The 121,896-nt window shown below is 32.4% G+C and overlaps 5 protein-coding genes across 8 annotated transcripts in view; 3 read left to right on the top strand and 2 right to left on the bottom strand.

Annotated features, from left to right (window-relative positions):
- The first annotated feature begins 8,346 nt into the window (after positions 1–8,346).
- Positions 8,347–91,306, top strand: LOC139485569 (neurogenic locus Notch protein-like). 2 transcript variants are annotated; one of them, XM_071270151.1, is made up of 52 exons: positions 8,347–8,563; positions 25,565–25,798; positions 26,527–26,628; positions 28,503–28,747; positions 31,662–31,972; positions 33,118–33,416; positions 34,478–34,680; positions 36,061–36,253; positions 36,749–36,850; positions 37,579–37,686; positions 40,371–40,472; positions 41,783–41,890; positions 42,764–42,865; positions 43,582–43,689; positions 44,133–44,234; positions 44,661–44,768; positions 45,211–45,312; positions 46,395–46,502; positions 47,351–47,452; positions 54,713–54,820; positions 56,826–56,927; positions 57,264–57,371; positions 58,045–58,149; positions 58,526–58,633; positions 59,193–59,294; positions 59,612–59,719; positions 60,120–60,224; positions 60,506–60,610; positions 61,013–61,114; positions 61,963–62,070; positions 62,762–62,863; positions 63,131–63,238; positions 63,387–63,488; positions 64,112–64,219; positions 64,914–65,015; positions 65,339–65,446; positions 67,019–67,120; positions 67,781–67,888; positions 75,544–75,645; positions 76,299–76,406; positions 78,968–79,069; positions 80,300–80,407; positions 81,492–81,593; positions 81,971–82,078; positions 82,573–82,680; positions 83,664–83,902; positions 84,310–84,629; positions 85,332–85,627; positions 86,690–86,895; positions 89,069–89,264; positions 90,144–90,227; positions 91,236–91,306. In XM_071270151.1, the coding sequence occupies exons 1-52, from the start codon at positions 8,503–8,505 to the stop codon at positions 91,238–91,240; spliced, it is 6,885 nt and encodes a 2,294-aa protein (XP_071126252.1). In that variant the 5' UTR covers positions 8,347–8,502; the 3' UTR covers positions 91,241–91,306. The 2 variants fall into 2 exon arrangements, with proteins under 2 accessions (XP_071126252.1, XP_071126253.1); XM_071270152.1 differs by lacking the exon at positions 8,347–8,563 and adding an exon at positions 12,938–13,020.
- Positions 48,051–53,717, bottom strand: LOC139485570 (uncharacterized). 3 transcript variants are annotated; one of them, XM_071270154.1, is made up of 5 exons: positions 53,634–53,717; positions 51,654–52,299; positions 50,959–51,090; positions 50,217–50,262; positions 48,051–49,708 (listed from the first exon to the last, which is right to left on the bottom strand). In XM_071270154.1, exons 1-5 carry the CDS (start codon positions 53,645–53,647, stop codon positions 48,912–48,914), a joined length of 1,635 nt encoding a protein of 544 aa, XP_071126255.1. In that variant the 5' UTR covers positions 53,648–53,717; the 3' UTR covers positions 48,051–48,911. The 3 variants fall into 3 exon arrangements, with proteins under 3 accessions (XP_071126255.1, XP_071126256.1, XP_071126257.1); XM_071270155.1 differs by lacking the exon at positions 53,634–53,717 and adding an exon at positions 53,214–53,325; XM_071270156.1 differs by lacking the exon at positions 53,634–53,717 and adding an exon at positions 53,218–53,314.
- Positions 91,307–94,369: 3,063 nt separating the features above from the next.
- On the top strand, positions 94,370–95,512 carry LOC139484086 (uncharacterized). The gene is made up of 2 exons (XM_071267811.1): positions 94,370–94,537; positions 94,868–95,512. The coding sequence occupies exons 1-2, from the start codon at positions 94,370–94,372 to the stop codon at positions 95,510–95,512; spliced, it is 813 nt and encodes a 270-aa protein (XP_071123912.1).
- Positions 95,513–95,539: 27 nt separating this feature from the next.
- LOC139484085 (uncharacterized) lies at positions 95,540–95,974 on the top strand. Its single transcript, XM_071267810.1, has one exon. It carries the CDS (start codon positions 95,540–95,542, stop codon positions 95,972–95,974), a length of 435 nt encoding a protein of 144 aa, XP_071123911.1.
- A 19,892-nt stretch (positions 95,975–115,866) lies between these two features.
- LOC139485565 (zonadhesin-like) overlaps positions 115,867–121,896 on the bottom strand; it is a 6,986-nt gene continuing 956 nt past the window's right edge. Inside the window, exons 3-8 of the mRNA XM_071270148.1 lie at positions 120,650–120,906; positions 119,988–120,316; positions 118,747–119,039; positions 118,360–118,556; positions 117,657–117,861; positions 115,867–116,759 (exon numbers count right to left, since the gene is read on the bottom strand). Of these exons, the coding sequence (XP_071126249.1) occupies positions 115,936–116,759; positions 117,657–117,861; positions 118,360–118,556; positions 118,747–119,039; positions 119,988–120,316; positions 120,650–120,906 (2,105 nt within the window). The 3' untranslated portion in view covers positions 115,867–115,935. The remainder of the gene's footprint in view (positions 116,760–117,656; positions 117,862–118,359; positions 118,557–118,746; positions 119,040–119,987; positions 120,317–120,649; positions 120,907–121,896) is intronic.

The following is a 121,896-nucleotide window of genomic DNA, read 5'->3' as shown; positions in this document are numbered from 1 at the left end:
CACTACGTGACAGAAATACAGCACAAACACACACAAGACCACTTACTAGAGAGAAACGCACATCAAATGTTTCTGATAGTCGACATAATAATGCAAACCACAAAACAACAACGAACATCTTCCATCAACGACAGACACCACAGGATATCACAAAGAGTGACGCTTTTATGTAACGAAAATGCAATCTCGAACTTTATACAATTATTTTCCCAATACCAGTACAAACAATTTATATGAGAATAATGGTATTCAAAGACAATTTTATAATTATGTAGACTACATTGGCTCTAAATAATGACGACTTCAGTATGTATACTAAAGAAATTTATCCTGTAGAACTTACTTTAAATAAAGCTAATGATAACAATGACCACTGCCCTTTCCTCGATCTTGATATCTATATCATAAACGGGAAGCTTAATACAAAAATTTATGATAAAAGAGATGATTTTTCATTTCCTATTGTTAATTATCCATTTTTAGATGGTGACGTTCCCTTGTCACCATCTTATGGTGTTTATATATCTCAACTTGTACGATTCGCTCGTGTATGTAACAATGTATTAGATTTTAGCGAGAGAAATTTATGTATTACTGAAAAATTATTACACCAGGGTTTTCGATATCACAAACTGGTCAAAACATTTACTAAATTTTATCACCGGTATAAGGAAATAATTCGTAAATATAACTCAACATGCAGACATCTTATACGTTCAGGTATTTCACATCCAAAATTTTATGGAAATATTCTTTATAAAGCACAAAAATGTCAGTATTCTCCTCAGAAACTAACAAAACCTTTAAATAGACTTATTAAAAGGGGATATAGTTACGATACTGTTGTCAGGTCATTAAAGATTGCATATTTTGGCTTTAACATTGATTCACTGATAGGGTCTTTGCATCGGAACTAAACACATTTATTTCTAAAAAAACCGTTGTTGGCATGACACGGGTTATGTTCTTCTCATATATTTTATGATAGTATGATACTAAACCCCTAACGGGAGGGATTGTACCTGATATTCATATGATAAAGACATAATCTTTCAATCAGTTTAATTGAGGTCTGGAGCTGGCATGTCAGTTAACTGCTAGTAGTCTGTTGTTATTTATGTATTATTGTCATTTTATTTATTTTCTTTTGTTACATCTTTTGACATCAGACTCGGACTTCTCTTGAACTGAATTTTAATGTACGTATTGTTATTGTTTTACTTTTCTACATTGGCTAGAGGTATAGGGGGAGGGTTGAGATCTCATAAACATGTTTAACCCCGCCGCAATTTTGCGCCTGTCCCAAGTCAGGAGCCTCTGGCCTTTGTTAGTCTTGTATGATTTTAAATTTTAGTTTCTTGTGTATAATTCGGAGTTTAGTATGACGTCCATTATCACTGTACTATTATGCATATTTTAGGGGCCAGCTGAAGGACACCTACGGGTGCGGGAATTCTCGCTACATTGAAGACCCATTGGTTGCCTTCGGCTGTTGTTTGCTCTATGGTCGGGTGGTTGTCGCTTTGACATATTCACCATTTCCTTTCTCAATTTTACATACGATGAGACGTTATACATTATCCAACCGAAACCTACAAAATAAACACATGACTGTTGGCTGTGCGAAATACTGAGACACGTCGTATAGCAATGCAAATTCACACTCGGTATAACAGTTTTTTCGGGATATTTTTACATATACATTAACACTAAGTACGCTCACGAAGCAGGAGATCCTGGAAAACCACAAATCGGTTCTAATCTCCTTTGGTGTTAATCAAAAGGATGAAGACCAGGATCTTGCATCCTATATTGGATTCCTAAGCTTCACAAGAATCCTTATAAGGAAAGATATATTGCAGGTTATTTCAAGTGTTCCACTAAACCCTTTTCTAAAGTTCTTACTGCCATACTCACTGCAGTCACTGCAGGACTTCAGAAATATTCCGAAACGGCATATTCAAGAAGTGGTGTTAATCAGATGTGGATACTGAAAAATTCAAAAGAGTTATTGGTGAACTTACAATCTCAATCATTAAAACATTGTACCAACATTAAAACCTTTGATTTTTCAACTCTTCATACCATTATTCCACATACTAAACTTAAAAGCTCGACTGAAAGAAATCGTCAGCTTATGTTTCTTTAACAAAAAGGGCACTAGACGTTTTAAATATCTAGTTTTGGGCTGGAATTCAGCTAACTTTGTGAAAAATCATACAGAGTCAAGGGAAAAATACACAGAAGAGGAAATCACTGACATGCTGGACTTTTTAATTGACAACATATTTGTTGAATTTGGAGGTTTGGTCTTCCAAACAGACTATTGGAATCCCAATGGGTACCAATTGCGCTCCTCTACTTGCAGATATGAAGCAGAATTAATCCAAGGGCTTGTACAGAAAGGAGAAAAGAAATTAGCCTAGTCTTTTAATTGCACCTTTCGGTATATTGATGATGTACTGTCTCTTAGTAATAATAGATTTAGTAATAACTTACATTTAATATATCCAAGTGAACTTGAAATTAAAGATACTACCGACACAGATACGTCTGCTTCATATTTAGACCTTTTTTCTCGAAATAACTACTGATGGTAGGTTGAATACCAACATTTATGACAAACGCGATGATTTTAATTATCCTATAGTCAACTTTCCATTTCTGTGTAGCAACATCCCAGCGGCACCAGCATATGGAGCATATGTGTCTCAATTGATACGTTACTCTAGAGCTAGCTCAAATTACGTTGATTTTGTTGAACGAGGAATACTGCTTTCTCAAAAGTTGCTAAGACAGGGCTATGAATCAATCAAATTAAATTCATCACTCAAGAAATTTTACGGTCGCCATCATGAGTTGGTTGGCCATTATGACAAAAGTGTGTCAGAAATCATATCTGATATTCTTCCTCAGTCATGATAACCTTCCATCATTACCGAACTAAACAAAGAAATAACACGACGGGTGCCGTATACGGTGCAGGAAATGCTTAACCTTCCGGAGCACCTGATTTCACTCCCGGTTTTTAGTGGAGTTCGTGTTGTTTCTTATTTATTATTTAAAACTGTTGATGTAAATGTCCCTTGGTTTTGTGAGTCTTTGTTTTCTCCTTGGTTTCGATTGTTATTGTCTTGTACTTAGCAGACATATATACGACATAGATGTTAAACCATAATCTAAACCGTGATAAAAATGTCATTAACGTATTATTTAGATATGAAAACACTTTACGACGGAACAGAGAGTATGTTATTGCTGAGAAATGAGAAATTGATAACTGTGAAGTTGAAATCATCCCGTTTGTCAAAGATTTAAGTGTGACGTCGTTCATCTGTGTTAACATTGAGGAGAATACTAGTATCAAGGTATGAAGCAGTCCTTCTTGTATCTGTAGTATCTTAATTCCAAGTTCACTGGGATATATGGGATGCAAGTACATGTACTGACTAAAATATGGGTTATTCAGTGAAAGGACATCATCAATATATAGAAATACATAAGAATGTGGCATAGTGCTTTTTCTTTTTGTTTTAAAAAGAGTTCTGAATGAATTATGCTTCATAAGAGTACAAAAACAAGTCGACCAGAAGGGATGCACAATAGGTAAACATTGGGATACCGACTGTCTGTTGAAATAGTAATCCTCCAGACTCAACAAATATATTGTCGAATAAAATGTCCACCATTTTGATAGTATCATCTTAAAATTTAGATCTGCGATTCCGATTTTTACAGAAAAAGCTCTGTTTGATGAGATAATGAAGTCGATTTTTCAATTTAGCATGGAGAATAATAGTGTAAAGGGTTGAAAAAAATCAAAGGTCTTAAGGTTGCTGCAAATTAAATTACAGATATTGGGATCTAAGACTTAGCAATAGATCTTTATATGTTTTTAGAATCCGCATCTAATTGACACCACTGGTTGAATACTTTTGAAGGTCATCCGTTACTGTTCATTGAATAGTAGTCAAAGTTTTATTCAGCTATGTAGAGTTCTTTATACGGAATTTTGTGAAGTTTTGTTATCGAGTATTAAGACGGTAGATGATTTTCGTTTTCTTTGATGTTAATACCAAATTAAAGAAGGACAGTTCTTATGTAGAAGAAACGCGCGTCTGGCTTATCAAAAAGAAAAATCACAAAAATACTAAAACTCCGAGGAAAATTTAAAACAGAAAGTCTCTAGTCATATGGCAAAATCAAAAGCTCTAACACATAAAACTAATTGATAACAACTGTCATATTCCTGACTTGGTACAGGCATTTTCTTATATTGAAAGTGTTGGATAGAACCTGGTTTAATAGCTAGCTAAAACTCTCGTTTGTATGACAGTCGCATCAAATTCAATTATATTGGCAACGATGTGTTAACAAAGAAACACACATAATAGGTAGAAAAGTAAAAAAAAAATAGGGGTACAGTAGTCAATATTGTGTTATAATCTTAATCACTATAAAAAAAAACAAATATGTTACAAAGAAGCAAAAAAATATACACAAAGCACATTAGCAAAAATGAAAGACAAGAATACAAACATTTACAATCGTACAATAACATAATGACGGGATGTATAAGTACAGAGCCACTTCATTTGTATCAAAGAAACAGAAAAGGCATATACTAGTAGACAAAAGCACATAGACAAAATGAAAGACAAGAAACAAAAATTATCATAGAACAATAACACAATCACAGGATGTGTAAGTACAGAGCCACGTCATATGTATCAAAGAAACAAAAATGGCATAATTAATATTAATTATAGAAAAAGCACATTAACAAAATGAAAGACAAGAACACAAAAATTATCATAGAACAATACTGAACTATAAGCCTAGTACATTTTATAACACTTTACACCACTGGATCGATGCCACTACTGGTGGACGTTTCGGTGTTGACATGAAAAAGAATTATAAGGTAATTTTTATAAATTAATTGATTGCAAAAGTATGAATTTTTTGGAATACTCTAAGGATTTTCTTACATCCCAGACATAGATTACCTCAGCCGTATTTGACATTTTGGAATTTTGGGTGCTCAAAGCTCTTCAACTTTATACTTGTTATGCTTTCTAACTATTTCGATCTGAGCGTCACAGATGGGTCTCATATAGACGAAACGCGCTTCTAGCATATCAAATTAAAAGCCTGGCACCTTTAATAAGTTTTATAACTATCGTGATTTTGTAAAATTTCATCCTTTGTAAATAATATTAAAGAAAAAGGTATGATAACCAGTTGTGCTGTTTATTCCAAGCTAATTTGTGAGACATTGCAAATAATAGTTTTCACATACGAAGACAATATTTTTGTAGGTTTTATCTGCTGGAACAACGACATATTTGTCATGCTTGGCATGGTTTAATCAAAAGTGGAATTAACTTAAAAAAAACTCATGGTTTAATCATTCACAATTTCCGGGTCCTGAAATAGGTTAATATTTCAAACTTTTTAGAGACTTTTCAGATCATATTTTAACAGTAATGAAAATATTCACCAAAGCTGCTGTAGAAACTAAGCAATGTGCCTCCATTATCAAATTTGTCTTTTTTTGGTCTAAAAATGCTTAAACCTAATCAATTCCTTAGTAACAAACAAAGAATTCCGATAAGTGAGTCAATTATTGCGTCACAATATTTGAGTACTATCTTGAAAGAGTTTTTAAATTTCGTTTACCTGATAATTATATTATACGAGGAGCATTTATCACTGATCTTTCAGCGATAATCTTTTAACTTATCAAAATACAAAAAAAATAATCCCAGTATCAATAATTATTATGAAAATTAAAAGATCGACAGAGCAATCTGAATACCAACAACGAAAGGACACTCAATACTTCCACAAAAGAAAAAGACATGCGGGCATGAAAATCATCAACAAAAAGACTGAACAAAACAAAACTAACGCAAGTTCTCCATAAGTAGACTGAATAGTTTTTATATCACATAATGACATGTACAGTTCCGATAAAATTAGACGACACATACCCCACAAAAATCCGGGGTGAACGCAGGTAAACAGTTCTACAGTATTCCTCATACTGCTCAAGACAAGTTAAAGATCATATTATAAGTTAAATTCTTTGATGCATCAAAGACATGAGTCTGATATCAATAAATGAAATATATCTGTGGTTATCTGTAACACAGATATTCAATTACGGTCAAGCAAATCATCAATGTGTTTGTCGAACTCCCGACGTGATGAGTTTTAAATACTAGTACTTTATATCCCTTGGCGCGTAACATTTCTTATAAGTAGAAACCATTATGACAGAATAGATATTGGAAACACAAGACATATTTGAGGGTTTTTCAAAACCCTTAATTGCTTGAAACAACCTAGTGTTTCTCAAAGTATTCATAGTTCCAATTATAAATGCTGATTGATGTAAATATATTAATAATTTGAAAAGAATATCTGCTTTATAGAGAAGTTGGCAGATCCATCAATGCAACATTGTTATGTTTATATGTATAAGAACACCCAATGCATACGACTATGCTTTGTATGATTTACAGGCTTTGCAGATTCATTTTCAAATTCAAAAGCGCGATACGAACAGTTAATAACAATGAGTAACATTATTATGAAGCAAGATTCTTATCGATTTGTTAGGTTTGCTTTTAAACGAAACATAATCAACTGATAAGGGGCGCAATCAATTAAAAAAAAAAAGGTTTCTGTACAAAAGTATTATAGTTTGACCTTCTTAGAATGGCATATGCCGATATACGACGTACCGAAAATATAACGCGTTTAAGCAAAGCACATATAACAGTTGAGTTTACGTTTTTTGAAATAAAAAACGCTTCTTAGATGTTGTATTAAGATACAAAAAAAAATGACACTGAAAAGAAAACATAAATATTACACTATAACCATAATTCTAAATATGAAAATTTATCTTGTTGTTTTTAAACTTAATACAACATGTGTAATAACATTATCTCTACAGATAACTACTGGTAATTTAAAAACTTCGAATAAAAATACTTTGTTCACATTGGTATTTTTGTATAATTATTGCTGCTGCAGTGACATTTATTCGTACGAAAGACGGTTAGGTATTGTATAGACTACACAAATATAAATATGTAACAACAAGGAATACCTATCCATTACCTAAAATTAACACTTGTCTTAATTGTTTTCAAATTTGGGATATATTCAGGTAAATGCTTATGTTGTTGGATATGATCAGATGATCAGATAAATACTTATGTTATCGTAAGATGCATTTTTGTTCACTATAACGGAAAACAGTTGGTTAATGTCATTGGCTATAACATCTGATAATCTTTCTTTTACATATTAAATTCATTTTAAGTGTTTAAACCTGTATCCTTTTGACCCTGCTTTCCAAGTTACTAATACAAAGTATGTGCCTTTCTCCATTTTCTGCTTAATGGTCATGCTAATTTCAACTGGGCTGTGCGTATTTGTTTAGCTTTTTTTTTATAAAGACGTTTTCTAGAAATTACTTATATCAACCAACAAAAAATCCCAGCCTTATGATGTTATACCAAAATTTTGTGTATTTGTATCATTCCTCCCCAGTAAGTGGTGTACGTTATGATGATTCGTGTTAATATTAATATTGCTATAAAGCTTTTTCAACTGGAACAATGCCAAAGTAATTACACTAAAGACTGCAATACAATTAGTCAAAGTGTGTTATGGACTTTTTTATGGTTATTCTTTTTTGATCAATGAATGTTACGATCAGATGTATAAATTTGGATCATCATACTATTTAAACCGAATGTACTAAATGGAAGTAATGCACGAAACACATGGAACGATCACTGAAGTAGTTATTTTACGTTTATTTTATTATTACATCATTATGTTATATAACATGAAGAAAACATGTGTTATGTGCACTGTATTAAGTTTTGGTTCGTTAAAAACTACTAATACTATTAACCCTAGATTCCCGATCTCTCTATAATTTATGCCCAGAAGATTCTGTTTTAAATGTCCTGTAGAGTTTTCCTGTCATCAAGGATTGTACTCCAGTTTTGTTTCATGGTGTACTATGGAAGCACGTATCCAACGATGTAATTTTGCGCTTTTAACAACAAGAATACATTATTCAAAATGACCTATCTGTCATATTGCATATGGAGTTACATGGTGCAAGCGTGTATATTTACAATTAACATTTATTACTTATACGATGTATATGTAAAAATAAACTCCTTTATCAATAAGGAAGATGTATTTTCCTTTTGTGGAAATTCATTAACTTCTACTTTCCATGTTTTGTAAATCGATTCGAATTTCGTTTAATAAATTTGTGTTTTATCAGCGTAAGGATGAAGTCAATTGAGCAGTCTGTACACGTTAGATCTTTGATTACAATGTGTAAGCACGTGTAATTAAAAGAACAACAGGTGGGACGTATTGCCACCAAATATATTTACAGAAATGTAATTGATTATGGCTAAATATCCCTTCTATTGTTGAGAAAGACCTGACGAGGTCACTATGGTCCTTTGGATTTTATTTCTTGCATGTTCTATTGCCATCAAAGAGATAACTGCATCAGGTAAAGTGGTTCTTAACATTCTTAACATTCTCCATTTATCTATATTGCATTGTAACAGTTATAGAATGTTTTGTCTTAATAAACGTATTTTTTGCATTTTTGTCATAAATGGTTTTGTTGTGTCATAAATATTAATAAAATATAATCGTATTTGGAGATTCTTGTTCAGAAGATGACGCGTCACTGCTCTTACACAAAAGATTTGCATCTATAAGGTTTACATTTCATCGTAGAAAAATAAAAACTAAATATGAATTTGTAATGTAGATTGAAAAAAGACGACTTTCTTTTCGTCTTAATATTTGTAAATATATGTTAAATTCACATTTTAGTTTAAAAAAAAAAAGATTATAAATCCCCTGTCTTACAAAAATATACCACAATTTTATCATCATTTTATTCTAAGAATTTGTTAACTCGCATTTTCCGTAGAAGTGTACGTTGTTAGAATATCAAAGACGTTGTTTTCAATGGGTTAGATTCAAAATAAAATGAAGTTTTAAAGAAATAATTAATTTACATAGTTATGGCAGACTATTTTTTACATAAACAGAACAATATTTCATTGTACAAATACATTTATGCCAGTCAAACTAAGATTTAACCTCAAACTAATTGCAACAGAAAATGTTTTAGTTCTAATCTATAGCATTAAGCCCTTATTATACACAAGAAAATGTCCCAATAAATCTAGCTTGAGGAAAACTCAAAACTAGCATTTCTAATTTCCTATGGAAATTAACATTGAAGGGGAGATATCTCCGCAAAGTATATTTTTGGTCAGTTTTTGGTTGATTTTCTTGAAATTTATGACTAAATTATATGATATTCTGCTCATGAAATGTACAAAACCGAAGTGTTATGGGTAGTTTTTTTTTGTACCAGCACCAAATTATAAACCCCTGAAGATAACCATAGTTTTGTATGATTTAGATGAATTACGAGCTTTTTATAATTCTTTCCATTTGGTCTACAGATAGTACTTTTCTACTTTATATACCACACTTCCAACCACGAAATCAAAAAGACGTTCTCTCTTTTAAATAAATGTTTTATTGAAAAATCGCTTGTCCTACTTGCGGTGTATATATTTCACAAATTGAGTCTGTAGTGACGTTTCATATTTTAATGAACGTTATTTACGTATAACTGGTAGATAATAAACTTAGTGATTTCGTTACTACAAATCAATTCAAACTTACTTAATTCTATCATATACAAATGTATAAAAAACAACAACTTTAAATTGGCTGTACCTGTATATTTCTTATTAAAACGAGATACACAATCGTAATTTGTTTAGTGATGTTATTCGTAGAGTCCTTAGATTTAGATACGATCCATGTAAACCCATTGATCATTTGAATAGATGCATTCTTAAAGGTTATCAACTTTGCATCTTAGTGAACTTTTTTAAACTTTGATTGGAAAATAGATAAAACATAACCAAATATATATGAACAGTTATAAGTTCGCATCTTTACTTATATTTTGGCATTGACCAAATTAAGCGATGCTTTGTTCATGCTTTTTGTTACGTCTTCATCTTAAATCTGTTTGATGTGTACTGGTTGATACTTATGTCTTTTAGAACATTAATTATTCATCATTGGCTTTGAACTAAATTTCATTGATTGCGACAACTCTTATATCCTTACTTTGGGTCAATTGTTTTATTGATGTTTATGTGTGTTATGTTGTGCAGTTACACCACTGTCCAATAGATAAGGAGGAGAAGGCTGAATGCTCACAAATATGTGTAAGCCTGTCACTTTCCTAATTGGTCTGTGTCAAGTCGGGTTATCCTTGATTGAAGTCTGTCATGTTAGCTTTTCGTAAATTGGAATGTTCTATGTTAGGCCGTTAGTTTTCTCGATTGAATTATTTTTCATTTCTCAATTAAAAGTCTTTTATAGCAGACTATACGGTAAGTGTTGTGCAGCATACACTTTTTGCTTACGTCCACGTCATTTGAACTCTTAGACAATTGTCTCGTTGGCTATCATGTCATCTCAGGCCTTATTGCTATATTAAAGTATATTTATAGACTCGTTTAATAGTTAATTTCCAGTACTTTTTGACAACTTCTAAATTTTCAATCTTATGAGTTTAGCAAATACATAGGAAATTGGCTCTACCTTTTTTTTATAGGAAATTTGGAGACATTTGTGATTTACAGGCTGATATTCAATATGCATATATTTAAACTGAAGGATTTTTGTGCTATGGGGATGTTTTGTACACAATGATTTTAGCTGAACATAGCAATGTCATTATTTTAAAAAATACATTCCAAGAGCTAACCTAATAATAATCAATATTTTAAGATGAGTTATGCAAGACATTTGAACTAAGCCATATACTATTCAGTAAAATGTCATGCATATGAGCTCTTAATTGTTTAAAAGGGCGATTTTCTTAATGATCAGTCACAGTTTAATAAAGAACACAGGGGCAAATGTCTCAATCGATCCAAAACGTTAGAAGGGAGTGGCACATATAATGAAATTTAACAAAGCTATGGTCTCTCAAAAGCCCATAAAGAAGGTGACTGCAATTAAAACTGCAAAAACCAACGGAATTTTTTTTTTTTTTTTTACCATAATCCCGACTTTACCCTGCCACATTATTTATGTATGTGCCTGTCCCAAGTCAGGAGCCTGTAATTCAGTGGTTGTGGTTTGTTTATGTGTTACATATTTGTTTTTCGTTCATTTTTTTTTACATAAATAAGGCTGTTAGTTTTCTCGTTTGAATTGTTTTACATTGTCTTATCGGGGCCTATTATGCGGTATGGGCTTTGCTCATTGTTGAAGGCCGTACGATGACCTATAGTTGTAAATGTCTGTGTCATTTTGGTCTTTTGTGGATAGTTGTCTCATTGGCAATCATACCACATCTTCTTTTTTATATTTATATAGGCATTTCCCGCAGAAAACTAGGTTTTATATCTAGTTAAGCCTCCCACTTGCATGTTCGATTCGGTATTGCAGATTGTTGACTTAATACAAGGGATAAAGTTAAAAACATCAATAAAAGTACAGTAAAACATAAAAATGTCGCCACTGTAAATGAAACCCTTCAATTTTGACACGTCAGTCGTCACAAGGAAGCAATAGATTATAATATCTAATTTTAAAACACATTGTGAAAATACTGATAATGATAATATATAAAAATTACAATAGAGTCACTGTTATCATTTAATTTTACCATTAAATATAGCAAATGGCGAGAAGGGCAAGTTATAGTCTTACGATTTCTTTTTTATGATAGATCATAATGAATATATTGGTATGCGAATACATTACTTACGTACCGTCCTTTCAACAAGTTTTATACTTTACAGTGACACACCGATTCTCCGTATGTGTTCAGTGTGAAAGACCCTGTATGTGCCTGCCCCAAGTCGGGAGCATGCATGTATTTGCACGCATGTGATTGTCATTGGTTCATGTCTGTCTTTTTTGGTTTTTTTCGCAAACTAGTCATTAGTTTTCTCAGTTGAATTGTTTCATATTTCTCATGTCGGGGACTTTCCAGTATTCCCAACAAGTCCTTTAATGAGGTTTTGGAATTTTGTCACCGGGTACTTGCCTCGATTGGCAGTCGTGCAAATCTCCTTATTTTATTTTTCTATTCTGTATGTGATTGTTTACAAATTCAGAACCCAGCAAATATGATGGCCTTTGACTGAAAAATATGACCTAAAACACTAATTTTGATAAAGCAGAAAAAAATATACAGTAGTTTTTTTTTCTGCTGTAGTTAAAAATAACAAAATGTTACTGAAATGTAGTCCCAAAAATACGGCCGGCTAACTCAAAGTAAATTCAAACAGAAGAAGTTCAAAGGCACCAGACAAAACCAAGCGCTTGACCATTTTAACACACAACAACTGTCATATATCTGACATGGTAAAGGCCTTTGCAAACCTGGTTTTATGGCTAAAAAGGCTAATCTGATAAAAAAAAACTCACACAGTTGTGGAAAGTTCTGTAAGTTATGATAACGCTTATTGCATCAATTTTATGATCAATACTTATAATTATATTTATTCTTTTGCATTTAATATAATATTCTTGTTCTTGTTTTTTTTTTAAATATTGAAAATTTTAACATTTTTTTATATTAACAGAGACATATATATATACACATATATGTCTCTGATATTAATGATTGGCTTTTAACAACAACAATTCTTTTTAATATTAAATATTAAGTCGGATTAGGATTAATTAAATCAAAGACTTACAGTTATATTTCTCTGAAAATATTTATAAATAATTTTCTAAAAATAGTGAATAATCCTAATTGGCTTCTTATACGGGACTGTATCATAGGTTTTAACTCGAATCTTTTATTTAGGAGGAACAAAACTCCGATATAATATCGGCGGGAAATATGACCCATAACAAAATGAAAAAAATACCTAACTCCAAGCAAATTTAAAAAAGGTAAAACCATAAAACTGAGAAAAGTAAACGCTTTTAATCAAAAGAACAAATAAAAAACAGTTGCCATGGTATACAAATTACAGATCCTTATGCTCAAAATTCAATACTGAATGTTGTATTTTAAAAACAGAAATATGACAAAACAGCCTACATGTACCAACCAAATAAATAAATTAATTATGATTTTAAATGTAAACAGGTTGTGTTGGGGTATTTAGATCAAAGTCACTTCTATACCTAGTAAATACCTAGTCACAAATCACCAGGTATAGTCATTTCAGCACCTAGTTTTTTTTGCACAAGACTTTATAGCCAATGGCGGTGGCAATGCACAGGGTCTTGTTTAGTGGGTTAGACTAGGTTTTACCGTTTAACTGTCAATGGTGATCGCTACTTTATATAAAAGTGACCGCCAATTGACAGTAAAACCTTGTCTGGCCCACTAAACAAGCCCCTGTTCATTGCCATTAATAATGTCATTGGCCCTGTGCTTAGACTACTATAACAGTTATAGTAGTCTCAGCCCTGTGGTAATACCCAAAATGAGAAAACTTCAAGTCTGAGACTCTTCTCAGAATATGGTGCAAATGATTACATAATGAAATATAACTTTCGGTTACAAACTTTTCTGAATACCTGATTGTTCATGTTGTTCATTAGATGATCCTGTGCAAGATGCTGTTTTTCGACAGGATTAATTTTGCAACTTTTTCAGTTTCTTGAAAAGACTTCAAAAGTTGCTTGCAAAATGTTGCTGCTTTAAATTTGACCTAAACAAATGCAAATAAAAACTTTTCTACTCGCGCTTAATTCATAAACTCGTAATTTAAGCACTGAATATGTTTATCCCATGTTGGCCATGATCCCGCAAATGGGTTACGGTATAGCTGGTTATTTTCGCGGGGTGTTAATTTTTGCTTATTTTCATGGATAGAACAAAATCACCAAAATAAATTCTGCCAATTTTAAAGTGCACCTTCAATAGTATTGAAAAAGTTTTGAAACTGCCAAATTAATAACCGCCAAAATATTTCGTATACCTTTTTCAATGAAAATCTTGAAATTTTACACCTGCCAAAACAACCCGCTATGCGGTATTTTGACCAATTTTGTTGATTGTCCCCAACTAATGATAAAATTGGAAATGGAAATGGGGAATATGTCAAAGAGACAACAACCAGACCAAAGTGCTGATAACAGCCATGGCCACCAATGTGTCTTCAATGCAGGGAGAAAATTCCGGTGGTCCTCAGCTGGCCCATAAATAAAAATGTGTACTAGTTCAGCATGTTCATTGAAAATGGAAGTCATACTAAACTCTGAAACATATAAATGAACTTATGAATATATTCATTACCAAGAGAGAATTTTTCTAATAAGCTGCAAGATGAATTATTTATACGTATACATTAACTCCATTCATATTATTTATGATTAGTCCTATAACAAACATTTAAACATGTATGACCTTGTGTGAAATATTTTCTTCTGTAAATTTTCTGATAAATTGTTATTTTTTATTTGTTGTTTTTTTATCACTTACCTGTGAATTATTAGCTACTATGGTCCTTATGATGTTTAATTAAATGATATAATATATATAAAAAAAGGACATCTGGTATCCATTCATAAAAAAAAATCAGTACATGCACAATTTGTTCTGTTTTACATTTTCGTCACAATAAGCAGTCAGGGGCATTACTTAAACAAGTAACATTTAAAATTACCTATACAAGTAATGTTGAAAACGAGGCTATTTTAAATATTACTTATATAAGTAACTTTTCTTAGTATTATTTTTATAGGTGTCCAACTATACAGGTTTTAATAGCTTTAGCAAATTTTCACGGTCATCTGGTTATTTTCCCCATGAAATATAAAATCTAATCTTTCTGAAACACTAATTGCCTTTCTGATGCACTTATCTTTCATATCGATGCTTTTGGGTCAAAGATTGGTCTCTTGGGACTATTAAAATATCATTTTCCTAAAAAATCTTCAAGGTAGACAGGTATAAAAAGATAGAAACTTGTGAATTAATTAAGACTTGATGTTATTCCCCATTGGGATTCTGTGACCAAAGCAATTTTCTGACACACACTTAGTAGGCGACCAAGGCAAAAGTTCACTCCTGACGCATAATCCCAAAAGGAAAATGAGCCCATGGGCTTAAAGTGATGTTTAGTACGGGTTGCTGCATGTATATGTTTTTGCCTCTCCATATTTTGGATATGTATATTAATTTGCTGCATATGACAAGTTTTATTTTATTTTAAAATTGAGAATGGAAATGGGGAACGTGCCAAAGAGACAACAACCCGACCATAGAAAAAAACAACAGCAGAAGGTCACCAACAGGTCTTCAATGTAGCGAGAAATTCCCGCACCCGGAGGCGTCCTTCAGCTGGCCCCTAAACAAAGATATACTAGTTCAGTGATAATGAATGCCATACTAACTTCCAAATTGTACACAAGAAACTAAAATTAAAATAATACAAGACTAACAAAGGCCAGAGTCGCCTGACTTGGGACAGGCACAAAAATGCGGCGGGGTTAAACATGTTTGTGAGATCTCAACCCTCCCCCTATACCTCTAGCCAAGAGTCTGATGTCAGATGTAACCAAAGAAAATAATCAAAATGACAATAATACATAAATAACAGACTACTAGCAGTTAACTGACTTGCCAGCTCCAGACAATTAAACTGACTGAAAGATTATGATTTCATCATATGAACATCAGGCACAATCCTTCCCTTTAGGGGTTTAGTATCATACCATCATAACATATATATGAGAAGAACATAACCCGTGTCATGCCAACAACTGGTTTTTGAATAAATGTGTTTAGTTCCGATGCAAAGACCCTATAAGTGAATCAATATTAACGCCAAAATATGCAATCTTTAATGACCTGACAACAGTATCGTAACTATATCCCTTCTTAATAAGTCTATTCAAAGGTTTTGTTAGTTTCTGAGGTGAATACTGACACCTTTGTGCTTTATAAAGATTATTTCCATAAAAAGTTGGATGTGAAATACCTGAACGTATAAGAAGTCTGCATGTTGAGCTATATTTACGAATGATGTCCTTATACCGATGATAAAATTTAGTAAATGTTTTGACTAGTTTGTGATATTGAAAACCCTGGTGTAATAATTTTTCAGTAATACATAAATTTCTCTCGTTAAAATCTAAAACATTGTTACATACAAGAGCGAATCGTACAAGTCGAGAGATATAAACACCGTAAGATGGTGACAAGGGAACGTCATCATCTAAAAATGGATAATTAACTATAGGAAATGAAAAATCATCTCTTTTATCATAAATTTTAGTATTCAGCTTTCCGTTAGTGATATAGATATCAAGATCGAGGAAAGGGCAGTGGTCATTGTTAGTATTAGCTTTATTTAAAGTAACGTCAACAGGATAAATTTCTTTAATATATATATACTGAAGATGTCATTATTGAGAGCCAAAATATCATCCAAATATCTAAAAGTATTATTAAATTTGTTTATCAGATGTTGTTTCAATGGGTCTTTGCTTATTTTTGTCATAAATTGTAATTCATAGCAATACAAAAACAGGTCCGCAATAAGTGGTGCACAGTTAGTCCCCATTGGAATTCCGATAATCTGACGATATTCGGAATCCCCAAAGCGAACAAAAATGTTATCTAGTAAAATTCAAGGGCATATATGTAGGACTCAAATCTATGGCGGGTTCCAAATTTATGGCAGATTCCTAATCTATGGCAAATTTAACGTTACCAACGTCAAACAAATCAAATCTATGGCAGATTTTTGTTTTCTCCAAATCTATGGCAGATCTTTTTCATAACGTCACAATTGAATAACGCCATATTACATCGTCGCTGCCGAATACGACGGAACCGATGGATTTGAACACCATTTCAGATGAAGGTATTTCACTTGACAACATTTTGCAGATGGTTTAAAGGAATATGTGGCCGTTTATCCGAAAGAGGGACAAAATGTGATGTACCGATTGAAGCCCGCGATGAATAAGGACATCAATGGTTTTCAGTACCTGAAATTTCATAAAAAATTATTTTACTACAAAATAACATTATGTGAAAATTCTTGATGAAAACTGTTCATTTTTAGTTGTCTTTTTTATATAAAAACCTGCCTTCTTGTTTGTTAAGGGACTTCAACTAGTTGGTTTAATGAATGGGCTAAACAGGTATCATGCATTAAAAAATTATTATTTTTACCGTCGCATCATTTAAATATTTAAGTCTGTATTAGGATATATGAATTTATCATTTATGAAATGTTTTGGTTGACCATTATGAAAAGTTTATTTCACAAATGTTTATAGACATGCTCCCGTTGTCGTATATTTCCACTTGTTTAAGACAAGCCATTGGTTGTATAAATACTGCATTGTTTCCCATTTGCACAAATTTTACCATAGGTTTGGAAACAACAAAAATCCGCCATATATTAGGAAATTACAAAATTTGCCATAGATTGGGGTTTAAAAAAATCAGCCATAGATTTCGGATGGCATGACGTCATATTTACCACAGATTAGGAATCTGCCATAGATGTGGAACCCACCATAGATTTGAGTCCTGCATATATAGTATTAAAGCATGTCCAATTGACATAGTTTTTTTGTTTATTGCTACTAAAAAATGACCTAAAAGAGTTTGAACCTATATCATGATATATTCACAATCTGATTTTTTAAATGCCCATTTTATTTTGCATTGTTTTGTGTATTGAACAATTTTGTTGAAATAAAAAAAAATTGTGCTCCATGTACATTCTTTGTTAGGATTTTAAACAGTAATATTCCACAGTCATAGTTATAAGTAGAACTTTTATTTAAATATATCTTTTTTCATTTTCCAACAATTAGAGGGCAGATGATTTTGAATATTTGGTAGGGTTTGAAGTCTGATTAATTCATCCTAGTAGCTACTTCATGTTTGCTGAAAAAAAAGACTTTTTAGAATAAATATTTGGATGAGAAATCTGAAATGTCATCAATATTGACAAAAATGCATGGTGTCTGACTGGGAAAGGTTAAGGTCAAATATGATATCCTGTACTAGCTTCACAGTTATTTGAAGAATAGTTTTAACAAAAAAGTGTAATGAACTGTCTGCTTCTGTATTGACCCTGCAGGATTTTCAGTCAGCTGTATAATCACAATAATGGCCCTGACCCCTTCTTTGTACTGATAACAAAGAATACAGTGAAAGATTTATTATCACAAATTTAACTATCATATATTTTTCTTAAATTTATGATATATAAAACCCTGAATTTATTTGTATTTCATATGTTTTTTGCACAATTTGTTGAATTTGTCCTCTGTTATATTTAGATTTATTCAGAGATCCTCCAGGCAGATTAGTATTTAACTAACTGATGTTACTCTCTTTAAATACACTCTTTATTAATGTATCATTATAAATAATTCATGATAATTTAATTTCAAAAGAAGTTTTACCTTAAGGCCAAACAAAATTATATATGTGGTTCCACTGACCCTACCTTCCCTACTTTTTCGTCTTGAAATTAGCCTACCCTAAAGATTTTATTGTCATTTTCATTTTAAAAGCACTGTTAAAGTCAGAAGGATGCTCCCATAGACTCAATGTAAAAAAAAACCATAAAATAAAATAAAAATCCCTACCTACATGTACCTACCCTAACTTTTTTTCAGATGTAACTGGAACCACGCATACTATTTTATTTGGCCTAAGGATTGTTTTCTTTGGTGAATATTTTTGCACCCATTCCAATACCAATAAATTGGAATTCTAAAACAATTCATTTGAAAGGATAATTTTCATTAGACATCAACAAATATTTTATAGGGTTAGATTCCACATTTTACCTGTCTGGGGGAAATCAGTTTGTTTACAGTAATATAAAAAAAACCTACATTTTAAACATGATTGTATATAACATGAAAACGGCAAATACATGTATTAGCAACTTACAAGTATGTTGCATTGATCAACATGTATAGAACATCAAATAAAATAGATTCATTGCTATAAAAATAATTAGGCCAAACATACTTACCTGCCTCCTATTATAGTATAGGGCCTCTGTGGCCGAGTGGTCTAAGTAGTCCAACTACAATGACTACTGAAACACTAGCCAATCAACACTGAGGTTGTGAGTTTGAATCCTGCATGTGGCAGGTGCACTTGACTTCAATCCTAATTGACTAGGATTGTCAGTTTTCCTACCCAAGGTCGGTGGTTATCTTTGACACTCTGGCTTCCTTCACCAATAATAACTGACAACCACCAAATATCACAATAATGTTGAAAGTGGTGTTAAACATTCAATAAATCAATCAATTAAATAGGATAAGTCAGCATGTTAAATCATTTTATTTTTTAAGATTTTTTTCGTTTTTTTTAATAAAATGTAGGCTATAAAAGCTAATGCTCTGGACTAAAATAATGCTTAAAACAAAAATTATTTAGACTTAAAAAAACTGTTCTTAACCATCTAGACATATGAAGTTCATCCTGCAGTCTTTAACAAAAGACAAAGTGTCATGAGTCAAGCTTTTAAATGCCCCTAGTAGAAAAGTTGCCAATGAATTCAACAGATTTTATATTTGACATCAATAGCAAATTAAGAAAAGGACCAAAACAAAAACTAGACACTAACATGGTTTTTGGGACATGCACTTGAAATACAGCAGGGTAAAATATAGCAAACATTCAGCTGGTACCTAAATTTCACTGTCCATGTATATGTATAAGGGGGGATAGGACCTTTATCGGGACTCCAGGATCGGGTGTTTATAAGCTTGGGATTTCGGGATTGACCCTTTCGGATTTCGGGACGTCAGGATTTACTTTATTTAAATTCGGGATTTCAGCATGCTCAGGATTTCGTTTTTTTAAGTCCGGGATTTCGGGATCAGGACCCCTCCTATCCCCCCTCATGTATAATGAGCGTCATCGACTGAAGCCCAAGAATATTTATATTTGCATTTGTGTATATAGCTTTCATCCAGTATTAAAACAGATGTTGACATTAAACAATAGTGTTAATACTTTGGTCTCTTTAACCTTGAAATGTTATTGATATCAGTTTACTCCTAGATCTGTTATATGAATCTGAATCCATCTTTAACCTTGAAATGTTATTGATATCAGTTTACTCCTAGATCTGTTATATGAATCTGAATCCATCTTTAACCTTGAAATGTTATTGATATCAGTTTACTCCTAGATCTGTTATATGAATCTGAATCCATCTTTAACCTTGAAATGTTATTGATATCAGTTTACTCCTAGATCTGTTATATGAATCTGAATCCATCTTTAACTTTGAAATGTTATTGATATCAGTTAACTCCTACATGTAGATCTGTTATATGAATCTGAATACATCTTTAACCTTGAAATGTTATTGATATCAGTTTACTCCTAGATCTGTTATATGAATCTGAATCCATCTTTAACCTTGAAATGTTATTGATATCAGTTTACTCCTAGATCTGAATCTGAATCCATTATATTTTGATTAATTTATTTATGTTATAATTTTTTGGATAAAACATTTCCAAAATTGTATACTAATTCTACTTGGTTAGAAGAAAAAAGACTCAAAGTACTGATCTATGACAGGCATCCCTGTTAGTCATATTTGAGTAAAACTTACTTTCAAACAGTAACTGGGTACTAAATTGTGGAAAGATAAATGTATTCACACTTTTTCTCTTCATAACAGTTTAAAACTTGTTCATAGGATATCTATGAATATTTTTGTATCCTTATCACAGTTTGTCCCTTTGCAACAATGTTAAGGCCATAAAACAGAATGAGTTTGTTTGCCCTAACCAAACCTACCATGCAATAGGTGCCTACTCAAATTTTTAAATTTATTATCTGGATGAGATAAAGTTTTTTTGAAGACTAAAACACATCTGAAACTTCATTTTCTCATTGTGGAAAAAAATAAGAAAATGCATACTACCTACCCACTGTTTCTACCTTTAGGTAGGGTTTTGGCAAACCAAAATATTTTTAAGTGTGGCCTAATTTATTTTTTAAAGATATCTGCATTGTTATCCCATTTGATTACCATGTACTGTAACTTATATAAAGTTGTAATATATTTTGAATGATCGTTTAACATGTTTAAAAGACATCATCCCTTCATGCTTCCATTACTCCATGTATCAGTGATGATTTACTGACGTTCTGGATGGGGGTAGGGTCCTAAATTATGTTTTCTATGTATTTTTGACTATTTTTATGGCACCACAGTAGATGAGGGGGCATTAAATGTAACCCATGGTATTCTGTATGCTGTCCAGTAAGTCCCCAAAATTTGTTTCCATTCTCTCAACTTAAGTTTGCCTCAACCAATGTTATAAGGCCACAATTAAAAATATTTTGGTTTGCCCAAACCCTACTCAAGGTTGAGATAGTGGGTAGGTAGGTAGGCATTTTTTTTTTTTTTTTTTTTTTTTAGAAATTGAAGTATCAGATGTTTATTAGTCCTTATGCCTATCTGATAAAAAAAAACTTCTTCAAATCAGGACAATAAAAGAATTTGAGTAGGCAGCTTTTTTCTGGGTAGGTAGGGATTGGGCAAACAAACCTATTCTTTTTTATGGCCTAAAATTTATACACAAATTCAATGCATATAACCACAAAACACAGATCATACAGATCAAGTTCAAAATTGGATGGCATCACTTTTATTGATCATGAGTTGTGACCAGCCTTTATAAACATATAAGTTTCTAAACCTGTTGTTTCCGTTCCCTTACTTTAGTTTGCCTCAATTAGATGTTATTACTTCAAAAAACAAACCAAGTTCAAAATTTGGTGATGTTTCTTTTACGGTCCATAAGTTATACCCCTTTATAAATGGAAAAATTACTATATCTGTTGTTTTCCTTCTCTTACTTTAGTTTGCCTCAACCATATGTTATGAAACTTATGCTTACAATGACCAAAAAATAGTCTTGAATCCTGCATCTGTATGTGTAAGTTTACGCATGCATTTTTACAACAGTGGCATTTGTGTCCCATAGACACATTCTCCATTTATTTTCTCTCTTCCTTATCTTTTTGGTCCATTATTTTCTATTCTTTCTATTTTAGTACCCTATTAATCTCTATTGTTATTCATTTCTCTTTTGGTGGTATATCATGCTCGTTAATACATTTATATCTAATCTATTTTAGGTGAACTGAAATATTAATTTCTATTACAAGACTGTCGGCCAACTATTTTTTCACTCCAGTGGTCAGTTTTAGTTTATAGATTGACATTTGCTCTATCATGTCTATATTAAAATGTAGCTATGCTTTGCCTTTAATAGGGATATGGATTTCTTGTCACAACTGTTATTATGTCTGTTTGACAAATGTCATATGGTGCTTGCCCAATTCAATGTTTCAGTGGTCATAATAAATTTTCAAGACTTTTTTCTTTTCTTAGCAATTGTACATGATATGTCCATTTTACACATGATACATGTACTTTATAAGTTTATTCATTGTTACAAATGTTATAAGAAGTGTGTTTTTCTGACTTGTATCATCTTGACTTTTGTCTTGATCTCATGCATGTTTTAAAAAGCTATAATAGTTGTCAGGACAGTGATAATTAATTTCAGGATAAGTTCATTTTTCTCATCACTTGGCGTCCGTCTTCCATCGTCCATTGTCATTAAGTTTACAAAAATCTTCTCTGAAACTACTGGGCCTAATTTAACCAAACTTGGCCACAATCATCATTTGGGTATATAGTTTAAAAAATGTGTCCGGTGACCAAGCCCTCTAACAAAGATGGCCACCATGGCTGAAAATAGAACATAGCAGGAAAATGTAGATTTTGGCTTGTATCTCTGAAACCAAAGCATCTAGAGCAAATCTGACATGGTAAAATTATTTATCAGGTCAAGATCTATCTGCCCTAAAATTTCAGATGTTGTTAGGTTGCTTCCCCTGAATTGGTAATTTTAAGGAAATTTTGCCGTTTTTGGTTATTATCTTGAATCTTATTATAGATAGAGATAAACTGTAAACAGCAATAATGTTCAGCAAAGTGAGATCTACAAATAAGTCAACATGACCAAAATAGTCAGTTGACCCCTTAAGGAATTATTGCCCCAAATTTAACCAAACTTGTCCACAATCATCATTAGGGTATTTAGTTTTAAAATTATGCCCGATGACCCAACCACGAACCAAGATGACCAACATGGCTAAAAATAGTACATAGGGTAAAATGCAGTTTTTGACACATATCTCTGAACCAAAGCATTTAGAGCAAATCTGACAGGACAAAATTGTTCATTAGGTCAAGATCTATCTGCCCTGAAATTACGACAAATATAAGTCAACATGACCCCATAAGGAGTTATTGCCCTTTAATGTCAAATTTATCAGTTTTTAAAATCTTTAACTTAAGTCTTTTCCTGAAACAACTTAGACAAATTTAACCAACTAGCCGTAATCACCATTTAGGTATCGAGTTTAAAAAATGTGTCCAATGACCGAGCCCTACCTGCCAACCAACATGGCAGACATGGCTAAAAATAGAACATATGGGGAAAATGCTGTTTTTGACTTGTATCTCTAAAACTAAAGCAAAAGTATAATGGTTGCATTATATCATGCATCAATTGTTAATAAAAATATCAGGTGAGCGACACAGGCTCCTGGAGGCTCTAGTTTCCAAGACCAGACCAGTACAAAAAATAACAACATAACAATCAGGTTTCGACCAAAAACTGTCAGACAAATCCTTTTGGAGTTATTGTCCTTTAATGACAATTGTTACCTTTTTTTCTCAATGTATTGAAGACCTTTATGATATAAATGGAGAAACCCTTGGAGGCAAAACTTATCAGGAAGGAAAAATCTACAAATAATGGATGAATTTGTCAGCTGAGTTATTGCCCTTAAATTATGTTTTTTTTTTTAAAATATGTGTTTTTGTAAATTTTAATAAAAGAGAAAAAGCTTTAAATGGCAAAAATAATCATTTAGATAAGATCTACAAATAGGTCAAACATGGTCTGAATTATCAGTCCAACTCCTTTGTATATATAGGCATAACAGCTTAAAGGAGATAAACCTTTTTTTTGTGTGTTTTTGTCTTATCTTGAACACTATTTTAAAAGAGAGAAACTTTAGATAGCAAAACTGATCTGCAAGACAATGTATAAGTCAATAAAAAGGATATCCCCAGTTGACTGCTTTCAGGAGTTATTGCCCTTTAAAGACATTTTCTCAATTGTGTCTATTACCTCGAAAACTATTGATAGTTAAAGAGAACCTTTAGATAGCAAAAATGATAAGCAAGAAACTAAATCTATTTGTAAGTGAACATGGAGGAACAGTAAGCCATCTCTTTACAATAGTTTTTGCCTGTATTTAAATAAAAATCTTACCCTTAATTTTGCATTTTGGGCAAAACTGTAGCAAAAGAGAAACTTCAAGCAACAGTACCTGTAAACAACAAAAATGATCAGCAAAAAAGAAACTTCAAGCAACAGTACCTGTAAACAACAAAAATGATCAGCAAAAAAGAAAATTCTAGTCTGCATTGTTTGAGAGTGGCCTTGGTTTAAGACTCAGGTGAATACACAGGCTCTAATTTATTAGGTCTATATTGCTTATTCATTATGCATTATAAACACAATATTTGTCATCTTTCTTATGTGATTGAATCCATTTAAAGTAGTACATGCATAATATATCCATCTGTTAGTTTACAATTGACCTTTTCCTTAGTTTCAGAGGTCATTCACATATAAAATAATCCAAATAATGCAGCATGTTGTAGTGTGTCATTTTATTTTATAAGCCAGGTAGGACTTTATAGCACCTACATGTGTATTCAATTTACTGAAGATATTCATCTTTTGATATTCATAGTTGACAACCCCATGTCCTATGATACAGATCATGTCTGCTCTTTATCTTCAAAACCAATATGGTTTCAAAGTTTATACTTGACATGTATATTAACTAACACTAGAGAATGTGTCATTATGTACTATATACAACTTCCTCTGTCAAAGGTTTGTCCGTCTGACTGTTGGCCTGTCCATCCCATACAAATTATGCATACAAACTTTATATCACAAGTTATTTACAGTGGAGCCCACAGAGATGGCTACCATCTCAATGATGTCTAGTTTAATACAAGTTCTGCAACCAATCTTTATATAGCATGTTTTGCATGGACTTGATGGAACAATTAGATATCAAGATACAATGTTGTTTTTTTTTTTTAAATTTAGTATCTATATTTATAGTTTGTAAGACCTAAGGTCTTGTATGACGATATTTCTTTGTCTGTTTATGGGATAGTTGTACTGTACAGAATCAGAACTACAGGTAAAAGATTGTAGTTGCTATAAAAAAAAAAAAACTACTTTAACATTTAGATATCATTTATATTAATATTCCTTCACCAAAAAGTAGGGCATTAGTGCTGAAAGTGGCATTAGACACTAATCAATCAATCAATCCATCAATCATTTTTATTTTTAGGTGACAAGACTGAAATTTTATGTAAAACAAGAAGATGCAGACCAGGATCGCTGGAGAGGAGGGTATGTCGGATACCTCATTCCAAAGGGATTACCTCAATCCTAATGATGAGGGAATATTCCCATAACCTCTGTGAAAAAGATGTGACCTTCGGAGCTGACAATAGAGGAAGACTATGGACTGATGGGGGCTGTGATGGACGGTTTCAAGTCTGTTATACTACACGCAAAGCTGGTAATGCATGTATATAAAATGCCCAGAACAAATAACTTTCCTTTTTAATGTGCATTCTGTACTGTTAGCCACTAGTCCAATGCACCAGACTAATAAAACAGTGATATTGTTGTCTTTTTTCAAAACTACCTCTACCGTTTTTTATTGGGAAAAAGTAAATCACTGTTATGGAAAAATGTAAAACTTTTTGGGAGGAATTTTAAGCCATTTTTTTTAGTAATTGGGAATTTTCTCTAGGGGAAAAGGCTGAATTTCTGCTGTAATTTGAGGCAAACAATATCACTGTAAAACTGTATTTGGACTAGTAAGTTTTTGAAAAACTTTGTTTAGGCACATATCAAAAATTTTAAAATATTGGTCTTAGGACTAGTAGCCAGAACGATTTTAGGTGCTGACTAAATGTGTGAACACTTTTCAGGTCTCCGATACCAATTGTTCTTCCTAAATTTTTCAATTTGTTGAAAGAACTTATAATGTTGCTTTTATCATTTCCCAATAATTCAAAAATTTTATGAATAGAATGACTTCATATTTGGTGGGAAGCTCAACCATCATGTAATGAGGGAGCATTTTTTGAATCCTACTTCCTGTTTGGGAATACTTTGAATCACAAGGTGAAAATAGCATGAATAGATGAATGTGTTTAAATATGAAATAACTTTTTTTTTTCTAATGAAAAATGCAACATAGATAAATGAAAGCATGATGATTTTTTTCTATAATTTCAGTTTGTTTTGATGACAGTGAATGTGGTACTAACGCTGAATGTTCTGAGGGAAACTGTCGCTGTATGAAAGGATACTTTGGAAATCCTTACCATCTCTGTGAAGGTATGTAAAATGAAAAAAAAAAAATGAAAAATATTCAAAATCAATAATACAATGTATAACAATAACCAGATGTTCCTTTAAAAATAAGGAAACGATGCAGTGTTAAACATGTTTGTGAACACTCAAAGCTCCCTTAACCCAGGACAGTGATGTAACATTACAAAATAAGAACAAACTGTCAAAATCAGTTTGAAAGGGTTGTCTCATCAGATATGTATAAAAACAACCGGGACTTTTACAATATGAAAACTAAAGAGTATCTGAACGGGAGTTCAAAGCTCAATTTAAACTAATAAATAAACAAAATTCTCCAAGACAAAAATATCAATCAGTACAACTCCAAGCAAATACATACAAAGATGTCATAAAACTATTTTGAGAAAAGAATGACCTTATGCAATGCATGTACAAAAATATTAATGTGAAAAGAATTAGGACCATCAGTTATAATAGATAGAAAGTAATACATGTTAAGTTATGTATACATGTGTTGAAAAATAAAATCAATGTTTAGTACAGATAGAGTAAATATTCAATATAATATTAGATAGATGGATATTAGAAAATGTGGTTTGAGTGCCAATGAGACAACTCTCCATCCATGTCACAATTTGTAAAAGTAAACCATTATAGGTAAAAATACAGCCTTGAACACAGAACCTTGACTCAAATTGAGCAGTAAGCTATAAAGGGCCCTATAGCTAAAACCATTCAAACGGGAAAACCAACAATCTAATCTAAATAGAAAACGAGAAAAGATAGCCTGTACATGCTGTTAGAATAAGTCTTTAAAGAACCAATTAGTTTCTGTGGATAATATCTTAAATAGCTCTTCAAACAACATAAATGTAAAATTAGGATAGAATATCAGGTTCTAAAAATACTTATTTCTGTTATTTTGTAAAATACACTTGAGTTTGGACTTGTAAAAGCTTAATCAAATAGCTTTATTTTGAGTTCTTGTCTTCAACAAATAGATATGAGCAACAGCAATACTTGAAAAAAATATTACAAAAATGATAATAAGAGTTAAATATCTTTTTGGATATGTAAACTATAAAAGATCCAGTTTATGTTGATTATGTCAATTAAAACATGTATTGTATTGAGGTTTTAACTGTTATTTATACACTATGGTGTCAAGATTAAATAATCCTTTTCATTTGTCAGTAAAATTAACATAACTTTGAAATGATTGAATGAACTTTTATAATATTTTTGGATTTTCATCTACATAAAGACTACTATCAATTCCCTCCTTTTGAGGTGGTACCTAACACTACAGGGAGATAACTCTGTAAAGTCAGGTAAACGTTTTAATTACACTGTGTTGTAAAAGAAATATTAAGCTTCTCAATCATCAAAATTGGTGTTTGTCAAACTGCTATATGACCAGTGTAATTTTTCTGACAAAACAGTTGGTTCAAAATTTTTGAAATTTTAATATTTTTGTTAAAGGGTCAAAGTAAATACTTTGACAAAATTTTATGAAAATTAAACGAGCCAAATTTATTTTAGTGAAAGTGTTGGGTACCACCTTAATGACTTGGTAGTTGTTATTTACATACATGTATATATATAATTAACATATCATTATTTGTTCTAGAAATCAGATTTAGAATAAGAATAATTGTTATTACTGTGGATTCATTATTATTCGGTGGATACCAATGTTCGTGGATTTCAAGGAACAGAGAAACAACAAATTGAAATGTTCAAAGAATTGCAAATTTGCTGTATGATGAACTGTGGTCTTTTAGAAAAACACTAAATCCAATATCTATGAAAATACATGTTTTTCTCAATCCACGAAAATTGGTATCCACCAAAAAAAATGAATCCACAATATGTGAGGCTTTCGTTTTTATTTTCAGATTTGTGTACCTGTTCTGCATATGGAGATCCACATTACAGACAGTTTGAAAAGAAGTATTTTACATTCAATGGCTTTTGTAAATATACCATGACAAAGTTTCATGATCCTCATGGAAACTGTTCCTTCAATATTGAAGTAAAGAATGAGCAAAGGGGAAGTAGAAGGAGAGTTTCCTATACCAGACTGATTGATGTATATATGTATGGTATGAAAATACAACTGCATAAAAAGAAGAAAGTTTATGTAAGTAGATTGTGTGTTTAATGTACAAGCTTTTGAATAAGTTCGGACAATTTGAGACGTCTTTGCCATGGGCCCACAAGCAGTGGAACAGAGGACACCCACTTATTTTTACCTTCACTTAATAAATCAAATAGTGCAACAACTTTTTATGCATGTCAAAAATTGTTAACACTATTTTCTTGTCACAACCATTTTTTTTGCTCCCCATTCCAAACTACCTACTGCATGCATGCTGCTTACAAATTGGCCAACTGGATTTCATTCCATACTATTGGTGCCTGTTCTTATAATCTGAAGGACAAAATTGTGACAAATATCATTTTCCTTTATAACAGAAAAGAAAGTTTGTTTTTCATTGAGGATTTTTATTTTTGCTTGATTTGTTTACTTACACTAGTACTCACTTCATTAGAAGTCATTATTATGCGATCGTGTTGTGGTTAGGCCTAAATGATCTTGTCAAGTGTAAAAGATGAAGTTTAATCTATTTACTAAACTATTGATTTGGACTCTTGTGTACCTAAGTATTTTTTAATAGTTTTTCAATCTGTTACAAACATTAACAGGTGGACTTGAATTATTCATTGATGCAATAAATTACGAAAGAGAATTGTTTATACATTGGAAAGGTGTGTCTAAATTAAAAAAAAAGTAGGCAAGATCATTTGAAATAGTATATGTATATTGGATTGTACATGACCATGATGACCTGAGTAATATATCCCACAAAGTCAAAGAGAGAAGAAAAACAAGGGAAAATGGTATTTAATATCCTAATAAACCTTGTAACTTCATTCCAATATTTAGTTATTTCTCTCTATCATAACGTTATACAAGTATACATTGTTTAAAGCATCATAATCCTTCATCATATGCTTCTAGTTCTTTGAATTTCTCAGTATTTTACTTGTAAAGTTTTGCTTTCCTTGACACTACCTCAATGACAATAATTTAGTATACCTATTACTTTTTCAGCGTTGTTATTAGCTGTTATTGACTACTTTCAAAAGTAGAAAAACTACAATGTTGACATACATCCTTCAAAGATTGGACAAAACAATATCATATTTGTTACACTTTAATATACAGGGGTTAAGAAATCCACTAGCCCGACGCCCGGGACTACAACATTTAGACATCGGGCAACCAAAACTTGTAACCCAATATTCCCGATGGACTAGTAACAAAAAATTCTTGGCGTTTCTAAAATAGAAAGTGGAAAATCTCGTCATCCCTTTTCTATCTTAGCCAGTCAGATTCGACTACGTCATCCGGGATTCGCAGAATTTGAACTGATTTTGTACAAGTTTTAAAATAGAACAAATAACCTTGGGTTGATCCCGTACTTTCAAGATTGTTGTGTCAGTACAGGAAGTGGTATTGTATATTGCTTATGCAACCTGATTGTACCTCCTTCTGATTAATTTATTGTAAAATAATATGAATCCCTTTTGACAACAGAAACCTGACTTTTGTCAGATATAAATTTGATCTGTGAAGAAGCCTCCAGAACCATGACCTAAACATTAACAGTCTTCAGAAAACTTAAACTTGATGAAATAATATTTCATCAATCATGATTATCTTCATTGATATTCAAATGAATTCGATTTTTAAAGAAATAAAATTTATAACAAATACAGTTTCAGTTTAGTGACTGTGCTCAGGTTGTTATCTATTTATAGCTGACAATTTGCTTACCTGTGATAAATGTTAATAAGGACAGAAAGTACTTCGTTTATAAAACAATTCTAAAAGACCCAAACTATGGATGGTGATATTTATTTTCATAAATATTTGAGGTCATTTGATTTATTTTAATAAATAGAATTTTAAAACTGAAAACAAATATACTTAACCAGCTGATGATTCTTTTACACAAACGTGATGATGTACCTCCAATCCTTTTATATACCTATTTATAGCAGTGGGCAAGACTTGTATCATCTTGGGATTTATAGGTCAACTCTTATATCAGAATATTTAGTGAATATTCAATTATCGATTAATTGAATATATCTACTAATGGAATATTTTTTGCTGACATAATTTTTGGGTATCCAATTTGCAAAAATCTACTGTACAATGGATAACAATTGTTAAATTAATAGAATTCATGGTTATTGCAGCAAACTCTGAATTTGTAAGGCATATTATTAGGGCTAGCAGGTCAGTTTTGTTGGGCTAGTAGTTCTTCCAACAGGGCTAGTAAAATCCTGCTACCAATCAGCCCTGGGCTAGTGAGCTATAACAAAATTTCTTAACCCCTGAATATACATCTAAATAGCCAAAATGAAAAGAATTCAAAAGGAACATTTAACTGCCCAATTTTAATCAAGTAATCACATACCGTAATCAAAAATCCTATGAGGAGGCTCATTTAATATTCTGATAATGTTTTTCAATAAAAGGTCTATTTTTATAAGTGTTCATGTTTGAGGTCTTTAGCACTTTGTATTTAATTGTGATATAATCAAAATGAAGGGCCTTGCCTCTTAAGTATGCTTCTATAGCTATTACTTCATAATTTTCACATTCTACAAATATGAAGCTTAAATAAAAAATCACTATGTTAATGTATAAATCTGATATTATAGCAAGATCATGAAGATTATTACTGAAAGAGTTTGCAATTTATTTACAATATAAAAAAAATCACACTGAAAATGTATAAATCTGATATACTAGCAAGTTTTTACTGAAAGATTTTACTATTAATTTGCAATACAAAAATCTTTTATGAGGCTCTCATGCACAAAAATAGGAAACTAAGTAATGATGAAAAATACACATGTTACATTCTAATGTAATGCATAATATGAAAAGAATTACTTTTCTATGGAGTGATAATCATTTAAGTATTTCCTTATAAATAAAACATTTTTTTTTATTTTGTTTTTGTATTTATTTTTAGATAAATGGTTTATTACAATACATGCCAGTCAAACTTGTAAACCAGAATGTGACGATTTATAACACAGGAGAATATGGCCGTCTGGTCACAGGATGTGGGGTATCAGTCTTATGGAATGGGAAGTCAGAGGCCATTGTTATGGTACCTAGAAAGTATGGTGCAAATCTGACAGGTTTATGTGGGAATTGTAATGGGAAAGATGATGATTTAGTCACCAGAGATGGTACAGACGTGTCGGGAAAGAGAAATTATGAAGTGCTTATTGGTGAAAGTTTTGAAGTTAAAGATGACACTGGTTTTCAAACAGAAAAGTTAGTTTTCTTATGATGTTTATGCTAAGATATAAGAAGATGTGGTATGAGTCCCAATAAGACAACTCTCCATCCAAGTCACAATTTGTAAAGTAAACCATTATAGGTCAAAGTAAGGTCTTCAACACAGAGCCTTGACTCACAAAGAACAGCAAGCTTATAAGGGCCCAAAAATGACTAGTGTAAAACCAATTAAACGGGAAAACCAATGGTCTAATCTATATTAAAAAATGAGAAACTGACTTACTCTATAGATTTATCCATGTCCATTAGTCTGTATGTACATCTATTTCTGGTTAAGAATTGTAATGTAGTTCTTGAAAAAGATGAGGGCTGACAAAACTGAACCAAAAGTATTTATAAGCATTTGCATTTCACATTTCTAGGAAGTTAATTTGGTCTTGCATCTTCAGTCATGGTTTAATTGAATTACATAGTTTGGATGTCTGAATATTGCCATTGCAACTTTCATTTACATTATACCATTAAAATTACAAAACATGAAATATGAAACATATCTCTGTGTGAACAGTTTATAGTTACCTATATATATACCTATAGTTGCTTATGCATGCAAAAAAGAATGTTCTATTCTCAAATTCAGGATAAATTTGAAAAGAAACACCAGATTAAAAAAATGTGCATAAACAATATTATTAGTTACATAGTGTGCAAGTGACCTAATAATTCGAGCTTCCCTCTCACCCCATATGGAATTTACTGACCCCATATATACCGTATTACGTCACTAGCACACTATGTAACGAGTTTATCTTACCGACTATCTAAACGTGTAAAATTTAGACTTGTGAACTATCAAAATGAGCAAGCCAGTCTTCAACACTGTTAGCATTAAGAAACTTTCATTGGTCCTATAAGAACAATAGCCTCTCATGCAGTTCTGTTTGTTTTTATAAAGGACGTAACACCACTACTAACCGTGTATGAAATAAGCCCCGCCTCCCGACTAACCTAATATCAAATATACACGGTCTTCACACGGACTCTTTTAACCAATCACATTCCTCCAAATGTATAGGAGGTAAGATAAATAGCAACACAAATACATCATTGAATTACCATTACTCAAGAGTTGATATTTATGTAAATGTCAACCTCATTTGTTATCAATTTTGTATTCAAAGATGTGAGACCAAGGCTATGGATGATCCTTGCACTGGTATCTTGGACCAGTATGTAGAGAAAATGGAATATTGTGGTATGCTACATATAAAAAACCAAGCCCATAGTCCCTTCCGAGACTGTATAGAAGACCATCAAGATTTGGCGGAGACTTTGTATGCTTCCTGTCGATACGATGTCTGTGCATACTACCATGATGTCCAACGTAGAAATAAGATCGTGTGTGAATCCTTAAATAGCTTGGCCGCTGAGTGTGAATCTAGAGGTGTAATTGTCAAATGGAGGAGGGAAAACTTTTGTCGTATGTATTGGTATACACAGTATATGTACAACCTTTGTGAAGGTTTCCCTTAAAGACTTGCCCAAGTTTGAAAATTTGTTGTGTTTTTTGACAATGAAGACAGAACTGATGATTAGCAAATATCAATTTTTATTCAATGGTTCTATCAGACTTTGGATCAAACTAACAAATGCACATACTTGATTTGAGCATTTTACCACAAGACCACCAAGGTGGCTTTGACCCAATAAAAAAACAAGAAATCCATTGGATTTGTCCATGATTGATTAACCATTAATTGATCGTTTCTATATATAGATGTTCTATATTTACTGTTATGGTTCATCTCAAAAGCTTAAATTGCCATAAAATTATTGTAACATTTGTACATTACAAGAGCTAATAAAAAATTATGAAAAAACAGCACTAATAGGATTTGTATGTTCAATTAGGTAATTGATCACTGTGAAAATTCCTAACATACAATGTCAATGTCATATTTCATATCTTAACTTTTAGTTTTTATTTATTCAAAGAACAAATATCACTTGTTTAAATGTTCTTTAAAATTATTATTTATAAGTCATTAATATCTATTTCAACACAATACAATCAGCACAATACGTAGCAGTATGCTTATTTAATGATTCTATCACATATGATCTTATTGTATGGTTTTTCATACTTTTCCTATCCAGCAAGGAGATCTTTGCAGCAGGCATTCATATTTATTGGATATTTAAACTCACAACTTCATGTGATAGGAGATTGCCACACTTGCTTTTGCAAGAAACATTTTCCCCCTTATCATGCACATCCTGTCTTTCCTTAATCTGTTCAAATATTTTGTCGATAACTTTTAGGGGTGGCATTTATTAAATTACAAACATTAGGTCAGTACAATGTTTGTCCTGCAAAAATTTGTTTCCTTTAGAAATAAAGATAGAAAATAAATGGATCTTCAGGTTTACATGTCAACTTCATTGACGATTTCTTTCTTTATCAACCTTAGAAGATGCACAAATGTTTAATAATATCAATCCTTTCAAATGGGTAAATTTCAATGTCCGTTTGTGTTACAGCAATGGCATGTCCTTCAAACATGAAATACAGTTCTGGTGTGGGTGGCTGTCCTGCAACATGCCTAGATCCATACCCTGATCCTGCCAAGTGCCTATTTCCACCATCAGAAGGATGTCAATGTTTACCTGGCTTTGTCAGCAGTGGTGATAACTGTGTACCAGTTGATGATTGTGGCTGTGAATCAAAGATGGGTTATATACCAGTACGTCATATTATCAATAATTAATAGAGTTTTTTGGAAGGGATGTAGTACTGTCATAAACAATTTCCTTCATAATCATGCAAAAAAAAGAAATACTCTGTAATATTATTTCCACTGGAACAAATTCTACAGAATTTGTTTCTTACAGAGTATTGAATATTTGTTCCAAATTTATAAATAGAAATATATATTATGGCATTGTTTATAAGAAGATTTTCAGGGAACTTCTGGTAGGGGGAACACATATACCTTGACATTTGTTAGTTAAACATTTCATATGTATGTTACACTTTGTTTATACTAAGATGTGTGAGCTTTTGATTTGCCATTTGGTACATTTTGGTAAGGGACTTCTCTGTTGAATTTTCCTTGGGAGTTTGGTATTTTTGTCATATTACTTTTTAAGGGATGTACTACTGCAAATCCAATAATCGCAAAATTTTGTAGAATGATTATCCATGAGATAATTAACTTAACCTTCTTGTCACTTGATAGCATTATAAATCATGTTTAGACGTTGCTATTCAACTGTTTTTATGGCCCCGCAACGAAGTTGTCGGTGCCATATAGTTTTACCCTTGTAGGAAATTCTGCATTCTGTCATTCCGCAACAAACCATTATACGCACTTTTTTTCTAAACGCCTTCAGATATTGGGCTGATTATTGGTATGTGAGTTAACCATGATGAGTTGCAGATCAAGGTAAAGTTTCGTTCCGCTCCACTAATTTTTGCCGAAATTACGGGCTTTGGACTTTGAGAAATTGTTGAAAATCACAGTTATACAGACTTTTTTTCTAAATGCCTTCAGATATTGGGCTGATTTTTGGTATGTGAGTTACAGGTCAAGTTTAAGTTTCCTTCCGCTCTGCTAATTTTTTTCTGAAATTACGGGCTTTGGACTTTGATAAATTATTGAAAATCAGTTATACAGATTTTTTTTTCTATACGCCTCCAGATTTTGAGCTGATTTTTGATATTTGATCCTACCATCATGTTTGTGTCCACATGTGTTTATATTGAAATTGCACATTTTTCAATTTGGGAAGGGGCCATTCGTGCCGCTTTGACACATCTAGTTCTTAATTGGAATATTCTACCCCTTGCTGTCTAAAGAAGGTGTTATATAGTAATTGGAGAGTCTTTCATTTATCAGTCAGTTTTTTTTTATTGTATGCTTGTTGGTTTGTCATTCTTCAGGAAAATTTGCTCTTTTGGGGATAGTTGATTTCATGGTTTTTCCTTAGTCGGCATACCAACAGATAAGATAGAAATGTGTATTTTCTTGAAAATTTCAACTTTGACCCACAAAATCCACAGAATTTAGTATCCCATCAATAATAATGAATCTACAGTATTATAAATAAATATTTATTCACAGGTTGGAAAGTCTATGATGACATTGGATTGTTCTAGTCTGTTAATTTGTAACTATAACAATGGAACAGGATCATTGATAACAACACCAATTAAATTACATTGTCATCAGTATGCATCATGTGGTCTGAAAGGAGGGAAACCTAGCTGTGCCTGTAAACAGGGATACTTTGGTGATGGGGTTAATAGTTGCTACCGTAAGTGTCAATATTTGTTGAATGTATTTGCATTGGAAAGGACATGATTGTAACTGATCAATTGTAACATTTATAATACTGGTCAATGGTCATTATAGCTTTCTAAATTTTTTAAAATATATTTTAATAAATATTTTAATAAATATTTTTTATTGATTAAAAGTTTTGTACTATTTCACATATTAAATGGCAGTTTAAAGTACAGCACAATTTTACTGACCAATTAAATATATTGTGACTTATCTTGAATTTAGTCGTAGTATTTGACTTAACTTTATAAAAGAAGATATGGTATAATTGCCAAATGAGACAACTCTCCATCAGAGACCAAATGACACAGAAATTTGCTTATCTTGATTTTAAGAATTTTTGTCACATTAAATGTTATTTATTACAAAGTTTTTTTAAAGCTAAAATACTTTAAGCACATTTTTGGGCTTTGTCCTAGCTTTTGTGGATTATATTGAAAAATTTATCGTATCTTTTCTGTCACAGCTCTTTGTAATGGTAAAAAATGTTCAGACTTTGCTCACTGTGAAGACAATCGCTGTGTATGTGATCATGGTTACCATGGAAATGCTTATATTGAATGTGAAGGTAAGTCTATTATTATATTCCACTTCAGAAGGACAGACACTTTTAATCAAGATCAAGTTTTCAACCATTCAGTTGATTTTGTTAGTGGTTACTACACAGTTTTAGTGTATTTGATGCCAGAATGTAAGATGCTTTATTGTTATCTATTATTTACAAGTTACAAATTTTCATAGCTTTTTAATTATTTTTCCTTAAGTTAAACATATGCATTATACAAACCAGGTATATTCTGAATTGTACATGTATCATCTTTATATATGCCAATCTTCAGGCAATGTTTAAAGTGAAACTTTACCTTTCTGAAGTCAAGTGCTACTAAAAATAACCCTGATTTTCTGGAAATCTAAAATTTAGTATACTAAGGAAAGCATTACTCCTCAATTTTAATGCAAAATCATGGTCAAGTAAATTTTGACTTAAATGGCCTATATATGTTTATCTTTCACCGAAAGTTTCCTTTCTGCAAATTTGTTTTATGTGATTAGGTAAAGAAAGAACTATTTTTTGTCACGGAAAGGCTACTTTTACATATGTTTCTAATTGAAGTGGGCGAATAGGTGGTCCTAACCTGTAAGGAGGTAATTGTTGGGTTTTCGATGATGAAATACACTATCACCAAAAATCAAAACTTTTAAGCTGTTGTTGAATGAAGAGAGGGAAAAATTGTAAAATAGTACATCTGAATGTAACTTTTAAAAGATTATTTTCAATTAAGTTCTTTTTTACAGTTGCTGGGATATGTTATGGAAAGAAATGCCATCGTAATGCTGTGTGTGTCAATTATAACTGTGTTTGTAAACCTGGATTCATTGGTGATGGATATCATAGTTGTCAGAGTAAGGCATCATGGGCAATAAGCTTGGACAAGAAGCGGGGGTATTTTATGATCCATGTTGTCTGTTATATATACAGTCAAACCTGATTAAACCGGAATATATGCAATCAAAACATAGTTGTTTATACAATATGTCTTTTCAGGATAATCAATTAGCCAGGTGTTTTACGACCGACCGTACTGTAGTGAGCTGTATTATTTATTTAAACACTATAAACGTGTTAATTAAACTAAAAGCATGCCGAATATATATCAGATTAAACTTACATTGTAACTTGAATTTTTTTTTCAAATCGCAGAGTAAGAAATTTACCTCGTGTTTTTGAAATCCAGGGTTCCCTGTTATAAACCTCTATTTAAACAAATGACCCTGATAATGAAGAACACCTGGATGACAACAATCAATGTGCAGTGTACACTGAAAGACAAAATTTCGATTGTGATGAAATTTCAATTGATATTATTCTGGCTTTCACACCAACGTTGAAAATTAATGATCATGGGAGTATAACGAAACTCTCGTCTTACAATCCAACGCAGGTATTGTGGTGCAAATGAAAAACCAAGTGAAAGTGAAATTGACAATTTGGTTACTAGTGCTATCGAGGTCTATTTGATATACAATGATATGAAAAACACTGTTAAGATATTATATTTTTTTTTAAATTCTAGGAAACAACCAGTTTCTAAAATTTTTACAGCTAAGGAATATGAAGATTCAAAACAACAATCATACAAAGTTATAACATTATTGTGTTTTGCATTTTAATTTATCAGTCTATCCATTTTTTTGTAATTTAGGCCTTTTTTTTTTAATTAGTTGGTTTACGGATCCGCCGACCCGATTTTGTTTAAAAGTGAAATAAAATTAAAATTTTGATTTCGTGTTGTTTTTTATTCCGCCGACCCGATTTTTCGAGTGCTGTGAATAAAAAAATCCGAGGCGTTCCAAAACGTTTTGTCTGTGTCAATAAAGCGTTTGTAGTGAACGGCGTATTTTGAAAAGCTTCGAAATGACGCAGACGAATTCAAAAACCCAACGAGGGAGGACCATGGAGTCTGACGGCTTCATCAGAATAATGTGTTTGGGTAAGGTAACATATCTTTGGGGGAACTGTTACCTTGTGAGCTACCACATTTAAATTCTGGCTCAGTGTGTCAGTTTAGCATTTCATTTCTCATTATCATATTCTCATCCTAATTATGCATCTGATTAGCCACTAGACATTAAACAACAATTGACCATCCATCCATCAAATGCAAAGCATATCAAGATAAGAGCTAAACTATTTCTCCTCCTCAACCCCTGTAATGTCATGAATGAACAGCATTTTTTTTTTTTTTTCCTCCAACTAAAATTTTTCAGAACAGTTATACGTGAACAAAAAAAAAATCTAAGATTGCTATTTTATTTTTATTTTTTTTACCTCCTCCGACCCTAACCTTTGACACTAGTTGTCCGTAAACCAACTAATTAAAAAAAAAAGGCCTTACAATCTGACAGAATTTATTTACTTTCGGCTAAAATGGAAACCTGAATAAACCGGCTTACTATCCAAACTGGCCGGTTTATACAGGTTTTACTGTACTTGACTTTTTCCAGTATTGTCTTTAGAAATATATACAGACAAAATTGCAAAGCTTTAGCAACTATAAGTTTATTTTAAAATGTTTGTTAAATTTATCGTGAATTTACATTTCTCAGACTCACTAAAAATTGCAGTTGAATTAAAACATTGACGAAGAAGTTGCCTACTGAGTAACTCAGCCAAGTTTTACTCAAGCAGAATTTCAACCTATGGGTCATTAAGTATCATAATGTTAACAGATTAACTGAATGAAGTTTTCAAGTGCAGTATTAAGACTTAACAGAATGACTAAATATGATGTAAATAAAGTGTAGTATAATAAAACCATATTTTTTTTATGAAGCTTCATATGAAATTGATAATAGATTTCCTGCTCAAGCCTTTGTTTGCTCGTCTCTTCAATACTCTTATCATTTCACTTCTGATGTTGGATGACACTTTCTTGTCTATTATAAACAAGAAAGAATTTTGTTAAACTTTGCACTTAATGTATATCTTTGATGGTCCTGACAAGAAATTAGACTTCCATTGTTATGCTAATGTAAAGCCTGCAAAGCCAATAATAGATTCTAGTTTGCTGAACTTATATATCTGTAAAGAAATACTATGGAGTGGGCAGTGAAATTTATTCATATTCAAACTAAAAGACGGTTCAAAATATCCTTATGCTGACCTCAACCAAATTTATGATTTAAAACCTGTATCTCAAGATAGTTGCCAACATTTTACTTTGTTTGAAACAGCAACTTTAAGGAAACATTTCAATTGTCTGTGAGAAATCATCAGTAGCTGAAATAAATTTCTTCAAACATATCTTTAAAATTGTAATCAATTAAATGTCAGGCTTTATGTAAGGCAAATAGATCTAGATATAAAATGTTGTGTTTCATATAAATCACATATCGGTCCACTCTATGCATTAACCTTGAGAATAAATTGGCCTTGAATATATCCATGTATAAATGAATTACATGTAAGGTCAGACTCCAACATTTTTAAAATGGTAATACACAGCTGTAGATGAAACCAATTAATCACTTTTGAATAGGTAACTGGAATGTGTAGAATATTAATTTCTCGCTTTATATAATTTCAGAATTATGTAATGGACATAGCTGTGTTAAGTATGCCTTCTGTGATGGACATGAATGTAAATGTAGAAATGGTTTCCATGGTGATGGATATTCAAAATGTGACAGTAAGCATATATAAGTGATAGATATCTTGTAAATTTTGGTCACAAATTACCATGAATTTAAAAATCCAACTAAATATATTTGTTTAAATTTAGAAAAATTCATATTGAATGTGAATTAATAGATTAAAACTGCATATATGAAGGTATTAATTTTATATTTGTTCTGATTTCAGGCTAAGCATCAAATTATGGGCGATATCTTTTTGGGCCAAAAAGTAACTCATTTGCGCCACAGCTTAATTGCGCCAATACTTCTTTTGCGCCACCTAATTTTCAAAACTATAGGTATCATTTGCGCCATTAAAATAATCATCTAATTGCGCTAACTTTATTTCTTTTTGTAATATTCTGTGAAATTCTGCTTGATTTTTAGGTCGAGCCTGATGCAGTTTTCTTCTCTCGATATACATTGACTGACACACATATTTTAAATCTTTCTTTTCTAAATTTTCTTCTACAATTTTGAAGAGCTCTGAATTCATTAATTTTGAAGGTCGCTCTGACAACAAGTTGGTTGCTTTTCTTTCGCACGCAGTTCTTAAAATTTGACGTTCTAATTCTGGACATTTGTTTCGTGAATATGATCTAATTCTACATTCAAAATAATTGTATATAATTCATCTGTGAATAACATAGCACAACACGACTTAACTGTACAGCTCCACCTTATTTCTCCAGTTTTCTTTACAAATGCCTGATGGAATTTGTGCTCTTCAACAATGATGACCGGTGTTCCTCTATCAGACTCTATTTTCTTGAATGGTTTATTAGACATCTTGACTAGTGAAAAAATATTCTATTACTAAACAATTTATTTTTTGGTGAGTTTTCTTAAATTTGATGAGAATTTAGTTAAATCGTAAGTGGAAAGGTTAATTATCGTACATGTATGATTATAGGTAAAAAATATTTACAGTTAAATGTGGCGCAATTTCATTTCATTTATTGGCGCAATTATTACCATCAAAATAAAATAGAGTGGCGCAATTAATACCTTTTCAAAACTGCAATTGACGCAATTTAATTCTGCCCCGAATTATAGTCATACTTTTGGACTTTTGTGTTTTCAATTTGCAATCCAATATATTCAAACAGTAAATATAAGGGTTTTATTATATAATTTATTTTGAAATGTCTATTTGAGTATATACCAATGGCAAAAATTAGAATTAGAAAAAAACCAAGGAAAAATAGATCAATTGTAAAAATTATTTTAACCCTTGTTTGATTTTTTTTATTGCAGGACATCTTTAAATAAATCCTATTTTGATATCTACCATTTAATCCATGGTTAATTTGTTTTATTTCAGAGATACAGACCTGTGGTGGAAGACTTTGTGCTAAGCAGGCCCATTGTATAAATGATCAGTGTATGTGTAAATCTGGTTACTATGGACAGGGGGCAACAGAATGTACAGGTATGTGTTAACCTGGCTAAAGTGGATAAAGCTCTTAACCCTTTCCTCCATGGAATTTATTTTTACATACTTGATTTGCATAGAATTTTTTCAAAAAAAAAAAAAGGTTTAAAGTAATATTGCATTGCAAAAAATGAATATTTCATCAATGAATTTTCAGTCAGATATTCTCATGAATATCCTTTTTACATAAGATACAATTTTTATAAAGTCAGAAAAAGTTTTTTTCGTAGCCAGACATTTCATCTGAGTCACGGCACAGGCATCAAAAGGCGTCATTATGGAGGTCAAATATGGGGTCACCATTGAGAACAATTGTGTAATACCAGGAGAGTTATTACCTTTATCAATAAATGTATTAATGAAATTGAGAAAGGAAATGGGGAATGTGTCAAAGCAACAACAACCCGACCATAGAGCAGACAACAGCTGAAGGCCACCAATGGGTCTTCAATGTAGCGAGAATTCCCGCACCTGAAGATGTCCTTCAGCTGGCCCCTGAAATATGTATACTAGTACAGTGATAATGGACGTCATACTAAACTCCGAATTATACACAAGAAACTAAAATTAAAAATCATACAAGACTTACAAAGGCCAGAGGCTCCTGACTTGGGACAGGCGCAGAATTGCAGCGGGGTTAAACATGTTTATGAGATCTCAACCCTCCCCCTATACCTCTAGCCAATGTAGAAAAGTAAATGCATAACACTAAGCTTACTAGAAAGATGATAAGTACAACTGTTGCATTTGTGTGATTTATGCATAACATTGCCTTACAAAACTATGTGTAAAATATTCTGAAAAATCTTTAGTGTACAATTGCCTCCTTTTCTTTGAAGTTAATCCAAATACTTCTCTTAATTATTTCAGAATTATGCGGTGGAAAAAGATGTGTTGGTAATGCTGTTTGTATCCATGGCAGCTGTTTATGCAAAGAAGGTTACCATGGAAATGGTTATTTTAATTGTGAAAGTAAGTTTTTAATGCAATGCATTTTATCAAAATAATGAAAATTTCCTTACATGGCTAAAGGAAGGTGTGGTATGAGTATCAATTAGACAACTCTCCATCCAAGTCACAATTTATAATAGTAAACAAATATAGGTCAAGGTATGGTCTTCAACATGGAGCCTAGGTTGGCTATATATTTTAGAACAAAATTTTATTATATTTTTTCCTAAAATTCCTTAAATGAAGGCTTAAAGAACTGATAAAATATTTTTTTTATGCCAAAAGCTTTTTAATGACTGTTGAAGCTATGCTGGTAAAAGAAAGATGTTGTAGCTATTTGCTAAGAAATATCTTGTGTTTATATTATTTCTATCTGACTCGGTTTTATGTAAAATAAGCTGAAAAATATCCATGAACTGATTTCTGTACACAATGTTTTAATCATAAAGTGTCTATTGGGCATATCTCAAAAACATAATTCCAATTATTAAATGTTATAATATGAAAAAATAAGAATTGGTATGCTTGGCAATGAGACAAATTTCCACCAGAAACCAAATGACATACAAGTTAAATATATATAGTGCTACAAAAGTATCACAAGGTATTTTAACTTGGTAAAAAAAGATATGTCATTAACATTTGGTACAGCATGTCAATAATAATTGACATTCATGTTTAAAATCTTATCCGAATTATATGAAATAAAATGATGTGAACACTGACTTTGTTTACAGTTGATGGGCAGTGTAATGGACACAGCTGTGCAGCTAATGCATATTGTCGGAATGGAAAATGTCAGTGTAGACCTGGTTACTATGGAGATCCATACATTGTGTGTAGACGTAAGTTGAAAAAGTTTTATCTAAGACTTCTCTGTTTGGAATCGAAATAAAAGTACCGTAAACCAACTATATTTTGCTGGCAATTTATGTTCTTGATTTTTCAGAGAAGATAGATAATGTGAATAAAAATTGTTTCGAATAAATAAAACTTGGATCTCTCCTTTTTCAACTAAATTTAATAAATTTGGAAATCACAAAATGGGCTTGAAAGGGCAAAACTCAAAATACAGGAGATATAATAAATGTTCAGTATAATATGCGAAAAGATGATGACTTTTCTTAAATATTACACTCAGTTGTATTATTTGACCTTGATACTATATTTATAAAGCATGACATTTAAAAGTTTTAAGAAATAGTTTTATTATTTGATATATTTTGCTTTGTTGTAATAATTTCATGTAAGAATGACAAGTTAACTATCAATTTTATTTTCCCCTTAGCTCTGTGTAATGGAAAGAAATGTACAAAGAATGCTATCTGTGACCAAAGAAAGTGTACATGTAAATATGGTTACCATGGCAACCCATTAGTTAAATGTGAAAGTAAGTATAACAATTAATGGCCATAGTGCAACCCAATTGTAATGGAAAAAAAAATTGAAATGGTTTTAAATTAAATCAGCTTAGATGCATGTAACCTTCATGAACTTCTTCATGTACATGTATGTTTTGTTTTAAAACAATATTTTGTTTTGTTTGGATGTCATTCATTATATTTTGACAATCTCCAATTCAATAATAAAATTTACAGTAATCAGATGTCCTGCATATTTGGTGAATATTTCACTTTTATTAAACCATTTAATATTATTTCTACTGGCAGATTCAGAAATGAGTCAATATGTTTTTAGATTAAAAAATCATTTTTGATATTATTTGAGAGGGGAGATAACTTTACTTATCTTTTAATTAAATTAGGAGTTTTAGGTATGTTCACTTTAACATTAAAGTTATTTTTTTTATTTGTAGCTGTGGATGTATGTAATGGTAAACACTGTGCACCTAAAGCCATCTGTATGAACTACCAGTGTACATGTAAACCTGGTTACTTTGGAGATGGATATGTCAAATGTGATTGTAAGTTTTGGCTACTTCTTAACCATTGTTCTTGTTGGCCTTGGTTCTGAGGAGTAGCTTTAATTATGTTATATGGGAACATAAGTAAATTTTGTTCAGTTGATTGTTTGCTTATTATGTGTATATAAACATTGCTTGTTGTTATTTTCCATACACTTTTTAATAATCAGCTAAAGCTTTTAAATCTGTACTTATATATGTTTATATCAATTTTATATCAAATGAAATGGACAATTGCTCATGCTGAGAAAAAACCTCAAAAACCTCAAAAACCTGTCCAAAAGTTTTAAACAGTAAAAATAACAAAAACGTGGATAAATTTATCACTGAATGTAATATTTCAAATGACCCAACATTAATACCTTACACTTTAAAAATTGTTTAAATAGTAGTCATGGTAGTTTAAGATCTAGAATGAATTGTTTTTTTTAAATCTTTTCAGCTCTATGTAATGGTAGGAAGTGTGAAGAGAATGCTTACTGCTTTAAAGACACATGCCAGTGTAATGATGGATTCCATGGGAATGGGTACATAAAATGTGAAAGTAAGCTTTATCATCTCTCTTTTTGAATATTGTTTTACAAACAAAATAACCTAAAATATTAATTTACATGAACAAATGCCAAATTGAATACCATCTGTCAACTGTTATATATAATAGCAAACTGTAGAATGGAATATAGTTTACTATGAGGATACACATCAAACCAACTATATCTAGGGATGGACTTCTGTCCTTTTGTAAAAATCAAGGTACTGACTTATTTCACAGAAAATAATATATTGCTAACAATAATAATGGTAAAATTTCCTCAGACCTGAAGTTGGAGGTCTTTTCGGTCATCAGAATGTCAAAAAAAACCAACAAACTCACAACTGAACTGGGATATAGCAAATAAAAGTCATTACAACCAATCCTTAAACATGTAATTTATTTGTGTTATTTAAGGATGTCTGCTGGTCATGTTTTTGAATTCTTGTCATATTTTCGATTTTCTCAGGTTTTATCCATACAAATGTATTAAAATATTTTTTACACGAGACCCCACTTTTGTCTTCATAAATCTGTTCAATAGATCATTGATGACCATTTGAATTTTTGTCATGAAATCCTTGTTATTTTTTCTTGGTTTAAAGGGTAAAAAACAATTCCAATGTTAACAAATAGTAAAGTCTGAAGAAAACCCTTTTCCCGCCATTTTCTAAATGTCTCGTATTTTGAAAACTACACACGAGACTATCGATTTTATTACTTCATTTTTTTTAAATATCAAAGTTGTTTTCATTTTAAGCAATCACATGAAATCCTTGTTATTTTAAATTAGAGCAGCAGACATCCACTGAAAACTATTATAATCACATTAATTAATTGGTAAATATTTAACATCATGCATAGGATCAAATTTGTTTTTAATATTTTCTTCTTTCCACTATGTTTGTTTGGACCGTGCCGGATTTGGTAGTATTACATCTTTCAAAGTCTATCTGAATCATTTTGCAAAGAATTCCCCTTAAACTTGCAACTTTACATTTGTTAATTTACTTTTTTCCCCGTCTTATTTTACTTTTGAAATAATATTAGTGGAAGATGAATGTCTTTATAAAACTGCAATTATAATTTTTCAGCTAAAGATTTATGTGGAGGAAAACAGTGTGCACCTAATGCCAAGTGTATTAATTACCACTGTGTATGTAAGGATGGCTATGTAGGAAGTGGTTATATAGAATGTGAAGGTTTGTATGCTGTCTTATTTCACCCACACAAATTAGAAATGTTGATAAACGAAAAATGATTTCTATATGACTTGCTGTAATTTGGAAGCCTATGGTAACTTTGGTGTTGTTTTAATTTCATCATAGTGACATAGGAGGTACTGTTTTATTTGGCTGATCTTATGTTCATCCATTTCGTCAACAACCATTGAATATATTTATATGTAAGTGACAAACATGATTGCAGTTACACTATTTTAAAAGACCATTATATCAGAAAGGTAGCAATCACTCTTTTTTGCATTGATTTTGTAAGTTGCCATGTCTTAGACAACTTTGTGAACTGTACAGTGTAACTTGCCTAATCCCACACACTGGGGGGCCAGAAAAAAATGTTGGATTAAGCAGGGTGTCGGAATACTCAGGTTTTTTGTGCAAGGACAGGCATATTTTGGAACCATGCAAATGTGTCTGTAAAAGCAGGATGTTGGAATACCCAGGTATCGGATTAGGCAGGTTACACTGTAATATACACAAGCAGGGATTACTTTTCAGTTGTGTAGTCAGAAAGCTAATTGCAAGGTTCTGTTTTTGTAAAATACTATATTATATATACAAAGATATAAGAAAATGTGGTATGAGTGCCAATGAGACAACTCTCTCTAACCAAGTCACAATTTGTAAAAGTAAACCATTATAAAACAACTGTCAGAGTACGGTCTTCAACACAGACGCATGCAGGTGCATATTCAGACAGGGGCACACCAAATGTTATTTCTGGGTAAAAGACCTAGTTTTATAAGGTGAATATCCTGAAGGGGACATTAATACAATAGTTAATTTTATCACATTTTCTTTTGGTCTTCTAGAACTCTGTAACAACAGAAAATGTGCTAAGTATGCTGTGTGTGTACATGGGCAATGTCAGTGCAGAGATGGTTTCCATGGTAACCCATTGACAAGGTGTACACGTAAGTATAGTCTGCAAATTTCAATTTGTCATCAAGGATTTAAAAAAGGAGCTCACACAGACCTCCATAATTTCATTAAAAATTTTTATTTTCTCAAAACAAAATAGACATATTTAAATTATCCATGCATCCTATTTCCCATGGACAAACATACAGAAATTAAGCACAGAAGTAAAAGCTTGGTTCATTAAATATGACATCACATTGTATGTTGCTCTCTGTGAGAGAAATGAATTAATCTAAAGAACATCTCTTTGAATTTTTTGTTTTATTAATGGTTTTCTCATTGGCGTAAATCTCTTGCTTACTAAGTATGAGATCATTCGTGAGTTCAAAGTTGATGAATTTCTGCTTAATTGGATCCCTCCCTTTTCTGAATAAACTATTGTCATTAACAGTAGGAGATCTAAATATGACCAAACCTTATTCATTTAATAAAACAAAGCCAAGCCTTTTAGATGCCTTTAAATTGTAAGAAAATTGCCATGTTCATCTACAAATGGAAATTATGGATAAAAGTTATAATTTCCCAAAACAGATCCTTTGAAATACAACACAATATTATTTTTGCACAAATCTTGTTGAAATCACAATTACATGCACTGGTATATATTTATTATTCTTTTTTATACATTTATATTAAATAAAAATACAGATACTTGAAAAATTTTCCATGATAAATGATTTTTTTTATTTTCCATTAAATTTTATCATATAATTAAACCTGTTGGTTCAGATGTGTTAAATTTTAATTAAAGTAGTTCGGTTTGAACTTTTCAATGGCTGATTGTGAAGTACTATTTAAAGAATGTAATCCTTTTGGACATAGTGCCACTAATACCTGTAGTTCCATTATTGTTGTTTAAAAGAATTTTTATATAATCAAAAGTTGATAAGAATATTATACAGATAAGCAGATTATTGGTAAAATATTAGTAACATATCTTAAAATTCCTAGAAGTATATTTTTTCAGCGTAAACAATATCTTTCTATATTGAAGCTAATATCATCTTTAATAATACATGTAGCTAAATTTTTTTGTCTCTTGAATTTCATTTTTCTCCAGAAAGTATAATAAAAAAAACAATGTTGCTAAAATGCTACATATTCTAATTGTATATTAATTGAAAAATTACTCCTTTTCTCTATTAAAGAATTTGGATTTTTGAGAAAGGAACAAATAATCAAAATATAGAATTTGAAAGTGTTCATGGTTGACTGAACAATTGAAAAATGGTGCATATCAAAACAGCATGAACAGTTCTAATATTTTGAAATCATTTGTTTTATTGTACATGTTGTACCCTTTTTCTAAGGAGCTAAATATAACTTCTTAAAAATAAATCTTATATATAATGTCTTATAATCTAGAATGTATAGCAAAAGTTTCTTTACAATAAGTTGAAGAATACAAAGCAAAAAGAAAGTTATCACAACAAAAATAAAGGAACAAAGAATTTACATCTGGTTGAAAATGTGCACAAATCCAGTAGGTTCATTAAAGGTTATAAGTTTCTTTTGTTTTTGATTGTATCTTGGATCATTTAGACCTTTCAGTGATGTCAGTTCCTCTGTGGTAACAGTCGTATACCACTCTCCATCAGATGACACATGTTGTATTGTTCCATCACGACAGGATACATACAGACTTCCATCTTGTAGTGTAAATACACTTGTAGCAGACGATTGTAAAGAAGTCGTGAATATTTCATGACCTGCTGTTGTGTAACAGTTCAGAATATTTTCGTTTGTAGTTTCATTGTAGAATATTCTGTCGCCACAAGCATGTACGGTGACGGGTTGACACTCTATTGGAAGTTTCTGTGGAGTTTTCCCCGTGTCGGGATCAGTAGTCCATAGACCTTGATCTCCTCCAATGAGAAGTTTGTTCTCTATTGTTGTGACTGAACTCATATGATGCATGTCAGGTACCGTTATCGTTCTCAACAATTGCCTCGCATTTATATCATAAGTATAAACTACGAGTGGCATTTCCATGAATATAACTGCCACTGTGGAGTCATTGACGGCTGTTATTTTCACGGGTTGTCCCAAGCATTGTATTATCTCTGGGTGTGATCCATCTGCATTACAAATCAGTAGTTTCTTAGTATTCCACAAGCAGATGACAAGTTTTCCATCATCCATGATCACAGCATCAGATATATCGTCTGTTTGTTCATCATTGAGTATTTGTGTCAGGTCAAGTTCACTATGTGCACAGAATATATCTTGTCCTAGTTGATACTGTTTTCCTATTTAAAATAAAGAATTGCTGTGAAATTAAGATCCCTTAAATTAGTGCACTATCAATCATTTTAGCAGATCTGAAGTAAACAATTAAGAACAATTTTTATGACATGCATTCAAAAGTAGGAGGCTTTTTGTTTTCTGGTCTGTGTGTTTAACCTGTACACTAATGTTTTTGGTGAATGAAGTTGTTGTCACTAAGAAAACTTTTTTATGATGATGTGAATTTTTTTTAACTATGTACCAAATTAAAACAATTTTCCCCAGGTTTCAAGCTTCACTGAACATGGAAATATGACCACGAAAGTGTGGACATGTCATATGAAAACATATTCTTGTTTGGGGTTGATCTTAGTTGCTTCAATTTTCAATTGGACTCAGAATTGTTATAAGTCTCCACTTGAAGGAATCGAAAGGAGGAAAACTATTTTACCCAGAAAATCACCATAAAATCTGTGTCGTCAAGACCATCATATCAGAACTTGGCATATATTCCCATCTAATCATACTTACTTAAAGAACTATCTGTGTGAGACTGACATCTAACACCTCCAAGTGCCTGAAATTATCATAAAATATTTAAAGCTAAAAGTGTCTGTTTGAAAATAAGACATATATTGGTAGCAAAAGTAAAACAAGAATATACACATACATGTTACTGCTTAAAAGTGCTCAAAGGAGACAAAGGAGTTGCACTCTTTTTATCTCTTCCCAAGGGAAGATTTTTTCCAGTTAACATTTTCATGTATTGTGTATTATTTTAGAATCTGACATAAGAAAATCATCAACTGATCTTTGAGGAATATTGAGTTGAAACATTCCAGTTAGTTGATTCTCTTTAACTGACGATGCCTATTACTTTATGTAGCAATACAATTTTTTTTTGTTATTCCAGTATTGACATATCTTGATGGTTAAAGAACATGAAGAATAACAGAATTTGCTACATTTTTTTTGGCCTTTGTACATGTTGTAGTGGTTAATATTTAAATTGGTATAGTCTAAATCCCTTTGTCTTTATGCATACATTTTGTTTTTTCAAGGTCTTGCAAAAAATCCACTTATTAATAAATTGGTCCTAGAGCTAAAAGTTGAACTTGGATTGAACTTTGTTCTGTGTTTTTAAAGCCTCATGTCATGCACCTTTTAGATGAAGACAACAATAGAATTATTATAGAAGCTCTTGTCTTAGTCAATTTGAGAATAAATTTTATATTTTTGGAAAAATTTAAAAGAACTATAAGTAATTTAGTACCTTATTTGGCTCATTTGTAGCAGATGTAGTAGATCTCAATCTTGTGTCCATTGAGACTATCAGATTTCTTAATTCAAGCAATGTTGAACACAAATCTTGAATAGGACATCTCTCTGGTTCTCTGTTGTCAACCTAATAAAATATCAAGTCAAATGATTTGAATGTGCATGAGGTACAATGTTTTAACTTTTTATTCATCTAGTTGATTAGTACTGTCAAACTATTAGAGTAAGATAAATGACAATAAAGAATCAGCTACAAACATACTTAGTTTTCTCGTTTGAATTGTTTTACATTGTCTTATCGGGGCCTTTTATAGCTCACTATGCGGTATGGGCTTTGCTCATTGTTGAAGGCCGTACGGTGACCTACAGTTGTTAATGTCTGTGTCATTTTGGTCTTTTGTGGATAGTTGTCTCATTGGCAATCATACCACATCTTCTTTTTTATACTTGTTGCATGGTTTGTTACAGGTATTCTCTTTAGAGCCTTTATGGTCATAACTTGATAATCTTCAACATAAACCTGTCAAATTTGCTTGTGTGTGACCCACTGAGTGACAAAAGGCAATTTTAAATGTGACCAATAGAAGGTACCCTGTTGGTGCCCCTCACTCATTGATCAGGACCATGTATTTTGTGTGTCTTAATTTTTATTGTAGGTTAGTATGGTCTGTATTGCTGTCAAATACTAACCTCATTAGGTTTGATAATACCCAGTAAAATCTTGCAGTATCTCACTCTAAGACGGTCATCCAAGGGTCTCTCCTCTATCTGAATCAGTTCATCTTGTTTACTGGGGTCAAGTCGTAGAACATCATCCTGTAAATCATCCCACAAAGTATCAAACTCTTCCTTATCCATGGAGCCACATGTATTATGACATAAATAATCACTTTTAAATTGTCTGAGCGAACTGATGGCATTCTCATCCTTTCCGAGAGCAAAACAGTTCAACAAGATTAGGCCAGCCAATGAATAGTCTAGTTCTTCTAATTCAACAGAATTAGCCGTGTATTGACAATGACAGCTGTGATTACTACCTATGTCTTTTTTTGGGGTGTAAAGAAGGTCCCACTCGTCATAGACCAGAGGAAGTTCATCGTGGTTTGAACAGCTTTTTTTGTCGACACAGCACCATACATTTCTATGTCGTAGATGGAATAAGATGTGCATTACTGAGTCACTGTTGAGGAAAGCCTGGAACGTAGGAAAGCCTCGTTTTTTGTACTCTTTCTCCAGTCGCTGTTGGAACATAGGTGTGACTATCTCTAATATTACTGATCCAACAATAAAGTAGCGTCGTTTATCTTCTCGATCCATTTTGTATATATAAATAATTCTGAAATACATGAATGATCATGAATAGTAAATATAAGCCTTATTAATATATGTCCATTCTGAAGACTTGCTTATGGAGACTTACTGTTTATGAGCTGATTTTAAAGTTCAGAGAGAATAAAATCTCTGTTACAATTTTGGAGAGCTTACAATTTAATTTCTTCTTCCTCCTAAATATTGACTTGGAATATACTTTTGTTCTTTGTTTTCCAAAATCAAAAGTGTATTAACATGAAAGGAGTAAATTTTTAGGGTATAATGAAAATGATGAAGATACATGTAGAGTAAATGATAGTACAAAGTTATCAGTGCAGCCAACTGTAATAATTTAGTCAGAAAAAACATTAATTTGAAAATGATTTTGTATATAGCATTCGTATTTGACAGGAATAATTACAAATAATAATATTACATTTATATGTTAGTAGAATTATTCTAAGTTCCCATTTCAAGTTGTATTGCTATTCAAACCATTTTTGTCCACAATAATTTGGATCAGCCTTTGTACATTTCTTCCCAAATTAGTTTTTAACTTAGAAAAAAAACAGGGTACAATAAGACAAAACAGAGATTCAAAGTTTAAATGGATACAACAATTTGCTTATTTGATTTAAGATTAAAGTGAAAGTAAAAAAATGGTGGCCAGCTTCCACCTATTTAATAATTGATGGAAACATTGTTTTCAAGCCTTGTTTACAAATGGATACAGGACAAAAATGTCTATTATTGTTTGAATTGCAACTTCATGTTCTGACTTTTGAAATGAAAAATGAAAGTAGTAAAATTCTTACATTGAAATTTTGAAAATGAAAGTTAATTTGAAATTTTGCCTGGAATAGTTAAATAAGGAAGACAAACTACTGATTCTTACAAGAAATGATATTAAGTTATGAATTTTTCAGATGTTCTTCTTACCTACTGTAATTATGCTAGTATGAACAAATTTCGACTTTTCCAGATAAAATTGATGACTAAGTATTTGGGAGTTCCCTACAAAACTGGGAAGTTTTTGTTCTATTTAAAGAAAGTCACATGATTATCTGGAAATTGATAAAATAAGGAAGATATATTACTAGGCACAATGTTACATGACATTATCAAATATAATAAAATTATAAAACTAAAATGATATGAATATGTACAAACCTTTTGTAAATAAAACAGAATAGAAGTTAAAATTCAAACAATTCAATATAAAAAATAATAATATCCCAGATTATACAATTATCTGCTACAACTTTAAATTAAACAACATGACAAGTTATTAGACTTTTTAAGAGCTGTCACATATAAATGAACAGTTTAGTATAAGCAAATGCAATTTATTCCACTTACTTGTTGGTTTGCATATAGTATTTTAAATTAGATAAGATATGTTCAGATTTCTAAGGGGAATCACATTGACTATTTATGAACAGTAAAATTGGAAATTACCTATGCTATTTTTAGTAACAAAAATGTTATGTGTTCAATTACCCCATATGAAGATATGAACTGATTTGAATAGGATTTCTGCACATACTAAACATTAAATCCACATTATTAAAAAAAATATGCATGTGAGTTATTGTGTAAATAAAAAATATTTCTAATGACAAAACTTTAATTAGATGAAAATGTATTTTTATCTCCCAAAACATGCAAAATCAAAAGTAGCCTGAGGAATATATAAGTTAACCTCCTTCAATGTGTATTTTTTATGCGCCCTTTTCAGGTACAACAAAAGACTGACAAAAAATGTCCATGTCACAATATAATCTATATAGGAAAGTTTATGATCCACCCATCCAATCTTCCTATGACTCTCACATGTCTCATATAAAGAAGAAATTGATATTCATTGATTATTTGTTGTATTATTTCCATATATTTTGGTGAGAGGTTGTTGGACCATTGCTTTTGAAAAGAGTTTTTATAAACCAGGAAACATACTGTTTCACCAAATTTAATGAAATGACAAAAAAAAAAAATCATATTTGATCTCAAATTTTTTATAATAATATTTTTCCAAGACCAATTCGCAATTTGTATTTTGACAAATTCATATTAATTTTCTTTTAAAATTCAGATAAAGATTTAAACAAGTATTGATTTGTCCATACAGTTTTGTGAAAACTGACATTTGTAGCAATTTTTGTTTGGCCTCGATGAAGTATCAAAAGTGAGACTTTCAGTGGGGCATTGCCAACAATGTATTAGATTGTGATTAGGTAGGTTAATTTTGGTATGCAGATGTATTAGCATTGGCAAAACTTATATTTGTTGAGATCTCTCCCCCTTCCTACTTCAGTTATTCATCAGCAGAGAGATGTCAAATATTTGTATAAGCTTATTAACAAAGGATACTGATAGTAATTTAATTTTTTTTATATTTTCATGGGATATAATGTGTATTTAAATACTTTACATTTTAGCTATTGAATATTGTGATGGTCGACAGTGTGCATTAAACGCAAAGTGTAATAACTTCCAGTGTGTATGTGATTATGGTTACTATGGCAATGGATATTATGTGTGTACACGTAAGTATTGTCTTAGGCCAGGATTTTTTAATTTATTGGTTTACGAATCCACCGACCCGATTTTGCCGATTTGCAGAATAAAAATAAAATTGACTTTTCATGCGTTTTTATACACGCCGACCCCCAAAAAAAACATTATATCTAGAAAATAAATAAAATAACCCTTTTTATGAAATGAAATGCATTAAACACTAACGGAATTGATAACACTTTCTGTTGTGAAAACTGAAAATTTCAATTTACCTATCTAAAAATAGACAAATCAATAATAACTGACCTTGAAATGTCGTTTATGCAAAATATTTTGCGAACGAAACCTGGGTTCAAAACCCATCACACATTAAGTTCGTTTCCTGTATTTGTCATCATTCTGTAAGAGATAAAAAAATGGAAAATGAACTTGTCGAACTGTGGAAGACGTGAAGTTGAAGAACTTAATTAAAATAAATCGGTTGGAATTTCCTTCAGAATTGTGTCATTGATAATTAAAAAAAAATCGTCCATTTAGATAAGAAACGGGAATGCATGACTACTGATGAACCCGATATCCTCGTTTTTTCCAGTGGACGAGTCTATTACGTTTTTGTGTACCACATGTCATGTGTGTTGAAACTTTTTTTCGAAAGAAGTTTTGCATTTTTTTCTTAATCAGTTTTCCTTTTTTGAAGATCATTAATCACCAAGTTTCCTGAAATTTGTGTAAGGCTACGTTTATGAAATGACGATTTAATTTTGCTTTGTCCATGGACACAACCCCCCCCCTTTTTTTCACAGAAAAAGTAATAGACGATGGCATGCGATGTTTATGGCACCTGACCAATAATATTTCATCGAACTAGTATATACGAAAGGATGATAAAAGAGCAAATCAAACATATTGTTAGAAAGTTAAAAAAAATTTTTTGCATATTTTTCTGTCTTGAGAGATATTTTTTTTCTTTTTGTTTTCCGACCGACCGACCGACCGAACTTTTTCATGGGGAAAATCCGTAAACCAACAAATTAAAAAACCCTGGCCTTATAGCATTTTCCTTGCAAATATTTGTGAAAAATTTCAAATATAAAAAAATGTGATATGATTGCCAATGAGACAACTCATCACAAGAGACCAAATGACACAGAAATTAACATCTATAGATCACTGTATGGCATTCAACAATGAGCAAAGCCCAAACTACATAGTCAGCTATAAAAGGCCTCAAAATCACAAATGTAAAACAATTCAAACGAGAAAGCCAAAGGCCTAATCAGTGTACAAAAAAATGAACGAAAAACAAATATTAAACTTAGCAACAAACGACAACCACTGAATTACGAGGCTCCTGATGCTACAAGATCATGTATTTAGTTAGTTAGGAAAGTAAGAAGTTATAGTTTTAGATTTTTGAGGCTTAAAGGTTCCAATTATTGAAATGTTTGGTGCCAATTCTATCATCTACTCCATTTGCGATAGATAGTTTTCCATTGATACAATTTGAACAAAAGTTACCTCCCTTTTGTTGCTGTGTAAGAGGTCTAAGTGCACACATTCTTTCATCGACGTCTGGACTTCTTTATATTTAGCCTTGCTTGATTTATCACTACAGTTTAATGAGGATCTTTTATCAATCTTGTTTCAAATTAAATTTATATTAGTAAAATAGGAAAATCAACCTTTCCCCCTTCATATGGTGGCCATGGGAAATAACTCACTCAAGATGTGTCATATAAAACATGTTAAAACCTATCTTTACTGATGACATCAAAAGCAATTATAGAAAAAAAATATCTTCAGAAAGATACAAACCAAAACTCCGGTCATTTAAAGAAGGAGTAAACTATAACTTTTGTTGATATAGTTTATAGATGAATGATTATCATAAGAAAATTAAATGAATGTACAATTCAGTATAAAAGCAATAATAATAAAGAAAAAACCCAACTATTTCATAGTTTCAAATTGTAAAAGTCTGTTTAATGTTATAATAATCTAATAGGTATGAAAGAATTTTATTTTTGTTATTAGCTTTATGCAACAATGTACGATGTGTGGAATATTCAGAATGTCAGAATGGCCAGTGTATGTGTAAAGAGGGTTACCATGGAGATGGAACAAAAAAATGTGAAGGTTAGAAATATAAACATAAACAAAATGACTTATCATATAGATATAAATGTCTGATCACAGATGTCAGTTTTTTGTGAATGTAGTTTTAAGTTTCAAAAAGCTACAAATGATCTGTTTAGATTTTTCATACGTTAGCAAATTTGATGCTGAAATGCAATTTATTAATGAAACGTCATTAAAATGAAGTCAAAACAACAGAATAATTTTATCTTATATTTAACATCTTTTTTACAATAATAGAAAATATTTTTAAAGATTCATATCATTTTTAATTGAGAATGGAGGTAATTTCTAAAGCTTTGATTATTTTACGACTCTTGTATTATTTTCTTACAGTCTTGTCATTGTGTGGAGGTAAAAAATGTACAACTAATGCTGCTTGTATAGACTACCAGTGTCAATGCTTACATGGTTACCTTGGCAATGGTTACAATCAATGTCAAAGTAAGTATTTAAAAACAAGAATAAAGTGTATAGCATGATTATTTAAAATTGAAATTGAAGTCAAAATCAAACCCTTTTAAAATATTTTTTGTCCAGTTTGTATATGCCATGATAGTGAAAAAATATAGCATATGGTTTAATTAGGTTTGCTGAGGATGTGATCTTTCTAGTTCTTTGTTGTTTTTTGTATTTGAGAAGGGGGGGGGGGCTTTTTTGTTAAAAATAAAACCATGAATATTAAATATCCTTATTTGTATTTTTCAAGTTAAGAATGTTTGATATTGGGGAAATTTTTTATCAGCTAATATAAATTCAGTAATTATTTGAATGTTTTTATTGTTGCAAAAGACTGAGTGATGCTTGATTTAAAAAAATAAAATAAAAAGGCCAAATAAAGTAGAAAGTTGAAGAGCATTGAGAACTTTAAATTCCTAGAGTTAGTGTTTTACAGTTTAGTACAGCCACAGTCATATATTCCTAGATGTAGTGTCAAATACTGAGCCAAAGTTTTCTTATCCTAGGGTAGAGATGCATAGAACACTATCTTACTTTACAATACCATTAAAAGAAGAAAACCAGAAAGACTATTTTAAGATTTATTTCCCAATGGGTTGCTGTATTAAAAGAACTTGAAATTTTGTTTTGTTTTGATAAAATATAAAATGTTTTGTAGAATTATGCAATGGGAAAATATGCAAGGAAAATGCATTTTGTTCTGATGTAGGGGGATGTCTGTGCAAACCAGGTTACCATGGTTGTGGAACAAAGCTTTGTGAACGTAAGATTAGATCACTATTTACTTTATATATGAGATTTGCAATAACTATATCCACGCTATGAAAGGAGGTGGTATACTGGTTTATTTCTGTTTGTTTGTCGCTCCATGTAAAAGTTTGTCATTCTGTCTGTCCCTTTATGTGTTTGTCTGCCAATAGGTTTGTCTGTTTATCAGCACTTTTTTTCAGAGTTATTGGAAATTTAAGAGTCATATTTTAGGCAATATTAATACTCCTGAGAACATTCAAATACACATATACAACAGGGACATTTAACTGACTTCTGATTAATAACCCTTTGAGTATTCCAATGTTTTCTTACAACAATTTCAATATGCACTCTTTTTGATTGTTTACATTTGTATGTTTGTATTTCAGCATTAAGTGTTTGTGGAGGGAAATCATGTGTAGCCAATGCCCACTGTTTTAATTACAAGTGTGTATGTGACACAGGCTATGTAGGTAGCGGATATTCAAAATGTGAAAGTAAGATTTTCAGTTATACTTTTTAAAAAGAAGTTGTGGTGGGATTGCTAACGAGACAAATCTTCACAAGAGACCAAATGACACAGAAAAACTATAGGTCACTGTACAGGCTTCAACAATGAGCTAAACCCATACTGCATCGTCAGCTATAAAAGATCCTGAAATGATCAATGTAAAAGACATTGAACAGGAAAATTAACGGGCTTATTTATGTACAAAATAATGAACTGAGAACAAATGTGTAACGCAGAAACAAAGAACAACCACTGAATTACAGGCTCCTGGCTTGAACAGGCACATACAGAATGTATGATCAAACAAAAATTTCAAAAAATATAATTACAAAAGATGTTACTCACACATTCATACCATTTATAACATAGAATGTTAAACTTTACAGGATTCAATGATTTAAAGCAGATCATGAAAAGTTAGACTTATGACCTACATTACATGCTCCATTTGGTACAAATGCAGTTACTAATAATTTTATTTTCAGGTTTTTTTAGGAAACGATAAAGTAATCTATAGATAATTATATGCAATTTTATGTTTGTAGAACTTTGTAAAAATAGAAAATGTGCAGCGTATGCTTTTTGTGATGCAAATGAATGTATCTGTCAAAATGGTTACCATGGTAATCCTTTTCTGAAGTGTGAACGTAAGTGAATATTGATACATTGTATAACTCAGTTTGAAAAGGAAATTTACAAAAGGTATTGATGGACTCTACATTCGGAAACATGAGAGATGTCAGAAATAAAATAGTAGAAAGTAATGATAAATGTCATAAATTTGAAAAATGGTGATGATTAAGAAAGATAAACATAGAATAAAAAGTTGGTCAGTTCAATACTTATACTTTTAATACGACCGCAAAAATTATTACTGTTGGAAAACATACTTCTTTTCAAATACTTGAATAAAATGGTGTCATGAATGATAAAAAAGATTTTTTTGTATATTTTTATTTTATAGAGGAAGGACTGTGTGATGGTAAAGTATGCACAGCCAATGCAGTGTGTGACAACTACAAGTGCCATTGTAGGCATGGTTACCGTGGTGATGGATATAAATCTTGCACAAGTAAGTTTACAAAATTATTTGATAATATTTCCAATTATGTAGCAGTAATTATGATTTTTTTAATATTGATTTCATAATGAGATATAAGATACATTATTTCTATCGAAAAAAGTTAGAATACAAAAACTAAATTAGGTTCTGGTATGTTAAAGCTGTATCTATTCATATCTTTATGCCCCATCTAAAATATTAGAGGTGCCTTTTGCTTTCTGGTCCTTTTTGTCCATCTATCTGTAATGTCTGCTAAATGAAAATAAGGCAATGTGGTATGACTACCAATGAGACATCTATCCACTAAAGTCTTCTATCATATTTAAAAAAAAATCATTCTTTTGAAAAGACATTATAAGTATGAACTTGAAATTTTAATGTTTATATCTGACATTATTTACCTTTATAGAACTGTGTAATGGGAAAATATGTGTGGCTAATGCTGTGTGTAGTCCACATGAACATTGTGTTTGTGGTCCAGGTTACCATGGTGATGGATTTAAAAAATGTGAAGGTATATTAAATTTTAAATATATGTATAAGTAAACTATATTTGAATAATTAATTATGCTTGCTATTTAAATTATATTTTGTTTGAATAAAACAGTGAAATTGATATCTCACTAACTTTTAACTGATATGTTTTTCACTTTAAACTGCAAAATACATGGTGCTGTAATTTTGGTTTATCCTACGTTAATGCAGCAAACATCAATAAAATTGAATATTAAAAGTGATGTAGAGGAAACCTTAATCAAACAGTAACCCAAAGTTTAATTCAACTTATATTTTCAGTTTTATCTTTATGTGGAGGTAGAGTTTGTCATCAGTATGCTGTCTGTGAAGATTACCAGTGTAAATGTAAATTTGGTTACTATGGAGATGGCATCACATGTACAGGTATATTTCAATTCTGCAAATAGTAAGAACATTACTTGAAAGATAGAAAGTTTTAGGTTCTCGACAAGTCAATATTGATTCTACAATTCAATGATATTTTTATTACCAAAATAACCATACAAAAATGTGTAAAGATACCTGAAAAAGAAAAATTGACAAGTTTGTGCACATTGAATCAGAGATGCCACTGAAATTTTTGTGAACTTTGATGATGAAAAACCTTGTTTTTGCCATAAAATACATGAAAAATACATAGGCCATTAAAACAAGAATGAAGAGATGATTGCCAAGGGAGATAACTATCCAGAAGAGTTCAAATGGCATTGATTTACCTGGTAAGTAATTATTGGTCACGTTCATTAAGCTTTTTCTGTTCATTGTTTTGATTTTGTTTTTACACAGCATATTGTGGTGGACACAAGTGTAAAGAACATTCCAGTTGTATTGGGGAGGAGTGTAAATGTGAAATAGGTTACCATGGTGATGGAAAAGTTAAATGTGAAGGTAGGGTTTTTACTTATTTTAGTAAAAAGGAATGACTAACTTTCAATGTATTAAAATCAAGCATATAAATCCAGCATATTCTTGTTCACTAATTTCAAGCGGCTAGCCCATTCAGAATTACTGGTTATTATTGTAGAACTTTTTATGCCCCACCTAGGGGTATTATGTTTATGGGTTCGTACTTTCGTCTGTACATTTATCTGTCTGTCTGTCCTGCTTCAGGCTAAAGTTTTGAATCGTTTTAATTCTAATGCCAAATTAGAGTTTTGACCCCAATTATTTGATCCACTGAACATAGAAAATGATAGAGCAAGCGGAGCCTCTGTGTAAGTACTAAGGACAAAATTTTGTTGACTGATAATTTGGTAAAATCTTTTTTGTTCAAGGGTCTGTAGTTAGTAAACCAACAATGAAATAAGGTAAGTTGCTATCATTATGAGTTTGAGAATAATGCTCACCAAACCCTCAAGCTGTCAGTGCCAGGGTTTTTATAAAGATCATTGAACTCCAGCAGTTGTAAAAATAGTGGTAGTAACACTAAAATTGTTTCAATCTCATGTATCATAAGGGTTGTTCCTGAGTTAAATGCATGGGTCAATGGGGACTCTTTTTTTGGAACCCAACAACTCGTATGTTATTTTTAATTTAACTGAAAATTCTACAAATACTTAGTATCAATGCACGTGCACATTTACGCAACCACCATCCTTTTTGGAACAACCCTAACATATATACTGGCTAAATTTTTACAGTTTTTCTTTGTGTGCATTGCAAAGAGATTGATTTTAAAATGAAAATAATGTGGACGCCTACAAAATAATATATCATTCCTTGTGATCAAATTTCAGATGTTGGAACTTGCGGAGGTAAAGTTTGTTGTAAGAATGCAGAATGTCTGAACTACCATTGCGTTTGTAAAAAGGGTTTCTATGGAATAGGAAATGATATGTGTTTACGTGAGTATGAAGATATAAATTAGAGCCAGCTTTTATTGTTGTGATTCAATTTATCCACATCCGTCTTGTAGCATACTCACTTCAAGTAAGAGAGTTCCTGTAAAGATCCACAGTAGTGTCCAACCAATGACTTGAAAATGGGTATTTGCTACGTCTCCTATAAGCATGTCATATATGGGAGTAAGACCGATGACTGGTTGACTAGGAGTAGATAAATGTGTTCAGGGAAGATGACATGTTATGTTATGGACAGTTACCTTGTGAACAAGCTTTTTAAAAAATCATTTTCATTCTGTTGGACTAGAACAAATAGGCTTCAATATCATCACATAATAGGATAGAAAAAAAAACCACCAAGTCTTCCTAAATAGAATTCAATTTGCCACTCCGACATAATGTTTCATCTATTCATTTTTAAACTAAATGTTATTAATGTAAACTTGTTTGTACACATCATAGCATAAACATTTATTGTATTGGAATTATTTAGAAGAAAGCATTCATGATTAGAAAATTTGAAATGATTAAATATATTCAATGCCTATAATAATGTGCATTAACAACTGACTTATATCTTTATTTAAGTGTTTCAGAAATAATTTGGCCATGTCTTATTCTATACCAATATTAAGGCATTGCAAATTCATATCAAACATCTACATTTTATGCAAATTATTTTTATTGTTAATAGCATACTGCAATAACAGGAAGTGTGTACACAATGCCAACTGTGTGGATGGTAAATGTCTGTGTAAACAAGGTTACCATGGAGATGGATATTATAAATGTGAATGTAAGTCTGATTCCCCAAAACAATCTGTCCAACTTTGAGCATGGAGTTGTTGTGCCTGACAAAAACCACTCCCAAACTAAGTTATTTTTTTTACTTTTCCAAAACTGTTATCAATATACCATTTTTTGTAAAAGTTTACAATTACTAAATGAGTATATATTCTTAAATTATATAACCTTGACCTTGCAGTTCATTGACCTGTATAATAAATTATTTGAAGTAAGAGGGACATCTTAATTTGTGAATTTAAGTTTTACATTTTTTCAGTGTTGGGGATATGTAATGGAGAGAGATGTGCAGAACATTCAGAATGTGTGAATTACAAATGTGGATGTAAACACGGTTACTATGGTGATGGTTACAGTAAATGTGAGGGTAAGTGTGTGAATTACAAATGATATTAAAGAAAAATTTATATGAGTCTTCAAAATGAAATTTTTTTAAGACCATTGCATGCACTGATAATTGCATTTGCACTGTGTAATTCTATGTTAAATTTTCAAACTTTTTTAATATTTTACAGCACTGTGTGGAGGTAAACCTTGCATGCCATTTTCTGTCTGTCGTAATGAAACTTGTCAATGTATTGGTGGTTACCATGGAAATGGATTCATACTTTGTGAACGTAAGTTTTTTTTCTTGAATTGAGATAATTATCTTATAGTTTAAACAAATTATCACCAATAATATGACAGAAAGATCATTTCATTAATTGCTCTTTGTTTGATTTGGTTAATGAAGAAGTTGACAACAATATTTCAAATAATTTTATTTACATCCATAATTTAAAAACCGTATCTTCATTCTTGTGGAAAAAAAGCATCTTAAGTCCAATAGGAATAATCGTAATTCAAAGAATTGTATGAAACGGATGTTATATATTTCTCAGTATTCTAAGTATTGTTTTATTTTATGATATTTTTAACTACTGGGGATTCCGTATTATTAATGGGATACCTATTTCATAGATTTTTTTATGAAACGTTAACCACAAAAGGAAATTTTCAACTTTTACTATTTTTTTTAAATAAGGTTGTATGTAGTCTTTGGCAAAACCACAATATTAAATATCCACGAAAATATAACTTTTCTTATTCCACGAAAATTGGTACCCATGAAAATAAACAAATCCACAGTATAGAAAAACAACATTTTATAAAATAAATGGGAAGTGTTACTACAGTTGCAATAGAAACCCATTCATGATACTCAAGCTTTCAAATATTTGTTTTCATTTTATTTTTTTAGCGCTGACTCAGTGTGGGGGACATACTTGTCATTTCAACGCAGAATGTATGGATTTTAAATGTCACTGTAGATATGGTTATACCGGAGATGGTTATAAAAACTGTGTAGGTAAGACTAACTTATTTTTATGTTCGAACTTCATAAGTTAGACAAGTTAAATGTGAAAAACACATCTAAAAATTGATTCAAAATATATTCAAAATATATTCAAGTATATAAATGTCATGTTTTGGTTGTAAAATTTCTAGTTCATAAAATTGGGTACTTGTGCTAAACTATTGAAGGTTGCTATGCTTTCAATCAAAGTAGACGTCTGATGAATTGATAGATTGTTTGTGTTTAATGTCACTTTCAGCACTAATACCTGATTTGTAACATACAGAGTTTTGTTTTGTTGAAGGAAGCTGGAGAGAAACATCAACCTTTGGAAGGAAATATTGGGCACATTTTAGTGTATATAGTGACATCTATGTTGAAACACAAGACATTACAGTCATCGTGATGAACTGTTAAATCTACAGGCCTGGAGCTCAATTTTTGAAAATTTTTGGTTAAATTCTGTTGGCCTGTAGATATGATTTTTACAGGCCAGAGAGGAATTTTACAAGCCTGGGCTGCCTGGGCTGCCTGGGCTGCCATTCAGCGTGAAGACTGATTTAACATCTTTAAGCAGAGAAATATTGCTTTAAAAGAATGAGACTACAACACCCGAAAACTACATCTGAATTTTTTCCAAATGGTTTTAACTTTATATTGCTAGAAATTTTCTGGTTGAATTGGCAGGAAATTTTGTATATTTCAGCTCTTTGTGGAAATCATCGATGTGTAGAACATTCAACTTGTGTCAGGAATCGTTGTGAATGTGTTACTGGTTACCATGGAGATGGAACATATAAATGTGAAGGTCAGTATTTGTATTTTATATTTTTTATCTTGAAATATTATAAACTTTTATATTTATAAGAAGTTATGTAAAATTGTCAAATTTTTAAGTTGCGGTGTATACACTCGAGTGATAGCTAATATAGAAAGATACTTTTTGCCAGTAATGTTGGCATTGATTACTGAATATGTATTGTTAATCATTACACCTAATGGTATATATGTGTATGGAAAATTTTAAAATTCATGATATGACAACTTTACATACATTTTTATTACAGCTATCTATATTTAAAAGGAAAATTTGTGTCTTTAATGTGATGAGGTTGTTATCTATTATTATAGCTGACGGTATATGTGGAGGGAAAATTTGTGCTCCCAATGCTCGATGTGACAACTTTACTTGTGTCTGTATGAATGGCTACACTGGTGATGGATTTCACAGATGTGATGGTAATATAAAGTATTTTAATCAATGGAACTAAACATACACCATACCTGTCAACCTGTGACGATGAAAATGCAGGTCATGACCTGCATTGAAGAATCAAATCTCAGGTCATAACGCGTACAAACTTTTTTGAGCTGAATTTCAGTATTTATGGTACATTTTCTTATAATGTATATCAAAAATACCAAAACATCAATGCATGTTCACTTGGTTAAGTCATTTTAAATCTTATTTATTATTATTTCATTACACTTTTAAAGATTTTTATTAACTTGTGTATCACAGTCTTATGTCCTTTACTTTTGTCATCATCTAAAATTTATTTGTAAAATCAGTCTACTTGCCTTTATACATACCATGTAGAGGTACTACATGAATGAACATTCATCTCTCAATTATTTTTGGAAGTTTTTAACGACCTTGACTGGCTTTACTCAATTGAGAAGGAAATTAGACTATGATAAAATATAGTATAACAGTTAAAGGAAGTATAAATATAAAAAATAATTTTCAACTTTTTAAAAAAAATTGTATAAAGGTATAAAAATAATGAAAAGTTATTTTTCAATATGTATTTGAATTTTATATTATTATGATTTAATCTTTTTCACCCATAAAACGTAAATATAAGGAATAATTTTGAATGGTGACAAATAAGGGGAAGTAACTCTTAGTTGAAATATCTTTGTAAAACAACAGGGCAATTTATTTATGACCTAAAGCTAAAGTAATTGGTGTTAATCAACAGTGTGTTTGACACCAAAGCTGTCAAGTGAAGCCATGCACTTAATGGGTCACTTAATTTGACAGTTTACATAGCTAGATGAACTGCATGTTCATTGAAGAATTACGAATTTGCCGGTATTTCAAAGGAATATTACTTATGTCATGAAATCAATCTCAAGGCTAAGAAATACGGGTGAAATCGGGTTATTTTCGGAATTTCCGGGTTATTTCAATGACCCGGCGGGTGATCCCTCAGAATTGTGAAAATCTTGGGTCACACCCGCAGAATCCGGGTCAGTTGACAGGTATGATACACAAATTGATGTATGAAAAATAAAACCTACAAAGATTTAACATCTTGTTTGAGATTTATTGCTGTATTTTTAGTAAAAGAGTTAATTTGTATGGTAAATTTCATGATTCTTTCTTTTGCCTTAGACAAAATGAATTCATCTGATATTTGAAGAGACAATGAAAACTTAGTTATTTAGGATTTTGGAAAATTTGACAAATTACTTTGGTGTTTTGAGGGACTGTTGTCTCATGACAATCACACCAGTTTTTTTTTGTTTTTTTTTATTGAAGTAGTAAAACAATGATATATACATTATGATGTAAGTTACAGGATGATTGATCAGGTATATGGATACATAAAGAAGATGTGGTAAGAGTGCTAATCAGACAACTCTCCATCCAAGTCACAATTTGTAAAAGTAAACCATTATAGGTCTTCAACTTGTTCATAACTTGCATAAAACATGCATACATATATAAGATATACCTTTGAATAATTCTACTAACATAATTTTTATAGAAGAATACACTTTTTTTTAATTTTATTTCAACAGAACTGTGTAACGGCAAGAAATGTCATGACAAAGCATTCTGCTACAGAGGTCAATGTACATGTAATACTGGTTACCATGGTGATGGAATAAATAGATGTGAAGGTTTGTATACACGAAGAAATCTAATTGTAAAAATTTGCATTCTCTTCAACCTTTCAGAAATTTAACTCTTTTAAGATATTTTGCAGATTCTCTGCTAGGATGCTTCTGATAATGAGTTCACAAGAATAGAAAACTTTCTGTTAAATTGTTTTAATAATAACAATGTTAAAGTTTAACCATGATAACCATATAAGGTAATAATTTCCTTTTTATGCCCCACCTACGATAGTAGAGGGGCATTATGTTTTCTGGTCTGTGCGTCCGTTCGTTCGTCCGTCCGTCAGTTCGTCCGTCCGTCCGTCCGTCTGTCCCGCTTCAGGTTAAAGTTTTTGGTCAAGGTAGTTTTTGATGAAGTTGAAGTCCAATCGACTTCAAACTTAGTACACATGTTCCCTATGATATGATCTTTCTAATTTTAATGCCAAATTAGAGTTTTTACCCCAATTTCACGGTCCACTGAACATGGAAAATGATAGTGCGAGTGGGGCATTCGTGTACTGAGGACACATTCTTGTTTGTGTATCAATCTATGAGAACAATAGGCTTAAGGAGATCTGTTTAGTATTAATTTGTTATTTACTGTGGGAATAAATTCATTGTTTATCACATCATGTTATATGATAGTTATATTTGAACTACCCTTTATATACTGACTTTTAGATGATAGATTCTGTGATGGTAAGACCTGTGCTGCCAATGCTGATTGTATAGACTTTAAATGTCAGTGTAAAGAACGTTTCCATGGCAATGGATACACTTACTGTGAACGTATGTATATCTTATCTATTAAGGTTCATGTGGACCCAATGGCTAAAATGGCCGTATTTTCACCTCAAAATTTACTCTGAGTACAGACAAACCTGCGCATCTGTAAAAAATTCAGGCATAGCATGCCCTAGATAAAATAATTTCAAATATGTTTTAGGTTTTAGAAAAATAAAAACTTACCAGGATTTTGCCGTGCACTTTTTTTCATTCCTCCAGAAGGTGCCAAAATAAACTAAGTTGGGAAACAGGTTTGAGAACTTCCCCACAGGTAATAATTGAAGTGAGCAGTATTGATTGACATGGACATTAGATGGACAATAGATACATGACAATAATTGGTTATTTAAACTGTGTACCTGAGTGGACCATATCAAGGTAAACTCAACTGTTTGTTAATTTTATCATCTTCTGCAGGGACGAGAAAAAGTGTACGGCAAAATCCAGTTAAGTTATGAATTTTCTAAATCATACAATGCATTTGAATTTTATTTATCTAGGGCATGCTATGCCTTAAAACGTTTCCAGATGCACAGGTTTACCTGTACTCATAGTAAATTTTGAAGTGAAAATACGGTCATTTTAGCCATAGGGTCCACATGAACCTTAATTTAAGTTTTTTGTTTTTATTTTTTTTGTTTTTACCTTTGGTAAGCATAGAAGGTAATAGTTTATAATCATTTTACATAGTAATTCACAATATAATATCTCAGGTCACAAAAATATAGTTTTGTGCTTTGAGAGAAAGCTGACAATACCAAATTACTTTAAAAAAAAACTTCAGTTGTTGATTAGTTGGCATTAAAAAAATACACCCGATGATGAGACTAAACTATGCTTTCTTTGTGTTGGACACAAGTTGTATTTTTAAGAGGGAGATTGAACATATTTAACGAGTTCTGTGCCATAGGGCCAATTTATTGGCCTCGGTAATATCTGAAAAATGCCACAAGGCCAATATTTTGGCCCTTAATTGGTAAAAATATCTATCATAATTTTTGAACAAATACGACGTTATGTCTTTCAAAAATGTTAAAAATACGTTGGTTTAATAATTACAGTTAAATTTAAATAATTTAACGGTTTTATTTCGTATACTGTAAACAGTAGTTTGACGTTGACGTTTATTACGTCACTTTCACAACAACAACAACAGGTACCCGCGCTGAAACAAACAAAACGTTAGAACTTAGAGTACTGTCACATCTTGACAATTGTAGTCATATGAAACTTCAAATTTAAAAGAAAAGTTGATAACAGACTTAAATACTATAGGTTTTATTGTAAAACAAGTATAAGAAAATTTAATCCTTAATACTATCATAATCTTCGTACGTGTACTGCTATCAAATAATTATCTATATGTTATAAAATCATGAAAAGAAAAGTAGGGATTATCGGGCAAAAATTGAAAAATGAAGAGTAACGAATTACTACTTGTTGGGACTGCGCACATTGCAAGTGCAAGGGAGAATCCGTGACGAACGAATGTAAACAAACGTATACTTCAATGTAAAGAATAAAAAGATTTTGAAGGAACAAATTAAATACACCAAATCATTTAGCAATATGTTAAAAGGAAAACAGTTTGATAGAAAATGTTTAAAAAAAATATGGCTCTATCAATTCATTTATTTTTCATATGCTCCACGTGCTATGTGTTGATTGTTTATCAATGCCATAAACCAGTAAACTTCGGCAACACACCCGAAAGTAACTTGCAATCAACAAGCAATGAATGAAATATTATTTGTCGACAATACGCTATAGATTTGTAATAAATGTAAAAAACGTTCATACTTGAATTATTTCTTTATATACATGTAGCATTCATTAGTTCAATAATTTTAATAACCTGTTATTGCAATACACTCGTTTCATGTAAAATTCAATATCAAGTCTAAAAAATATACTGATACGATTTATAGTATTATTTTTTTTTCAATTGGAATGTTTATTGCATACTTTAAAAAATGTCTGACCAGCATTTACAATTGCAAGTAATTCTATTAGCATTTTCTGTGCATTTACAAAATTGACATTTTCCTCAAATACCATTAACATTGTGAAATAGGAAAACTACGGAAAAATGCACGAATATGAAAGTCAACTAAGAATTTATGACGTCAAATGGAGAGTTGCGTAATACTGCAAATATGGCAAATATGGCAACTCATTGGTTCCGTTTTATTTTCCGCCGAAAGAAATTCAAAGTGCTGAAGACCCCGAATTTACTGTCAAAAGTGGTGTAAAGAATATGCCTGCAATAGCATATTTTATGCTCATGTTTACAACTTATCTTATGAAGAAGATAGTTCTTGAAACAAACAAGTAAAAATATTCGCTCTTTTTGCAGTTCTGTTTTCATGAAACTGATACAATGTTATTGATAGAGTGTATCTATTTTGTCATACTAAAAACATGAAGGTAATTGAGTTGGCTCATGGCTTTGATTATCCTATATATATATCTGTAGATATCAGTATAAATTGAACAGAAACAGTTTAATAAAGCTTCCGTCTGCATGTGAATTTCCTAAAATCTTATCTAATGATTCTTTCACCTCAACTTCACCAATTCCAACCAAAAAAATAATAAAGAAATATAAGCACAATTTCCCGATGATCAAAAGAACTAATGTAGTCAATGTACAACCTTTAGAAGAAAAGGAGTGAAAAGTCTAGAGGAACTATCATAGTAAATATAACCAAAGGCATTATTGTAAAATGTTTCAGTATTTCAATATGATAAGTTAATGAAGTGGGGTTTACTTTTTTTTTTGGGGGGGGGGGGAGTCGGGTGAGGGTGAGGGTGAGGGTGTGCGTATCATGAATGTTAACTGTAAGTGTATGATCGTGTGTTACTACTCTTTGTTTGCGACTGAACACAATTAAGGATCGTTGAAGTCCAATTCTTATTTTGCTGCCGAAAATAATGTTATACTATAAACATCTCAGAAATTCAATATTTCTTTTTGAATTAACAAAAATCATTTATTTGAATGCAACAACATATTCCCGTTTTTTTTTCATTTCTTAATTGGATTAGTGAGAAACTCCTTTATATTTTAAAACATTAAGTATGAATTATTTATAGATACCCACGAATCCCGCTCCAAGTAGAATAAAACAACACAAAAACACCAAACACATATTTACCAAAAAATCATCAAAATCTTGGCAAAATGTTTTTAATTTCATGAACATAACATTAACGGACCGGAATGTTAACAGACAATTGCAAATTATGATGCAGTTAGCAGAATTATTACCTCTGAATATCTAACTTCGGATATTTTTTTCTCGAACTTATCGATTAACTCGACTTTTGATTGATTTCTCATATTGAATTATCTACAACACGGTATTGCAAAACGTAAAGTTTCAGGCAGAAACGATACCACTTATGACCCATCGGTAAAGTTTAAGCCGATTCTTGATTCGTTTGACATGCGATCTAAATATCTGTATACACCTGAAAGAAACCTAACGATTGATTGACCAGTCTTTGGTTGGAACATGTGCACGCTCAGTAATGACACAATATATAAAAAAAAGTCCTTTTATTGTTTGATGAAATTTTACTTTTTGTCTCTCATAATTCTTTTAAGAATGGCATTAATATATATTTATGTTTTATGATATATGCAAATATTGTATTGTGTATATTAATGGTGAGACGTTAATAAACTATCTATCTATCTACCTTCAAATTAAAAAGCCTCAAATTTGGCATTAAATTTTGGATGCTGGTTGAATATATTTCCGGTTATCTCATTCATAGTACTGTTTACAGAGGCCGTAACTTTGATCATGTGCCTGATGGGGAACTTCAAAGAAGTTAAAAGTCTTCTGATTGCTAGTTGTTTATTTAATAAAAGATACCAAGTGCTTTGTGGTAGTTTTTTTTCTCTAGTCTATCACTAGCATTAAAACTGCTTGTAAGAAGGACATTTATGACTGGAACTTTGAGAAGTAACATGCTCCAAAGAATTTAAAAAAAAAACATGAATAACGTCCGGATGACTCTGTATTTATGAGAAGACGAGAAACATTGCTTTCAATGTACATACAGACAAAACGAACGGAAACAAGTTTGCTTAGTGTCCAAATTTGCAAACCAGGAGTTTCACCACATGACAAACCAACCGCTATAGAAAGTTTTAGCAAAACTATGGGAGAATTCGATCGGAATGATATGTTCACAGCCTTCTACAAAGATGAAAGGATGTGGAAGAAATTTATTGTTAACCTAGTAATCTTTTTCTAAGATTTATGATAAATTTGTACATGTTTTATAAAAAAAAAATTAATTAACCCTCGTCCACTATGACGCCTCCAGTTTGTTCATGAGCTAGTTAAATGTGTTATTAGTTGTCGATAAACTGCCCCCCTAAAAAAATGCAATGACCTTTATCAAATAACACTTTTTAAAAATTTAATGTAAGATTTCCCGCGGAAGGTCGGTGGTTCTATAAATTAGGCACTCTGACTTTCCTCCAACCAAAAAAAAAATAAATTGCAAGACGAAGAATGAATAGATCGAAACTATGCAATGTCTTATAATCAGGGAACGAAATTCTAATTTATGGCGAATTCAAAGCATTATATTAATTTTACATCTATATAAGTGCGTTTTATCAGCTGTTGCATAATGTAATTATATCACGAGTGAAAATGAAGACCACAGTTAAGAAAAAAGTACAAAACAAGAAATTAAAAATAAACTAAAGAAGACAGGATAGTTCATAGTTCATAATTATCCCATTCTAGTAGAATTTTACATTTCTTTGAATTTCAACCGGATTCTTCATAAATTTACTACGTGTATATCTTTTTATATTAGCTTACAATCATGTAAAAAAAAAACCACGTAAGCATTGATATATAAACCAACTAATACAAAATAAAACGAGATGTGGTAAACACGTCAAAGATGAATAAAAGGAGATGTGGTAAATACGTCAATGATAAATAAAAGGAGATGTGGTAAATACGTCAGTGATGAATAAAAGGAGATGTGGTAAATCAATGATGAATAAAAGCAGATGTGGTAAACACGTCAAAGATGAATAAAAGGAGATGTGGTAAATGCGTTAATGATGAGTAAAAGAAGATGTGGTAAACACGTCAAAGATGACATAAAGGAGATGTGGTAAATACGTAAATGATGAATAGAAGGAGATGTGGTAAATACGTCAATGAATAAAAGGAGATGTAGTAAATACGTCAATGAATAAAAGGAGATGTGGTAAATAAGTCAATGGTGAATAAAAGGAGATCTGGTAAATACGCCAATGATGAATAAAAGGAGATTTGGTAAATACGTCAATGATAAATAAAAGGAGATGTGGTAAATACGTCAATGATGAATAGAAGGAGATGTGGTAAATAAGTCAATGATAAATAAAATGAGATGTGGTAAATAAGTCAATGATAAATAAAATAAGATGTGGTAATACGTCAATGATGAAGAAAAGGAGATGTGGTAAATACGTCCATGAAAGGACAATCAAATGGTTAGACACCTTGCCCATTATTCTGACATATTTTTTTTGAAACTATCGACTTTTCTAACTTGCATTGTTTTGTTAGTTTACTGTTGTTTTTTGCAATATTTTCTTTTTCTTTTTATGCTCCAATATTCAACTAATTTCTATATTACTAATGATTATTGCTCCTCCCTCTGAAGATACGCAACCATCCACAATCGCCACAGCGTGCAATGAATAAATAGTATGTGTCCTATGCATTGAAAAAGAGTAGCAATAGCTGACGAAAGCAGTAGGAACTTCCGTCAACGTTGGAAATCGGAAACTATCGATGACGTCGTAATATTGTTACGTTTGTAACGTCTTGGCAATTTTGAATTTTGGTCTTGGCATTGAAAGGGTTAAAATCACAATTTTCTTCATTGAACTAGATACCATTGAGATGGGAGCCCCGCTGTCAATAACGTGGGGTAAATAAGTTGTATGGATAATCTGATATGCAGCATTATTTGAAGTTATTACATAGTCTCATGTGGGGTTGTCAACTGAAACCAAAGTTTTTTTACCTTGACCTTTGACCTAGGAAGTTGTACATACATCATGACACGCCCTCTGGTGGTGGTTAAAATGGATGTCAATTATAAACTTTGAAATCATAATGGTTATCTAGATATGGAGTGGACACGATCTTCACCACAGGACACGGGGTTGTCAACTGAAACCAAAGTTTTTGACCTTGACCTTTGACCTAGGAAGTTGTACATACATCATGACACGCCCTCTGGTGGTGGTTAAAATGGATGTCAATTATAAACTTTGAAATCATAATGGTTATCTAGATATGGAGTGGACACGATCTTCACCACAGGACACGGGGTTGTCAACTGAAACCAAAGTTTTTGACCTTGACCTTTGACCTAGGAAGTTGTACATACATCATGACACACCCTCTGGTGTTGGTTAAAATGGATGTCAAGTATAAACTTTGAAATCATAACGGTTCTCAAGATATAGAGCGGACACAATCTTCACCACACGACACAGGGTTGTCAACTGAAACCAGTTTTTTTACCTTGACCTTTGACCTAGGAAGTTGTACATACATCATGACACGCCCTCTGGTGGTGGTTAATAAACATGTAAAGTATAAAGTATGAAATCATAATGGTTCTCTAGATATGGAGCGGACACAAAGTTAAAGTGTTACGAACGGACGGACGGACGGACAGACTGATCACTATAGGGCGACCCGCCTAAAGGCGGGGCCCTTACTAGAAAAATCAGTTACATCTGGAGTTTTTTTTTTACCTCTCATATTGAGGAGAGTGGTAAAGGGGGTCATGGGGGTGCTTGCATAAAAAAAATGTGAAATTAGACATAATTTCATGTTGAACGTGAAATAATTTCTGTCATGAACATTGCAAGGAAAAATAAAGACTTTGATGTGAACCTTTTATAACTGAGTCACCGTCTTCTTTTATATATTATTTCTCTGTTTTACTTAATATTCCCTATTTAGTTTACACATTTATGATCTAAATGGTTAACAGCTATTAAAAAAGTATATAATGATCGTCTTCACTTTTAAAATCCAACATCATTAAAGGCCTTTCCGCTTTATCAAAAAACAAAATTGAATCCATTTTTTTTCTTGACAATCCCTTCCAAGTGTTTGAATTTTATTTGAAAAATATTGAGAACGCAAAATAAGCATTAAAAAATTATGATGCACATAAAATTAGATAAGCAGAACATATTTAACGAGGCACATGTCTTGCACGACTGAACGTCAACTAAAAAAGTAAAAACACTTTGCAGGAAAATAACCCTATACCACCCTCATTGAGAAAAGAACTGTAAATAAGTGTTTTGCTCAGTCATGTTGATTCTACTTTGAAGGCCATGGCTTTAGATCAAGATTCAGAAGTTCTAAAGTAGGAATAAGTCATAAACCAAAACAATGATTCAAAAGGTTAAGTTTTTTATTAATTCTTTTTTTTGGGGAGGGGGTTACAGTGTATTAAATTTAAATGTATAAACCAATGTATTATTTGACTAAATTCACTAGACAAAAAAATATCTAATAAAGTTATAGTTATACATTTAGTTTCACTATTCCCTCATTAAAACTTGTATGATATGTTTTTATTATTGATTTCATTTCTAGCCCTTTGCAGTGGTAAAATCTGTGCCAAATATGGATTGTGTATAGATGGATGTTGTACATGTCAGCCAGGTTACCATGGAAATGCTTATGTGCTATGTGAATGTAAGTTATATATTATAAGATTATCTTTAGTAATCACTCAGTTAGCACTTTTTATATATTGTATTACATCAGGTGATAAATGATTTTTATGAATATAGAAAATTTGCGATTAAAAGTAAGCTTTTTTAAGTGGCTACAATTTATTGTCAGATCAATACTTAACACAGAATAAGGATTGATTGATTGATTGTTGGATGCTTAACATCTAGTGGCAAATATTTCATGCATTTTCCGGACTATTTTAAGACTAAGGAAAGAGCCAACATATCAAATTGATTGAATTAACAATTGTTCATTCAATACAATTTTCTCAAAGATAAAAGAACACGTACCTCAAAATACTGTTTTAACGAGATATTATCCAAGTTTGAATCATACAACCAATAACAACCTTCAGTTAAAAACTTTTTTATTAGAATGACAAGTTTTTTCATGATGTTTATGCTCTGAATCATCCATGAAATTTAGCCTAACTTATTTCATTTTGAATTTAAACTTTTTTTCAAGTGATATTTTTTTTGTTTTGTTTTTAAAAGTATAGGATGAGCAGTATTTTTGTTGAAAAGTTGCAATCATCAATTGTAGATTAAAAAAAAAGTTCTGTTTAGTTTAAAGAGATAAGTTACACAAAATATGCAATATGTTTTTTACAGTGAAGAAGTTTTGTGGAAACAAGACATGTGCTGAACACACAGAGTGTTTAAAATATCAATGCCAGTGTAGTAAAGGATATACGGGAAACGGATATAGGAAATGCGATGGTAAATGTAGATGTTAAGATGCAATGTTTTAAGATGACAGTACAGTGAATGTGATCATGGACATGCTCTAAACTGACAGAAGATATATATAATCAGCAATATTATCTTTTTGATCACTAAAATTATTGAATGATCAGCAACACCACAATTGTTAAAACCTAAACTTTTAGTCAGAATTTTATCCTTCCACTGATACCTAGAACATATTATGGTTATAGATTTGTTTTTTAGATTTTTATTCGAGGGTGAAGTTATTGGGTACCAATTAGTATTATCTGGTGTTATTGTGTCTTCCACATATGGAGTACATTTTGGAGTACTGTGGATTTATTTATTTTTGTGGGTATCAATTTCGGTATATTGACGATGTACTGTCTCTTAATAATAATAGATTCAGTGATCACTTACATTTAATATATCCAAGTAAACTTGAAATTAAAGATACTACCGACCCATATAAATCTGCTTCATATTTAGACCTTTTTCTCGAAATGACTACTGATGGTAGGTTGAATACCAAAATTTATGACAAACGCGATGATTTTAATTTTCCTATAGTCAACTTTCCATTTCTGTGTAGTAACATCCCAGTGGCACCAGCATATGGAGTATATGTGTCTCAATTGATACGTTATTCTAGAGCTAGCTCAAAGTACGCTGAATTTGTTGAACGAGGAATACTGCTTTCTCAAAAGTTGCTAAGACAGGGCTACGAATCAATCAAATTAAGGTCATCACTCAAGAAATTTTACGGTCACCATCATGAGCTGATTGGCCATTATGACAAGTGTGTCAGAAATCATATGTGATATTCTTCCTCAGTCATTATAACCTTCCATCATTACCGGACTGAACAAAGAAATAACATGACGGGTGCCGTATAGGTGCAGGAAATGCTTACCCTTCTGGAACACCTGATTTCACTCCCGGTTTTTAGTGGAGTTCATGTTGTTTCTTTATTATTTATAACTGTTGATGTAAATGTCCTTTGGTTTTTTGTGAGTCTTTGTTTTCTCCTTGGTTTTGATTGTTATTGTCTTTTAGTGGATTGATAAAATCTTTTATCATATGTTTAGTAGTAAATACAGTAGTTTTGCATATGTGATAAATAGCCTGCTGTTTAATCCATATCGCGCAACTTTGATGCGCACCCTTTATCGCATACCCTTTATCACACCCCTACCCTTTATCGCATACCCTTTATCACACCCCTACTTTTTTTTTTTTTTTTTTTTTTTTACATAGAGTAAGTTTTGTTTTTTTTTTTGCCTAAAAAAAATTTCCTCAAAATAGGTAAATATTTTGAATGACGTCATTGTTTGGTATGTGACGTCATGAACGTCGAGTTTTCATATTGTATGTGACGTCACGAACGTCAAGTTTTCATATTTTTTGGCACACTAAATGCAACTATGAAAAATACAAAACACACAAATTAATACAATAATAAACAAAATATTTTTAAAACAACAGCACGCAAATTGTAAGGTAACCCAGGTGCTTCGGATAAGTAATTGAGCAGTTCTTTTAAGGGCTTTGAAACAAGACAAAAGTAGAACTGAAGGTAACCCAGTGCTATGGATCAGAAAACAGTTCATATAATATAATACTCTTCTGTTGAAATATATGATAAAGTGTATAATACATGGCAAAATCCGTATCACATGCCGTATCACCCTCGACCAATATCATCCCTCGGGCCTAAAGGCCCTTGGGCTGATATTGATGTCTCGGGATGATACGACATATGATACGGATTTTGCCATGTATTATTCTCTATTTATCATTTGTTTAGTACAAAATACAGCAATTTTGTATATCTAATAAAGGTTCTTTTTTCCAGTCTGTATCACCTACCCTGTATCGCATACCCTGTATCGCATGGCTAAACCCGTATGGCATACCCCGTATCGCATACCTGGCATGACGTCACAATTCGAATGACGTCAACATTTGACCTATGACGTCCAGTTGCTGTTCCTACTAAAAAAATGTCATATCATTTCAACTTAAATCGATATTTTAAAAAAAATCATTACCCAGTAACTTTACTAGCGATTTTTATAAAAAATAAATACAATAAGATGTAGAAATGGCTGTAAAAACTGTAAAAGAAAAAGGCAGCTGAAAAAATACAGGAAAATCATAATGTTCTTTTCTTCCTTATATTTTCGGATGATTAAAAAAAAATGGATATAGCATGAATCTGATTTTGTAAAAATATATGATAAACAGAATAATACATGGCAAAATCCGTATTGCATGCTGTATCACCACTCGACCAATATCAGCCCTCTGGACTGATATTGGTTTCTTGTGATGATACAGCATACGATACGGATTTTGCCATGTATTATTCTATATGCATCTTCCTTGATATTTGATTTTGCTGTTTTGTCAAAGGTACATATAACCCTATGACAAATATTTACTATGTTGAACATTTAAATTCGTGGTTTACCTGTACCACCATCCTACGAATAATAATGAATCCACAGTATATGTAGTATGTGAAAGTGTTTTTTTTGCTTTAACTTCATACAATGCATACTATATTTCAGCTCTGTGTAATGGTAAGAAGTGTGTAAGGAATGCCAAGTGTGTACACAACATGTGTGTATGTGATGAAGGTTACCATGGTGATGGTTACTACAGATGCGAAGGTCAGTAAACATTGTCTTTTCATTGACCAAAACCTTGAATGAATTTTTGATACTGGTGATTCAAGAGTATTTTGACATCTTGAGTTATGTCCCTTTATTAAGTTATATGCAAGCAGCGGCATCATCCATTTATTTAATCCTGCATCTTTTTATGTCATCCTTACCTTTTATGTTCTTACAATATAAAGATAAGGAAATGTGGTATGATTGCCAATAAGATAACTATTAATACACCATTACTGGATATCACACAGGTTCCAGTAAAAATTTGACGCCACAATGGAAAAGTGATTGTTTTATGCGTCAAAAGTTCAAGCAGCGGGGTCAGCCGGGATTAGCGATAAGGTGTATTTTAAAACTGTTTAATAATTAATTATTTTTAAAGTTCTCTTTTATAGCCAAGCTGGGAGACTTTAATTCTTTTCTAGAATTTGTCCCACAAGTAATTTGAATTCAGAAATTATTGCTTGCATTTATGATTGCGATTTTGTTAGTTTAGACTTAAATGCTATTTTATATTTTGCGATATTGAAAAAACTATGTTTAATTCATGTAAAAATATTCAAAATGCAAGTTTGAATATAACCCTGTCGCATTCTTCACAATAATAAAAACATTGGAATTTTCTGAATTTACAGTAGTAAACAATTCTAAAAGATTGATTGAGATGAGGCAGGTGCGATTTTTATGCCCCACCTACGATAGTAGAGGGGCATTATGTTTTCTGGTCTGTGCCTCCATTCGTTTGTCCGTCCGTCTGTCTGTCCGTCTGTGCCTCCGTTCCTTTGTCTGGTTAAAGTTTTTGGTCGAGGTAGTTTTTGATGAAGCTGAAGTCCAATCAACTTGAAACTTAATACACATGTTCCCCATGATATGATCTTTCTAATTTTAATTCCAAATTAAAGTTTTGACCCCAATTTCATGGTCCACTGAACATAGAAAATGATAGTGGGAGTGGGGCATACGTGTACTATGGACACATTCTTGTTTAGAATTTGCTTATATGGTCTAAATGAAAGGCACTATGAAATTAGTGTTTTCTTTAATTTTGTTTGAACAACTTCATTACTAGGATTTATATAAAGCTACATGTACCTAAATTCATCCTTCAATTATATTCCAAGCACTATTTTTTGTCAAAGGACTGAATTGTAAAATGACTTAGCAAAATATGAAATTAATTTATGTACAATATGAATATTTAAATGAAATTGATTTATTTGAAAACAGCTGATGGATTTTGTGATGGTCATATTTGTTCCAAGAATGCTCAGTGTGACAACTTCTTGTGTAAATGTCAAAAGGGTTACTATGGTGATGGATATACAAGATGTGATCGTATGTATAATGTATTTACTTTTAAATGTAATTAAGTCACATATAAAATGGAACCATTCTTTATTAAATGATGTCTGAAAAATATTAAAAGAAAAAAAAACTTTTGAAAATAAAATATCATGATTCTGTGATCTTTTTAATATAAGAACCAGTTATTTCTCAAACGTCTTAATGTTTATATGAATATTAGTAAATTAAAACCCCTGTTTATTCTTTTATTTGTCTAAAATGTATTATGTAGAATTTTTGATAGAAATTTGATACATTCATCACGAGTTTGAATAGGAGATATTTTATCTGAAATTCATTTTAATGTAAATTATACATGACAGGAGATGATTAACCAGAATTCCTTATATTGCTTACTTATAACTTCCAAGGCAGATAGCTTGTAAAGAGATGTGGGATGTATAATATTTATATTCACTTTAAAATTATGTGAAAATAGATTAAAAGAAAAAAAAACACAAAGTCATTAACATTATTTTGAACAAGTTTTTTAAACGTATTGAATTTATCAATCAATTGGTTGATTGATATTTGGTTGTGTAACACCTAGTGGTAAGAAATAAACTGAATGAGGGGAGGTTTATGTAACAGTAGGTATGTTATGTCATAGTTGTTGTTATTTCCCTTTGTATACTCAACGACCACTATGATGTTACATACCTACCGTTACATAATTACGTTAATCATGTATAGTTTCACCTGAAGATTGTTTTGTAAAAACATGAAAGAGCTTGTGAAATAAAACTATTCATACCGAAAATGTTGGATTTATTAGAACTTTATCTATATATAATATATAGAAACAAGTCTGAATTGAAAACAATATAACTATAGAATTCAAGATTTTAATGCAGATTTTTATTATTTTCATATAGTATTCTCTTATATCATGTACCAAGTATACAACATAAAAGCTAAATGTATAGTATTTTTTCTTTTGACTAAGATGTGTTTAAAAGCCTAAAAAACATTGCAAACAAACTTTCCATGGCTTTTATTTTAAAATTGCACAAATTGTAATAAATTATTGTTGATTGATGCATTGAATTTATATGATATGCTTTCATAACTCCAGCTTTCTGTGGTGGTAAACTATGTGTAGAAAATGCTCATTGTGTGGCAGGCAGATGCAGTTGCCACACTGGTTTCCATGGCAACCCATTCTTCAAATGTGAACGTAAGTTAACATGATTGAGCAAATAATTTGAAACTACAGAGTTATCATTTTGATATAGACATAAGAATTCTAAAATGTTTTATTTGGGCACAAACTCAATAAATCGGTTCAACTACAGCAAGTGTTGTCAATATATCTGGGGAATAGATGGATCCTTTTTTCCCCTGTGAATTCAGAGATTTGTGTGGTCATAATATAAATAATACTACTACGGTACATGCATAAGAAATTAAATGCAAGTTTGAATATTTTTGAAACCTTTTCCTGAATTTTCCCCAAAATGATAAAATTTCTAAAATTTCAGAATCTTCAATATTGTTCAAACATTTACATGTATTCATGGTATTGAATTTAATTATTGAGTAAACTTTTTTCAGCTTTGGATTATTGTGGAGGAAAGAGATGTCACATGAATGCCATGTGTGAGGATTATAAATGTAAATGTAGAAAGGGTTACCATGGAGATGGATATTATTTCTGTGATCGTAAGTACAAAAACGTCTAAATTATCTGACTGAACAAAACATAAAGGGCATTTGATGTGAATAGGATATCTGACCTTACAATATTGCATCCAAAAGATTGATATTTGTTCCAAAATCGTCTATATACATTTATTTTTATAAATTCAAGAATGCTATGATTTGAAATCTGGAAAATGAGAGAAAACATTTTTATATTATAGTTTTAGGAACTGCAAATGAGCTTATATCAAGTGATGATTTTATTCTATATATACTATTGAGACAAAGATTTTAGAAATTGACTTTTGAGACAAAAAATTTACAAATTGACTATACTTAGGAGTACTCTAGTTTTCCCAGGAGTCAGCAATTTGCAGTGATTTAATTACAAACATGATTTTGTCAATAAGTCATAATTATTCATCTGTAAATATTTTTTTTTTTTATTTATGTGAAGGTTTTTTTTTTCAATTGATAAAAGATGAGTTCTGAGAATCAAGTGTTTTATTTTACAGCTGAAGGGTTCTGTAAAGGTGTGAAATGTGCTCAGAACTCTGAATGTGTTGATGGTCGCTGTGTCTGTAGAGGAGGATTTGTAGGGGACGGACATAGAAAATGTGAACGTGAGTATAAAGTCTGAACTTAAATTGTCTGCACTTTGTTATGGGTCTGCTTAAGCCATATGAACATCTTGGTCCAGAAAGTTCAAAAATTAATAAAATATTTTTCTTGGATACTTTAAAATTTGTGCAAAAGTCTGCTTACAAACCGGTTAAAAATTAGTATCCAACAAATAGTAATAATTATGGATTCTTATATCTTTTTAATTTTTATTATATCCATGTTGCTCAGAAAACTTTGTATCTGTGAAGATATGAATTATAATATACATTGAAGGACGCCTCCGGGTGGGGGAATTTCTCCTTGCATTGAAGACCTGTTGGTGACCTTCTGCTGTTATTTTTTTCTATGGTCGGGTTGTTGTCTCTTTGGCACATTCCCCATTTCCATTCTCAATTTTATGTTTATAACCTATACATGGGGAATATTTCTATGATCTGATAAGACGTCTACCTAGGATACAAAGAAAATTTGAGACAAAGCCAATCCAGTGTCTTCTTAGCAATACTAAATTATTCTTAACCTAAACCCTACCATAACCCATACCTAATCCAATCCAAACACTAGCACTAAAACCTCACCCTTACCTTACCATAAATGAACCCATAACCTAATTTATAGGGACCCTGAAAGTAAAAGAATGATGTTTTTATGCCCCAACTACGATACCACCTACAATAGTAGAGAGGCATTATGTTTTCTGGTCTGTGCGTCCGTTCGTCCGTCCATCCGTTGGTCCGTCTGTCCCGCTTCAGGTTAAAGTTTTTGGTCAAGGTAGTTTTTGATGAAGTTGAAGTCCAATCAACTTCAAACTTAGTACACATGTTCCCTATGATATGATCTTTCTAATTTTAATGCCAAATTAGAGTTTTTATCCCAATGTCACGGTCCACTGAACATAGAAAATGAAAGTGCGAGTGGGGCATTCGTGTACTGAGGACACATTTTTGTTATTTTTATTAAGCCTTTTTATTTCTATAAATAGGTAAATGTATCTGTTCAGCCTTTAGTAATGCCTACATCAAGACTTATGATGGACAGTTCATTTATCACAATGGAGCCTGCAGATATACCCTAACAAAATCAACAAGATTCCCCGATCCTTGTTCCTTTAACATAGATGTTATCATGAAGAGTGATGACCATGGAGCATCTAAGATTAAGGCTGTTGTAGTTGAAATATTTCATCGAAGAATACAGCTTGGGCCTTGGTACAATATTTATGTAAGTTTCATATCATTTAATTGCAAAAAAATGAAGAGCAATTTACATTGCCAATGCTCCGTGTTGAAGACCATACTTTTACCTATAATGGTTTACTTTTACAAATTAATTGTGACTTGGATGGAGAGTTGTCTCATTGGCACTCATAACACATCTTCTTATAGCTTTTTATATCTTCAGAAATTAAGCCAATGGATGTAACCTTCTAGAGATTTAACAGACTTGTGCAATTTGATAATCTACTTGGAATAATATTATGTAATAACCTTATTATATTATGCTGGGCATTCACAGTATTCCATTGCAACATAATTGATAATCCCTTTCACTCACTTCTCAATTTTGGATTATGTCTTTATCTTTTTTCAAAAGTACCCCTTTTATTTATTTATTTATTTCTCTAACAGGAAAATGGTTATCTACATTATTTACCGCTATCATTACATAGTCAACAGATACATATTCGATACACTGGTAACTGGTTGCTTTTGACAACAACCTGTGGGTTACATGTATGGTGGAATGGGGACTCGTCTGTGATGGTTCACGCCTCTAATGCATGTAGTAGTCACCTGACTGGTCTCTGTGGTAACTGTAATGGGAAATATGTAGATGATTTTATAACACGGCATGGTAGTGATGTTTCAGGATATCCAGCGGTCAAGAGAGATCTAGAAATCATCAAGAGTTATATCGTCACCATGAATGGTCAACCAATCAATATGCAGTATGTATTCTTATCTTGGGAATTAAAAAACAAAATTGAAAGAAAGTTATTAAAAATATGATAGAAAATTTTAATAAAAAACACAGTATTCCATTGCAAGAAATGAAAGAATCACTTTCATACACTTCTCACTTTTTATGCCCCATTTATGGGCATTATGTTTTCAGGTATGTGCATCCGTTTGTCTGTCCGTCCGTCCTGCTTCATGTTAAATTTTGGTTGAGGTATAAAGTTGAAGTCCGATCAACTTGAAACTTATGATATGATCTTTCTAATTTTAATGCCAAATTAGAAATTTTCCCACATTTTCATGGTCCATTGAACATAGAAAATGATAGTGTGGATGGGGCATCCGTGTACTAGGGACACATTCTTGTTAACTATATATTTTCATTGTTTTGTTAATGTCCTATGTTTTTCTTACTTCATAGTAAGATACATTTTTCAGTCACTAGAAGGTCAATTTGGAAGGTCAATTCAAATTTACATTGAAATCTAGATTAAAATTTGTCTCTTTTTTTTGCAATTCATGGCACTCATATTAGCTTTCTCTAAATAAAGTTGTAGTTCAGGAAGCTTCTGTTATCCATACCAATTTTTCACTTGCATTGAAAAGATACAATTATGATGTAACATTTTAAAAATTTGTTATGATTCTCTTGAGGAACAATGTTTTCACAATTTATTATATTTTATTCTCAGGTGTATTGGTACATTAAAGAAAAATGCCAAATGTACCTTGACCCAGGAATCCTATGTAGCTGATGCAAGAATATGTGGTTACATGAAAGTACAGAATGAGCATACCCCATTCAGAAAGTGTAACCATCTTTATCCTAACTTAGCCAGAATGATGTACGAGGCATGTCGTAGAGATGTTTGCATGAATTTTGGCAATGATGCTTTAGTACAAAAGAGGGCATGTGTATATGTCCAACAGATGGCCATGGAATGTCTACAAAGGGGTATTCTTGTGAAGAATTTCAGATATCACTGTGGTAAGTCATTTTAACTTAGCAGTATTCTTTCAATATTTGTCCCAATATCAGTACTGACGCTCCATGTATATTGTTATCAGGTTAAGGTTTCTATTTAAGGTAGTTAATACCATCAAATACAAAGTTCGCTATGATATGAGCTTTTAAGGGGGCTCCTGGGTATAAATCAAATATTTTTTTCTAATATAGGATTTCGCTATATTTTTTTATAAATGAACTTTATCATATACTTAAAAGAAAAATGAAATAAAAAAATGGGGTCACCGTTCATTTAAGCTCACAATCTGCCTCTGGGAGAAGCATACATTTTTGTTAATGTCGTTTTTTTCTGTTGAACTAATAGGAGAAATAGAGGTAATATCGAAATAAAAAAATAACCTAATTACAGAAATCGCTTAAATTTTACAATTATTTAGTTTATGTACAGCTTATATGAAAACAATAATTAAAAATATAGGTCACCAATGAGTTAAAAAAGATATTTCAAATTTAATGCCAGAAAATGGCATTTTTGCACCAATGGGAGATAATTTGGAGCTTTTTCAATGATATAAACATTTTAAAAGTCATCTGGGGCCAAACTGAATCGATTTTTTGGGTAATGATTTTACCATATCATAAAGTAATAACTAATAGTGTAATAAATAAAATTTGTAATGAATAAATAAAGGTTAAATTTTTTGCTGAAATTTTTGTACCCACGAGCCACCTTAAATAATTTATTTTTTAGAATTAGGGTATTGACATTGATTTGTTGGTGGATCGAACTTTGAATTGCAAAAGTTTGAGTGGGGAAAAGAGAAGTGCCTTCTGAACTCATTTTCATGTTAAAATTTTAATAAACTTATACAACCAATGTAATTTGATCTGTATTATGTATATTGATTCTAAGGTAACTACTATTGATAGATAAGTGTGTAAATATCATTGATTGATTTAAAAATAGATTCAATATTGTTTCCCTATTATAAGTTATTGTCTTTTACAGTATGCCTTGCATGTTTAAAAAGTGACAAGTGTACTGCAACCTCTATGTCTAGTATAGACAGCATACTTTTTCAGGTATGAAGTGTCCTCTAAACTCTGTATACAGTTCAGAAGTTACAGCATGTCCTGCTGACTGCATGGATAGAACACCAACCATATGTGATAGTGGCTTGCCATTCTCTGAAGGGTGTACTTGTAAGGCAGGATACTACAGGAGTGGACATGAGTGTGTACCAGCTAGTCAATGTGGCTGTTATTGTCCAGACAGACATTATATACCTGTAAGTACATTGATGACACACCTTTGCCAAATTATCACCATGTCCCAGTCACGGCACCCGATGATTAGCCAAAAATACCATAGTCATTTGTCTGACCATTCACTAAAAGTGAAAGCATGCCTTCTGAGGCCTTTCAACAAAAAGTTTTTTCACAGTCTCATGTTTCTGACATATTTACTTTGAATGGTCTATGGCTATGATTAATCATGGTTAACAAAAAATAGTTTAGAACCACCAGAAAAACTTTATAGTCAACTTTTAAAATATTCATCATAAATGATGTAAACTTTATCTTCTAGAATATTTATAAAATTGAGAATGAAAATGGAGAATATATCAAAGAGACAACCACCTGACCAGAGAGCAGATAACAGTGGAAGGCCACCAATGGGTCTTCAATGCAGTGAGAATATTCTGCCCAATGGAAGTTGGGCTCAGCTGGCCCAAAAATAATAATGTATACTAGTTCGATGAAAGTTTATGTCAAACTAACTCCAAATCATATAAATGGAGTACAATTAAAAACCGTACAAGACTTTCAAAGGCCAGAGGCTCCTGGCTTGGGACAGGTGCAAAAATGTGGTGGGGTTAAATATGTTTTGTGAGATCTCAACCCTCCCCCTATACCTCTAGCCAATGAAGAATAAACAAAAACACAGTGTACACACAATAAAACTCAGTTTAAAAAAAGTCAAGAGTCCAATGTTAGAATACTAAACAAAAGAAACTAAACAAAATGACAATGATACATAAATTAACAAAGGACTACTAGCAGTTATTGACATGCCAGCTCCAGATATTGGTTAAACTGATTAAAAAATTGATGACTTCATAATTGATGAAAACTGTCTTCTACAATATTTATGTTTGCAAAACAGGGGTGTGGAAATGCTATGCCCGACTCGCCCGACTCGTACATTTGAACAACCATACAAGTAATTATTTTTGTCTTGGTTGCCCGTGGACAAGTAACAAAATATACAAGACAAAGTTCAAATCCAAAAAAACATAAAATTATTTTCAAAACATATAAAGATGTTTAATTTATGTATAAGAAACCAATGTTCAGCAAGTATGTGCCTTCTTGTAATCTTCAACATATTGAAGTTAAGAAGTATTATGTAGATGTAGATGCAAGTAAAAACATCAATTGTCCATGACGATAGATATTACATGATACCGGAAATAGATCGATTACCAAAATAAATAAAAATAAGTATGCGAACCCGAGTCGCGTAACATTGCATTGGCTTTGTCCATTGACCCGGGATCGTCGATTAGGTTTTATCCATCATTTAACGGAAGTGTCATTTCTTTAAATTTTGTATTGAGATTCAGATTGATAAATCTTTAATTAAAAATGTGGACAAGCAAGACAAAAAGAGTCGAGTCGAGTAGAAAACCTTAAATGCCAATGGAGGACACAGAGTATTTTAAAAAAAAAAAACGGAAGGGAGAATTTCAGACATCGTGGATATCAGATTGCCCCTGGCTATCTAGGGAAATTCGGAAAATAAATAATTTAAGTTTTTGTCTTATTTATAGATGAAGTCTTATTTATAGATGAAAGGTCATTGACAACATTATTTGTTGTCAAAGTGGAAAATAAAAGGGATGCATTAATTGCCCATCAAGACAATAATAAAATAATCAAGAAAAAAAACAAGTGTGTCAGTTCAGAGAAACACCACAAAATCAATAGTTTATCTATTATTTAGTTTACATTTATTCAATCACTGTCCTCAAATTTAGTATATGTACCTACTGGCTACAATTTTTATTCAAAAACTGCTGCAAAATTGTCCTTTACATGTCATTTCATTGGTTGGTTTGCTGTTAGGTTTCTATCCCATTGATGTCAACCCATTTCCTACTTTCCTAATTTTTTACACATATAAACAAATATATTTCATTTGTTTGTGATGCACAACAGTGCTTATTAAGAATCATATATTAGGTAACAAGAAATACTTCAATATTTATTTGGATCATCAGGGCAAGTAAATTGTTTTCCGGACAAGTAAAATTTTAGGTTTCACTTGCCCGGGGACAAGTGCTCACAACAAATATTTCCACACCCCTGCAAAATATTTGTAGAACTGTGTAAGGAGTTTACATGTAACAGGTACCTGTCAACTGTCCTCATTCCATAATTATCTTTTTTATATGATAGCTAGCCAAGTCCTATACAACAGAGGATTGTTCTGAGACTGTGAAGTGTATGATGGTTCATGAGAGACCAGAGTTCAGACATACACAGATAGGTGTGCAATGTCACCGTAATGCTACATGTAGTTTGAAGGATGGTATACCTGCATGCTCCTGTTTAGGAGGACTGGTGGGTGATGGGTACAAAGTCTGCCAACAGAGTAAGTATTAAGTCATCTGTAATCATGATAATGGTATATAGAAATTACTTGGTCATACAAATACAACACTTATAAGATTTATATGTGCCATATTTAAAACATTCATGCTTTGAATTGAAGATTAAGATTCTTAGGCATTATACAAATCTAACAATGTTAAAATCATTAAAGGCATAGAAGAAGGTGTGCTTATAACATCATGTTACTGTATTTAGAATGCAATACGTAAGCATTGGATAATTATACATTAAGCTTCATAAATGAAAAGAGAAGTATAAGCAAAACTAGTACTATCTCAGAAGATGACTCCAAATTACACAGGGCTTCAGATACACAAATTGACATACACAGAATTGTTTTTTTTTCTCTGATTGGCATACAAATTGAAAACAAAATTCCATCCTGATCTATTTCATCAAACATTATCAGTTGTTATGCGAAAACAATTTTTTTTTATAGTGACATACAAATGAAAAATCCTGTATTAAAAGAGTATCATTACCTAGTTATAAATAAAAAGTAGGTTATGCCAAAACACATAATTAAGAGCACCAGATGATGTGTTAATTACGTGTATTGGCATTATTTACTTTTTATTTGTCAGGTTTTTTTTTACCACTGATACATATATATGGCTTCAACTTTCAAACACTCCATTAGAGCTATTGTGTTTAGAGACATTTTTTTGCCAGTATTCTCTCTTAATACTCGTGGAAAACAATACCTAGTGGAATACATAGATTAAAAAATTGAGTAGCCAGCACATACTTCTCACCGAGTACAATGCCCATGTTTCTATTTTCCGAGTCTCTTCTTGAGACCAGAACACCATTTAAAACTAGAAGAATAATTAATATTTGACCTTCGTATTTATTTCAGAAATATTGCCTTCAATAAGGTCAAGTAGTAACCATTTAATTGGACATGATGTAAATCATAAATTTTTTAGTAAAGTATTTTATGGTAAGTTTTCATCATTGTGGTTCATTGTGTATGATATATTATAAAAAAATGATTAGTAGTTGATAATTGGGGGAAAAGGAGAAAGGATTCTGAAGAAACAGGTAAAATAATAGGGGAATTTAAAGGACACTTAGGACTTGAAAAGAGAAACAGTCCTCTCTCTCTTACATTATTTTTAGGTAAAGATTGCATAAAATGCAATCAAAACCATATGGGACTGACTTGATATCTAAATGTTCCAAGGCTGATCACTACGTTTTTGATACACAAAAATATAGTGCAATGAACATAACATTCTATACATCCTATCCATGAACATTTCCAGAAGTCTAGAAGTCTTCCTTTGTCTAGAATAGCTGTTAAATCAACAACAACCAATGCAATATTTAATTTTACTTCCCACTAATAATTTGAAGCAATCTTTACTGTTCAGTGCTACAAGCACTTTGATTACATATATGTGTAATTAGTACTAGTGATTAAAGTAGTGTATAATCTTGAGAAAACAATATAATATTTAATTAATCTATTTAAAAAAATAGAGAAGAATGTGCAACTAGGTTTCTGAAATTTGATTAACTTGCTTCATTAATCAACATCAGAGTATGGGGTCTTGTCCTATATGAAGGTTCAACAGATGTCTGTACCAAAATCTCTTTTTAGATCCAAGCAAGTATAAACCATTTGTATGTTATTTTACTACAAATTATTATAATTTAGTAACTTAGTTGAAAATAATTTCATTTCAAGGTCAATGTGATATAATGAGATTTTATGTTATTGCTAAACTGGGGGCTTCAAGTTTTTTTCTGATCCATGCTTTGACCCATCCATCAGATTTTTCACTGCTAAAGGTAAGCAACTATGCTGTAAAACATAAAAATACCAAAAAATTATCAATATCACATTTATTAACCTGTTACATTAAAAAAATAAAAGTTTTTAAACTTGAATAATTTCTTTTTTTATTTATCTTTATATCTGTCATGTTTTTTTTTCTCATTACAGGTTGATTCTGTTGGAGGGATATTCCTATTCGTGATTTTGTACCAAAAGTGATAATAAAAAATGTCACTGATTTTAGAATTGTTTCTGTGTTTCGTTTCCAATCAACTTTATAGCAAAATACTTGCTTCACATCAATCCTCTCTTTAGTTGATTTTTGCGTTTTTAAGCCAAAATATAAGCAAAAAAATGATAGACAGATAGACAGAGGTCTCCAACATCTTGTGAAATCTTACTCAGCTCATGTGTAAGCTGTTGTGAATTTAATCCATAATTTAGAGGAATGTAGTACTTACAAAATTAGTAATTTCAGCTTCTCTTCAAGCATGTTGCATTTATAAGGTTTAGTGAATGTTGGTCTTATGTTAGCACATAGTCTTTCATCTGTAGACAGAATAAGTTCAAATGTGGTGCTCGTGATATGATATATTTAATTATTTGAGTTGTTCTTCCCAATAATGCCAAAAAGCTCTTGGAAGATTTTGGCATTAGATTTGTGGTAATCTAAAACAGAGTTCACTTGAAGTGTTTAAGTGCTGGAAAGACTACTGGTTTAGTGGTATCCCTAGAAAAACTAACACCAACATGCAATATATATATAGGCCATAATGAGTAGGAAATGTATTTTACATCTGTAGGGGTATGTAAATCTTAGCTGGTTCCATATGCAATTGTTTTCAGATGTCTAATGATTGCAATATTTTAAATTCAACAAATCTTTTCCAAAAGGTTAAAGTTGTGATAGACTTTCACTACATTTTATCACAAATATAAATTTAAGGAGACAATGTGGAAACACTGAACAGATTGCTTTTATTTCAAATTTACAAATCTAAATTGATTTGTCTGAGGCAATCATGCCAATGTGACTTATTATATTTTAAACAGTCAGGAGACTTACTGGAGTAAGTGATTTTAAAAAGCACATAAATCAATAAAAATGTGAAGTTATGAAGACTTTTTCTGATTATTATATGATTTATATATTTGTGATACAAAAGTAATTTGTTTAAGTACCTGATTTTGCTTTTCTCATTTTAAAGACCAGCAGTAAATATACATGTATTAGATTAAAAATAGAAGTAAAGAAAAGTACTGATCACATATTTTTAAAGGCAATGCACTGGGAGTCTCCTTTGTTCTTGTAAACTTTTGGAGGCATCTCCTCTAAATCTTCTGTGTCAATTGTTACAAAACTTTCCCAAAATGTGTTTAGGGAATCTTGTTTTCAAATTGTATCTGCAGATTCAATCCATCATCAAATATTGTTGTTGTTGCTAAATAAACAAAGGGTTAAATTGTGGATTTTGGCTTAAATCTCTAAAACTCAAACCGTAAGAACAAAACTGACTTATTAAAATGATCAACACGTCAAGGTCTATCACCTATTAATTTTCTCTCTATGTATTATTTTATCTGCATTCAAGAGAAATAACACCTATATTGAAGGGATCATTTAAGGATTTCTGCTATGTTGACAAAATTTTCTAACCATCATTGTTTGTTTTAATGTTCTCTCTATCTGTTATAGCTTTCAAAATAATGATAAAACAAGAATGTGTCTCTATGGTGTGCTGGTGGTTTGTACCACAGGATTGTGTATTCGTCTAGTGTGGTTAGGGCTGAATGTAGGACAGAAAGTCACAGGACAAAAAGTCACAGACAAAAAGTCACGGACAAAAAGTCACAGGACAAAAAGTCACAATTCATTTTTTCTGATTATTTTCTTTGAATAAAAACAGCTTATTTCTACAGATATATTTTTGTATTTTTCTTGAACTATTGTATATAAACCAACTTTGTTAACAAAATTTATCAAAAAAATATCAATGATGATCAAATAATTGTTAAAAAACAAAATGTCAAAGTGGTTTGGCACTTAAATGGCTTCATGGTGCCAAGAAATGTATCTTTTGCCTGATTAAAATTAAATAAATCTTAATTTTTCAAGTATAATGACACATTTCCTAAACTTTAATATGAATATATGTATTAAAAAGTGAATATTTCAAAATATTTCTCTTATATATTCAAACAATTGTCACCAAATTATTTGTGACTTTTTGTCCTGTGACTTTTTGTCCTATCAAATTTGTGACTTTATGTCCTGTGACCTTTTTGTCCTGTGACTTTCTGTCCGTTTACCGTTAGGGCCATAGGCTCCCTATCACTGCTGGATAGACTGCTTTGCAGGTGAAAAGAAAGTCGAGTGCGTATGTCTTTCTGCCAGTACATAGCTTCTACACTATTCAAGACTTCTACAATGCCTCCCCGCGACAGCACACGGTAACTAGGGTCTAGCATCCTAGGCATTATTGTAGAGGATCTCGGAGCAGAAAGGTTTCTAGAGATGCAGTGTGTAGGCCCATCGGCGCGTGGACACTCCCTTGCACTCATCAACCTTGTCCTAACTATGGGTAAATAGTGTCACTGCCTTGTGGTTAGATTTTGGAAGATCAAAAGGCTATGGGGGCAAACCCAGAAAGAAAAGCCGGGAAGATGGAACTCGTCAGCCATGGCAGGCAACCGTCTATGGGAAGGAAAACCTAGACAACAAAACTCCATCCTACAGGTAGTAGGTTTCTGGTATATGGCTAATCACCAGGCAGAGTAAAAAGAAGCTGATTACGGAAACCCAAGATACATTTAGAAATCAGCATGCTGTACAACATGGTTTAAGGGACATGACGCTGATGGATGAAAGCCCACGGGAAGTCCACACGTTGACACCCTTGTGTACACCAAAAGATAATATACTTCTAGGCAGTTGGAATGTAAGAACAATGTATGCCACAGGTAAAACTGCAGAAATGAAGAGGGGAATGGACAGATACAACATAGAAATATTGGCCTTAAACGAGATCAGATGGCTAGACAGTGGAAAGCTTACACTTGAAAATGGTCAAGTATTATACTCAGGCAGGAATGATGGATTACATCAGGAGTTGGAATGATGCTGTCAAACATATCAAAAAAGGCATTGATTGAATGGAAGCCAATCACTGAGAGATTAATGTATACCAGATTTCACACAACTACCATTAAAATAAGTATCACTGTATATACACAGACCAACGATGCTACAGATGAAACAAAGAAAGCTTCATTGAACAGCTAAACATGACATCCTGTTAGTAATGGGAGACTTTAATGCAAAGGTTGGGATGAACAATGAAGGTCTTGAGAACACCATGAGAAGGCATGGAATAGGGAGAAGAAATGAAAATGGAGAAAACCTTGATATTTGTCAAAGGAACAACTTAGCCATTACTGTCACAATCTTTCCACATAAAGACAAACACAAAGTAACATGAATATCACCAAACAAGAAAACAGAAAATCAAATAGACCATATCCTGGTTACTAGACAACACAGAACTTCAATACTGGACACAAGGGCAATGAGAGGAGCAGACATCGGAAGCGATCACGAACTCCTCAATTGCAAATTAAGAATTAAACTTAAGAAATAAAAAATAGTAACAGATACTTCAAGAAAGATATTCGATACCACAAAACTACAACGTCCAGAAGAAAGAAAAGCATTTTCAATCGAGCTAAAGAACATTTTCCAACTCTAAGACGAACTAGAGGACATAGAAACATTCTGGGAAGGTATAACAAAATGCTATAAGGAAACCGCAACTAACACCATAGGTTTCAAAGAGCGTGGGCAAAAGCCCTGGATCCCCAATGAGTCGTGGAAACTTGTAGATGAGAGAAGACAACTAAAGGAAAGAAATAACAACAGTAGATCAGAACGAGTTAAGAACAGCTTAAATGCCAAGTATAGTGACAAAGACAAGGAGGTTAAGAAAAGTATGAGAAATGACAAAAGACAATGGACAGACAACTTAATAGAAGAAGCAGAAAAAGCAGCAAGCAATGGTATGATGAAAACGGTAACAAGAACAATTTGTAATGAAAAACGGAAACCACCTCAAGTCATCAAAGATAAGTCTGGAAATCCATTATCTAATCATGACGAAAAACTTAAAAGATGGAAAGAACACTTTCAAGAAGTATTGAACAGACCAGAACATGAAATACCATTTGACATCAATATAAACTATGAAATCGAGGAAAGAGAGATTGATATAGGTCCAATCAGGAAAGAGGAAATTACAAAAGCCTTGAAAAGATTGAAAAATGGGAAGTCAGGAGGCATAGATGGCATAACAGCTGAGATACTAAAAGCTGATACAATAACAACGACCAAGTATTTACATAAGCTTTACAATATGATATGGATTGGCGATGAAATACCAAGAGTGGAATAAAGGTCTTATAGTTAAAATAGTAAAGAAATGAGATCGAACTACAGAGGCATAACACTACTTTCTGTGCCAAGTAAGGTATTCACAAAAATCGTCATCCAAAGAATACAAGAAGGAATAGATGAAGAGCTGAGACAAGAACAAGCTGGCTTTAGAAGGGGTAAAAGCACTACCGTACAACTTTTCACATTAAGAAACATCATAGAACAATGTTCTGAATGGAATGCTCCTTTGTACATCAACTTTGTAGACTTTGAAAAAGCGTTTGATTCCATCCACAGGAAAAGCTTATGGTCCATCTTAAAAGCTTACCACATCCCAGACAAACTCATCACAGTTATAAAACTATTTTACGATTCATTCGAGTGTACAGTCATAGACGAAGGAATACAATCAGAATGGTTGAAAGTAAAAACGGGAGTTAAACAAGGATGCATGATGTCTGATTTCTTATTTCTGTCATGAAACAACCGATTAAAGATCATGAAACACGAATTAGATGGAATTTACCACCAAACTAGATGACTTTGATTTTCCTGACGACCTAGCACTACTGTCTTCCAAATTCCAACACATACAACTAAAACAGATAAACTGCAAGAAAATGCCAGCAAAATAGAACTCAAGATAAACACATCTAAAACAAAGGTAATGCGGATGAACACCACAAATAACAACCTAGTGAAGTTAAATGAGAAAGACCTAAAGGATGTCGATACCTTCACTTGCCTAGGAGGAATAGTAACAACAAAAGGTGGCTGCGACAATGACATGGTCAACAGGTTGAAAAAAGCTCAAGGCCAATTTAGCAGGCTAAGGGAAATATGGAGATCATCGGTACTGTCATTTAAAACAAAGGTCAGGTTATTTAACAGCTCAGTCATATCAGTCCTACTGTATGGATGTGAAACCTGGAAAACAACTGAGCAAGACAAGAAGAAATTGAACACCTTCCAAAAACAACTGTCTAAGACAGATACTAAAAATAAGATGGCCTGATACTATATCAAACGAAAACATTCACATAAAAGTTGGAACAATGAAGCTAAGTGATGATATAAAAGAACGGCGTTGGAGATGGATTGGCAATGTACTAAGAATGGATACCAACAGTATATATACTCAGTTTCACTGACATGGAAACCTGAGGGAAAGAGGAAAGTTGGACGTCCCAAAACCACCTAGAGACGGACTGTAGAGACTGAAAGAACATCACTTGAATGGAACAGCTGGGCTACAGCAAGAACAGCAGCTAAAGACCGTGTAAAATGGGAAAAATGTATCAGGGTCTTAAATGCCGACCAGCATGAAGAGGATAGGTGAGGTGAGGTGAGGTGTCCCTAGTACGCTGTGCCCCACTCGCACTATCATTTTCCTTGTTCAGTGGACCACGTATGTACATGCCCCACATAAATGGAATAAGTAATGGCATACTATTATTTCCTCTGTATGTGGTCCGTCCACATATTCTTCAAACGCATGATAATTCAAATATAAAGGAAGTTTTATTTGGTGGAAGAAAGCTCCTTTTTTTAGTCAGTTTGTCGATAAGGGTTGTGGGATATTAACTATCAGATATCTTTTAATTATTGAACAGAAATCTGTAAGGAAACACACTTGTAGTAAATAAACCAGTGCAGTTCAAGACGTTTTAGATTCTGGACTCCGGTCGTCTGTTATATTTTTTTTTATCTATATAGAGGATCATTCTCCTTTCACAAAAGTATTTAGATGTTGTACAGTGAAACAGTAATATTTATATACTACATCAGATATGAGGGGGGGGGGGGGGGGATTGTCTGTCTAAGTGACTAAATTTTTCACATGTTGTATACCAACTTGTTAATGCAAGGATAAATTTATTGGACTCTTCACATAATTGCTTTTGATTTTTTCATTCCATCATTATTGGATTTCAACTTTTAGAATTAAAAGTCTAGCACTTATTCTAGTATGATACTTGGATCAAACTACTGCGAACTTTTGGAATTGTCGCATGTAAGCTCACATTCTATTTCGACTAGACTATGATGTTTTACTTTCAAGATTTAACTTCACATTCGGTCATGACAAGGGTTAAGAATTTTACTTGCCTGAAGGTTTACCAATGTCTAAGGGTCAGATTAGAGTCGGTTACCAATCCACTATTTAGTCTTGATCCCTAATCATTTTATATTTTCTTATCAACGTATTTTATATAAGTAACACAATGGTGTCACTAGTAGAAGAGAGTCTGCTTATCCTTCCAGCTCATCTGAAATTACCCTGGGTTGGTATCGTGTTTCTCGGTCTTTTATTTTGTCCTTTCTATGTAGAGTTTCCTGAACCTGTTCGTCGTCCTTCGTTTTGTTTTATGTCATGATATTGTCAATTTATCTGGACCAATGAGTTCAGAATGTCCTGTTGGTATTGTTTTGTACAATATTCCATTTCATCTGTGCAACAATATCTATGAATAAAACAGACGTATCATGACTATGTGCTTTGACGCAGCTGTTTAGTTATTAACTTTAGTGTCATTTAGTCTTTTGTGGCGTTCCCATTTTCATCTGGAACTATTATACTAATTAGTTTTCATTTTCAAGAAATAACTAAAGATTTACTAATTCTGTTAATTTACATTGATTAAATTTTTAAATTTAAGGGAAATATGGTATACATTTATAACCGAGTTCTATGATTAATTGAATGATTAAAGTTGTCTTAAAACTCAGTGGCAAATATTTCATGGATATTCTGAACTCGCACATTTGCTTCAATTTCAGTGACAAATATTTAATGAATATTTAGGACGACCATATAACTTAAGGAAAATTTAATTGAGAAATAATTTATTGTAGTTTTTACATGGGTAGGCATTATATTTGTCATTATTTTGCCCGAGCGATAGTTAAAACTACAATAAAGTATAGCTTGCATCAATTATTTCGATTCTGATTAGGACAATTAAGGTAATTTCTATATCCGATAGCGTATATGTAGGCTCTTCCATGAACTTCATTTTTGTCGAGCCTTCGACTTTAGTCGAAAAAGCGAGACATAGCGATCCTACATTCCGTCGGCGTCGTCGTCGTCGTCGGCGGCGGCGTCCACAAATATTCACTCTGTGGTTAAAGTTTTTGAAATTTTAATAACTTTCTTAAACTATCCTGGAAATGTACAAAACTTGGCCAGAAGCTTGTTTATGATCAGGAGATAGTATCCAGAAGTAAATTTTGTAAAATAAAATTCCATTTTTCCCGTATTTTACTTATAAATGGACTTAGTTTTTCTTCCAGTTAACATTACATACAGTCTGCAGTTAAAGTATTTAAAACATGTTTAAGATTTTTAAAATAGCCTGGATTTTTACCAAACTTTGACAGAAGCTTCTGACAATCAAAAGATAGTATCGAGAGGAATAATTTTATTGATTTTTTTCATCATTTTTTATGAGTGTGTGATTAACAGCAAAAGTAGGCGAGACACTGGGTTCCGCGGAACCCTTACAATTTTTTTATTTTTAAACAAGCAAACGACTGGCAATGTGATTTTTCAGAGGGAGGAGTTTTGAACAGCCAGCATGAGCGGTTGCCGTATCTAGGTCAAATGTGTCAATTTTGAATTACAAAACTTTAGTCATAATAAAAGAATTAGTAATAATATGTGCATCATTTTTGGAAGTGTTTTAAGTGAATGAAATATATTAAATGCATGCGAATTTGATAAAATTAATTATTCCTCAGTAGTCAATATACGCATGTGCAAAACAAATGTTATTGGATTTAGAGAATGGGTTTATTTACAAAGCGAAAGAAGCACGTCATATAACAGTCGGAAACCAGGTTGTAATAGAACAAAAGAATCGAAGCTCTTTGTTAGAGAAGGCGATAAATGCTTCATGTAATGTTTACTATAGTGAAATTTTTTTTTAAAACAAACAAAATTACAATTTTCTTCTCAATTACGAATTGTTTTATTTTAAAAACACCATTTACATAAGTTTTCAATTTATTAAGTACATAGTTGAGCAAAACAATTAGATTTCAAGTCGACGACATGGGTATCTTTCAAGTTGGATGTAGAAAATGCATAACCTTCGATTTTTTTTTAATCTACCACGGACGGAAAACATATCAATCTATTAGTTAAGTAATTTGCGTGTCTGCCCTTCTTTTATGTGACTCAAGAAAAAATTCAAAAAAATGGGTAACAATTGTATCTGAAAGAGAAAATCGATTGCAACTTTTTCTGTTAGGGTGTGTTTGAGTTGAATATTTTGTCTTGATATCGTACAAAGCAAGAATAATTCATACATCGTCTCGCTTCAGATTCTATCATTTGTATATATCAAAGCTACAGGTTGACTTTATAACATAAACAAATCACAGTACTAAAAGATGAAATATATGGGTCAAGTGAAATACCTATCTAATGAATCACAAAAACAGAGTGGGTGTGTTCGATTAGCTATTTTCTACTGAAAGTATTTGACGACAGTCTTTCGAGTTGGATGATGAAAATGCATATCTTCGAAAAATTATAATTTTTTATAATTTTTTGTGTGTGAAATCTAGGGATTATAGTCTTCAACCATTAAAAAAACCTAGTCTTTCCTTCCACGAAATATTTAATTAGAATTTTTTAAAATGTTTATGAATTTTCGAAAATTTCACCTGACAACCGATCAGACAATAGTTTAAAGTTGAATCAATGCAGACAAGATCATTAACTGATGCTCATTAGCTAGTTGATACAACTGACATATAAGGATCGTTATGGTGCAATGTGGATAAACTTATCGGTTTCCAAGAGCAAAATTGGCAGCGCGTTATCCCTACAATGGCTTCCATTTCTCCGATTGTGAAATTGAACTGGCGTTATGGGGAGATAATTTTGACGAAGTAGAATACCGACTGATAAGAATCAATAATTTAATCAATAAATGTACAAGTACATTTAGTTATTGAACACAGTATGATGTACATATGTACATTTTATCCATGTGTACATAATGTGAAAAATCAGGAACTATTATCTGTTATAACCTCACAAACAAAAATCAGAAGTAGATAAATTACAAAAAATATACAATATCATTGTATTGTAATTCATCGTTTTAAAAGAATTGAATTCAGGTTTCTTGGAACTTAATTGCATCTAAAAAAATGTCTGATGCAATATCTACATACCATACTGTCATGAAATTTCCCAAAATAAATTTTATTAATTGCTCATCACGTCTGATTCTTTCTACCGATTTACGTTTGGAGGTCAAACAAGTGATCACAAAACATTGTCACTCTAGTGACGCCCAGTTATAGCCATCTGGAATTGGATCTGAAAGTAGTCGATATGGCTTGTTTTAAGTTCGAGTAGTGTATTGTCACTTTGTTGAATGCCAAAACCAATAATGGTACAGATCACTTCTTTTATTTCCTTTTTATTAAGTTTCCGAAAAAGTCCACCGGTGCTACTTCTCTTAATATTTTACTGAAGACATTCAATTTCCAAAAGACCATGTTTGTGAACCCGGCCCTGGATCAGTTACAAGTTTATCAGAAGTAAATCCCAGTTCTGGCCACAAATTGTAAACCCAAAATTCAGTTTTTTTAACTTCAATGTTCAGAGTTTTAAGTCTTATAAAGGAGGTATAGTTAGACCTCGGCTGGTCTTTATTCTCTACTCCATACAACATATCTGATGATCTATATACTGATTTGTCCCCCTTGTTGAGTTGTAAATAAAAGCTTTTAAAATCTATTCATGTTTAACATATCATCATCACCAGGATAATGCATACTATTTCTCAGATTGTTGACCTGTTTTTCTTTAGACGCATTTATCCTGAACCACTCGACTGGCATGCCTTTCATTAGATTCAGCCAGCAATTCTGTATTTGTAATCATGTGTATTGTAAGCTAGCCGATTTATAATAGACGTTTTCATTTTTCAGGTTGGTGGAGAGATTATCTATTTGGGAACGTAATATTCCCACTCATTTGAAATTTCAGTCTTATTATGATGTTTTCAGTAAGCTTTCTTACATTGAACTCTCCCCCTCTTTTTATCCCTGCAGGGGCGGATCCAGCCACTTTAAAAAAAAGGGGGGGGGGTCCAACTATATGTCCCCATTCAAATACATTGATCGTCCAAAAAAAGGGGGGGTTCCAACCCCCCGAACCCTCCTCCTGGATCCGCCACTGCCCTGAATATTTTAGATTTGAAACAAAACAGTAAGATTATCATCATTTGCACTCCTCATCGACATAGGTCGGGTATCAAATTCTAACAGTTTTATTTCTTTCTGTAAGTACGATATATAGTTTAGCTGCTTTGCCACTTTCCTTGGGTCCTTGGGTTGGGACCTTGAGTCAATCGACAATCCTCGGGTGACTCCGCTTCTCTCCTTCTACTGTTAGATGAGGTACGGAATCGGCCGAGTTGTGACGAATGGACCTTGAGTCAATCGACAATCCTCGGGTGATTCCGCTACTCTTCTACTGTTAGATGAGGTACGGAATCGGCCGAGTTGTGACGAATGGACCTTGAGTCAACCGGCAATCCTCGGGTGATTCCGCTACTCTCCTACTGTTAGATGAGGTACGGAATCGGCCGAGTTGTGACGAATGGACCTTGAGTCAATCGGCAATCCTCGGGTGACTCCGCTAATCTCCTTCTACTGTTAGATGAGGTACGGAATCGGCCGAGTTGTGACGAATGGACCTTGAGTCAATCGGCAATCCTCGGGTGATTCCGCTACTCTCCTTCTACTGTTAGATGAGGTAAGGAGTCGGCCGAGTTGTGACGAATGAACCTTGAGTCAATCGGCAATCCTCGGGTGATTCCGCTACTCTCCTTCTACTGTTAGATGAGGTAAGGAGTCGGCCGAGTTGTGACGAATGGACCTTGAGTCAATCCACAATCCTCGGGTGACTCCGCTACTCTCCTTCTACTGTTAGATGAGGTAAGGAGTCGGCCGAGTTGTGACGAATGGACCTTGAGTCAATCGGCAATCCTCGGGTGACTCCGCTAATCTCCTTCTACTGTTAGATGAGGTACGGAATCGGCCGAGTTGTGACGAATGGACCTTGAGTCAATCGGCAATCCTCGGGTGATTCCGCTACTCTCCTTCTACTGTTAGATGAGGTAAGGAGTCGGCCGAGTTGTGACGAATGAACCTTGAGTCAATCGGCAATCCTCGGGTGATTCCGCTACTCTCCTTCTACTGTTAGATGAGGTAAGGAGTCGGCCGAGTTGTGACGAATGGACCTTGAGTCAATCGACAATCCTCGGGTGACTCCGCTACTCTCCTTCTACTGTTAGATGAGGTAAGGAGTCGGCCGAGTTGTGACGAATGGACCTTGAGTCAATCGGCAATCCTCGGGTGATTCCGCTACTCTCCTTCTACTGTTAGATGAGGTAAGGAGTCGGCCGAGTTGTGACGAATGAACCTTGAGTCAATCGACAATCCTCGGGTGACTCCGCTACTCTCCTTCTACTGTTAGATGAGGTAAGGAGTCGTCCGAGTTGTGACGAATGGACCTTGAGTCAATCGGCAATCCTCGGGTGATTCCGCTGCTCTCCTTCTACTGTTAGATGAGGTAAGGAGTCGGCCGAGTTGTGACGAATGGACCTTGAGTCAATCGGCAATCCTTGGGTGACTCCGCTACTCTCCTTCTACTGTTAGATGAGGTAAGGAGTCGGCCGAGTTGTGACGAATGGACCTTGAGTCAATCGACAATCCTCGGGTGACTCCGCTACTCTCCTTCTACTGTTAGATGAGGTAAGGAATCGGCCGAGTTGTGACGAATGGACCTTGAGTCAATCGGCAATCCTCGGGTGATTCCGCTACTCTCCTTCTACTGTTAGATGAGGTAAGGAGTCGGCCGAGTTGTGACGAATGAACCTTGAGTCAATCGGCAATCCTCGGGTGATTCCGCTACTCTCCTTCTACTGTTAGATGAGGTAAGGAGTCGGCCGAGTTGTGACGAATGAACCTTGAGTCAATCGGCAATCCTCGGGTGATTCCGCTACTCTCCTTCTACTGTTAGATGAGGTAAGGAGTCGGCCGAGTTGTGACGAATGGACCTTGAGTCAATCGACAATCCTCGGGTGACTCCGCTACTCTCCTTCTACTGTTAGATGAGGTAAGGAGTCGGCCGAGTTGTGACGAATGGACCTTGAGTCAATCGGCAATCCTCGGGTGATTCCGCTACTCTCCTTCTACTGTTAGATGAGGTAAGGAGTCGGCCGAGTTGTGACGAATGGACCTTGAGTCAATCGACAATCCTCGGGTGACTCCGCTACTCTCCTTCTACTGTTAGATGAGGTAAGGAGTCGTCAGAGTTGTGACGAATGGACCTTGAGTCAATCGGCAATCCTCGGGTGATTCCGCTACTCTCCTTCTACTGTTAGATGAGGTAAGGAGTCGGCCGAGTTGTGACGAATGGACCTTGAGTCAATCGGCAATCCTCGGGTGATTCCGCTACTCTCCTTCTACTGTTAGATGAGGTAAGGAGTCGGCCGAGTTGTGACGAATGAACCTTGAGTCAATCGGCAATCCTCAGGTGACTCCGCTACTCTCCTTCTACTGTTAGATGAGGTACGGAATCGGCCGATTTGTGACGAATGGACCTTTAGTCAATCGGCAATCCACGGGTGACTCCGCTACTCTCCTTCTACTGTTAGATGAGGTAAGGAGTCGGCCGAGTTGTGACGAATGGACCTTGAGCATCCCCAGAATTCCGACCGTTCCCAAATTCCTTGCCGTGTTCAACCATCAAGCGAAAAACAACCCAACAGGAATGTACAAGGAGTACATATCTGTTTGACAGGTATCAAAACAGCCTGTCATTTATTAATCATCCAACATAACTTGCGATCATCCGATTTTCTTTGACTGATTTTGTTTTTAAAGGAGGGAGGGACTAATAAATGAAGTTCATTTTCAAAACAAGTTCACCTTTATTCAATCGTTCCTCATGTTGTGATTAATAAAGATTTCCCTCTGTGTGATAGACTGATTAGTTATGAATGTGACCTCAGAGGAGGTGTTAAAAATACGTAAAATTAGATGTTTTTCTTTATCTTTAACCGTTCTTCGCATTCCATTTGGCCTTTGCAAACCTTCAAATCAATAATTATACTTTATTTTATAAGGGTTTAATTTTGAATAACACATGTTAATTAATTAAAATTTATGTTTACGTATGTTACTAATTACTCAAAAATGCATACGAAAAAGTGGTTTACAAAAAAAATATATTACTATTTGATTTAAATGAAAAATATAAAAAGGATCCTTTAATTTTTTCATTATTAGCGAAAATAAAGGGGAGATAACCATAAAGATTATGGATAACATCTATACTATTAAACGAGAAGACCTTATTTTGTGTGTCGCTTCTCTTTTTACAGCTATTAGTGCGGCGGCTACAAGCATATTTCAGAATTGTGCACATCCTGCTACAAGTATGACATTTGGCATAGACCTTCCTCAAGTATTATTTTTTTATTTCAGATATATGAAGGCATTTGAAAAAAATGTCTCACTTCCGGTCATATCCAAAATGGCGGACATCATACTTAAATCGGCCCTATATCGAAGGCTATATAGCCGTATGTGAAAAGGTGTTATTATCATGCTACTAACATAATATTTGGTACAAACCTTTGTTATATACTACTTTTTATATATGATATAGATAAGATGTCTTCAGAAACCCTACTCCCGGTAAAATTCAACATGGCGGACATAGTACTAGAATAAGCTTATTTTTAGGGAGGGTAATTGAAATGTGTTTTATTGTATTGCTACTATCTTTTAATTGTGCAGGGACCTTTCTTTTTTGCTTCTTATGGATACAATGTATAAGACATATCTCTTTGAAAACCTTACTTCCGGTAATATCCAAAACGGCGGACATATAGAAATATCAATTTTCTATTTTAATATTCAACTTTTTTCAAAATGTAAAGAAAATGTTTTTTGGGGTTTTTTTTTTTTGCTTGTTATTTTAATTTTGGCTTCTAGTTATTCTCAAAACCACTAATTTCATTCTGCTGTACATTTTTAAATAACACTTCCGGTAAAAAAAAATCCAATATGCACGGTAAATTTAAAAAATGAGTCCTCAATCCATATCTTTGATTCAGAGTTTTAGATAGATTGATTAAAACAAAATTTAATTACTAAAGTACTAAAACATTTTTCAAATTACTACTATTTGGCTATGATTATTCACAGTTACCACCACATGCAAACAAAGCAGTGCACGGGAGACCCGATTTTCCACATTAACAACGACCGCGACATCCTCTGTATCTGTATCTGTATGAATACGTTGTCGATACCAAATTAACAAAGATCGTGGTATTGTTTCTTACATCTATAATGTACAAGCTCCTGATAGGATGAAGAGGCCTCACAAAGAGTTGTCCAAAATGGTTCCCATGCATCATATTTTCCCTTCGCCTTTCATGGCATTTGAAGATGTGACTTTAACATAAAGAATGATGATTGGTCAGCCTAAATCACCGAGGTTTAATTGTAAGATCACACACACTTATCAGATGGGGTTAACATGGTTAACGAATCAAGAAAATAACTATTTGCGCAAAAGGGGAGACTAATTGATGGTATTCCCTCAACTTGGTCTGTCTTTTCCAGCATGTAAAACGTGCAATATACAAAGGGAGGTGTTTAGGGGGACGAGCTTGGAATTGGCTCTTATACTACCCAGTTCAGGCGCTAATGGATGGCGAAGGGACAAAGAGGATCCTTTTAAATAACTATTTCTAAGGCCTCATCATTTTGTCAGTAGCTTGCATTTTTGTACACTATGGATTTACTGGGGAATGCGGTTCAATGCCAAAAAATGCTACATTCGAAGCATCAGAAACAGAAGCCATAAAATCTACAGTTTAAAGGAACACATACTACAACAAGTCAAGCATAACCTGTACCTAGGTCTACAAATTTAACGTGGCAAAGAAAGCAAATTCAACACTAGGCTTTCAAAGAAGAAACTTGAAATACTGCCCACAAGATTGCAAAAAAACCCACCTTGCATTTCGCTCGTCAGATCAACGATGAAAATTCAATATGGAGCCATATAATGGAACCTCTACACGATAACAAATATAAATAAGCTAGAAAGGACACAACGTCAAGCGGCAAGATTTATCACCATAGATTACAAGTCAAGAGCGGACGGGTGTGTCTCCAATGTTATTGTCCAACTGGAACTACAAGACCTCCAGACAATTGCAAGACGAACAAGCTAGAAGTTGATATTTATGTACAAAGGGGTTATGGGGCTGATTCCCGCTATTGAACCAGACGAATTTCTAAAAAAAAAAGCACGTCCTTAGAGAAACATAACTGCCAAGCAGTTCGAAGAATACCACGCAACAAATATTGTGGAAAAGGAAGTAAAGAATTACTCTAAGTGTTTTGACATTCCACTTAGCAATACTCAAACTCATTCTTTGTAAAACAGTGATCGCGTTGAATCAGCTAGACGACACTGTAGTGCGCGCATCAAGCGTAGAGAGAGTCAAATCTGCTCTTACGCCTCGTCAATAAATCAGCGGCTCTCTCTCAAACCGTTATACTAAATTCAGAATGGAAAAATGCACTTAATTAATTGTTAGCTAAATAATCAATGTCCAGTATTGCATATTCTTCAGAGCTGTCTGTTTAACTAAGGAATTGAAAAATAGGGGATGGATATACGTACTTAACATTTGGGTATAACCTTCAACATTATCATATCTAACAAATATGATCAAATATGTGAGAAAAAAAGGTCGGTTTAAATATCTCTCTTATTCTGTAAACAGGTATTTTTGAGGATTTTAAAGGTATTTCGGTGTTTTTAAAAGCACCCCCCTTATTAGCTCACAGGGCCCGACGGACACCATCACTTGGTGTCCGTCGTCTGTCGTCGTATATTATTTGAAAAATCTTCTCCTCTGAAACTACTGGGCCAAATACCTTCAAACTTTACCTTAATGTTCCTTAAAGTATCTAGTTAATAAGTTATATTCCGAAGTTTTGATCCATCGAGAAACATGGCCACCATGGCTAAAAATAGAACATAGAGTTCAAATGCAGTTTTTGGCTTATATCTCAAACAAGAACTATCTTTAAAAAAGATATCCTACGTATTTAAATTTGAGTATATGTTTAAAACTATCATGTCGATAACCTTCAGAAGCACAAAGATACCATTTAAATAACGTGTTATCTGTTTGTGTTCAGTATTCTCGGTCCTCGTATCTTTCTGTTTACATTCACCAGAACCCCGCGGAAATCTCACATGCGTAGGTGCGTTCTAAAAGTCATGTACGTTCGTACAACAAAGTTTACATTAAAAATTATATAATTGTCCCGAATAAACAGCTGTCACGGATGCAAAGAGCTATTGGAGAAACAATTATTTCAATAAAAACATAAATCTTTGTGAGATCTAGTTCAAATATGTATAGTTTTTCACTTGCTTTCCATCACGATATAATTAACGAGACGTTTTTTCAAACACAACCAAATCACCCACCATGACAGCATTTTGTCCAATCACAGAAAGGATTTTCGAGCATGCGTATTCTGTTGCCATAGTTAAGCGTCTTTAAGTTCAAAGGACACAAACCGAAACTGTACCGACTACGTCGGAAAAATGTAGCTTTTAGAGTAAATCTGACATAGGGTAAAATTGTTCAATTTGTAAAATTCTAACAACCCTAAAACGGACGAATCGAAAAACCCATTGTTTGATTTCTGCCACTAAATTGGTAGTTTAAACAGTTTTTTGTTATAATTATCTTGAAGATTATTATAGATATATATAAACTGTAAAACAGCAATAATGTTCCACAAAGTTAGATCTACAAAAAAAGTCAATAAGACCATAATTGACCCTTTATGGAGTTATTGCCCTTTAAAGACAATTTTACACAATTTGCTCATCAAGTTTGCCAACTTTAAATATCTTCTTTGAAATACAGTTGAGTTATTCAGGCTCTTGAGAGCCTCTTGTCTGTAATACGCACCACAAAAAAAAATCTTGTTTGTAATACACACCACAGAAAAAAATCAAAATATGGGTAACAATTGTATCGATCAGAGGAAATCTAGTGTAATTTTTTATGTTGGGGCGTGTTTGAGTTGAATATTTCGTCTTGAAAACATATAAAGCAAGAGTATTTTGATACATCATGATCTCGCTTCATATTCTATCATTTTTATATATCAAGGCTACAGGTTGACTTTATAACATAAGAAATTCACAGTACTAAAAGATGAAATATATGGGTCAAGTGAAATTCCTTTCTAATGAATAAAAAAACATAGTAGGTGTGTTCGAATAGCTAATATTTACTAAAAGTACTTGACGACAGTCTTTTAAGAGGGGGCAATGGGGGGTTCCTATAACAGCAAAACAGTAAATTGATTTGATTTAAAATAGATAACAAGGAATTGAAAAGGGACAATATCAGATAACAGTAAATGAAATCTTTAAATCAGTCCGGTCCAGGAACAATACAGTAGATTATATAACTGGTTGTATGGATCTAGCTTTAGGCCCTAACAGCTAGAGACATATACATTAACTTATTAAAAGGATGTTTTGTCGAGAAATTAAATTGAAGCTTTTAAAAGATATATCTTTATTTTCAGCAACAGTTTCTCTGAGCTTCACTTTTCACTATAAGAACCAGTTAAAAAGCTTTTAAAAAATTGATAGTAAGGGTTCACTTTTACGTAAATACAAAGAGGAGTAGCACTTCTAAATGTGAATGCTAAAAGCAAAATATGTTGTGTAATTCCTAAAGGCAAAATTTCTCTGACATGCTAAAAAAAATGATACATATGCACTATTTTTGTATTTTGTAAATACATATCAAGGAGATGTGGTATGATTGCCGATGAGAAAACTCAAGTCTCCAAAAGAGACAAAAAGACACAGAAATTAACAACTATAGCTCATTATACCGCATTTGACTATGGGCAAACCAATACTGCATAGTAGTCGGATATAAAAGATCATAAAAGGCTTTGAAATGACAAACCAAAAACAATTCAAACGAGAAATTGAACAGCCTAATTTATCTACAATATAATGAACGAAAACAACCATTGCATTACAGTCTCCTGACTTGAGAAAGGCACATACAGAATGTGACGGGGTTAAACATGTTAGTTGGCGCCAAACCCTTCCCTAACCTTGTACAGTGGTGTACTGAACAGTACAACATAACGTGTATTATATTATCATTGAATTAAAAGTATAAACGGTGTATCAATGCTTTTTTTATATAACAAAATCCATATCAGCATATGATAAGTTATTGTTAAAGTTAAATTTAGTCCAATTTTAGTCAAATTATTATTTTTACAAATATAATTTGTACAAAAAATGTGTAAAAAGTCAAATACAAATTATAATTTGTAAGTAACATGTGTACAAAGTCTAAAAACAAACTACATTTTTAAAAGATTTTTTGTACAAATTGTAATTTGTACAAAATTATTCATCTAAAAACATATTCACAGACAAATAATAATAATATTGTATACTGGAATGGTCATGGACCCGACTGTTTTTAAATATGTTTATGTAATGTATGTTACTGGAATCCTTCATACCTCAATATCACCAGTGGAAAGACCCCAAAACGTGATAATAAGAAGATGTTGTATGAGAGCCAATGAGACGAACTCTCCATCCAAATCACAATGTTCATTTTTTTTCAATTTCTACTTAAGATTGGCTGTCAAAATGCTAACATTCCAATTTTCAATAACAGTTAACAGCAAATACAATCTTACAATAACAATTCTAATGCAACAACGTTTGTAACGTTCATTTTGATTGGATAACGTCACTTTTAACATGGCATCTGATTCAACTGACAATTGATGCTATGGGACTTACGCGCAAGCGCAGACGACATATGACAGATTTTAATTGCATGTTTTAACGTTGTTTTCTGTCAGTGTCATTAGAATGGAGATAACAATATTGTATTTTAAGCTCCGACGGCATCAATTGGGGATTTGATGGTCGCAAATACCCGTTTACTGTCTCCGCTAACGCGTCGCCAGTAAACTTAATTTGCGACCATCAAATCCCCAATTGATGCCGTCGGAGCTGAAAATACAATACAGTCATCTCCTAAATAACAATAAAAAATAATAGTCCAATGACAGTTAACAAGGAATAAGAGAATAACAGCTAACAGTAAATACATTTTCAGAAACAAAGAATTAAATTACCCTAGAACAACATAACAGTTGCTTGCCCCCCTCTTAAGTTGGATGGTAAAAAAATGCATATTTTCGGAAAAACGTATTTTTTTGGTGTGTGATAATTATGTTTTATAGTTTTCAACTGTTGACATTTTTTAGTCTGCCCTTCCACGAAATATTTGATTAGAATTTTTTTACATGTTTATGAAATTTCGAAAATTCTACCTGACAACCGATCAGACAATAGTTTTAAGTTGACTCAATGTAGACAATATCGTTCACTGTATTTCTGTTTTGAATCTTGCTATTTTACGATTTTCCGTTATTTTATTTGATCTTTTATTCTATGGTTACGCTTTCTATTTCAGGCCAACAGATTTCAGAATAGACAATATCCGTGTCGGACGCAATAAATTTTTAAACGTGTTGTTTTCCATTTTTTTTTTGTACACGGACAGAAGCCTAAAAACATGTACAATTCATTCATATGAGAACAAATCGTTCATTCGACATAGGTATTAGCATATTGGTATTTATATTTAAGGGGCTTATATAATCCTATTGTAATGACTGCGGTCATGATAAGGCAAAATGACCGCTTTGCAAATTAGCAAATTACCCCAAATTTTGCCATATTTTCCACTGAATCTGCAGGCTACAGCTGGGTACCTTTACCGGCATTCGTGGGTTTTCGGGTGAAGATAAAGGACAAAAAATCGTCAAAATTGACGCTTTTTGCACCTGATGGCCAACTTTGGGAAATTCCCGCGCACCCATCCCGCCCAATGATCACCTACATAAGTTTAAAGAAATCAATCCATTGGCTTATTGCAGGCTTGAACTATAAACATCTTTAAAGTAAACAATTGTTATCAGATTTTGAATTATTACATGATACCAGAAGCCAATTGACAGTTTTAAATCTTCTATAAAAACTGGTTACATACCAAGTTCAGCTAGTACTGCTAAATTGACAACTGTTTTATTTACACCAATTAAAAGTTTTTGCAAAAATCTAAACTTTAATGCCAACGACCAATAGTTTGACTCTAGAAGTATAGGTTAAACAATGGCACCAAAAAGCTTTATGTTAGGTTATACATTAATTCATATCGTCAGAAAATAGCTAGTACTTTTCTAATATAAAGTATAAAATATATAGCTTTTAAGGCTTTTTAACGGCATCCATTTCACATACAGTGACTAAATATTATAGAATTTTCACGCGAAAATTAGGTATTACTTATATAGAACCTCATTAGAGGTGTCAAAGATTGCATTTTAAATAGGGTCGGCCCTAAAGTTAACCATCAATAGACGTTAATCACAGTGTTATTTGAGGACTTTCAAATAAATATTTATATTCTATTTTAAGCAGGTTTAATTTTAAATAAAAAATCTTAGATAATCAAAATTCATGTTAAGATATGTTGCTAATTACTCAATAATACATACAAAAAAGGTTGGCTACGAAAAAATATATAACTATTTGTTTTTGAATGAAAAGAATATAACTGATTTTCTTATTTTTTCATTATAATCGAAAATCAAGGGGAGATAACCATAAAAATTATGGATAACATTATTTTAAATAGATTTCATACAAAAATGAAAACTATACTCATTATGCAGTGGCGGATCCAGAACTTTTCCTAAGGGGGGCGCTGACTGACCTAAGGGGGGGGGGGGGGCTCCAGTCATGCTTCAATGATTCCCTATATAATCAACCAATTTTTCCCACGAAAGTTTCCCTCCCGGATGCGCTATGTTATGGTAGTCTGGATTACCTTTTTTTTTATTATACAAAATAATGAAATTATCGGACCAAAGACAAATTTCATTTATCTGCCATCACAAAACACGGAAAAGGCAATTGAAATAATATTATTGTGATAACACGTGCGGGGTATTTTGCCGTAACTATAATTATAATTTTTAGATGAAGGCATGAAAGTTTAACTCGGACATTTCCGCAAAACATTGAAAATCCAGGGGCGGATCAAGCCATTTTAAGAAAGGGGTTTCCAACCCAGAGTAAAAGGGGGGTCAAACTATATGCTCCCATTCAAATACATTTATCGTCAAAAAAGGGGGGTCCAACCCCCCCCCCCCCCCCCCCCCCCCCGGACCTCTCCCTAGATCCGCCAATGAAATCTTTGGTTTGAATTGAATATATAGCTAAATTTATTTGATAATTTGAGATTTTGGAGCTTACAATTAGTACAAAACGATCGTGCTTACAATTTAATAAATTATCTGTCAAAATTTTATTTTTTAACTTAAAAATTTCAAGTTTCCAAAATAAATTTCCCCTGGGACATTTCATTTCATCATATTCTTTTCAAAATATCTATGCAAATTCTAAATGGAGACAGCCATGTAAACCATAACTGAAATATATCACGTCATAGAACGTTCATGCAAAATTTCAAAAAGTTGCGTTAACATTTGGTGAGATTTTGGAGTTTTATGTTTTAAGTTTGTGACATCTGACAACGCTAAACAAACGTTTTTTTCTGATAATCTGTGTCTGCAGATGCCTATGAATATAATATTTGTATTCTTTCTCTATCATAATGTGAAAATTTAAGAACCAATCTATTTTCATACATTGTTTAACATATTTAATTATTCAGCATATCTAAGAAATTTTTCCTGTCAGTTATTTACTTAGCGCTTATTTTCATGGTAGTAGCAATATCTAACGTTACATCAATAGGACACGGACTAACTTATACATGTACACTGTAGGATTATAGAAACAAACCTTTTCTGGACTTATCACTTTGAGATGTTTGCCCCCTCACCCCCTTTTTAGTCCACTCATACGCCACTACATGTTTAAAGTTTAAAAATTCTACGGTTTTAACTTAAGGTTTATGTACCCTTCTGTAGCCATTTTTGTACGAATTTTTTAAACATCAATTGTATCAAAACTACAGATATAATGAATATTAGAGACAGGCCATTTTGAACATATACTAGGGGGAAACTTGATGCAAAGCATTATTATTTACTGATGCATTGCATTTAATAGAAAAAGAGTACTTTGTGGCAAATAAACCAAGATTTTTATAGAAAATCCACAGCCTTTAATAAAGAGATTTTTGTTATAAAATTTGAAACATAGATTACTCACTTACTTTTCTATGATGTGCTTGTGTTTATTTTTTACAAAAAGTTCTAACCAACCTGTAAATTCCAAAATACCTCGTGCAGAGTAACTAAAGTCGAGCGCACCCTAAAAGGTGTACTTGATTTGGTCCATATTTTTATTTGTTCTAACCAATAACTACATTAATAAACTTGTTTTAAGGAAATCAATGCTAGCACTGCATGCAATAATCCTATATCTATCGGTCATCAAATTGCCAAATATGATAGAACAAGGATAAAGGCTGTGGATTTTCTATAAAATTTCCATATGTTTAGCATTGGAGCAACACAAGGGTACATAATCCTTAAACATGACATTTGTAAGTACCTTGCGATACCAATTTACAGGTTAATTATACCTGCTTGTTACTGATCATGTATCCCGTTTTTGTTAAACTTTAGAAACAGTTAATTAAATTGAACTAATTGTAAGCTGTAAAACGCAAACTTATATTCTTTGCTTTAACTGTAAAAAAACCTATTGATTGTTGCATCAATTGCTAGTTATATTGATTATATATACCTAGTAGATTAAGCTTACTACAATGTACATAATAATTACAGCAGATTTCATTGAGTGTGTATCCAAAGGTAATATCGTTGGTTAGCTTGCTTGTTAGCTGAACCGTGAGGTCATTGTTAGGTCAGGTAAACTACCCTCCTTTAAGAGTAGACTAGTCCGGCAGATAACCAATCTATCTGTCTGTTGGACTAAGCTACTTCGAAAGAAGGGTAGTATACCTGACCTGATAATGAATTCACGGATCAGCTAACAAGCAAGCTAACCAAAGATACTACATTTGGCTACATACTCAATGAAATCTGCTGTAATTGAATCTTCGCTCCGAATGAGAAGGGTATGCAGTTTTACTCCTGTCTGTCATTCAGTGTATCATTGCGGATGTCCGTCTGTCGCATTTTTCTCAGAGACTGAAAATAACAGTTTCCTTCAGTTGTGGTAAGACAACAAAGATTGCCAATTAGACAACTATATACCAACGTTCAAATGAAGTGGATGTATAAAGCAATTGAAATAGGCAACCAAACGGCCATTTATAATGAAGAAAACCCATATCGTAAAGTCGGCTATAAAATGCCCCTTCATTTCAGAGTGCTTTATATCGTGTGATGCGGTTTTAGATCCATCAACTATCAAGTTCCTTTTTCCCAATTATTTATATATTTCATTTATTCTTGCATATACACACTGGCCATGTATGCATTTTTTTGTGGCATTGTTCTACGCTTCTACGGAACTACAAATAAAAGCTTCCTGGAATTGTATTTCATACTTTGTGTGGATATGCTTTACCTTGTTGCAATACGTTTTCAAATCATTTTTTCCCCTTCAGTTTCCTGTTGACTAAATACTGTTACTTACAGCGAGTGTTATCATTAGTGATCAGTTACCCACATTTTCATTTCTACTTGTTTGTTCTTGTTCACCCTGACATAATGTTTATATTCGACCCACTGTATTGTTCGGTTCATTCTGACAGCAGTCTCTTTTTTATGTGTTGTTGGGTTGTTGTCTCTTTGGCGTATATTCACATATTGTATTCGTTAACAAAGTATCACTATGATTATTAGATGTGAAGAAAGAAGTTCACTAAATGTATAAACAGAATTAGATATTTAATAAAAACAAAAGCAGGCTTCACTTATCTTCAGAAAAGAATGCATAAGAAAAATAAAAGTAACAATAGTTTATTTTATCTTGACCTCTTTTAAATCTTGTGTTAAACTAGAGAAAGAAATAGCAGTGCAAACCCTCTCCTTACACATAACATAAATCGGGGAGATTTGTAATTTGACAGTTTGAAATCTCCTGTCTATTATGGAAGACCGTATCTTGACCTTTGGGATATCTATTTTGTGGTTGCTGTCTCATTTGTATCTTTGTTCATTTATAACAGATAGCATATAAGGAAAGAAGTATCATAAAAATAACAACAGACTCAAATATTCAGTATGTAAATGTTCTTTTATTCTCTCCCAAACAGAGTATACAATATATGTAACAACCTTTCAGTTTTACCACTCTTCTTCTGTTGATGAACCAGAATAATAGCTATCTGTCAGTTCCGGTGTTGTGAATGGCTTTAATTTTTTGGGTCGACCAGAAATCAATTTATATTTGTTCTTAAAAGGTACGACGGGATTTCTATTAGTTTTTGGATTTTTTACATAACCAGAGGGACTTTTAGTATTTTCTTTCACGACCGTATTGGACCACCTTTTGATTCCTTTCTCGTGTCCATTACTAACGGCTGATAACAATGGATTATTGTGAGATGTGGAATGAACTCCCTTACTTTTAGCTATGTATATTGATGAAGCTGGTCTTATTCGAGTTTTGTATTGTTTTTTCTCGCGTCTTTTGTTCAATTTTGGTGACCCTGGTTTCACGTCAGTCTTAAATTGGCCGGACTTAGTCCGCGTATTAAATTTTCTTAACACTGGTTCTTTGTGACTAATAACACGTTTCTTATATATTCTTTTATTTGCTGCTAGCAGTGGTTTGAAACGAGAAACATGTTTGGTATTTTTTCTGTAATTAGTCGGTTTCTTAATTGAGATTCGTTCTTTCCGGTTAGTAGTAATACTTGTTGATGGCAGTGGTTTTAAATTGGTTGTCACGTGCTTTGAATGATGTACTGGTGGTAATGGATTCACGTGAGATCTCAAAGGATTCAAATGACTTGTAGTTTTTACAATTGATTGATATGATTTAGGATTCGTTACGATTTTCTTCCGATAATGGTTTGGTTGTTTGGTTTTTATATGGTTCCTAACAGTTGGAGGACGTTTGTAGGATATCAATTTATTGATGGTTTCGTCAATGGATAGTTCGGGTTCTAAAAAATAAGTAAGGAAAAATAATAAGATTTAATGAGAACTGATTGTCCAGAAAATAAATTATTTGCGTTTTCATCGTTTAAAATACATGTATTACATTATTATACTTGATAACTACAATAAGATAACATTCCAACACATGTTTTGATTCTTTGCATAACATGTAGTCCTGATCAAAATTTTCGTTATTGCAAGCTTATCGAACAAGGTAAAGAAAATGAAGAGAGATTCTGAGTGCATGTCTGTAGAACAAAAATCTTTACCTAGTATCTGACGTATAAAATTGGAGCTCAAAACACCAAAAACATATTTTTGTCTCTAAATTGTTTCGCCTAAAAAATATACAGTTGTCAACTTTTTTCTCGCATATTTATGCCCCACCTACGATAGTAGAGGGGCATTATGTTTTCTGGTCTGTGCCCCCGTTCGTCCGTCCGTCCGTATGTGTGTCCGTTCGTCCGTCCGCTTCAGGTTAAAGTTTTTGGTCAAGGTAGTTTTTGAAGAAGTTGAAGTCCAATCAAATTGAAACTTAGTACACATGTTCCCCATGATATTATCTTTCTAATTTTACTGCCAAATTATAGTTTTGACCCCAATTTCATGGTCCACTGAATATAGAAAATGATAGTGCGAAGTTTAGGTTAAAGTTTTTGGTTAAGGTAGTTTTTGATGAAGTTAAAGTTACATCAACTTGAAACTTAGTACACATGTTCCCTATGATATGATCTTTCTAATTTTGATTCCAAATTAAAGTTTTGACCCCAATTTCACGGTCCACTGAACATAGAAAATGAGCGTGCGAGTGGGGCATTCGTTTACTATGGACACATTCTTGTTTATCTATGCAATCAGCAATCGCATTTGAAAGCCTTTGAACGAGTTTAAACGCAACTTACTTGGAAGGGTTTCAGGAATACATTGATCGATGCCGTCACCTGTAAAGCCATTGTTGCAGTGACATTGTGCTTTTCCTTCTAGATTAACACATTTAGCCTTTTCATGGCAGAAAATACGTTGTTTTGTTATCATTGTTGGCTTTCCTGTTATCATCTGACATTCTTGGATCTCCGAACAGTTTAGTGACGTGAAAGTTGAATCAACCTGCATTTAAAATTATGATATACATATGGCTGATCGAAAAGTATACAAGCTTAATACCAGTTTGAGTTATAATGTTAAGTTATTATTATTCTTCATCAAATATTGACATTGCTGCTATTGTTATAACCGATATTTGCTAGAGTGTCAGTAATAACGGAAGAACTCATATGCGTACAGACTGGTTGCATTGTCTGCTTTGTCAGCCTTGTTAAAAATCTCCAATTGTGTTTAATTTTGTGTTTTTTTTTTAATATACATGACATGACATGTTGGAAAAGAGGTAGAAAATACGGAAGGAATTAAAGTTTTGTAATTCGAATAGATCTGACAACGTCATGGCAAAAAAAATCAAAGCGACAAAAAAACATGCCTACAAAACAATTAAATGCATAGAAAAACAACGACTTAGCAATACAAACCCCGCAAAAACGATGGTATCTCAGTTCGTCCAGAAGCGCTTAATTATAGAATAATGAAAACTATCCCTATTGTACTTACAGGTATATAGCCAGCGCTTGTTTGGCACCCACAAAGCTTGGGTGCAACACATGTATTACCACTAAGTAAATAGCCCTTACGACATTGGCAGCCTTCATTATATGACAAATGGCATACTCCTGGTTTAGGAGCCAAACATGTTGATTGGCAGGGTGTTGCTATAGGTTTATATGGCATAGTGGAAGGGCATAATAGAGCTGAAAAAAATACCGTGTAAATTACTATAACTATATATACAACAAACCCTTCTTTCAAATCAACATTTTGTTATGGTAGTAAAGGACAATAACATTTTCCTAAAATATATACAGACATTATTTTTGTTTCCATCAAATAAAATATTCTTCCATGAAACTATTCTAAAACTAATTTGATTCGAGTACTCACGACAAAAATGTTCATGTCTCCAGACGATTTTGAAGCCATTCCTAGCACAAGTTTCCGCAAAAGATGACATGTATCCACAAACTAATTTCTTCATAAAAAGCTGACCAAGCATCCAGTAATGACATGCGTCTTTAGCACATGCATGCAAAAGTGCCTCGGCAAGCCTCGGATTCTTATCTATACAGCCACGGAAAGGATTTCTTGGATGTAGGTAGTTAAGAAAGCCACAGTTTTCATAAACTAGCAGTTTTATTTTCGGTGGACATCTGTTGTTTACTAATATTGTCATGCATCTAAATAAAACATATAAATTATTATTTTATTTTTGTTTTTATGGCTAAAGAAGAAGTTATTGAATTAAAAAAAAAATGAAGGTTATATTTTTTTCTTAATTATGACACTAATGATAGTTGTGTTCTAATCCAATAAATTTGAAAAAAACCTCCCATCTTTTTTCTGATTTGGTTCCAAGATGTCATTTTCCAATTGAAACATTACGTCCTTGCTGAAACGTATGCAAAATTCACATTGTTACATGTTTAGATCTAAACGTGTTTAGAATTGTGTTTAATTTCTAAACCCATTTCTCAGTAAGCACATAATATCTAAACTTGACTTAAATTTCAACGCGTTTAAAAATGAAAATGTTTAAAATTAAACACATATTTCTAAGTAAATCACGATTCTAAACACAATAATAAACACATTGTACCGAGACACGTTTAGACCTAAACATGTAAAAAAAAAGTGCACAAAAGATGCGATTAGAAATGTGTTTAGGATCTAAACACCATTTGCACAGTGCATATTTCAGTAGATTTAGTATTCCGACTTTTCATTATAACTGTAGGAATATTTGGAGTGTCTTTTAGTATCGTTGACTTATGTACTAAGTTTCAAATTGATGTAGCCACAACTTCATAACTATCCCAATCCAAAACTATTAACAAGGACAAACTGACGAACAACTGGACAGAGCAAAACAGAATTATGGACACACTAGAAAACAAAAAGTACCCTATATACATATATTTTCTTTATTTTACTGTTTTTTTTATAAGTCAAATATACATAACTGTACCAAAGATCTTTTGGTTTTTCGAATATTTATTCATATATATGTGTAAATAAACTCATCATAGATACATGTATCAGTACTAAATTTTATATATACGCCATGTAAGTGTTTCCTATGAATACCTGTGAATATCTATGAAACAAAAAGGTAAAGTAAAACTTACTCTTGAAGTGTCGGTTTTCCATTCTTGTCCCTGACTAGATAACTATCTCCTACAACCATATCTCGTATTAAAGGGGACAGTTTGGATTCATCTGCACCAGTCTTTGTTGTGTAGTCATCAGCAGGTGAACCATTACAATTGCCACATAAACCTGTCAAATTACCTATATATCTCGTTGGAGCCTCTATTTTAATGGTCGAATCGCCATCCCACTTAACGTGGAGTCCACAAGAAGTGGCCAGAATTACCCATGGACCATTGTGAACTATAGCAAGAAACCCCTTTGGTGAACTCACATGTACGGGCAGATATCGTAAATATCCATCAACCTATAAAAGGTCAAACATGAAAAATTATTGATGTATAATTTTCTATGACGTTTTATACCTGAGTATTTCTTTAATAATTTCCAGATGGATTACTATGCAATAAAGTACATTTTAAACTTGTTGTTCGTTCCTTTGACCAATAATTTACTTGGTTTCCCTGCGTTCTAGCATCCGCCTATATGTTAGAGATCGAAGTAATAAATTTGGTCTTTCAAGACTTAAATAATTGGCGAAGACCGAGTCTATTTTTCGTGCAAGTTTCATCTTTTATGAAACGCCCGCCATAATATTTATCTGAAGTTATGAACTAGTATCTATCTACATAAAACTGACCTCTATTATTCTCATACGTTTGAATTTGATGATATGGTCTTGTGTTTGAATATAAACTGATCTCAGCCAGCTACTTTGCATATCCTGATCCCCGGATGGTCCGGCGTTGTCGTTCTTGATTTCTATGTTAAATCCACAAGAATCATGAACCGTGGTTGTTCTCGCCATTGTGTATCTGCATCGACCAGGGAAGGTCATGAAATGTCCATCAAAACCGTGAATATGAGGGTCTCCAACGGCTTCACAAATGCACTTTTCTAAAATTAAGACAAAAGTGTCCATGTGAATATTTATAAGTTGATTTCTATGAAAAAAATACCTATAGAGTCTCACGATAAAACTATCACTGAGGTTTTTTATGTGTTTTAAAAAATGCCATTCAATATTTTGGAATAACTGTATGTATGTATTTGCTGCATGCTGATGGGGCACGGTCATATTTCCTGGCCCATAAGGGATAATGATAGCCTTATATAGTTTTCTGGAATTTTCACCACTTTCTAATATTGCCAAAAATTCTACATTCACAGTTAAAAAATGTAACTGGAGTACTTTCATTATACTATTCAGAAATGAATTTGAATCTGTATCATGACCGTTTACTTTTATTGATATCTTTAAAAACATAAGGCCACTAGTGCTTTTAGGTCTTTTGTCATGCAATGAATACAAAATTTTAAATAATTCTCAAAAATTCATTTTCACCTGTATGTAAAATTATTTCATATTTTTCTACACCTGGTTCATTCCCCAGTTTGGGAAAGTATATTCAGTTGATACTGTATTGTTTGTCCAATCACACTGTTCAGAGACATTGACTTTATAGTGGGTACACAAAAGAGCAACCTAAATTTTGGAATGTAAATACTACCGTGCTATCTGATAGGATAATCTATTTTTTTTTTTCTAGTTACAGTACTATTGATTCGATAAATTTAAACTTTTAAGTTACTAAATACTTGCACTAATTTTTTTTATCTCTGATCTACTGCATAAGTTTTTTCGCATATATCGAAGACATCAGTATGATTGTTTAACTTACTACTGCAAATGCTTTTAGGTCTTTTGTCATGCAATGAATACAAAATTTTAAATAATTCTCAAAAATTCATTTTCACCTGTATGTAAAATTATTTCATATTTTTCTACACCTGGTTCATTCCCCAGTTTGGGAAAGTATATTCAGTTGATACTGTATTGTTTGTCCAATCACACTGTTCAGAGACATTGACTTTATAGTGGGTACA

Source organism: Mytilus edulis, chromosome 8, assembly GCF_963676685.1.
Source record: "Mytilus edulis chromosome 8, xbMytEdul2.2, whole genome shotgun sequence".
NCBI classification, from domain to species: Eukaryota; Metazoa; Mollusca; class Bivalvia; order Mytilida; family Mytilidae; genus Mytilus; species Mytilus edulis.
The sequence above is the reverse complement of the archived record's forward strand: the minus strand, read 5'-3'. Positions and strand labels throughout refer to the sequence as shown.

What these genes read in the sequence shown, in the direction of transcription:
- LOC139485569 (XM_071270151.1), top strand. Translation starts at nt 8,503, where the DNA reads ATGGTCCTTTGGATTTTATTTCTTGCATGTTCTATTGCCATCAAAGAG. An exon ending in TGGATACACTTACTGTGAAC is followed by an intron (nt 67,889 to 75,543) that starts GTATGTATATCT and finishes TTTCATTTCTAG; the next exon opens with CCCTTTGCAGTGGTAAAATC. An exon ending in GGTCAACCAATCAATATGCA is followed by an intron (nt 84,630 to 85,331) that starts GTATGTATTCTT and finishes TTTTATTCTCAG; the next exon opens with GTGTATTGGTACATTAAAGA.
- LOC139485570 (XM_071270154.1), bottom strand. An exon ending in CTACAAATGAGCCAAATAAG is followed by an intron (nt 50,263 to 50,958) that starts GTACTAAATTAC and finishes TGATAATTTCAG; the next exon opens with GCACTTGGAGGTGTTAGATG. An exon ending in TCACACAGATAGTTCTTTAA is followed by an intron (nt 49,709 to 50,216) that starts GTAAGTATGATT and finishes TATTTTAAATAG; the next exon opens with GAAAACAGTATCAACTAGGA.
- LOC139484086 (XM_071267811.1), top strand. Translation starts at nt 94,370, where the DNA reads ATGGGAGACTTTAATGCAAAGGTTGGGATGAACAATGAAGGTCTTGAG. An exon ending in CACATAAAGACAAACACAAA is followed by an intron (nt 94,538 to 94,867) that starts GTAACATGAATA and finishes AAATGCTATAAG; the next exon opens with GAAACCGCAACTAACACCAT.
- LOC139484085 (XM_071267810.1), top strand. Translation starts at nt 95,540, where the DNA reads ATGAGATCGAACTACAGAGGCATAACACTACTTTCTGTGCCAAGTAAG.